The sequence below is a fragment of the Rattus rattus genome, chromosome 11 (genome assembly GCF_011064425.1).
Source record: "Rattus rattus isolate New Zealand chromosome 11, Rrattus_CSIRO_v1, whole genome shotgun sequence".
Lineage (NCBI taxonomy): Eukaryota > Metazoa > Chordata > Mammalia > Rodentia > Muridae > Rattus > Rattus rattus.
The window spans coordinates 70,912,512-71,056,564 of record NC_046164.1 but is presented as its reverse complement, the minus strand read 5'-3'; the positions used below and the strand labels follow the sequence as shown (position 1 = coordinate 71,056,564).

General features: G+C 43.8%; 2 protein-coding genes across 14 annotated transcripts; one reads left to right on the top strand and one right to left on the bottom strand.

Annotated features, from left to right (window-relative positions):
• The first annotated feature begins 33,592 nt into the window (after positions 1-33,592).
• On the top strand, positions 33,593-107,801 carry Nsd2 (nuclear receptor binding SET domain protein 2). Of its 13 annotated transcripts, XM_032916674.1 has the most exons (26): positions 33,593-33,716; positions 34,495-34,564; positions 37,275-37,319; positions 46,061-46,094; positions 48,222-48,333; positions 58,441-59,066; positions 61,356-61,518; positions 67,529-67,695; positions 68,171-68,653; positions 74,252-74,396; positions 77,799-77,917; positions 81,340-81,421; positions 82,515-82,639; positions 92,770-92,901; positions 93,726-93,849; positions 94,642-94,842; positions 95,619-95,798; positions 96,158-96,314; positions 96,442-96,647; positions 98,243-98,346; positions 98,652-98,921; positions 100,117-100,233; positions 104,003-104,144; positions 104,408-104,514; positions 105,922-106,126; positions 107,215-107,801. In XM_032916674.1, the coding sequence occupies exons 6-26, from the start codon at positions 58,470-58,472 to the stop codon at positions 107,484-107,486; spliced, it is 4,098 nt and encodes a 1,365-aa protein (XP_032772565.1). In that variant the 5' UTR covers positions 33,593-33,716; positions 34,495-34,564; positions 37,275-37,319; positions 46,061-46,094; positions 48,222-48,333; positions 58,441-58,469; the 3' UTR covers positions 107,487-107,801. The 13 variants fall into 13 exon arrangements, with proteins under 13 accessions (XP_032772565.1, XP_032772567.1, XP_032772559.1 ...); XM_032916676.1 differs by lacking the exon at positions 37,275-37,319; XM_032916668.1 differs by lacking the exon at positions 48,222-48,333.
• A 2,726-nt stretch (positions 107,802-110,527) lies between these two features.
• Nelfa (negative elongation factor complex member A) lies at positions 110,528-134,356 on the bottom strand. The gene is made up of 11 exons (XM_032916362.1): positions 134,021-134,356; positions 123,463-123,634; positions 122,428-122,589; positions 115,675-115,764; positions 114,176-114,306; positions 114,019-114,088; positions 113,526-113,614; positions 112,671-112,782; positions 111,600-111,871; positions 111,382-111,481; positions 110,528-111,263 (listed from the first exon to the last, which is right to left on the bottom strand). The coding sequence occupies exons 1-11, from the start codon at positions 134,228-134,230 to the stop codon at positions 111,079-111,081; spliced, it is 1,593 nt and encodes a 530-aa protein (XP_032772253.1). The 5' UTR covers positions 134,231-134,356; the 3' UTR covers positions 110,528-111,078.
• Between the last annotated feature and the right edge of the window lie 9,697 nt (positions 134,357-144,053).

The following is a 144,053-nucleotide window of genomic DNA, read 5'->3' as shown; positions in this document are numbered from 1 at the left end:
TTGTGCACGAGGTAGTGTGCATTGTGGATATCAGATACAGAATTAAGTCAAGTATAGGAATGCCTTGAAAGGGTTAAAAACCAAAAAACCTTATGGAAGCTGAGAAACTTCTACCAACAAAACACTTACCCGACCAGAAAAAAAAAAAAAAAAAAAAAGGCCAAAGTATTACTGAGAACAGGTTAGGGTGAACTTCCTTACATTGTGTTAATGTGTGTGTGTCTCTGCATTTTCAATCGTTGATTCTGTACCAGCAGAGAGCTAAGTGTTGGTAGGATTCTAGTATTAATATTTCTTTGCTATGGCCCATCAACGGGTTTTATTTGTAAATGTTTGTTCTTCTTTACCTGCCTAAATGCAAGCGAAGAGATGTATCCGGTGCTGTCTCACTGCTGACTGCTTGTAATAAAGGTCTGATGGTTAATAGCTGGGACAGGAAGTTTGAAGGTAGAACTTCTGGGCACAGAGAGTGATGCAGGGGAGGAAAGCAGAAGAGACTATCTAAAGTGGATACAGAGGTGAACAGAGATGGACTGGAACAGAGGAGGGAGGTAAAGAACTAACCATGTGTTCTGTCGTAGGCTAGAATAGCCAGGTTAAATTTAAATGGTAACTGGGAGACTGCCCTAGCAAAAGACATAAATGCCCTAAGCTTTAAAATATATTACTGCCAAGGCCCAGCCTCAACTTGGAGAGGGTTCTGAGGAAGGCATGTCTGGGAGCAGCGAAACAAATGACTCGCAGTTAACCTGTTGGGAATTGGTTGTAATGCTTTGTCTTATTTCAGCTCCCAAAAAACTACACTTCCAGACCTGAGGGTCCCTGCTCCCAGTTGGCTTCAATTGATAATAAAGAATTGCTGTACAACCATTGGCTGAGCTGGGAGAATAGGGCGGGACCTAGAGAGAGGGGAGTGGGAGAAAAGCCAAGATGGGGAAGCAGAAAGATGATCTGGGAAAGTGGCCCAAGGGGCCACTCCCCCCATTGGGTTACCAGAGATGAAATGTTGATTGAGCAAGTTGACTCCGGAAAGCTGGAGGGGAGAATGTACGCTAGCCACAGAGAGATTCAGAAATGCCCAGTCATTGAGCTAGTCAAGGCATAAAAATTAGCTGGGGTGTGTGTGTCTGATTAATAAATCCAGAGAGCTCTTGGCAGGCGCAGTGTGCACTTGTGACCTGCCTGGAGCCAAAGTGGTTTAACTAATTCATTGCTACATCAAATCATGGATTGAGGCTGTTGACCTATGCTCTGCTTGAGACAGCCTTTTTTCAGCCTACTTTCTCTCTCTCTCTCTCTCTCTCTCTCTCTCTCTCTCTCTCTCTCTCTCTCTGATCTGCTTTCTCTCTATGTTCTGCTCAAGACAGTTCTCCAATCAGTTCTCCTTTGGTGTTCTAAAAAATTCTCTGGATAGCTCATCTCTTGCAGATCATAAGCCCAGTCTTTTATTTTACATATCAATCTAGTCATTTACTCCAGGTTTGCTTTTGATTATCCTATGAATCAGCATCCCCCCCCCCCCAGTAGAAGCTTAAGGGTTCTTTGGAAAGTCAGTTGGGAAAGTCGGTTGGGGCAAGCACATGAAGGAGTGTTTTTCTAAAGTGGACACAAGTGAAAGACTAAGGCAGACTCGTGAATGAACTTCGATGAAGCAGACACAGGAGAGGGGATGTTGTGTTAAAGGATGTTTCTGTGACAGGACATGTGATGTATTGGTCCACCTTACATTTTGTAGTTGAGCTGCATTTGTTGGGACTCCATAGAGAGAAACGCACCAAAAAACTTCTGGTTGTGTGCTGCAGTTTCTCGCCACAGACTGGGGCAGATTGGCAGAGTGATGTCAGCTGAGACAGACACACTTGCTAGGGCAAGACACATGAAGCACACGTGTACTGGCTGGTTTTCTGTGTCAACTTGACACAAGCTGAAGTTATCACGAGAAAGGAGCCTCCGTTGAGGACATGCCTCCATGAGACCCAGCTGTAAGGCAGTTTCTAGTGGTCAAGGCGGGAGGGCCCCTTGTGGGTGGTTCCATCTCTGGGCTGGTAGTTTCGGGTCCTATAAGGAAGCAAGCCAAGCAAGCCAGCGGAAGCAAGCCAGTAAGTAACATCTCTCCATGGCCTCTACATCAGCTCCTGCTTCCTGCCCTGTGTAAGTTCCAGTCCTGACTTCCTTTGGTGATGAACAGCAATGTGGAAGTGTAAGCTGAATAAACCCTTTCCTCCCAACTTGCTTCTTGGTCATGATGTTTGTACAGGAATAAAAACCCTGACTAAGACAACATGGTATGTTTGAAGGGTATAAATATGACTCCACGGACAGCGACAGAGACTGAACTAGGCTTGCTTACAGAGCTAGCTGTGCAAGGCTTGTGGGCCTCATTTCTTCACTGATCTTTGCTTCTCTGAGAGAGACACAGTTGAGAACTTTTCCTGCGTCTCTCCTGGTCCCTTCTGCTGACTGGAGCCAAGGCTGAGGCCTGGCTGTCTCTTCTATGCTGTGCTACTACTGCCGATTTGTGTTAGCTCTCCCGACTCTTCTGAACTGGACTGCTGGTGTGTCCATGAAGTGTTTGTGAGTAGATCAAGCTGCCACTGCTAACCTGTGAACTGAACTGCTGATTTCCAGATAGATGGGAATTATTCCAAAGAACCTTTCTGAACAGGTCCACTTCCTGTCCCCCGGTACCCCTGTATCCTGTCTTTCCCACTACCTCTGGTGGGTGGTGGACTGAGGAAGGGCCAAGAAGCTGCAGCACATCAGGAGGCTTTTGGTCTGCCTTAGCCTTACCTGTGCCTGCAACAGGAAAACACTCCTTTACGTGTTTGCCCCAGCAAAACAGCATCCAACACAGCTTTCCAAAGGACCCTTAGGTTTCTACCTCACAGGTGAACTGTTTGGATCTTAAGGTGGCTTGTATTAATTTCGCCTTCTATTTATTCTCCCTTAGACTTTTTATTCAGAGAGTAGATTATCTCTTAGAATGGATATTTTCAACACAAACAGACAAAAAAAGAAAGAAAGGAAGGAAGGAAGAAAAGAAAGAAAGAAAGGAAGGAAGGAAGGAAGGAAGGAAGGAAGGAAGGAAGGAAGGAAGAAAGAAAGAAAGAAAAGACCTAAGTAGAAAAATTTCTGAGGGGTTGGGGATTTAGCTCAGTGGTAGAACGCTTGCCTAGCAAGCGCAAGGCCCTGGGTTCGGTCCCCACATCCAAAAAAAAAAAAAAGTTTCTGAGTTGATTCTGAAAGGAAAAATGACACATCATCAATTAGCAGGAAAAGACCCAGTAGAAATCACAGTAAATTTTACTAGTCCTGAAATTGCCTCATTTTCGGGCAGAAAATGAACATCAGCAAAGAGTTTGCAGTCATTTTTTGGAGAGATCAACAATAAATATCCCCAAAGTAAGAGACTTCAGTTTATATAAAGAACTAATTTGGATTCTTCCTCATATAATAAAAGGGACACCATTTCTGGAGCCCCTACATTCTAAACAGACGCAAATAAGAGAGAAGGCAGGTTATAAGTCAGGAAAAATAAGTGGCTCCATGCCCTTATGATTCAGTTAAGAAGTCAGAGCTATATGCCATTCTCACAGCATTATTAAATTTTCCTGAGTTTTTTTTTTTTTTTTTTTGGTTCTTTTTTCGGAGCTGGGGCTCAAACCCAGGGCCTTGCGCTTCCTAGGCAAGCGCTCTACCACTGAGCTAAATCCCCAACCCCTTTCCTGAGTCTCTTAATGTAGTTATTGACTCTCAATATGCAGAATGAGTGTTGTAGGCAAAAATATTTTGCAGCCTACTTTTATTTTTTTTAATTTTTTACTGGATATTTTTTTATTTACATTTTAAATGTTATTCCCTTTCCTGGTTTCCCGGACATAAGTCTCCTATCTCATCCCCCTCCCCTTCTTCTATAAGGGTGTTCCCCTCCCCACCCCCCCCCGACATTCCCTTACACTGGGGTGTCCAGCCTTGGCAGGACCAAGGGCTTCTCCTTCCATTGGTGCCTAACAAGGCCATCCTCTGCTACAAATGCAGCTAGAGCCATAGGTCAGTCCATGTACAGTGTTTGGGTAGTGGTTTAGTTCCTGGGAGCTCTGGTTGCTTGGCAACCTACTTTTAATAAGGGTTCAACCTCTCCTCTAGCCCACCACCCAGCAGAGGTAGTGGAAGAGAAAAGTTATTAGGATAAGGGGGAAGTGGACCTGTTCAGCAATAGTTCTTTGGGGGTGATCCGATCTTCTTGGGTAGCAGTTCAGTCTGGTTTCAAACATCAAATACGAGTCAGCCGATGCAGACCAGTCCTCTAGGCAGGCAAACAGGACACAAGAACCGTCCGTTGCAGCCCAGTCTTCTGGGCAGGAAGACAGCACACACAAACTGGCAGCTGCAGGTCAATCCTGAAGGAACTGTTAGGCTCAACGAAAGGCCTGAAGTGAGGCTGCAGAAGTAGCAAGCTGCCGCAGGAACCTCACGAACAGTCCTTGGGCGAGTTCCTCTCGATGGCAGTGTTACCAGAAGTTGAGCTCCACAACGCTAAGTAAGGCAAACCAATACATGCGTGTACTTGGTGAAGAAGAGCGAGACGGAGCAAAGCAAACCAATACTCAGTGCTCGCCTCCCACTGTCTGTGGGCTCATATTTATACTTCCATCCTTTCGCCTGTGTGTGCTTTAGCAAGACATCATCTGACATAACTAACTTTGCAAAGAAACTAGAAGTTTCCACTTCAAGTTGTTTTACATATTAAAACCACCGAACTTATTCCAGATGATTCAGAATTATCTTTACTATGTATTCAACAACAAGTCATCAGAAATAGAGACCATCCATCGTATATAACACATATCAGATCCCATATTGGTCTACCAGGCCCTGCAGCACAAGCTAATGATGAAATCGATCAGTTATTTGTAACTAATTTTTTTCAAATCTATTTTTTTTTCCAGAGCTGAGGACTGAACCCAGGGGCCTTGCTCTTGCTAGGCAAGCGCTCTACCACTCAGCTAAATCCCCAATCCCTCAAATCTTTTTTTTTTTTTTTTTTTTTTTTTTTTAGTTAGTTTTTTTCGAGCTGGGGACCGAACCCAGGGCCTTGCGCTTCCCTAGGCAAGTGCTCTACCACTGAGCTAAATCCCCAACCCCCCAAATCCTATTTTTAATGATGGTTCTTAAACACTTTAACTTTCCTTGTAACCCACCACTCACCAAAGATAGTAGGGGACAAAAAGGATACAGGGGAAGTGGACCTGTTTAGAAAGGTTCTTGGAGCAACTCCCATCTGTGTTGTCTGAAAATGAGCAGTTCAGTTCATGTGTTAGTGGCAGCTTGATCCATTTGCAAGCACCTCACGGATACACCAGCAGTCCAGTTCAGTAGAGTCGAGTTAGCAACAGCAGTGACAGGACCTAGCAGAGACAGCCAGACCTCAGTCTTGGCTCTAGTCAGCAGCAGAGACCAACAGGAGCACCAGATGTTCTCAGCTGTGCCTCTCTCTCAGTGAAGCAAAGATCAGGGAGAAATGAGACCCACAAGCCTTGCACAGTAAGCAAGCCTAGCTCAGTCTCTGTCACTCTCCACTGAGTTCTATTTATACCCTCCAAACATCATGTGTCCCTCACATGTCTTACCTCAGCACATGTGTCCAATCATCCCGAGTCCACGGAAGTGGTAAGAAACTTCAGCACACCACCAGAAGTTTTTTTGGTGCATTTCTCTTATGGCATCCAAAAAAGCGCAGCTCAACTATGCAATGTAAGGCAGATCAATACATGTGTGTCATTAGCAAAGAATCTTTCATCACGTGTCCTTTCATGTGCTTACTTTAGCAGAACATCCTCTCTCCTGTGTCTGCTTCAGCAAAATGTTTCTTCAAGAGTCTGCCTTAGCCTTTCACACTTGTGTATAACCGATTTTCCAAAGAACTCTTAAGTTTCCACTTCAGCTATTAATAGAAAATGTGCTAGAAGCCTCAGAATTTTATATAAAAAAACACTATGTTAACAGAAAAGGTTTAAAGAGAGATTTTTTTATATCGATTGACGACAGGCCAAGTGAATTATAAGAAAATGTCCTATGTGCTCTTTGTATAACCAAACTCCAACACATGGAGGAAGTAACCCAAAGAAGTGACATTCGGCAGATGGATGTATTTCATTTTTCCAGAGCTTAGAAAATTAAAGTATGTGCACGATTCTATAGACTCATTCAGAATTCCAACAGGCCACTGCTTTCAGTTCTGAAAAGGCTGACTCTGTAATTACACATTTATTAGCAGTAATGGCAATTATGGGAATTCCTGTACAAATTAAGTCTGTCAATGCTTCAGCATGCGTCTCTGATTATGCCTCTAATGAAGTAAAACAGTTTTTTGCTTATTTCATAATAAAGCATACTACAGGTATACCACACAATCTCTCAGGACAAGCAGTTATAGGGAGATCTAATCATGCTTTAAAAGAGATGCTTAATAAACAGAAAGGACTGACAGAACCCCACAGATAGACAACATAATATTTCATCGACTTTAAATTTTTTAAATGCTAATGAGGAAAAAAACAACAGCTGTTGAGAGACATTGAACTGTGGGGAAAAAAAAACTGCTGAAGTAAACCATCCTATTTATTTTAAGGATGTCTTAATTACAGAAAGAAAGGGAGGAAGAAAGGAAATGTTTTGCATTGGGAGAGAAGTATAGACCTTTTTTCAACAAGAAATAAAAAGTTATGGATTAATTTTTTTTCTTTTCTTTTTTTTTGGAGCTGGGGACCGAACCCAGGGCCTTGCGCTTCCTAGGCAAGCGCTCTACCACTGAGCTAAATCCCCAACCCCAAGTTATGGATTAATTAAAAATTAATAAAGATCAGATTTGACCGGGGAGATCCCCTGAAACTCTTGGTTGCAGAAATGAAGAAAGATACTAAGAGAACAAAGCAGGTAACATGAATGCTGGTCCTTCTACATGGGAACAGCTCTAAGAATACAGTCCAAATGGACTTATAGATATTAACACCTTTCACCTGCCCAAAGAATAGTTATCTTTAGCTGAATTGTGCGTGATGCACATTTCATACACGTGTCAATGCTAAAATATATGTCACCTTGAACATTTGTATGATTACAGACCAAGAGAACCAGACACCAAAGAAGACAAGACAGGTAGCCCAGATGTTCCAACATCACAGACTAGATCAATGGCTGTTTCCTCAAGAATCTGAGTTTAGAACAACTTCAAAATGGCCAGTTAAGATGGTCTAAACTCACAGACTGTTCCAGCTAGGTCCAATTAAGCCCTGTACTTTCCCATCACAGAGACTGGACAGCTATTGTTACATCTAGCTTTCCAAAATCTAAGACTTGTCCAAAATCTCAACTTTCAATTTTGCATAGTAATATAAATTTAAAATTATTTTTGTTACAACACTTTGCGTGTTTCAACTCTCGTTTAAGGTATGGTACCTACGCAACTCATTTAAAAATGTAATGTGACGTTCTAGTCCTTGAAAGTGACTATTGTAAAGTATTTAGGATGATTAAAAAAATGCACGTTGGGGGTTGGGGATTTAGCTCAGTGGTAGAGCGCTTGCCTAGGAAGCGCAAGGCCCTGGGTTCGGGTCCCCAGCTCGAAAAAAAAAAAAGAACAAAAAAAAAAAAAAATGCACGTTGGTAATGGGTCAGTCAAACTCACGATCATGTTAGGTCGTGGTTTAGTTAATTACAAAAACAGAGGTGTTTAGCCTTCTGTAGGTATTGTCAGACTTAAGCAGATAATAAATAGCTACAAAGGAGCAATCTGTGCTTAGTCACTGAGATACACAGAGATGGTCTTCAAACACCTCAGAGACCTACAGAATATGGTATTTAATGATGTTTTTTATTAATAAAAGGCTTTTTTGACAGTGAGACACGTCGGCTCCTGTCAGCACCTCTGTTCCACTTCGAAGAACACGGTGATCAGTGAAGAACCCTCACGTAGAGTTTGCATCTATGTGTCAAACTAGCAGTGGCCAGGAAACTGCCTCGTTCAACTAATGACAGCATGCTGTCAAAACTGGACATGCGAGGCACGGAAGAAGTCAACTGCAAAGATTTTCAAGGACCAGGTGGGCAAGTCCTTTATCATTCCTGCATCACAGAAAAGTCTGTTAAATATATTGGCCCAGAAGGCTGAAGATGATGCTCCAGTGTTGCAGAGAAAATGTTGGTGACTGTCCAGGCAGCCAGCTGTCTCTGTCATCTCTACAGTTTTGGAAGCTGCCCATTCTGTAGCTCCTGTTTTCTCAGCTATATTTATTCCTTCTGAGGTCTGACAGTGTTGAAGATTTGATGGTTATAGTCTCACTTTTAATCAATTTTGATTTACTTTAATTAACAAAAACTAAACTTAAGTTGTGTCTTAGGGTTTTACTACTGTGAACAGACACCAGGACCAATGCAACTCTTTTAAGGCCAACATTTAATTGGGGCTGGCTTACAGGTTCAGAGGTTCAGTCCCAGGCAGATGGTGCAGGAGGAGCTGAGATTTCAACATCTTGTTCCAAAGGTAATCAGGAGAAGACTGTCTTCTACGAGGTTAGGAGGAGGGTTTCATAGCCCACTCCCACAGTGACACACTTCTAGAAGTAACAAGGCCACACCACCTAGTATTGCCACTCTCTGGGCCAAGCATATTCAAACTACCACATTCAACTCCCTAGCCACTGAAGGCTTGTTCAAATACATGAGTCTTTGAGAGCCATATCTAGCCATAGCATAATAAAAAGTACATTTATTCCTACTTCCAAAGTCCCCATAGTCTACAGCAGTCTCAACTATGTTAAAGTCCAAAGTTCAAAGTCTCTTCTGAGATTCATCCAATCACTTAACTGTCATCCCCAGAGCAAGACAAGAAACCAGCTGGGCAAACTCCAAACTCTGCATCTCCATGTCTGATGTCAAAGCAGTCTTCAGGTTTCCAACTCCTTTTTCATCTTTGTGGACTGCAGCAAACTTTTTTTGTCCTGGGCTGGTTCCACTCCCTGTTAGCAGCTTTCCTCGGCAGACATCCCATGGTTCTGGCATCTTTAACATCTTGGGGTCTCCAAGTCAACTTCAACTTCAAGGCTTCCTGTTACACACACGAGCTCTTCCAAAGGGCCTGAGTCACTTCTACAGCTTGGCCCTCTGTAGCAGGCTAGGCTCTGGTTGACTCCACTGCTGCTGCTGTTCTTGGTGATCAGCCCATGGTACTGGCATCTCCAATATGTTGGGGTCTTCCACTGCAACTAGGCTTCAACAATAGCCTCTCATAGGCTCTCCTCATGGTGTCAAGCCTCAACTACTTTGCATGATACCTTTGGTCCTGGGCCATCAACTACAACTGAGGCTACACCTTTATCAACGGCTTTCCCTGACTTTGCACGGCCAAACCTCAGCTGCTCTTCATGACCCCTTCATATCCTCAAAACCAGTACCACCTGGGTGATTCTTCCACATTACTGGGTCCAGCTGCAGCACAAGGTACAGCCTTGGCTATCTCTGGAACACAGCTTCTTTGTGATCCCAGAAAAAACTTCCCAGAAGATTTCACCTCAGGATGCTGGTCTCTTCCTTACTGCTAATTTCTTAGCTCCAGCTAACCAGCATCAATTGTCTCAGTAGTCCCTTCAATTATGGACTGTAAAGCCAGAGCCACATTGCTAAAGCTGCTGAGTTCAATGCTTGCTGTGGCTGAAACATGGTCCCCTTTATTCTATTGCCTGCTTTCTCTGTTTCCAACTCCCTCACTGCCTAATCTGGAACTTGCTCTGTAGATTGACCTTAAACTCAGAGATCTGAGTGGCTCTGTCTCATGAATTCTGAGATTAAAAGGAATGTACCACCCTGTCTGGATTTAAGCTTTTCTTCACCTAGAATTTGCTCTGTTTCAGGCTGACGCTGAACTCAGAAATCTACTTGGATTTGTTTCCTGGGATTAAAGGGGTATGTTACCATACCTGGGCCTAAGTTTTTCATGGCCACTATTCCTCAAGGTCCAGATCAAAAGCCTTTGTCTTCCAGTCTCAAAGTACAGATCACAATCATTTTTGGACTGTAGTTCATTCCAGATTAAAACCTCAAACTATTCCTTGTTCAACTGCAAACACAAACAATAAACTTGGCTGGGTGGGATCCTGCCCTGAGATCACCACTCCCTTAATCTCGTTATCTCCTTGAACACAGGATTTAGCTCCATTTCACATCTTCATGCCTCCTTATTGCTTGAACCATACAGTTTTTTCTTTCTTTTTCAGCTTGCTTTGCTTGATCAGAATGCTTTTCATGAGAGTAAACCAGAGGGCAAAGTCTATGCTGGGCTTTCCTGAGACTTCCTTTGTCAGTGCAATTAATCTGATTCTCTTCACCTTAGACTTACCCTCATGCTTGTAGAGCCAGAGTTCCACAGTTCAAATCACCCTCAGCAACAAAATATTCCATATTCCTACTAGGATAACCCATTAAGCCCCCTACTTAAAGCATTCTTCTGCTTCCTAAATCCCACAATCCCCAAATTCATATTCCTCCAAACAAAAACATGGTCAGGCCTATCAAAGCGATACTCCACTCCTGGTACCAACTTCTGTCTTAGGGTTTTACTGGTAACAGACACCATGACCAAGGCAACTCTTATAGGGACATTTAATAGAGGTGGTTTACAAGTTCAGGTGGGAATGTGGCAGTGTCCAGGCCAGCATGGCACAGGAGGAGCTGAGAGTTCAACATCTTGTTCTGAAGGCAAACAGGAGAAGACTGACTCCTATGTGGTTAGGAGGAGGGTCTCATTGCCCACCCTCACAGTGACACTCTTCCTCTGACAAGGCCACACCTACTCCAACAAGGCCACATGTCCTAAGTGTGCCACTCCCTGGGCCAAGCATATTCAAACACAGCAAGTTGTTTAGGATTTAAAAAAAATGTTTTGAGGTCTAATAAGTTATCTTTAGATTGTTAAATGCAAGTTATAATAGAAAGTGATTTAAGTACAGAACTGTGAACTCACCAAGTTAGGATAGATTACAGTGTTTTCTCCAAGGTTGCCAAATATAAATAGACTGGACGTTGTGAGTGTAATTTTATATGATAGTTTTCATAATCGTCCTTATGTATATATTATTTAATGTAAGAGAAAGAGCCTTTATTGAACTAAGATGGGGAAATGTTGTGGGATAGTTGTGGGTATTTAGACGCTGATTACTGTGTCCAGAGATCTGGTTGCAGTATGGATGTTAGCATTATTGGAACATCTTCTGTTTTAATATTGAGTAAAAATTAATTTCCATCACCTCTGATTGAGTAATAAAAAGATGATCTGTCAATAAGTTGGCAAAAAAAGGAGGAGTAGGAATTCTGATCCCAGTGAGAGGGTCTCTGGTAGGGACCAGAAAGAGAGAGGATTCACCAGAAGATTCGCTATGAGCAGGTTACCAGGACAGTGGCCATGAGGACACTAATGGATCAGGAGCAGCCAGGACAAGAGTAAGGTGGTAAGTAATGGGACACATGTCTGTGTAGTAGGCAGATGTAAATAGGTTAGAATAGACGAGAACCCTGACCTTCTATCGTGTAAGAAGCTTTTTAAATAAATATCCAAATGTCTTTATTTGGGAGCTAGACTGGGCATAGAAAAGCCAGAATTACTTTGACACCATTTGGTCTGCCAGACAAAAAGAGAATGTTCTAGAGAGCAATTGGAAAGATTAAGCCCCAATATAACAGACAGAACTGCTTTAAATGTAAATAAACCATTTAATAAAAGTAAAGCAGCTCAAATGGATAGATCAAGAGATTCAGATGCTACCAGGAAAAAAATATGTTAGAAAAGTGCTATAAATAATAACAGACCAAAGTTGAAATTACAATTAGATGAAATTAAAATTGAAGTCATACTGGGTACAGGAGCTGATGTAACAATAATTTACAATATTCCTGGAATCCTACTTAGCCCCATCTAATAGTATCTACACAGCTTGTAGGGATTGGGACATTATCTTAGGTAAAATAGGCCTAACTAGATTAAATACATAAGACCAGAAGGTCAGATAAAATGATTAAGGAATATGTGGCAGATACATCCATGAATTTATGAGAGCTATTTCAAGAGTGAGAAGAGAATCTCTTATAACCATAACCTGGCAATAAAAATGCCGTGGCTGGGCTGGAGAGATGGCTCAGTGGTTAAGAGCTCCGACTGCTCTTCCAGAGGTCCTGAGTTCAAATCCCAGCAACCACATGGTGGCTCACAACCATCTGTAATGGGATCTGATGCCCTCTTCTGGTGTATCTGAAGACAGCTACAGCGTACTTATATATAATAAATAAAATAAAATAAAAAGAAATGCCATGGCCAATGAGCTGAGGCTGGAAATAGGAGATGGGACACTGGCAAGAAGAGGTAAGATTCTGGGAAATAGTGAGAGGCAGGGGAGGTTTGAGTAAGATGCTGAGGGAGAAGCATGATTGCTGAGCAGACGTTATAAGCCATATAGGTGATCTCAGATTAGAATAAATGAAGATTCACCTGGGAGTGCCGAGAAGACATTTGTAAATCAGAAGGTAGCTCAACTCAGTTTAGAATAAAGAGGAGATTCACTCCAGGCTTGGATGCATGAAGCTGACAGGATATAACTAACCATGTGGAAGATATAGAACAGTTTGAACGGGTTAAATAAGTCATCAGCTAGGCAGGGAATGAGCCAAAGCTTATGACTTAGGCATTTACTAATAAGTACTTAGTCTCAGTCATCATTCTGGGAGCAGGGGCCAGGCAAGTGGAAAAACTGGATTTTGTTTTGTTTTGTTTGTTTGTTTTACAAAGATTAGCATTCCTCCAACTTCAGGGATGAGGTGTAAAATAGGAGATGTTTGTTCCTGATAAAGGTATTAAAATGTTATAAAAACATAATTGTAGACTGTCCAGGCTATCTATAAAGAGGACACAGCAGAAGTTGGAAGCTGGGTCTCCAAATTTAAAAGGAGTTCATCGTTGATAGTGTACTAATTGCCCTACTATTAAAATTGTTAACCGGGGGTTGGGGATTTAGCTCAGTGGTAGAGCGCTTGCCTAGGAAGCGCAAGGCCCTGGGTTCGGTCCCCAGCTCCGAAAAAAAAAGAACAACAACAACAAAAAAATTGTTAACCGACTAGCCTGTTTGCTAGAGCAATGACCCTTAAATAAATAAAGTTTCATCCCCTAGGACAGCTGGATAAAGAGCAATTGGAGGATCAGCATGTAGAAGAGTCCACCAGCCCTTGAAATTCTCCTATAGTTCTTACTAAAAAGAAATCTGCAAAATGGAGGATGTTAACAGATCTGAGAGCAGTCAATAAAGTAATTTAGCCTGTGGGCTTCTTACAATCTGGAATCCCTTTAACTTCTTAGTTACCTAAGGGATGGCCTATTGAAGTGGAAGTTTCTGGTTGTATCCCCTGATGCAGTCTTGGGTAGTGTTTTGCTGTGGCAAGACCTGTGCGAGACACATGGTGTTTGGAAAGAGTATGAATAAGACTCGATGGACAATGATGAAATGCTTGCATAACTACCTTAGCAACACTTCATTGATCTTGAATCTTCACTGATCTTCAATATGTTGAGAGAGGCATGGCAGAGAACTTCTGGTGTCTGGCTGATCCTGGTTGCTTCTGCTGACTTGTGTCAATTTGGTAGAAGCCTGGCTGTTTCTGCTGAATTGTGCCAGTGCTGCTGATCCATGTTTGGTTTCCTGACACTACTGAATTGAACTGCTGTTATCCTGACAAATAGAGATTGTAATCCCCTCAAAAAACTACTTCTAAAAACAGAGACAGAGGAACACCCATTCAGAGCCTGCCCCACATGTGGCCCATACATATACAGCCACCCAATTAGACAAGATGGATGAAGCAAAGAAGTGCAGGCAGACAGGAGCCGTATGTAGATCTCTCCTGAGAGACACAGCCAGAATACTGCAAATGCAGAGGCGAATGCCAGCAGCAAACCACTGAACTGAGAATAGGACCCCCGTTGAAGGAATCAGAGAAAGAACTGGAAGAGCTTGAAGGGGCTCGAGACCCCATATGTACAACAATGCCAAGCAACCAGAGCTTCCAGGCACTAAGCCACTACCTAAAGACTATACACGGACTGACCCTGGACTCTGACCTCATAGGTCGCAATGAATATCCTAGTAAGATCACCAGTGGAAGGGGAAGCCCTTGGTCCTGCTAAGACTGAACCCCAGTGAACGTGATTGTTGGGGGGGTGGCAATGGGGGAGGGGGGAGGGAGCACCCATAAAGAAGGGAGGGAAGGGATTAGGGGATGTTTGCCCAGAAACTGGGAAAGGGAATAACATTCGAAATGTAAATAAGAAATACTCAAGTTAATAATAAAAAACAAACAAACAAACAAACAAACAAACAAACAAAAAACCCCACTACTTCTAAGCAGGTCCACATACCCCTGTCCTTTTACCATCTTTTCTCCCCTACCTTTGGACAGTGAGCTAAAAAGGAAATTGAAGTGTTTGAGAACCCTTAAAAGGTGTTGAGTCCTGGAGAGATGGCTCAGTGGTTAAGAGCACTGACTGGGGTTGGGGATTTAGCTCAGTGCTAGAGTGCTTGCCTAGCAAGCACAAGGCCCTGGGTTCAGTCCCCAGCTCCGAAAAAAAGAAAAAAAAAAGAGCACTGACTGCTCTTCCAGAGGTCCAGAGTTCAATTCCCAGCAACCACATTGTGGCTTACAACCGCCTGTAATGGGATCTGATGCCTTCTTCTGTTGTGTCTGAAGACTGCTACAATCCTACAAACTGAAGGTGAGCTACAGGATACTCATATACATAAAACAAATAAATCTTTAAAAACTAGGTTTTGAAAAAACCTAAGCCTACAGCCTATTATAGTGATTTAAAAGATTGCTTTTTCTCAATGTCCCTTGAGTAACAAGATAAAGATTTGCTTTAGCCCTTCCTACATTTAGCCATGAAAATTCAACTAAAAGAGACAATTGAAAGGTTCTTGACACATGGAATGTTAAACATCCCCGCCTTGTATCAATATTTTGTATAACTGTCATTAGAAACAACTTATAAATAGTTTTCTGAATCTACAAAATATCATTATAGGGATGATATCTTGCTGGCTGATTCTGATACAGATACCTTAGGAAAAAATGTTTGAAGAGAACTTTGTATTGTTGGGGATTACAAATTGCTTCTGAAAAAATACAAGGATAATATTAATTATCTAGGATATAAATTAGGTTTACAGAAAATCCAGCCAAAAAAGTACAGATCCGAAAAGATCAATTAAAAACTCTTAATGGGGGGTTGGGGATTTAGCTCAGTGGTAGAGTGCTTGCCTAGCAAGCGCAAAGCCCTGGGTTCGGTCCCCAGCGCCGAAAAAAAAGAAAAAAAAAAAAACAACTCTTAATGAGGGCTGAAGAGATGGCTCAGAGGTTAAGAGCACTGACTGCTCTTCCAGAGGTCCCGAGTTCAATTCACATGGTGGCTCACTACCATCTGTAATGAGATCTGGTGCCCTCTTCTGGCCTGCAGGCAGACATGCAGGCACAACACTGTATACATAATAAAAAAAAACAAACCTCTTAATGATTTTCAAAAACTACTGGTAGATACTAATTGACTACAGTCCATAATTGGGTTAACTACTCAAGAGCTAAGTAATTGATTTCAAACTTTACAAGGCGATTAAAAATTAAATAGGCCAAGAAAATTGTCAGCTGAAACCAAAAAAAAAAAAAAAAAAAAAAAAAAAAAAAAGAAAAAAAAAAGGCCTCTGGTAGAAAAGAGATTACAGGATGTACCTGTGGATAGCATGGACCCCAAGCTTGATTGTATTTTGGTTATTTTGCATTCTACTCATTCTCTCATAGGAATTCTCATCAGAGAGAAACAGAGTAGAAAAAAATACTTATGTTGAAAAGGTTTCTGAAGTAGAAATTCCTGGTTTCTTTGGAAAGTCAATTATGTCAAATTATGTTTTGCTGTGTACACAGATGAAAGGGTGTTTTGCTAAGGCAGACATGTGAAAGGATGCTTGAAGTGTAGAAGAAATAGAACTGTGACTCCACAGACAGTGGGAGCTCCAGCACTGGTTCACTTTACTCTCTCTATCTTGCTATTCTTCACTGATGGCATGCATGTATTGGCTTACCTTATGTTTTGCCTTGTTGAGCTTTGCTTGTGGTGATTTCATAGAGAGATACTTGTAAAAGAACTTCTTATGAGGTTCCTGTAGCTTCTTGTAGCTTCTGTGGAGGACCCAGGCTGGTTGGTGAGCTTCAAGGTTTCTTCTGCTGATTCATGTGTGGTGTCTGCCGGATGGACTGGTCTGCGGCTGCTCGTTTGTGTTTAGTGTTTGCTAATGGACTGCACTGAGAACATGAGGGATTGGAATCACCTCAAAGTGTAAGAGCTCCCCGAAGGGAGACACTCGATCAGTCACTCGGGATATCACCAGCCGGAGGTGGTTCTTGATGCAATCAGCAAGAGGCTTTATTTAGTATACTGAGGCTCAACCCGTAACTCACGCAGGAGCAGAGGAGAGGAGCCCGGAGCTGCATTGCACTTGCATTTCTAAGCATAAAAACCGCAGATGGGGAGGGGAGCGAGGGAATGCACCTGGTTGGCTCATTTAAACTTAAGCAAATATCAGCTTACCACAGCCAGGGTTCAAGGAACCATTACTGCCCATCTGACAGTTCCAGGCCCCATCTCTAAACTTCCAAGAATCGTTTATCAAGTACCAGATGTCCTTGGCCAACGGCCCTCTTCCTGGAAAGTTTCAGAGGTTTATGTTTTCATAGCTTTGTAAAACTTTAGGGGCTTTTTCTTTTATTCTTTCAAAAGAACTTTTTCTAAACACATCCACTTTCCTCATATCCTAATAACCTTTCTTTCCCACTACCTCTAGTGGGTGGTGGGCTAGAGAGGAGGATCTCCCCATGGCTACCTGGCTCAGTGCCCCACTGCCCCAACACTGTGCACCACAGGCCACAGTGGCAGCCTATAGCGTCATCTGCTGGCAGGGTCTCAGTTGCTCACCTTGGGCTGCGTGCTACCATGGTGCTGTGCTGGGGAGGGATGGAAATGCCCACCGAGGGCCTCTGCCCCCAGCTGCAGCTGCTCTGGCAGCGCCCTGCCAGCCCCCTGCCCGCCCTGGGACGGTGTCACAGTAGCTTAGCTTGGGCCTCGAGCTCAAGCAGGCTTTGGCAAAGAGGTATGGAGACGCACACTGCTGCCGCCCCACACCACTTGTCTCACCAGTACATTTGCCGCCAAGGTGCACACCACCCGAATTGGATCACTGTGCCTTCTAGGCCTCAGCTGTGCCATTGGACACCGCCCCCTGCTGGCTGCTCAGGACTCCACCGTGTGAGTCGCTGCTGCAGCTGGCACAGGCAGACTTCTGCGTGAGCCGCTGCCCTCTGCGGTGCCAGCTCTTGCCATGTGGGTCACTTAGAGAGGCCTGCAACCACACAGTTTCACAGATTCCTCAATTTTACGGGATCTTCACAATTACTGCCAGAAGGAGGTTCTTTATACCCAAACATTCATTTACCTTCGCTCTAACCCTCCTTTGTGTTTTTGCTTCCTGTGGCATCCCACTGAGGTAACCTGTGTCCCGGGTACTGGCAGGTCAGGCCCATCGCTGTGAGGCCTTGCTTGCAACTGCCCACCAAGGTAAGCACCCTCTTCAAGCATGTGCTGGTGAGTGGTGACCTACTCCACCTCTGTGCGCTTTCTTTATCTCAGAGGTTGACTTTTCGTAAACTTATAAGCTATAGGAAACCCGCTCAGACCTACCTCTCATGGACCAAATAGACTCCACCCAGAGAAATACATCTGCCTAAAGTTCCTACATAGCTACCTATTCCAAAGGGTGGGATTCCTCTGGGTTTCAAATGCACATCTAAAAAAATTTTTTTCTTTTCTCCCAAACGCACTTAATCTTATTCTCATATATCTTTTATATATATGTTTCAGCATCTTGTCAAGTTCAGGCGCTTACTATACCCAGGACAGCTCCAGAGATGCGACCGCCAGATGTCCAATCGCCTCTCACAGACACAGACACTTCTATTGTGCCTGTACCTTCTGACCTGTCCTCAGATGGTTCCACAGACCCTGGACAAACATCCCATACACAATTTTCTAGGTTTCCTAGAGACACATCACCCCAAAGCAAGCAGGAAGTAGTCAGAGATCACAACGACCCTATTCCTGCTCTACCATGGCCTCTAAATTTTCTTTTTTAATTAAACCAAAATGGGGGAATGTTGGTATTCTGTCTAAGCTCCACCCCCACAGCTATCTGGCAACTGCCAGGTATGCTCCACCCCATAGTTGCCGGGCAACAACCAGCTGTGTCTGACTATAAAGGGGGCTGCTTGCCCCTTCCTCTCTGTCTCGTCTCGTCTCTTCTCTTCTCTGCTCTGCTCTTGTGCCCTCTTCCCCTTTGTCCCTGCACTTCTCTCCTTGTCCTCCCACTTCCCTCCATATGCTCATGACTGGCCTGTATGTCTTCCCTCTTCTACTCTTCTCTCATTAAACCTTTCCACGTGGAACCATGTTGGTTTGGTGTGTTCTGTCTGGATGAGAGCTGAGATTTAAACCCCAACAGTAGGGCCACATAGAACTAACATTAATTTATCTCAGCAATGGCTGGCTTCAGTGTGGTACCATGCCATGTTAGCCTAGCTATCTTCTAGCCCCAGGGGTCTCTCTGTTGCTCTGATTAGCCCTGACCTGCCAGGAATTCTGTTCCCAGGTACCGGGTAACATCAAGACTCAACAAACTGTATCAATTAGATTTGTATGTTAAATTTTCAATCTATAATACATCCACACAATAAACTTACAACCAATTGATAAGGATATAAATCACCCACCTAGATAAGATAAATTTGCCTACAGAAATCCATCCCAGCTCCCTTGGCAAGTCAAGGCCGCCCGGATCTAGGTAATCCTTCTCTGTATCCATCTTGATTTCTCTTCTTTCTCCTTCTCTCCCTCCCTACAAAAACTTAGTCCTCGCCTTATTATTTTACTGTCCAATTATGGCCTTGATCTAACTTGTGCCAGCCCTCACCTGCATAATGACATCAACCTATACCAGAGAAGGGTTGGAGCATGTGCTTGAGATATCTAAGTGGCCGGGGTACTAGGGCACTGGAGCCGAGACACATGGATGAACATGACTTGGAATGCAAGCTTGGGAGCGAGACTGGGGTACATAGGGTGCAGCTGCTAGCCAAAGCTGACTGCACTTTGAGGGAGACTGTCCCTCTGCTCAAATCCGGGACAGTAGAGTAACTGAAGTCAGTTTGTGCTACTCCAGCAGGAAGGGCTAGACAGAGCCAACTGGGCAGAACCAGAGCCAGTGTTGTGTGCTAGCAGGGCCACAAAACAAACAAACAAACAAAACCCTGTACATGCAGAGAAGGCAGCATTTTGGAGAAGCTTGTCAGGGTAGAAGGCATGCCAGGAAAAGTATACTTCTGGAGAACACAAAAACAAAGATAAGCAAGCCGTAAGCACATGGCAGGAACAGAAGTCCAGATCACAGACAAACCTCCCCAAAAGTAAGAGTTTAAGCTTAGATATAGAGATAAATATCAAGTTTGGAAGTGGTAAGAGAAATAAAATAGAGTCTCCAATGAAAGGGAAGAGAATGAGAAATAAATCTCAAAAGGATGGGGAAAAGAAAAACAAAGTAAAGCCTCCAAAGGAAGGAGAAAGGAAAATAAGTAATAATGTTCCATAAATGTGGATAATAAAGTAAAGTCTCCATAGAAAGGAGGGAGAAAAAGTTTTTTTTAAAAAAGAATATTTTCCATGTTAAAAAATGGGAAACACTGACCCAGTGTCTAGGAGCACTGACTGCTCTTCCAGAGGTCCTGAGTTCAATTCCCACAACCACATGGTGACTCACAACCATCTGTAATGGGATCTGATGTCCTTTTTTGGTGTGTCTGAAGACAGATACAGTGTATTCACATGAAATAAATAAATAAATAAGTCTTTAAAAAATTTATAAAAAAGAACATAGATTCTATTGAAGGATGTCACCTAGAACAATGTCACACAATAAGTTATATGTTTTATTCTATAAAGTTTGGAAAATTACAATATGTACATATATGTTAATACATCATACTATGGATAGGTACCGAAAACTCCAAGGCTTCTGCCTTGAGTTCTAAAAAGGTTGGTTCTGAGATTTCTCACTTATTGCAGGCGGTGATGGCTGTCTTGGATGCCTTTGCAGAGTAAAGCTTATGATACTCCAACTCACGTATGTAGTAGGATGCAACAACTTTTTATACGGTATGGCGTAAAACTTGTTACAGATCTATCCCACAACCCTACAGGTCAAACAATTGTAAAACGATCTAACTACACATTGAGAGAGATGTTCATTGAACAGAAGTGGGATATGGGCTCTCCCAAGGATAGAGTAAATAATGCTTTAATTGACTTTGAAAAAATGTCAATGAGACACTTTCTTATAATATTTTCTCTCTCTCTCTCTCTCTCTCTCTCTCTCTCTCTCTCTCTCTCTCTCTCTCTGTTTAAAAAAAAAAAAAAAACAACCAAATTCCCAAACTGCCAGTTTACTCTGGCATCAGAAGTTCTGGGGTTACTGGAGTAGGATTCCAAAACTACAAAAGCAAAAACTCTGTAACTTTGTAACTTTGGGCTTTTCCACCTGGCCTCTTTGTTTCCAGAAATAACAACTCTGAGATTTAATTATATTTATGAATAAATGCTTAGGCCATAAGTTTGGGCCTGTTCCCTGACTAGCTCATAACTTGATTGTCCCGTTTATTCTAGTGTAGGTCCTGCCATGTGGACGGTTACCTGGTCTTCGGTTTCATGCAGCAGTCTTCCTCTGTGTCCAGGCAAATCATCCAGCTCCTGATTCAAACCTAGAACTCCTCTTTCTCTGCCAGATGTCCCACCGTCTAATCCTGCCTCAGCTCATTGGCCAATCAGCATTTTATTGACAGGTGAGTGCTTTTACACAGTGTGAAGTAGATTATCTCTACAAAGTTCTTTGATTCTTTTTCGGGGAGCTCTCTTTCCTCCTCCTTACACTTCCCAAAAGCTATAATCTTCCATTGTTTACACTGATGGACAAACAGGGCAGGCTATCCCAGCAACATAGAAAGAAAGGTATTTAGGGAGCAGTATCACTAGGGAGGGCTTAGAGATCACTTTGGAGGATTATGTAGGGCAGGGAGCTGCCATCCCTATTAATGGTATGGAACAGGTGGATTAGCCTAATGGTGTTTTGACAGGAAGTGAGGGAAGAGGCACAGTGAAATGGAGGGTGTATGAACATTTAATAGAAGGATTAGCTGGGTGAAAATACTTATTTTGGTTTTGAGATGGTGTCAGGTAGCTAATTGAGGCAGTCCTTCCTGATCTTCCTGTCTTAGCCTTTCGGGTATTGGGATTTTGGGCAGGTATCATCCACATGTTGTAAAGAACTCTAAAATGTAGTTAATCTGCATATGCATACCATGCCACTCACAAATGCATGTGTTCACATGTGTGCAGTATACACACACACACACACACACACACACACACACACACACACACACACTGAACAAACAAATGTAGCCAGGCTTGTCAGCACACAATTTCAATCATAATACACAGGAGGCAAAGAGGCAGGCAGGTCTCTGTGAGTTCAAAGCTAGCTTGGTCTACACAGAGTTCTGAGAGATGGCTCAGTGGTTAAGAGCACCGACTGCTCTTCCAGAGGTCCTGAGTTCAAATCCCAGCAACCACATGGTGGCTCACAACCATCTGTAATGGGATCTGATGTCCTCTTCTGGTGTGTCTGAAGACAGCTACAGTGTACTTATATATAATAAATAAATAAATCTTTAAAAAAAAAAAAAGAGAGAGACTTTTCACTCCAAGGCAAAGTTTCCCTGTGTAGCCCTGGCTGTCCTGGAACTTTCTTTGTAGACCAGGGAGGAAAAGTTTTATTAGGCTTACACTTCAACATTATAGCCAGGACAGGAACTCAAAAAGGGCAGGAACCTGGAGGCTGGAGCTGATGCAGAGGCCATGGAGGATGCTGGTTACTGGCTTCTCTTTTTTTTTTTTTTTCCGAGCTGGGCACAACCCAGGGGCCTTGCGCCAGGCAAGCGCCTACCACTGAGCTAAATCCCCAACCCCTGGCTTTCTTTTATGGCTTGTTCAGTCTGCTTTCCTATGGAACTCAGGACCGCCAGCCTAGGGTAGCACCACCCACAATCAGCTAAGCCCTCCCCCATCAATCACTAAGAAAGTACCTTACAGCTGGGCGGGGGGGTTTCTTTTTAATTTTTGAAAATTTATTTAATGTATATGAGTGCTCTATCTGCATGTATGCCTGCATGCTAGAAGAGGGTATCCGATCTCATTATAGATGGTTGTGAGCCACTATGTGTTTGCTGGGAATTGAACTCAGGACCTCTGGACAAGCAGCCAGTGCTCTTAACCACTGAGTCATCTCTCCCGCCCAGGTGGTTTTTTTTTTTTTTTTTTTTTTGAGACAGGATTTCTTAGTATAACCCTGGCAGTCCTGGAACTCACTTTGTAGACCAGGTTGGCCTTGAACTCTGAGATCCTCCTGCTTCTGCCTCCAGAGGGCTGGGATTAAAGATGTGCATCCAGCAAACAAAGGTGCTGACAGCAAACCTAACAAGTTTGAATTTGATCCCCGTGACCCACATGGTGGAATGAGAGAGCTGACTCTACAAGTTATTGTTTGACCTCCATTATGGCATGTGCATACAAGGACATACATGCATTTAAAAAAAAGTAAGCCGTCTTCGAATATGTTTACCTATTAAAAATAACTTATGCGTATGCATGTTTTGATCATGTGTGTGTGTGTACCACTTGAGTACTTGGTGTAAACAGAACCAGTAGTGGGCATTAGATCCCCTGGAAGCAGAGTTCAGAATGGCTGTGAGCTGCAGTGCGGGTGCTGGGAACCAAACCCAGGTCTCTGTAAGAGCAGCAAAGTTCTTAACCACTAAGCCATCTCTCCAGCCCCTATTTCTCTACTCCTGAGACAGGGTCTTGTTGTGTGGCCCAGGCAGCCCTCAAACTTAGAAGCTTCCTGCTTCAGCTCTCCAGGCAAAGTGATTTCAGGCTTGCAGCCACAATGTCTAGCTTCAGGCCTGGTTTTTATTGCTCTGCACTGTTTTCTTATTAAGGCCTTGTTTTCTCTTTCCTTTGTATGCTTAGGGATTTGGTTATACACCTGTTCTGTGAAGGACTCGATATTGAGGTAACTCTGAGTTGTTCTCTGTCTCTGAGAAGGGCTGACTTTCCTCCTTAGCAGGCAGCTCCACTGCCACAGTGGAACCTTTTGGTATGCCATGTCAGATCATCTTTGTGGAGAGTCTGAGACATTTCATAAGCCTCTCTAACTTTCTGAGAGTCAACTGCAAACTGTCTCTTTTGTGGATCTTGTCAGCATCCAGGCAGACACGGTGCAGGAGGAATTGAGTTCTACATCTTCACCCGGAGGAAGCTAGGAACAGACTGAGCATCCTCAGGGAGCTAGGAGGAGAATCTCCAAGCCCACCCCCCACAGTGACACACTTCCTCCAACAAGGCCACACCTTCTAATAGTGCCACTCCCTGGGCCAAGCATATTCAAACCATCACACCAGGGAACCTAGAAAAATGGGTATGGGATGTTTGTCCAGTCTTAAGAGTTGGCTGTTTCCTTGTTGTCCAGGGTCTGTGGAACCATCTGAGGACAGGTCAGAAGGAACAGGCCTAGGGGTGTGAGCATGGGAAAGCAGGTCTCACAGACAAAGTCCCTGGTGGACACGAGGGACGGGGCCAGACCTGCTTTTCTGCTGCTGTGAACCAGGGTTGCAGTCGTGCAGCATTCACGAGGAAGGGAGGAAGGCGAGGCCTGGGGACAGGGCCAGACAGAGATACTGTTTTCTGCTTAGTGTAAATTAGACCAAAACATCCCCGGAAAGAGGGACAGACAGCGAAGACCAATAGACCAGTGGGCGAGAATAGGGATTGATTGCCTCTACCAGTGCTGGGACTGCATTTAGAGCTGGTGTTCCTGAGCCAGAGAGCAGTTTACCCAGGCCTGGCCTGGCATTTTAAACTGTCTCAAAAAAAAAAAAGGGGAGGAAAAATCTCACCCAAGAGTAAAGGTCCTAGAAGGAGGGTCAGTGAAAGGATCTATCCCCAAGGGCAGCACAGGGGTAGCTCCTAGCTCAAGAACACTCCCCTGAGACCATATGTACATCATGGAAAGTCAAGCTTTGAGGTAAAGAAAGAGCACAGAGGTCGAGTAAGTCACCGCTCACCAGCACGTGCTTGAAGAGGGTGCTCTCCTTGGCAGGCAGCTGCACGCAGGGCATCGCAGGGATGGGGAGGCCTGCTGGACTGACCAGCCAGTACCTGGGACACAGGTTACCTCAGCGGGTTGCCACGGGAAGCAAAACACAGAGAGGGGTTAGAGCAAAAGTATATGAATGTTTGGGCATAAACAACCACTTTCCATTTACCAGACTACTGTGATTGGGAAGATCCGGTAAAATTGAGGAATTTCTGGTAGCAGTAGAAGAGGGACCATGTGGTTGATGAGGGCCTGTCTAAGTGGCAAGAGCTGGCCTCCACGTAGTGAACCACGAAGGACAGCGGCTCATGCAGAAGTCTGCATGTGCGCCAGATGAAGCAGCAACTCACGTGGTGGAAGCCCTGGGTCCCACACAGCCAGCAGGTGGCGGTGTTCAATCTCGCAGCGGATGCGGCGGATGCAGGGGCGGGAAGCACTGCAGCGATCAGGTAGGGTGGGGCAGGCAGCCGCGGCGGCGTGCAGTGGCGCATGTCTCCATTCCTCCGCCACAGTCCCTTGAGAGTGCCTGGCCCTGGCTGAGTGACTGCGACCGCTCCCTGGGCCCAAGGTGGGCTGTGGGCCTTCAGGTGCTGAGGTGGGTGCACTGGGCTCCATCTCTCCCCACCGCAGCTCTGCTTGAGCAGCGGCAGGTAGCGGCAGGTAGCGGAGGTACGCGTTAGGAATGGCCTATTCTCTGCCATGCGGTCAGTCGCCGCTGCGGCTGGCGTGCAGCAGGCAGGCTGCGGGGCGCCAGGCCATGTAGGCACAGGGAGATCAAAAACTGCGTACTGGTCACCAATGTTGGGGTGGAAATCTTGGCTCAGGCCCGGACAAAGCACACCAAACCAACATGGTTCCACGTGGAAAGATTTAATGAGAGAAGAAGAGTAGAAGAGTGGAAAGGCCGACCATGAGCGCATGGAGGGAAGGGTTGGGGATGGGAAGAGAAGGGACAGAGGGGAAGAACAGGGAAGAAAAGAGAGCAAAGAGCAAGAGCAAGAGAGACAGGAGGGGGCAAGCAGCCCCTTCATAGTTAGGCACAGCTGGCTGTTGCCAGGCAATTGTGGGGCAGAGCATACCTGGCTGTTGCCAGGTAGCTGTGAGGTTGGAACTTAGAATACCAACAACCATGGCTTATAGAGCTAGCTGTGCTATGCTCGTGGGTCTCGGGTCTTTGTTAATCTTTGCTTTGCTGAGAGAGGCACAGCAGAGAACTTCTTCGGTCCTTCTTCTTGGTTCCTCTTGCTGACTCGTGCTGAGGGTGAGGCCTGTCTCTCCTTTGTAGTGTCATCGCTGTTGCTAACCTGACTCTACTGAACTGGACTGCTGGTGTATCCATGAAATGTTTGTGAGTGAATCGAGCTGCTGCTGCTGATCTCTGAACTGAACTACCAATTTCCAGACAACATAGGTAGGAGTTGCTTCAAAGAACCTTTCTAAACAGGTCCAATTCCCTGGTATCCTTTCTTTTCCACTACCTCTGGTGAGTGGTAAGCTAAAAGGGAGGTTAAAGTGTTTAAGAACTATCTTAGTCAGGGTTTCTATTCATGCACAAAATATCATGACCAAGAAGCAAGTTGGGGAGGAAAGGGTTTATTCAGCTTATACTTCCACATTGCTGTTCATCACCAAAGGAAGTCAGGACAGGAACTCAAGCAGGTCAGGAAGCAGTAGCTGATGCAGAGGCCATGGAGGAATGTTACTTACTGGCTTGCTTCCCCTGGTTTGCTCAACTTGCTTTCTTATAGAACCCAGGACCACCAGCCCAGGGACAGCACTACCCACAATGGGACAGGCCCACCTTGATCACTAGTTGAGAAACTGCCTTACAGCTGGGTCTCATGGAGGCATTTCCTCAACTGAGGCTCCTTTTTCTGTGGTAACTCTGGCTTGTGTCAAGTTGACACACAAAAATAGCCAGTACAAGAACCATCATTAAAAATAAATTTGCTGATTGTGGTGGCGCACGCCGGTAGGGTTTGATGAAGGAGGCAGAGGCAGGAGGATCACGAGTTCGAGGCCAGCCTGGGCTACATATTTTGGGCTGGAGAGATGGCTCAGTGGTTAAGAGCACCCGACTGCTCTTCCAGAGGTCATGAGTTCAATTCCCAGCAACCACATGGTGGCTCACAACCATCTGTAAAGAGATCCGATGCCCTCTTCTGGTATGTCTGGAGACAGCTACAGTGTACTTATATATAATAAATGAATAAATCTTTAAAAAATAAATTAAAAAAAAGAAGTTATAATATTCCTAGCCCTTGCCCTTCAATTCAGAGAGTGCACAGCTCCCTGAATGAACTTGGTCCTTCTGTGCTCTGCTCAGAACAGCTGGGAAAAGTAAGGCTCAGTCATAGATTTCCCTGCTTTGAGCATGGCGACTATAGTGTTTCCACCTAAAAACAGGCATCACTTCTGTTTTGTTCATATTACATGGTTACAGCTGGTCCAGGACAGATTTCTATGACAGCCAACATCAAAGAACTGGTCAGAGGCTGACCAGGAATTCTTGATTCTCCTTCCTCTGCCTCCTAAGGTCCAGGATATAGGCAGATGCCACATACCCAGCTCTTAAAAACCTATCAGGGTACAGAGATAAGTGATGATGAGACAGGTCCACTCTGAGTCAAGTTTGGTATTTAGCGAACAGTAGCAGGCCAAAGTCATCTCTTAACTTTTCCTGGGTGCTGGGGATGAAACCCAGGGCTTTACATGCAAGGCAAATGTTTCACCCCTGTGATGCACCCAGCGTGCTCTTTGGTTTTGACAAAGGTTCTCTGGAGGTACAGCATGTATCATTAATAAGAAAAACAGGTGAAGGATCTCTATTACCTTTGAAACATCTCAGTAAATCTAAAATGTAAAATGCTCCTGCGGTGGCTGTCCCTGACTCTGTTGCCTGCCCGTGCTTCCCATTCCCTTACCTGGGCCACCTTATATGGCTGGTATTGGGCTGTAAATTAAATAAATTAATTAATGGGCAAAAAGGATGCTCCTGGGCCAGCAACATGGCTCAGTGGACACAGTGTCTGCTGCAAAGGCTGATGATCTGAATTCTGTCTGGGGAACCCCATGTTAGACAAAGAGAACTGACTTTTACAAGCTGTCCTTCAACTACCACATGAATTCTGTGACATGTGTGCACACTCTTACATACACATTCTAAATAAATATAATTTTATATTATTACTTTGAGGCAGGTCTATGTATTTCTGGATGTCCTGGAACTCAGTATGTAAACCACACTGGTCTTGAACTCATGAAGACTCCCTACCTTTATTATTATTGTTGTTGTTGTTTGTTTTTTCCAGATCAGGTTTCTCTATGTAGCCCTGGCTGTCCTAGAACTCATTCTATAGACTATGCTGGCCTTGAACTCACAGGGAGCTGTCTACCTTTGCCTCCTGAGTGCTGGGATTAGAGGCATACACCACCACTGCCTGGCCATTTTGATTATTTTTAACCATGTTTATGTGTGCATGTCTGTACCTTGAAGGTAGAGGCATTAGGTTCTCCAATAAGTTACATGCAGTAGTGAGCTGGCTGATATGGGTGCTGGGAACTGAGCACAGGTCCTCTGCAAGAGTAATATGTGCACTTAGCCACTGTGCTATCTTTCCAGCCCCATAATCATAATTAAAAAAAAAAAGCTGGGTGGTGGTGCTTAGTCCTTAATCCCAGCACTTGAGAAACTGAGGCAGGTGGATCTCTGAATTCCAGTCTAACCTGGCCTACAGAGTGAATTCTAGACCAGCCAAGGTTTCAAAGTGAGATCCTGTCTTAAAAACCAAACCAAGGGCCAATGAGATGGACCAATGGGTAAGGCCCTGAGCACCAAAGTCAGTTCCTGGGATCTGAATGGAAGGACAATTGCTTCCTTCTACTTGTCCTCTGACCTCCTCATGCCTGCCCTAATGTGCATATGTGTACACATGCACACACACATGCATGCATACACACACACACACACACACACACACACACACACTGAGTATAATGTAATAAAATATAAAAATATAAATATAACATAATAAAATGAAACCAACCAAACAAAAATGACCCAGGAATCTGCCCTGGATGGGGTAGGGCTGGGACAGGCTGGGTGATCTAAATCACCATCCACAGGCCAGTCATCTCAATTTTTGGACTCAAACGTTTGGAGCCTCTCACTAGTCTGGAAACTGTGGCTCACAGCACGTGGGTTAGGAGGGGGCTTAGTTGCCTTCCTTCTGCTAGTATGGATTTTAGCTCCCTGTCATTTTCATAACTAGAAAAAGAAGTGCTACTTTAGCACTTTGAACTCCTCTTCTTAGGCAAAAGCAGAGTGAGTGGGCAGCTGGCCCATGCCCTGCTCTTCCTTGAGCTTGTGGCATTCCTCTGCACAGAGCAGGGGAGATGCTGCCAGCCTCTCTTCCTCGGGGTAATCCGACACTGCAAAATCAGTGTGTGGGGCTCGAGGAAAGCCCAAACCCAGTCTGACATGAAAGAACTGTTCTTCACTCTCTCAAAGGGCTTGGCCAGGTGATGGGTGGAGCAGACCCTAAATGGTGATGTCAGAACCAGGTGGAACCCCAGTGGTGGGACCTGTATAGGCGATTGATCAATTCATTGGTGTGGCCAGAGCTGCTCCCTTAAGGTTCCCACTAACCCTTAAGTTGTTCTTGTGGCCTGGTGGGTGTCCTCGCATCTCATAGGCCTTTCTCCTGTTATCCCTTAACCAACCTGAGGGAGTTTGCTGCTTCGCCTGTCTGTGCCCTACACTGTTCAGGCCATGTGCTTGGGGAAAGTGAGCATACTTTGTCTGTCTGGGAAGGCACATACCAGACCCTTCTTTCTTCTAGTAGGAACAGGCGGGCAAGAGTTAGAGCTTGCAGGGGCATGGCCCTTATCTGTCGCCCTTTCCTCTGGAGCCTTAGAGAAACAAATACTGATTATTGCCACAACCCTACAGAGTCCCAACATCCTACTTACCATGGGTTAGAATTGTGTAATTGTGTTCCTTCAAAGATATTTTCAACGATTAATCAGGAAATCTGTCATTGTGACCTTACTTGGAAATGAGGCCCTAGGCAGATGTATTCATTGGAAGAAAAATCAGAAACAAGGATATAGACAGACTACGAAAGGCCACATGAAAACAGGAGCAGAGACCATGATGTTCATAGGAGATTGTAGGGGACCACAAGATGGTTGGGAAGAGGCAGGAAAGCCCCACCCAGGCTTTGGGGCTTTAGCCTCCACAACTGTAAACTTTCAGTTGTTCAGTGTCTAAGAAACCAGTCATGGGAAAACCAGCTGTCCAAATCAAAGGTGATACTACCTGAGGATGAGTAGCTGCAGCGGGGTCTCAGCTAAGTCCAGAGGGCTATCAAGGAAGACTTTGGGGACAGGCCTGGTGGGGCTTATCTGCGATCTCGGCACTGGTATGTGTGAGAGCTGGAGGCTAGCCTAGGCGACATAGTGAGACCCTGTCTCTAAACAAAACAAGAAAAAGAAAAGGAAGGAGGCTGATGGCCAGGAGTAAGAGCACTTGCTCTTTCTGCCCAGGACTGGAGTTTGAATTCCAGTACCTGCATGATGGCCAACCTATTCTGATATCTGCAGGTACCAGGCATGCGTATGGCACAATTATACGCATGCAGGCAAAGTAGTCATATGCATAAAATTAAAGAATAAAAAGCGGGCCAGAGAGATGGCTGAGTGGTCAAGATTGTATATAAGTCCTACAGAATACCTCATTTGAGTACTTGGCACCCACAACAGGTGACTGACAACAGCCTGTAACTCTAATGCTAGGTGCCTGAACATCTGGCCTCCTCTGGCACCTGCACTCACTCATATGTCCATACCTGCACACATACATATAAAATAATTTTTTTCTCGACAGGATTTTTCTGTGTTGACAGCTCTGGTTCTCCTAGAACAAGTTCTGTAGACCAGGCTGGCCTTGAACTCACAGAAACCCACTTGTTCCTGTTTCCCTAATGATGGGGTTAAAGGCATACACCGCTATACCCGGTTAAGAATAAAATAAATCCTTCTTTAAAAAGTAGGAAAAAAAAATAGTCTTTCACTTAAGATCTGGAAGAAGGTGTAGTTTTTCTGAAGGACATCCAGTGGATGTTGGTTGTCTCAAGAGCTCTGGTGGGTTGGGTTATCACCCTAGGAAGTGTCCTTGGTGAAAGGTGAGTCTGCAGCTGTTCTGGGCAGGTGGTTTGTACCTGAAAGTGACAATTGGACCCCAGTGACAGGTGATACCTCAGGCCTCTGAGTCAGGACTTGTGAGAGGAGAGCCACATTTCTGTCCTGTGTAGTTTTTATCTGATAGGGATCCTAGGTAAACAGAAAAGCCTTGCAGAGTTGCCCAGGAATCCGAGAGCATTCCTCGGGAATTCCTGTGGCCTTTGCCTGGGTGGGACCTGAGCTGGAGGCCTGGGGAAGTCACCCTCCAGTTTAGAAAGGAGAATGGTCAGTTCTGGGGAGTTTGGAGTAGGAGGTCCTTCAGCGGTTCTGCCTGGGTTCTGGGCCTTCCCCCAAACCCCTCTTTGGGGATAGGGGCCACCTGGGGCATGGGAGGAGGGGCAGCCCAAGCTGCATTTCCACTTGGAAGCCCTCTTTATTTGGCCTGGGATAGAGAAAGCCTGGGGTCAGAGTGCACACATCTCCATGGAAACAGCAATGAGCCTGGCCCCTAGGGGACCCTAGGCATAGTAGGGGGTCTCAGGTTTTTTTTTTTTTTTTTTTTTTTTTTTTTGACTAAGGGCCTAGGCTATCTTTGGTAGCAGCTCTTACAAAGTACCACGAGGCCTGGAGGAGCAGGCAGACAAGTTGGACTTCAGTCAGGGACACATGGAGCAGAAGAGCAGGCTGGACTTTTCTGGATTGCATGCACCAGGTAGGAAAATACTGAGTACAAAGGCTCAAATGTGGAGTCTTTCGAGAAGGGACGAGCCTTGGAGAGACCACAGAGTTAGCTGTGCTGTTGCTGCTCCTGTGTCCTGTTCCACTCAGGGCCCACCTGGGGTTTGAATCAAAATATCTCCTCTGATAGTCTCAGAACCCCAAGGCTGCCCGTGCATCTAAACAGGCGACCTATAGAATGAAAATATTGTCTTGGATCATCTGGGAACCTGGTATGGGAAGTGTGTAAACCTGGTGGATGATTCTCTTTTTCCTCAGGATTCTACTTATGGAGTCCTATGTAGGCCCTTTTTCTGTCTGGGACTACTATAACATAAAATACCACTAGTGGTCAGGAGCCCCTGGGTGAGGCTGGCTACATTTACTAAAGGGGGCTTGTGAAAGCTCAAACAGGACAGGAAAAGAACAGTGTCAAATAACATCCAAGATAATCCAAATACACTTGCATATTTTTTTTTTAAATGTTTTTTTTTTTTTTTTTTCGAGCTGGGGACCCAACAGGGCCTTAAGCGCCGCTAGGCAAGCGCTCTACCGCTGAGCTAAATCCCCAACCCCACACTTGCATATTTTAAATACATGCTGACTACAGGACTGCTGGTTTCTTTGAAAACACATCTGGCATCAAGTAAGCTACATAGTATCCCACATGAGCTGCAGGACTCTAAAAGGTGCTGGGGAATAAGGCCTAGTGAGATAGAGACTGACTCCCCACTGTCAGGAGAGTTTGTATTAGGTTCCAGGAGCACATGGTAAGCACTGGCTAAGCATCTTAAAGTCACACACATCCTGCCTGACTCATCATAGTGTGTGGATGGAATCTTCTGGAGCCATTGTGCCTTTGGCTAGCCGGATAAGTATCGAGCAGATGAGACTGTTCCAGCTCATCTGTGCAATCCTGCCCCCAGGCCTTTCCTGGTCTTAGAGTCTCAGGGTTTCAGGTCTCAGGGTTTTAGGTCTCCGTGGACAATGCCTGAGCTTGAATTTTTTTTTTTCCTCAGCCCTTTCCATCCAAAGCATAGACTAGGAACATTTCTGAGAATTAGGGTTTGGGGGTCTGTAGGCTGTGAAAAGTAAGTATCCTCAGGTATACAGCAAAGGAATGGGGATGAGTCCTTGGTCACAACACACGGTAGAACCCAGAGTTGGAGTCTGGACACCACCTGAACCTGACAGGAAGCGGTGTCAGGCAGAGAGCTGACAGCAGGGAGCAGTGGGCAACTAGCAGCCAGTGATCCGAAAGGGAGCCTGCCTCAGTCCCACGCTCTGATGCTTCTGGGAGCTGTCCTCAGGGGCTGAGAACATTCTGCGGCTGGCTCATTCTAGAAAACTCCAGGAGATAAGGCCCAGAGTCCTGGCCTCCCGAAAGGCTAGAGACCTAACTCGCAAAAAGCGAGTTGGACCTCCCAGGACCACCGCCCTTCTCCCGTCTCTAATCACACTTCTCCGACTCTGCGTCACGCGGACGCGCTCCGCGCAAAGCACGCAAGCTACCCCGATCCGCTGGGGCTGCGTTCTGATCCGCTGTAGCAACGCATCTCTGGAGACTCTGCCTCCCGACGCCTTCCCAGGACGCCAAGCGGTTCATCTTTGACAAGTGATTCTCTCCGGTGGTTGACAGCCCGCCCGACCGGGCGTCTCAGAACCTGGAGCGCCCAGCGAACGCTATCAGTGACGCGCGCCCCGCCTGCAGACGACTCCGCGCCGCCGTGTCCAGCTGTCCACGCACGGAGGCGGGCAGGCTCCGGCGCGCCACGAGCTGCTCCCGCCAGCCGCTGGAGCTCGAGGCCCGGACGCTGGGCGGGGCCGCGGCCTCCCGCGCTCCTCAGCTGCCTGAGGCCGTGTGCCCGCGTCCGCGCCCACGCCGGGCTCCGGGGCCGCGCGCGGCGATTGGGCGGTGGGTGTGACGTCACCGCGCCGTGGCTCGCCGCGGTTGCGGAGCTGGCCGCCGCCCGCGCGCCGCTCGAGGAGCGGGAGCGGGAGCGGGAGGCGAGCGGAGCGGGCGCGCGCCGGGCTCCCCAACACCCGCGCTCGGGATCGCTGCCTACCCCGCGCGCCCTACCGCTCGCCGCCTGCCGCTCGCGCGCGGCCCCGGCTCGGATTTGAAAAGCCCGGTCGCGGGCGCTTTGAGGCGGCAGCCAATCAGCGGAGCGCACTTTTCCCGCGGCTTCTGGGGGCGGCGGCGGCCCCGGCGGCGGCGGCGGCGGGCGGGAGGCGCGGGGGCGGGGTCGGCGCCGCGCGCGGAGAGCCTCGGCCTGGCCGCGCTGCGCCCGCCGCTGCCGCCGCCGCCCCCTCCTGTTTCCCTGCCTCCGCGGCCCGCGCCCGCTGCCACCGCCGCCGCCGCCGCCGCCGCCGCCGGACAGCCGCTGCCGGACAGCAGCCGGAGGATGCGACGCTGCGCAGGTCACTGGGGCCGCCGGCCAACCGCCGCGGGAACTAACCGCTGGCTGGGGAAGGGAGGCCGGGCCGGGAGGCCGGGAGATCGAGGCCGGAGGGCTGAGGGGCGGCTTGAGGGGCTGAGGGCCCGGTGCCGGGGCCAGGCCAGCGGAGGATGTGCGGCCTGAGGCGAGGGTGGAGGATCTCGGGAGGCTGGGAAGACGCGGCCTGAAGCGCCGGTCGGACGCGCACGGCCGGCGACGGCTAACGGGGCGGCGGGCGCGCGGCCATGTTGGGCCCGCTGGCCGGGGCTGCACCTGTGCCCGGCCGGCGGGCGGCCGCCTTTTTTCCCGGGGCGCCCAGCGGGCCGAGCGAGCCTTTGTGCGGCGCGGGGCGCGGGGCCGGGTGGCACGGTGGGAGGGGCGGCCGGGTGGACCGAGAGGCGCTTTTTGTGTGCGGAAGCGTCCGGCGTTGACACTCGGGACGCCGGCCGTTGGTCAGCGCGGCGCCGCGGTCGCCGGCCCTTGCCGGGCCTCGCAGGTGGAGACGAGGCAAGCTGGACCCGCGGACCCGCCCGGGGCTGTGGCCGCGCCTCACAGGGCGCGCTCCCTCGCTCGGGATGCAGCTCTCAGCCTAGAAGGCGCAGGGCGCGGCGAGCCGGACCGTGACGACCAAGCGGCTGGCTACTGCTTTGGTTTTAAATCTCGGCATTTAAAAGATGTTTGGTTTGAGTTTTGGTGACAAGAAAATGGATGAGATTGTTGCATAGGACCGGTTGCAACACTGAGCTTTTCTCCCTTCTCAGCTCAGGACGAGGTTTGACATTGACGACGAAACGGTATGAAATCGGATGTTCTGACGGGAATCATTTTCAGGTAGATAATGGGGGGAGGGTGTCTTTTATAACGGAACCCATAAAGAGACCAGTTCGATACTGAGCGAGTTCAGAATTAGGTTAGAGAAGTTCCTAAGTACTGCTAGTTTAATCTCAGACTTTGAAGGCCTTGACTTTTAAAGGAACTAAATTCGAAGATGTTTCTATTTTATGTATTTGAAATAAGATATCACCGTAGAAAGTAAGTTAGGAAACAACTCATTTTGGAAACTGAGACTTTTAACTGGCATATTTTCCATGTTTTAAGTTCTGGTGTACAGACAGACAGACAGACAGACAGACACACACACACAGTAGCATGGAGAGAGCAAGTCCTGTAAACACAGCTTTCTATGTGTTCTCCCATTCCCTAGTACTCAGAGTTCAAATCATAACTGTTGGCTAGAGATGAAGAGGGTTCACACCTTATACATTCGATTACTTTTGAGTCATTTCCTTTTCTTTCCTTCCATTTTCTTCTCTGCCCAGCAGCCTTCATTTTTGGTTTGATGGCTCATAGTTTGTGGATTTAATATTTGCTTGTGAATTTGTGTAAGCTTTTGTGAATAACTCTTACATATTCAGAACAAAAATCCTCCTGACTTTTGACCTCTGATTCTAAGGGTCAACATATAGTGAATTAAAAAAAAATAATGGCCAATTGTCATGTGTTCACAGATGTGATATGTTCATTGTAATGTTATAAACTAGCATAACTTGAAGTTTGTGGAGACAACGAGAAAGACAGTAAAAGTACAAGTGAGATTACTAGGTTATTTTTGTGCAACCAAGCTGTACAGGACTGTTAAGCCACTGCCTGCAGAATGTGAGGAACCAAAAGAAGACTTAAGTCAGAACTGCAGAATGAGTCAGGCATTAGAGACCCCGTGGGTGACTTAAGGGAGGAGTCTAGCCTTTCATCTATTCAAACATCCTTCCAAGAAGTACTCAGGCTTAAAAAGGTTTACTCACACGGCAGAATGAGAACTAATTAGTTACTTCCTTTTTTACAGTTTTGACAATTCAGTGTAAAACATGAATGTAGATGGAATTAGACTAAGAAGTGTTGGTGAGAAGATAGGAAGCACTAGTTAAATACATCCTATATGAGCTGTAGGGACTGAATCTCCTTACCAAGTAATAGCACATATAAAAACATTGTGCTAAAATGAGCTCATGAATATAATTTGAATTTATTATTTTTAACCCATCAAATAACTTTGAGTATTTTAATTAGTGATAATTGAAAACAGATTTTTATTTATTTATTTATTTTTTTGAGACAAGGTCTTGGTAAGTCACTGTGACTGCCTAGAACTTACTGTGCAGACTAGGATGGCCTTGAACTTTGAGCAATCCTCATAGTTCTGAGATTGGAAGCATGAAGGGCTATGCCCAGGTGTCAAGTGTCTCGGTTGCAGACTGAGCCCTAGACCTTGAGCATTAGGCAAGCTCTCAACTGCTGAGCTACGCCTTTAGCTTGAAGACAAGTCCTTATGTTTACATATTCCAATATTGTGTTTTATTTTCTGGCAAATTGCTCAAGACTATAGAATACATACAACTTTTATGTAAGTATTGTAGACCCCTGGTTGCACTCTCTTTCTCTTGGGTCAGTATAACCAGAGTATCTCTCTTCCCAAATTTGTGGTAATCTGTCTTCACTCCAGGCTTTTGTACAGGTTGTTGTTGGGTATGGGCCACTGATTGTTCTATATAGCACAGCATACAGCTTTGTAATGGGTTTTTTCATCTTCTGGGTAAATTCTTGAAAGTGGTATTCTGTTAGTTTTGGGCACCCTGGTTTCTGCTTTTCACTTTTTCAGATCAGAAGTTCAGTTACGTACTATTAAGTGGACATGATTTAGGGTAAGCAACCCATTTTTGGAATAGAAAAGTTGGAGAAAGCTGAATATTCAGCAAGAGAAAGAGTTGAACTGAGGTCCCATTTAAGTACATCTTAGCTTGAGCTTTATGCTAGAAGCCAAGCCCTGTGGTTCCTGCCAGTTTTGGAAGGTCCTTGTAGTTATGGTTTGACTTCTTGTAGCTCTCCTTTCTTTGATCTTTCCTTGCTCAATGATAAAGTGTGTGCCAGTGCTCAGCGAGGCCAGAAGAGAGCATCTGACCCTCTGGAGCTGGAGTTAGAAGTGATTCACACCTCCCGACATGGGTTTTGGGAATCAAACTGAGGTCCACTTGAAGAGCAGCAGGCCCTCTTAACCACTGTGTAATTTCTTTGGTCCCACATCTGTCTTTTATTTATTTGTCTGTGTATGTGTGCACAAGTGTGAAAGTCCATGTACAGGTAGAGGTCAGTAAACAATTTCCAGGACTTCTTTTGTTGTGAGTTCTAGGATTTGAACTTAGGGCCCCAGGCTTTTATTTGCTTAGCCATTGTGTCAGCCCCATCTTCTTTTGGCCATGTTTCCCCTTTGCATGATTAATTTTTTTTAAAATTTATTTATTATATATAAGTACATTGTCACTGTCCTCACACACACCAGAAGAGGGCATCAGATCCCACTATAGATGGTTGCAGGGAATTGAACTCAGGACCTCTGGAAGAGCAGTCAGTGCTCTTAACCACTGAGCCATCTCTCCAGTCCCTGCATGGTTAATTTTTATTCCTCTTTTCCACTTTATACATGCTCTGCCATGTAAGCATGGACTCACTCTTCTTTCAATTATGTCTTACCTTGAACCTCATACAGGAAGCCTCTGTTTTGGAAGTACCCTGTTTTGGAAGGCTCGTGTAGGTAAGATTTCAGTATTTGTGACTTCCCTCATCTTTTCCTATTATTATCTGTTTTAGCTATACCTCTTGCTTGCCCTGAACCCTAGTCCCACTGTGCCTTAGTCTGTAGTATTCTCTAAGTGTGTGACTTGATTTTTATTTCTCAGAGGTTTTTACCCACTTTACTAGTTAAAAATATTCCCTTGGTCCTGGGTATGGTGGCTCATTCCTTTAATCCCACCACTTGGGAGGCAAAGGTAGGAGGGTCTTTGAGTTCAAGACCAGCTAGGCCTATTTAGTGAGGTCTAGACCAGTCAGGCCTACATAGTGAGACCCTGTCTCAAAAAAGAAACACACTTTTCTGGCATTTCATTCAGTCTTAGCATTTTCTCCATAGCTCTGTGTGTTTTATTTGTTTGTCCTTCCTGTCTCCATTGAGATAGCTGTAGATGGGGATTTCGTCTTTTAGTTTTTATCCTCAGTAACTAAAATGATATCCGAAGACTGGCAGATACACACTGGTAAACCGTCATTCAGCGCTTGTATGATTATGGAGTGATGTTGATGAAGGAGGTTGTGTGAACATACTTGAGAAAGAGGAGAAACAAGGACTGGTGCAAGCGGTCAGTGAGGAGGCCTGTAGATCAGGACTAGAATAGAGTACTAGATAAATGAGAGGTCGGGGGAGGAATGGAGGACAGATGCAAGAGTAGGAGCTGATGTGTATGTGTTTTTAAGTTAAATTTACTCGTGTGTGTGTGTGTGTGTGTGTGTGTGTGTGTGTGTGCATGTGTGTGCCCATGTTTAGATTCATGCCATGGTGTGTGCATGCATCCACCAGAGGACAGTCAGCAGGAGTTCTCAGGAGTTCTGTCTGCTCTGTGGGCTGCAGTAATCGGACTCAGGTTGTCAGACTTGGTGGCAAGCACCTTTCCCTGCTGAGCCATCTTTTGGACCTCTGATGTGGTTTTGACAGACTGGAAAGCTAAAGAGGAGATGGGGCCCAGATACTATGGTAATTACAGTATGAGAATTGGTAATTACTGGCCCCATTTTTACCTTGTCCACCAGTGAGAGTGGAGAAGCCTAGCTTGTGACCTGCCTTTGTTCTTTCTGAAAGGAGGCTTTGGTGTCTTTCTTTTGGAAAGTACCCAAGAACTCACCTGGTGTTCCTGGTACTCAGGAGAATCTCTAGGTCTAGAGGATTCTCTGTCCTTCTGTACTGTCCTCTAGTCAACCCTTTGTCATGCTGCCCATCTCATTTAACATCCTGACTTATTTCTGGAGCTTTAGTGCTGTTTTAAAAAATTTTTTATTGTTGTTTATTTGTTTTGTTAGATTTTATTTTGTGTATGGCTGTTTCAACTGCGTGTTTGTACATGCATCACGCGTGTGCCCAGATCTCTGGGACTGGAGTTATGTTGGGAGCCACCATGTTGGTGCTTGAAACTCTACCTAGATCTTTGGAAGACCAGCAAGTCTCTAACTGCTGAGCCATCTCTCCAGTTTCCTGTGGTGGTTTTTGATGGTTCAGCTCTTGTCTCTGGGAAGCCTGCTTCCACTGGTGTTGCCACTCTGTAACCAAAGCCCAGATACACAGGGTGTACTTGTGCCTGATTTGTCATGGCATTGTGTCGGGCTGCCAGCACATTGCCCAGGTTTTCATCCTCTTCAGTTTTGCGAAGGGAGGATTCTGACTGGTACCTTGGTACCTTTAATAGTTGGGTGTAGAAGGGACTCAGTTAACAAATGGAGTCAGATTTTGGGTATTATTTGATATTTTCTTAATTTTCATTTCATAAAATTGTGCAGGTTTAGATTTTATCAATTAGAAATAGTTTGTATTGCTTCCTTTTTAAAGATTAGAATTTAGTGTAGAGTTTCTCTCTATGCAGCAGTGTGTGTGAGAGACAGACAGACAGACAGACACGTAGCTTGTGGTTGGCATGTAGGAATAAGTACAACTTTGAGGAGTCAGTTCTCCTGCCCTGTGCATCTTGGCCCCTTTACAAGGTTTTTGAGTTGCAATTTTTTTGTTGTTGTTGTTTTTCTTTTTTCTGTTTGAAACAGTTTATCTGTATAGTCCTGGCTGTCTTGGAACTTTCTTTGTGGGCCTGGCTGACCTCGAACTCAGGGATCCTCCTGTTCCTGTCTCAGTGCTGTACTCCCACCTCCATGCTTTTTTTATTTTTTTTTATTTTATGTTTGTGAGTGTATTGGTTGCATGTATGTAGAGATAGCATGGGTGTGACTGGTGCCAAGGATGTCAGAAGAGGACGTGGAATGGAGTTTAACATAGGTGTGAGCTACCATTTGGATGCTGGAATAGAATCCAGGTCCTTTGCAAGATCTCTTGACCACTGAGCCCCTCTGTAGCTCCTATAAGTCTTCTTTATTTCACCTTAACATCACAGCAGGAAATTTCAAAGATACTAGTTAAATTACTTGCCCGAAGTCACTATCCTTTAGTCACTATGCTTTAATGATTGGGTTTTGAAGGGCCTGGGAAAGGCCATTACAGTTTTGTACTTGCGACTCTCATTTTCTTATTTGTTTGTTTACTTACTTATGGTTTTTGAGACAGTCTTGCTGTGTAACCTTGCAGGCATGTACCACCATACCCAACTCCTGCCATTCATTTCTTGTTTATTTTAATAATAATATTGCTATTATCATCATCATCATTATTATTATTATTATTATTATTATTTGTGTGTGTATATATGCGCGTGTGTGATGCTTGTGTGTGAGAGCAGGTATCCTTGTGCTACAGGATGCACATAGAGATGAATTCTCTCTTATCTTGTTGAGGCAATGTCTTCTTTGCTGTTTCTGTGGCTCTGCATACATCAATCTAGCTGGCCCTGGAGCTTCCAGGTGGTTGTCCTGTCTCTGCCTCCTCTCATGTCTGTAAGGGTGCTAGGATTATAGATGTGGGCCACTGTATCTAGCTTTAAAAAAACAAAACAGCATCTCACTGTATAACCCTTGCTGGTCTAGAACTCACTATATAGACTAGCCTCAAACTCAAAAGAGATTTGCCTATCTGGGGTTATAGATAACACCACATCTGTTCCCCTGTTGCAGCCTTTTTTGCTTCCAAAGAGGAACACAGGTTAGGTTTGCTTGGTATGTGCTATTACTTACTGGACTATTTCCCTAGCCTGGCTGGCTGGCTGGCTGGCTGCCTGCTTACCTACCTACCTGATTGATTCATTGATTGACTGCTTCCTTCCTTTCTTCCTTCCTTCCTTCCTTCCTTCCTTCCTTCCTTCCCTTCCTTCCTTTCTTCCTTCCTTGACAGGGTCTCACGTAGTCAAGGCTGGCTTTGAACTAGCAGATGATAACTTTGAGCTTCACATCCTTGGGCCAGAGAGATGACCGATTGGGTAAAAATACTTACTGCACAAGTATGATGACCTTAGTTGATCCTCTAATCTACAGTGGAAAGAGTGAACTGACTCCAGAAAGTAATGCTGTGCCACTTTCTCGTTGTTTTGTTTTGTTTTTCCAGATAAGGATTTTTTTTTTCCCCTGTAGCCCTGGCTGTCCTGGAACTAGCACTGTACGTCACGTTGGCCTCAGACTTAACAGAGATCTGCTTGCCTCTGTTTGCCGAGTTCTGGGATTAAAGGCAGCTGTGCCACTTACTATTGTTGTACCAGGAAGCATTCTGAGTCCCAAAAGACGACCAAGGAGCCATCTCTGATGTAATCACATTAGGGGGGGTCTCTTTATGACAAGCTCAGGCTTGGGCTCTCCTCCAACCCAACCCTGACACAGCAGGACAGGAAGGGAAGGCAGGAACAGCCTTGAACCCTCAGCAGGACAAGTTTTTATAGGAAAATAGGAGTGAGGGAGAGGGTGCCCAGTCTGGCAAGCATCTAATAGAATGTCTATAAGCCAACAGGTGAGTGCTCTGAAGCAAGACCACAGTCACAAATGGTCTGAAAGTACATCTGAAGCAATCAGATTAACCTTTGATTAACTGTTGCTAGGAAGTAGCTAGGGAGTGACTTTGGCCAAGGGTAAGCCGTGGGGTACATGGTACATGGGTGCATAGGTGCAGCTTGGGTTCTGTTGCAGGTCAAGTTTTCAGGCTTTTTTTCTTTAAGATGGAGGCTGGTCCCAAGATGGAGTAGGTTTCGCTTTTCATTAACATACATCTTACATAAAACATATAATAACAATATTAGTATTTATTGTTATTATTAAACTTCCAATCCTCTTGAGTTCATCTCTCAAATGCTCGGATTAAAGGCGTATACCACCATATTCAGTTTCTGTGGTCCTAGGGATTGAGCCCCAGGCGGCTTGTGTGCTGTGTAAACCCTCTACTACCAATTGTGCTATCTCCCCAGCCTTTGGATATTTCTTTATTGAAGAAGTAACAGATTAGCCCCGTGACAGTAATAAGCTGGGACCTTGTTTTTTATCCCTTGAAGTTTAGGGACTTGTGAGTAGGAGAAAAGAAAGGACAAAAGATTTTGTTTTTGAAAACCTGTGGGTTAGTCTTGGAGGAAAAAATAAATCAACTCTAGATTTGATGAAATATCCATGTTTAACAGCTGATAAAACTACTGAGGAGAAAGGAATGTCTTAGACTATGTCATAGGACTGCCAGTGGCAGAGTAAGGACAGAAGCCTCAAGACATAACAACCTGTTTTCTTCTACAGAAAGACAGGAGAGGACTGTAGATGACAAGAGGTGGAAATCGCACTGAGAAGGGGTAGGGTTTATTTGCATCTGTGTCTGGTTAACAAAAGACATGGCTAAATCCCATTTATCACATTTGAGGAAATTAGATATTAGAATACTGAGTGCTAAGGATGTGTCTTAGTAATAGAGCTTTAAATTAAAGCCTGTGGACTCAGTCTCTAGGCTTATCATTCCAAATAAAAAGAATTTAGAACAATGTATAGGTTTGTTAGAAAAAACATATTTAAAAAATTCTCTGGTAGAGTCATTATAAGTAACACAAGGATTTTTATATTTTAAACATTTATGCAAACATTTATTAACAATGATTTGTGGTGTGGGATTTATTTCACACTTTTGACAGGAGAGAGGGTGAATGTGAGGTTAGATAAGAACTGGCTTAGATGATAGTATGAGTATGTAGGTATCTATTTTATGTGTCTTCAGAATTCCCAGAACAAAAAAAGTAACTCTTGAAAGAAAGATCTAGGTATATTACTAGGGATGGCATCAGGAAAAATTTCCTCATGGGCTGATTTGGAGCAGAACTAGAAGGGGTCTGGGGTGTCAGCTCAATACAGGGTAAAAGTACATATTCAGGAGGTCACATTATAGAAGAAGAAGAAGAATCCTAGTGTGGCTAGAGGAGAAAATGAGGTGGGTAGATGTATGTAGGCTGTTGGAGAGGGTCTTTTAGATGTTGGTAAGTATTTTCATCCTGAGGCAATGAAAGGTTAGGTTCTACAAGTATTTTAAGGGAGTTAGGTGATGTGTGCAACATGGAGGTGATGGGATGAGTATTTTGTTTTGGTTTTTGTTTTTTTTTGAGACAGGGTCTTGCTATGTAACCCTGTCTGTTCTGGAACTCGGTATCTAGACCAGGCTGGCCTTGAACTCAAACAGGTATCGTCCTGTTTCGGTCTCCTTAGTGCTGTGTGACAGTGCTTAGTGCCACCAGGCAGGTGGGAGAAGTAAGTATAATAATTGCTACTGTGCTTGTTTAGGTTAGACACTTGCTGTATTTTTCTGCTTTGTATGTCTAATATGTTTGAACATCTCATCCCTTTGAAATTTGATGTGGCTGTGTGATTTGCTTTGGTTATTGAAAAGTGGCATATTGTGGGCTGGAGAGATAGCTTTGCTGTTAAGAGCACTTGACTGTTCTTCCAGAGGACCTAAGTTCAGTCCTAGCATCCACAAACTCACAAATGTCTGTAACTCCAGTCTCAAAGGATCTGATGTCCTCTGCTGGCCTCTGTGGGCATTGCATAGGTGTGGTACACAGACGTAGTCAAAATACCCACACACATAAAAATAAATAATAAAAAAGCAAAGTATCCTTTCCATGTGTGTATGTGTATATTTATAGTTATTTAAGTGCATGTGGTTGACTGTGGAATCCAGAGGGGTCTGGGGATTGAACTCAGATCATTAGACTTGGGAAGCATCTTTACCTTGCCCGTCCAGCATATCACTTCTAAATGAAAGTTTTTTGTTTTGTTTTTATTTTTGTTTTTAAAAAAATATTTGATCACAGCAGGCAAATCACAGTCTCTTGTGCATGTGCGTGTGCGCTTTGTATGTGAATGTACACGAATGGATGACAGGTTGACATCAGCTGTTTTTCTTGATTACTTACTTCATTATTGAAAACATTTTTATTATTCATTTATTCTGTCTGTGGGTGCTTGCTTACACGTTCGCCTGTGAACCATACCCATTCAGTGCTCACTGAGGCTAGAGAGGGTATTGGACTCCTTGGAATTGCAGTTAATAGGTAGTTATGAGCCACCGTGCTGGTGCTGGGAGCCAATCCTGGCTCCTCTGTGGGAACAAAATGTTCTTAACTACTGAAGCATCTCTCTAACCCCCTGCCTCTTTTTTGAGACAGGGTGTCTTTGTATTCTGGTTTCTGCAACTCTCTGTGAAGACTTCTAACTCTGCTTCCCAAGGCCTGTACCACTTATACCTGTCTGTACTTTATTTTTTGAGAATTTCTTACTGTTTTGGCTAGACTGACTAGCCAGTGAGCCCCAAGGACCCACCCCATTATTTGGATTACTGGCATATACTCATTGCACCTATCTTTTTTTTTTTTTTCTTCTTTTTTTTTTTTTTCTTTTTTTTGGATCTGGGGACCGAACCCAGGGCTTTGTGCTTGCTAGGCAAGCGCTCTACCACTGAGCTAAATCCCCAACCCCTGCACCTATCTTTTTAAGGGATATCTTTGGGGATCTGATATCAGGTGATCATGCTTGCAAAGCAAACACTTTACCAACTGAACTATCTCACCTGCCTATTTGAGTGAAAGTTTTTTTTTTTTTTTTTTTTTTTTTTTTTTTTTTTCAGAGCTGGGGACCGAACCCAGGGCCTTGCGCTTTGCTAGGCAAGCCGCTCTACCACTGAGCCAAATCCCCAACCCCTTGAGTGAAAGTTTAAAAATGATGGCTTTTAAAAATAATTTTCTTGTTTTTCTCTCTCTCTCTCTCTCTCTCTCTCTCTCTCTCTCTCTTTTTATACAGGGTTTTTCTGTATAGCTCTGGCTGCCTTGGAAATCTCTTGTAGACTTGGCCTTGAACTCATAGAGATCTACCTGCCTCCTAAGTGATGGTGCTGGGAGTAAAGACATGTACCATCACTACCTGACTAAAGTCAATCAATCAGTCATTCTCTCTCTCTCTCTTTTCTTTTTCTTTTTGTAAAAGATTTGTTTATTTTATGTATGTGAGTACACTGTCATTGTCTTCAGACACACCAGAAGAGGGCATCAGATCCCATTACAGATGGTTGTGAGCCACCATGTGGTTGCTGGGAATCTAACTCAGGACCTCTGGAAGAGTAGTCAGTGCTCTTAACTGCTGAGGCATCTCTCCAGTCCCCCTAAAATCTCTTTTTAACATTTCATTCATTCATTCATTCATTCATTCATTCATTTTTTTTTTTTTTTTTTTTCATTCATTTTTTTTCGATATGTATCCAGGGTGTTTTACCACTGAGCTAAATCCCCAACCCCCCATTATTTTTATATGTATGGGTGTTTTATGTGCACCATGTGCATACAATACACAGTGGAGGCCAGAAGTGGGCATTGGATTCCCCTGGGACTAGAGAGATAGATAAATGTGAGCTGCCGTATAGGTACTGTGAATGGAACCCCAGTTCTCTGGAAGATCAGCCAGGTGCTCTTAACTACTGAGGCTCCCCTTCACCCCGCCCCCCACATTTTCCTTGTTTTTATTGGAAATAAATGGGTGTGTACCATTAACAAGAAAGAGAGCCATATAACAAATGTTCGGGTCTACTGTTGTACCATAACTTGAACCTGTGGTTCTCAAACAGTATCAACCTACTCAAGAACTGGTTAGAAATGCAGACTCCTCAGTCCCATCCTAGACTGTCACTGAGACATGAGCTCTGGAGTGTGGCCCAGCCTCTGTGGTCTGGCAAACTCTTCCTATAGTTCTCACACCTAGGAGTTTTTGATAAGCTTGTTAGGAGACTGCAATGTTAGACCTGGTAAGAGATAGTGATCATGTAATATAATATGGAGAAGTGAGGCATAGGTAGAAAGTTATTTTATTTTACTTTTGGTTTTCTTGAGACAGTGTGTTGATATATAGCTTTGGCTGTCCTTATATATCAGGCTGGCCTTAAACTCAGATATCTGCCTGTTTTTCAAAATTGGGATTAAAGGCACACACCACTATGCCCAGTTCTCTCTCTCTCTCTCTCTCTCTCTCTCTCTCTCTCTCTCTCTCTCTCCTGTCTCCCCCCCCCCCCTCTCTCACACACACACATTTATGAATGTTTTTGTCTGCATGCATGTATGTGTACTACATTCATTCCTGGGGTCCATGTAGGTAGTGAGCCTTCATGTGGGTGCTGGGAATTGAATCTGGGTCCTTTCTTTTGTAAGAACAAGTGCTTTTAACCATGGAACCAACTTTCTAGCCCTTAAATATGAAACATTTTAGAGTAAAACCGTTAAGGTATGTTTTTTGGGTTAATGAAATAGGGAAGTAATCTCAGTGGTGACTCGTTTTTTTCTGTCTTTTTCTTGACAGAGTCAAATGGATCGAAGTACCTTTCACTATCTCGGTAAAAGTATTATTTTATTTAACATTGACTAGTTTAGAGCTTGTGAAACCAACTGAGAAATAACAATTTGTTGGGTTCTTTTGCTTAAGTACCATTTTCTCAAGCTCACATTGAGACCTTCATTTAAACCTGTACTTCTGGGGGTTAAAGTGATAACTCAGTTAAGAGTGTTTGCTTCACAATGAAGACCAGAGTTTGGATCCTAACATCTACATACCAAACTGAGCATTTCCTACAAATGCCTGCACCTCAGCACTGAGGTGGGTGGAGATAGAAGGACTGCTGGAGCTTGTTGGCTTCTAACCTAGTTTAGTCATGAGCCTAGGGTTTGAGAAGAGACTCTACCTCAGAACAGGCAGAGTGACTATTGAAGCCCTCTTTTGTATGCATAGGTGTTTGTATCAGTACATAAAAGTGTGTATGTATTCCAATGTGTGTGTGTGTGTGTGTGTGTGTGTGTATGTGTGTGTGTGTACTCAATACATACATAGAAATAAAAGTAAATCTTAAGAAAATAAAATTGTGGGGCTTGAGAGGTGGCAAGTCCTTTATGCCCTTGGTGGGGACCTGGTTTTGGTTTCGAGCACACATAGTAGCTCACAACTGTTTGTAACTAGATCTAGGGGATTCGACCCTCGTGGCTCCTTTTGCATCAGGCATATGTGTGTTTCATGCACATATATGAGGCAAACTCTCAAATCTTTAATGTGTGGCTAAGCCACGTGGTGGTGGCGGCACATGCCTTTAATCCTGGCATTCTGGAGGCAGAGGCTGGTGGATTTCTGAGTTTGAGGCTAGCATGGTCTATAGAGTGAGTTCCAGGACATCCTGGGCTATACAGAGAGAAGCTTTGTCTCAAAACCCAAACCCAAACTAAGCCAAACCAAAAAAATTCTGTGTCTGAAGACATGGCTCAGTGCTGAAGAGCATTGGCTTCTCTTTCAGAAGCCTGAGGTACAGTTCCCAGCACTGACGTGATTAGTCTGTGACTAGTTCCAGCAGGTCTGGTACCCCTTCTGTCCTCTATCAGCATCAGGCCTTCAGGTGTATTCTTTTTCTCTCTTTATTCTTTTAAGCTGTTGTTCCCCGCCCCCTACTATTGCAGTAAAGACCTCTTGTTTTCTCCTTGCCTTTTCAGCTTATGTGGAAGCTCTGAGGTCCGGCACTTGCTTGTGTTCACACGTGTCCCCAGAACTGAGTTATTTGTTGACATATACAGTATATGTGGGCTGAAGGAAAAAAGCCACACCAACTCTGCCCAGATTACAAAAGAAAGTTACCTGGTGGCAAAGAGGAATGTGGCGACTCAGGGCTTTAGTGTTTTGTTTGACTGTGACTTAGATACTGCTGAGCACTGTCTGGTGTCTGACCAGAGGGTGCTTGGGGGCATTCCGCCTCTGTCTGCTCCTTGCTGCTTATTTGTTCCTGCTCATTCACACAGTAGTCCAAGATCAGTGGCAGCTGTCATGAGAGTGAGGAGTTCTCATGACAATCTAATGTCTAATTCCTGACAACTTTCTCTAAAATGGGAGAGAAATGTATTTCAGCAGAGGCAGCAGCACTACCAAAAGCAAAAGCTCATAAGATGAGTGAAGTTTCTAGATGTCATGTGGTGCAGACTAGTGGTGTTTTGAGTACCCTTATTAAAAGTAGGTTTTGAAAAAATCTAAGCCTACAAATGAGACTAAAAAAGGTGCATGTAGGGAAATTCTCTTCCCTTCATTTTCCTTCTTTGGTCTTTTTGCTTTTTGAGAGACAATTTCATGTACTCTAGTCTGCTGACCTTGAGTCTGGGATCCTTTTGTCTCTACCCTGCCTCTACCTTGAGAGTTCTGAGATTGTATGTAGATGATAACCACACTTGCTTTCCTCTTGTTTTTAAAGTCAGAGTCTCGATATGTAGCCTTGGCTGTTCTATAACTCAATATATAGTCTAGGCTGACCTCAAACTAACAGAGATCCCCTTGCCTCTGCTTCCTGAGTGCCGGAGTCATAGGAGTGAGACGGCCAATTTAAAATTCATATGAAACTATTGCTTTTTCTTTGGTATCTAGCTTGTGAGTCTAAACCCAAGTCGGTTTCTTCGTTACCATTAATCTCTTGGGGATCTCCATGTGTTCTTTCAAGGATCTCTATGAGTTAGTGGACTAACTCAGTGAAGAAACAGAAGCAGGTGTCTACTGGAGGGCAGTCCAGGACCCTGCTGTGGGCTTTTGGACTATTACTACTGTTTGTGCAGATAATGAAAGCTGGGCCTTGTGCATGCTAGACAAGGTCTCTACCACTGAACTATACCTCCCAGGTCCCATTACTATTTTTAAAATAATTTTTACAAATTGCGATTATAATATAATTACATCAATCTTCCTTTCCTCCTAACAAACCCCTTCCATATATACATACTTTTCATATTTATAGCCTCATGTTCTCTAATTGTTATGGGTGTGTAAGGTGTGTGTATGCCACAGTAAGCATATGGAAATCAGAGGACGGATCCAGGTGTTGGTCCTCACCTTCTACCTTATTTGAGACAGTCTCTTGTTTGCTTCTGTGCATACCAGGCTTACACGCTGGCTTACAAGCTCTGCCTCCCATCTCAGTGCAGAAGTGCTGGGGTTACAGATGTGTGCTACTGCGTTTAGGTTTCCTTGAATTCTAGGAATCTGAACTCAGGTTCTTTGTTTTTCTCTGTGTGTCTGTCTGTCTGTCTGTGCCTGTCTCTCTCTGTCTCTCTGTGCCTCTCTCTCTCTCTCTCTCTCTCTCTCTCTCTCTCTCTCTCTCTCTCTCTCTCTCTCTCTCTCTCATTTCTCTGTGTAGTCCTAGTTGTCCTGGAACTTGCTCTCAGGCTAGCCTTGAGATCCATCCGCCTGCTTCTGGCTCCTGAGTGCAGGAGTTAAAGGTATATACCATCACAGTTTGGCTGTACTCAGGTTCTTAGACTTGTACTGAAGCACTTTACTCACTGAGCTGTCACCCCAGGCAGGCACTGTCACATTGTGCTCAGCCAAAGGAGCCAGCGAGACTCAGTTGGAGGTAGAAATGTAGAACCAAAGACAAAATCCTACTCAAAATTTTATTTCTAATAAGCTAATGAACCTTCAAGGCATAATTCAGAAGTTTACTAAGTTAGAATAATGACAGAGACCCTCTCTAAAATAGTAAATAATAATTGTAACCATGAGTTTTTCTACCCACACCCCAGTTCTGGAATAACTGCTTGGAAGCTTATTATTTATGAATTATGAATGCATATGGCCTTTTGCTATACTTGTTCTCTGGCTAGCTTGTAACTTATTTAATCTGTTTAAAATATTCTATGTCTGCCACATGGCTGGTTACCCCTCCTCAGTTTCATACATCTCCTCAGTTTCATACATTCATTACAACAGAGTGGTGAATCTTCTCGCACTTGACTATCTCCTAGACTTCTGTCCCTCTACTAGAGCACCTGCCTTCTATTTCCTGCCTTTTGCTAATAGGCCATCAGCTTTTTATTGACAGGTAATGCTTGCACTCAGTACACAAGAGATTCTCTCTACAAATGACTCAGTTTTTTCCTGTTCTTTAGCTAGGTAAGTAGTGGCACATGCCTGTAATCTCAACACTTGGGAGATGATGATAGGATTAAAGAAAAATACCAAGTCCATTTTCCTGCACTGGAGGTTTCCAGTGAGCTGCTGACTTCTCCAGCCTGGTTCTGTTGATGACTTTGTCCTCCATGAGTATTGTCTTGCTCTCAACGTTGCTTGCTGTAGAATTCTTTTTATTTTTTTTTTTATTTTTCTATTTTTTGGAGACTGGGGACCCGAACCCAGGGCCTTAAGCTTGCTAGGCAAGTGCTCTACCACTGAGCTAAATCCTCAACCCCTTGCTGTAGAGTTCTTGGTATTCACTCTCAGCTTCGCTTCTCTGCATTCTTCAGTGATCCTAGAGCCAGTTCCTGTGAGCTGCCCTAGTCCTGGTACTCCTTTTGATTGTTAGCTCTCCAGCATAGCAGTGATGAGCACAGGACAGAGCAAAATTGAACTGTGAGATCCAGCCTAGTGTTCACACAATTCTTATTGTCAAGAATGTGCAAATTCTGGACACATCATTCTGAAAATTGTATATCATGATGATGAAGTAGAAAGCCTGATTACATTTAAGTATGTAGAGTCACAACACTTTGAGAAAATTTATATAACTGAAAAATAGAAGGAAATTTATAATCAAATTAGTCAGACTGTTTTGGTATTATTTAAACTTCACCTTTTACTTTTTCAAACTAAAAGATATACAGTAAAGGCCAGTTATAATGAAATTAGCAGCATAGGCCTTTTACTCTGCCTGTTACTAAGATGGGTTTGCTTTCATTTGTTGTTTATGCTGCCAATTTAAAAGCTTTGACATTAGGTTACTCTATTAGAGAAGCTTACACCCATGGCGTGGCCAGCAACAGGATGGCATTTGTTCATAGTTGTTCTTCCTTCACTGTCTCCTTGTTTGTCTGCGAGACAGGGTTTTACTCTATAGACCAGACCAGGCAGTCCTCAGACTTACTCCCAAGTGCTGGGATTAACTTTGTGTACCCCCATGTCCAGCTTTTTTGTTGTTACTCTTTTTTGAGACAGTCTTGCTCTGTAGTTTAGGGTGACCTCAAATTCATTATCCTCCTGTCTGCCCCTGAGTGCTGGGGTTACAGGCATATACTGCCACATTAAGTTTATACTTCTGTGATTGGGATATTGTTTATAGGATTTTCTTATTAATTGCTTCCTTAAGCTATTAACCATATGTGACAGGCTTGTTGGCACTGGCTCTTAGCTGAGTACTCAAGAGGGATGATTAGCCATTGGCTTGTTTTCCACCAATATAAGCTATGGAAATAGTTTGCTTGGATTTTCTTATAACATGGTGGCTGATTCTGTAGGCCTTTATTTTGTTTTATTTTTCGGTCTCCTTTTTCCTTGCTTTGAGGATTGAGCACAGAAACTTTGCATATCCTAGGCGCACTCTTCTGCTGACTTGTATCCTAGCTCCTGCAGTGTTTTGAAGACTAAGATTAGTTTGGTCCTGGCACCACTTTTACTACAATGCTTTTATCTTTTTTCTTCCTTTTTTTGGTTTGAGCATTGGCTGGCCTGGAACTCAGTATGTAGACAAAACTACCTCAAACTCAGAGAGCTGCCTGCCTCTGCCTCTCAAGGGGAGGGACTAAAGGTGTGTGTATCACCATATCTGGTTATTTAAATTTCTTTAAATTAACTTTCTAATGGGCATGGCTATTTTGCCTTCATGTATGTTTACGTACCTGTGTGTGTCTGTTGCTCATTGAGGCCATAAGAAGGTTTTGGATCCCCTGGAATTGGAGTTAAAAACAGTTGTAAGTTGTCATGTACTTACTGGGAATCCAACTCTGGGTCCTCCAGAAGAGCAATCAGGTTTCTTAACTGCTGAGCCATCTCTCCAGCCAACATTTCCATTTTTTTGGGGCAGAGTTTCAGTATTTACAGGCTTTTATGGCGCACCTTGAACTCAGGACCCTCCTGTATCAGTCTTCCCCAGTGCTGAGACTAATAGGCATGTGCTTCTTCTGGCCTAGTGATTTCTAGTATATTCCATGTTGTGCAATCATAATCACTAATTCCTAGACATTATCTTTGTATAAAACTACTAAGTCAGTTCCCTTGCTAACCTTGTCTCAGCTCTTTAATTCACTCTATTTGTCTATGCATTTACATATTTGGGAGAGTTTATGTATGCAAAATTAAACAATAAAGTCTTTGACAATTTTAAACATTTATAATGAATTTTGGTCATTTTTATCCTTCATACTTGTTCAACCACTTCTCTTTCCTGCTAAAACCCTACTTACTGAGTTCTTTGCATAATTTCATTTTGGGTGTATGTGTGTATGCCACACTGTATGTAACTATGGTTACTAGCATCAACATGTCATTGAAGAAAATGATACACCTTCCCCGGCAATCATTAACTTACTGTAATCCCTCAGGAGAGGTAGATCCTCACAGCTTCTCCTCCCCCCGTGATGAAGTGTTGAAGGGCAGTCTTGTTTAGGTAACCACAGCTGCCATGGACTCATGAATGCTATGTAGTCAGGAAGGCAGCAGAGAGTCTTTTGTGTCTGGCTTACCCCCGCCCCCATTCTACCTCACTCCCACCCCCAAGGCTTATCCATATCAGCACAAGTCTGTACTTCAGTGCTTTTAAAAATTTACTTTTATTATTTTAAATTATGTGTATGTCTGTACCTGGGGGCGTTAGGGTCTTTGGTAAGTAGTGAGCTGGCTGATGTGGGTGCTGGTAACTGAACTCAGATTCTCTGCAAGAGTAGCAAGTAGCCTAACCACTGAGCCATCTCTTTAGCTCCACCTCTCGTTTCTTAAAACTCGTTTTCAGTGCTTTTATTTAAGTATATGAGTATTCTGCATGTCTGTCTGGTGCCTACTGAGGCCAGAAGAGGCTGCTTGATCCCTTGCAATTGGAGTTCCAGATGGTTGTGAGCCATCATGTGGGTGCTTGGACTTGGACCCCAGGTCCTATTGGAGGATAAGAGTTATGGCTCAACTGTTAAGAGCACTTCCTGCTTTTGGCAGAGGACGTGAATTTGGTTTTTCACACCACCATTTGGGTGACTTATATGCTCCTGTAACTAACTTAAGCTTCAGGGACTCCATTGCCCTTTTCTGGACTCTGCAGGCACTGCATTTACATAGGCACAGACCCACCCCACATTCCTATGTAATTAAAAATAAAAGTAATTCTTAAAATATAAAAATTGTCTTAGAATCTCCAATCTCCTCACCTTTGCCGACTTATCTTTCCTCCTTATAGTCTTGTTAGAGTACCTCCTAGCTTGTCTTTGTGAAGGGCCGTGTGTAAAGCTCCTGTCGGCTGCTTACTTGTTAAATTCCTTTCTTCTTTACCTGATAGTTTAGCTGGGCATAAAGTCCTAGTAAAGAAGTTTTTTTTTTTTTTTTTTCACATGTTGGTCAGAGGACAATTTTTTTTAAATACCTTTTTTTTTTTATTTTTTTTTTTTTCAAAGATTTTACTTATTTATTGCAGAAAGTCCTACTGTCATCAAGACACCATAGGAGCAATTTTTTTTTTTTCACATGTTTGGGACTTGAACTCAGGAGGACAACGGTGGTGCTCTTTTTTAAATCAGCCCTTAAATACCTTTTTTTAAAGATCTATTTATTTATTTTATGTATGTGAGTACACTGTCACTGTCTTCAGACACACCAGAAGAGGGCATCAGATCTCATTACAGATGGTTGTGAGCCACCATGTGGTTACTGGGAATTGAACTCAGGACCTCTGGGAAGAGTAGTTAGTGCTCTTAACCGCTGAGCCACCTCTCCAGCCCCCATAGGAAGCTCTTAACCTAAATGCCACATTTCCTTTATTGGCCATCCCTTTGAAAATTGACATTCTCTCATTCTTTCTTGGCTTCCTAAGAAAAATTCTCTTTAGGATTTAAACTCCTTGAAAGCAGTCTTCTTTTGTTTACTTCCAGTAGACATGTATGTGTGGGTTAACATATATTTGATAAAATTTGCCATTCTGACTATTTAAATGTGTATATATGGGCCTGGGGATGCAGCTCAGTGGTAGAACATTTTTTTTATCTAGTATGTATGAGGTTCTGGTTTTAATCCCTGCACTGTAAAAAAGCAAAATAACCAAATTTTTAAAAAACAGGTGGAATTTCTGTGACTTCGGAGTCAGCTTGGCAGTTAGTTTAAGGCCAGGGCTAAAATAGGAAGGTCTTGGTGGGGGTGGGGGTGGAGGTTGTGGGAATAAGCATATTTATGTTGTTTTAATTTTAATGAATTATTTCTGTCAGAATCTCATTATGTAGACTTGGCTGGGACTTACCATGTTGCCTAGGCTGACATTGAATTACACGAATCTGCCTGCCTGTACCTCCCAAGTGCCAGGATCTGTACTACCAGACTACTACTATACTATCCCTTGCTTTCAACTTGAACTTTAGAAAAAAAATTTTATTGTACCTGTTTCTGTATTTTAGATGTATCTGTAGTTCTGTGGCAAGGTCAGAGCACAAACTGTAAAGTGCTTTTACTGGCTGGGCTATTTCTCCAGCCTACCTTGCTCCCTTTAAAGCATTTCTTACATGTCTGCTAGTAACAACTTTTGGTTTATATTTCTCGTTGTATTTGGCTATTATTCTTGGAGGATATTTTTTCTATGTGAAAAGTTAACAGTTTTTTTTTTTCAATACATTGACTTTGGTCTTTCTTTCTTTCTTTTTTAATTTAAAAAATAGAATTGCCAGGTAGAGCTGGCACATGCTTTTAATCCTAGCACTCAGGAGGCACAGGCAGTTGGAGGCCAGCGTGATCTACATAGAGAGAATTTTAGGGTAGTCAGGGCTACATAGGGAAACCCTGTCTCAAAAAAAACCCAAAACAAATAAAAATTGTTTTGTTTGAATGTATGTCTATGTAACATGTGTATACCTGGTACCCAAGAAGCTTAGTAGAGGATGCTGTATCCTCTGGGACTGTAGTAACTAATTACTACCCACAGCTCCATGTGGGTGCTGGCGATTGAACCCTAGGTCCCCTGGAAGAACAGTCGGTGCACTTGCATGCAACTTTTGAACCATCTCTCCAGTCCCTGGCATTGGACTGATAAGCCATAGTCTATATTACTGTTCTGAGTTTAAATAGATATTTTAAAACTTTGTTGCTGTGGATTGAATCTAGAACCTTGTACATGTTAGACAAATATCCTACTAGTGAGCTATATCCTCCAACCTTTGGTTATCTATTCATTATTGTTTTGTTCTTTTTTTTTTTTTTTTTTTTTTTCGGAGCTGGGGACCGAACCCAGGGCCTTGTGCTTGTTAGGCAAGCGTTCTACCACTGAGCTAAATCCCCAACCCCCATTATTGTTTTTTTTAAAGATTTATTTTTACCATGCGTATGTGTTTGTGTATGGATTGAAGCATGTGAATGCAGGTTCTCCTGGAGGCTGGGCATATCAGATCTTCCCAAATTAGATCCTTCTGAAGCTGTAATTATAAATTGCGAGCTGCCCAGTGTGAGTGTTAGGAACTGTTTTTTTTTCTTTCTTTCTTTCTTTTTTTTGAGAAAAAGATTTATGTGTATGCAAGTTTTGTCTACATGTATGTTTTTTTTTTTAATTTTTCATCTTTATTAACTTGGGTATTTCTTATTTACATTTAGATTGTTATTCCTTTCCGGTTTCGGGCCAACATCCCCTAACCCCTCCCTCTCCCCTTCTATATGGGCTTCCCCTCCCCATCCTCCCCCTATTACCACCCTCCCCCCAACAATCATGTTCACTAGGGGTTCAGTCTTGGCAGGACCAAGGGCTTCCCCTTCCACTGGTGCTCTTACTAGGCTATTCTTTGCTACCTATGAGGTTGGAGCCCAGGGTCAGTCCATGTTTAGTCTTTGGGTAGTGGCTTAGTCCCTGGAAGCTCTGGTTGGTTGGCATTGTTGGCATTGTTGTTCATATGGGGTCTCAAGCCCCTTCAAGCTCTTTCAGTCCTTTCTCTGATTCCTTCAACAAGGGTCCTGTTCTCAGTTCAGTGGTTTGCTGATGGCATTCGCCTATGTATTTGCTGTATTCTGGCTGTGTCTCTCAGGAGAGATCTACATCCGGTTCCTGTCAGCCTGCACTTCTTTGCTTCATCCATCTTATCTAGTTTAGTGGCTGTATATGTATGGGCCACATGTGGGGCACCCTCTGAATGGGTGTTCCTTCTGCCTCTGTTCTAAAGTTTTCCTCCCTATTCCCTCCCAAGGGTATTCTTGTTCCCCTTTTAAAGAAGGAGTGAAGCATTCACATTTTGGTCATCCTTCTTGAGTTTCATGTGTTCTGTGCATCTAGGGTAATTCGAGCATTTGGGCTTATATCCACTTATCAATGAGTGAATACCATGTGTGTTTTTCTGTGATTGGGTTAGCTCACTCAGGATGATATTTTCCAGTTCCATTCATTTGCCTATGAATTTCATAAAGTCATTGTTTTTGATAGCTGAGTAATAGTCCATTGTGTAGATGTACCACATTTTCTGTATCCATTCCTCTGTTGAAGGGCATCTGGGTTCTTTCCAGGTTCTGGCTATTATGTTTGCTTAGTGTCTACAGAGGTTAAAAGAGAGGGTAATGGATCCACAGGAACTGGATTTCCAGGTGGTTATGAAGCAGTGTATGGGTGCAGGGAATTGAACCTGGATCCTCTGAAAGAGAAGCCAGTGCTCTTAACAGCTGAGCCATTTTTCTAACCCCCAGTAAATATTCATACCTACTGAGCCATCTCTCCAGCCTAAGCTCTTATTTTTTGAAAGGTAATCTCTGTAACTTAGGATGGCCTTGAACTTAATGTAGCCTGGACTTAATAAATGACATTTATTTACTTATGTATTTATTTTTAGATTTTTTTCTTTCTTTGTTTTTTAGGAGTTTGAATTATGCTTTGGTGTGAGTTCCTTGTATGTTCGTCATGCCTGGGATTTGCTAAGTTGACTGTTAGTTTGTCTAAATTGGGAAATAGCCCCCCCACCCCCAACATTTTTTCTGCTTCATCCTCTCTTTACTTTCTGGGTAGGAATACAGACTTTATTTTGTTCCACAGTATGGTGAAACTATATTCTCACTTCTGATTTTTTCCCCTATTTTTAAAGTTTGGATATTTTTAATCTAGTTTCACATATTTTGACTCTTTTCTTAAATGTGCTTAAAAGTTTTGTCTTTGTAGTTCAGACTCACCTTGAAACTATATGGACTGAAGGGATTTCTCAGTGGTTAAGGGTGAGCACTGTTCTTCTAGAGGACCTCAGTTTGAGTCCCAGGGGCTCTGATACTTTCTTACCTCTGCAAGTACACAACATACACACACACAACACACACACACACACACACACACACACACACACACACACAGAAATATACATGAATAAAAATAATAAAATATTATTAAAAAATAAAAATCTCGGGGTTGGGGATTTAGCTCAGTGGTAGGCGCTTGCCTAGGAAGGCGCAAGGCCCTGGGTTGGTCCCCAGCTCCGAAAAAAAAAAAAAAAAAAAAAAAAAAAAAATCTCTGTAGATCAGGTTGAACTCTAGAGAGATCATCCTGCCTCTGAATCCAGAGTTCTGGGACTGAAGGCATACACCACCACAGCTGGCTTCCAGTGTGTCATTAAGACAGTGTTAAGGGATTAGAGAGATTGCTCAGTGGTTAAGAACACTTGTTCCTTTTGTAGAGCACCTCAGTCATGATGTAGCACTCACAATGATCTTTAATTCCAATTCTGTAAGACACATGTGCGCACATGCATAGGTAAAACACTGGTACACATAAATCATATTTAAAAAGACCATCCATTGACATTTTTATTTTTAGATAGTATCTCTTAGCTATAGATTTCCCACTCTGTTCCTGCTGCCTTTCGTCTTCCTTAATAGGTGGGATTGAACCAGGGCTTGGTGCATGCATGCGATCACCCTACTACTGAGCACACCCCTAGCTCACTGTACTTTTCACTTTTGAGGTAGAGTGCCAGTAAGTTAGCCAGGAGGGTTTTGAACCTATTCTGTGGCCCAGAAAGGCCCCAGACAGGTAAGATCTTCTGATCCTATTTTGGTATGGCTACATACAGTCTTTTTAAATAAAATCTGCTTCTCTGTCATAATTTTTATTTTAATTTTTAAAAATGTGTATAGATATTTTGCCTGTGTATTTGTACTCCACAAGTGTGCCTAGTGTCTATGAATGCCAGACGGGGAATGTTAGTCTCTTGGAACTTGATGCAGGTAGTTATGAGCCACCATGTAGTTGCTGGGAACTGAAACTGGGTCCTCTGTAAAAGCAATAAGCACTCTTAACACTGAGCCATCACTCTAGTCCACACGTTAAAACTTTAATGGACATCGTCCCATATTGGTTGTTGTTGGTATACCTGTCCCAGTCAGTATTTTCCCTTTTACAAATGATTCCTTGTCTTTTTTTCAGTTGTATTATTGTGTGATATTAAAATTGCCTTCTGGGGTTGGGGATTTAGCTCAGTGGTAGAGCGCTTGCCTAGCAAGTGCAAGGCCCTGGGTTCGGTCCCCAGCTCCAAAAAAAGAAAAAAAAAAAAAAAAAAAATAAAAAAAAAATAAAATTGCCTTCTACAGACTAAATTATTATACAAAACATTGTAAATTATCTCAGAAGACAAAACTGAATAAAACCAAACGTCAACAAAACTATAGAGATATTGATATACCTACCCTAGGTTTAAAATGTAATATGTTGCTTTTCTTCTTTTTTCTTTCTTTCTTTATTTTTTTAATGTTGTAGTGTTCTAAGAACCAAAGCATCTAGGCTGGATGGAATTTAGCATCAGAAAAAGTCCTCTTTCTGTTCAGAAAGTTGTAAAGTGCATGAAGATGAAGCAGGCACCAGAAATCCTTGGCAGTGCAAATGGAAAGACTCAGAACTGTGAAGTGAATCACGAATGTTCTGTATTCCTCAGCAAAGCTCAGCTTTCTAACAGCCTACAGGAGGGGGTCATGCAGAAATTTAATGGGCATGATGCACTCCCCTTTCTTCCAGCAGAGAAGTTGAAAGATCTTACTTCTTGTGTGTTTAATGGAGAACCTGGTGCTCATGATACTAAGTTGTGTTTTGAGACCCAGGAAGTAAAAGGAATTGGGACACCACCCAATACTACTCCTATCAAAAATGGCTCTCCAGAAATTAAACTGAAAATCACCAAAACATACATGAATGGGAAACCTCTCTTTGAATCTTCAATTTGTGGTGATGGCGCTGCTGATATGTCTCAGTCAGAAGAAAATGGACAAAAATCGGATAATAAGACTAGGAGGAACAGGAAGAGGAGCATAAAATATGACTCTTTACTGGAGCAGGGCCTTGTGGAAGCAGCTTTAGTGTCCAAGATCTCAAGTCCTGAAGATAAAAAGGTATTTGTGAAGGATTCTGTTGGTTTATGTGACAGTTGATGGTGTGCATGAGACCTGTATAGAATACCTTAAAATGTATGACAGTAGGTGGAAAGGTTGAGAAACAACCCTGATGGTGGCAGCTGCTGGCTTGCCTTGGTCCTGTGCAGGTGATACCTGTTGAGGCTTGGCTCCTGGTCGGTTGTTGGGCTTCCAAATATGTGGACATTGCTATCATTAGTTACCACAGCCACAAGTTGTGCCACTTGAGAAGCCAAGTGAGGTAATCATTCAGGATTAAAGTGGCTAAAAAGGCTAGATGTGGTGGTCCACACCTTTGATCCCAACACTCAAGAGACAGAGGTAGGCAGACTCTTGAGTTCCAGGCCAGCTAGGGAGATCCTGTCTGAAAACAAGAACAATAATTTCTGAATCTAAGTCTGTCAATTTTCATGGCCTTATTAGGTCTGTTTTTATGGGTTCCATCTCTCAGGTATTTTTAAGCTAACTGCTCGTGGAGATTAAACATTAAGCTTATTAAGTCTGTGCCATTTAGTGAATGGTAGAGCAGAGCTGTGCTATGGAGAGGTGCTGTTGTCATCCGTCTGTCTACATATGCCACTGTCTACTCAATGCTCTTTTCAACCAAGTGGCTGCCTCCTTGGCTGTGTCACACACTTTCCTGTTTTAGATTTTACTGTAGAGCCAGCGCCGCACTTTGTGTATAAGCAGCCATGTACTGATTCATTCATCAAAGGCTGAGAAGGAAAAGACCCAACTTCAGGTCAAAGAATATGTATGCGGTTATCATTCTGTTAGACCTGTTAGACGGTTTATGTCACCAGTGTCATAAAAGTGACGTGCAGGATGGTCCTGACACTTGAGTATAGATCAGGTAAAACAGCTAAGTGACCTTGTTCTTGCTAGAAAGAAATAGGGACACCAAGCAGATCCCTGCTGGTTCAGTCTGATGGCCTCGAGGGTACTAGGTGTTTTTACCTTTAGTTGTAGCCAGTGGTATACTAAGAAAATTCAAGATAGGTAAGTTGAAACTCAAAAGAATTGTTGGCATTGTGACAGTTGGAGTATTTAGTTTAAAATTGTAGTTGTGAAATTTTGTTTAAAATTACCAAAGGCAAAGAATAGTTGAAATTTCCTTGAAATCCTTAAAACTATAAAGCACTTTTAGGATTTAAATGTAGTGGTTTTGAGGAGCTGTTTCATTCTTGCTAATGGAATTCCAAAGGTAAATCTTTGTTTTTCCTTTTTTGGTGAGAAGTGGGGTATGGTTTCATTATGTGGCCCTGACTTGGAACTCATAGATATCTGCCCGTCTCTGCTTCATAAGTGTTAGGATTTGGGATTAACAGTTTGCATACCACTCCTGCCCAAAGGTAAATATTTTAAAAGATCAGAATAGTAACCTGGTCTGATTCAGAGGTTTGTGGACGTGCCTGTAGATGTAGTGAACCTTATGCTTTCACAGTTTTTTGATGAGGCATGAATATAATTATCACAGACTGGACTTTTCTTCCTAGTTGTGCTGCTTGATTTGATTAAAATTGCTCTCTACTTACACAGTGAAGTAATACTGAAACGCTGTGCAGTCATTTGAGCTAACATCTCTTGAAAGTATAATGTAAATCTCCTAGTCTACTCTGCTGTGCTTACAAATCTGTAACAGCCAGTGAGATTTGTAGGTAACTATGGCAACAAGAGGAGGAATTGCCCTAAGAGAGGATGCTTAATTTGCCCGTGTTCCAGAGATGAAGAAACTGAGCTTAAGTGAGCTTTGAACACTTATAGCACATGCTCACACATAGGTGCAAAGTGCTTGTCTCTACTAATGGTGGGGCTAGGGCCCCTGCTTCAGCACAGGAGGTCGATATGTTGATTCGGTGTATGTTCTCAAAGACCAGCTATAAGATATGTATTGGCTAGGGTTAGGGGGCACAATGTTTTGAGGGTTCTGTGAATAAAGCATCAACTTAGTAATATTGAAAACTTGCTATTTGTCAGGACTTAAGATAATGCTTTAGGTGAGAATGAGAGGAAGTGCTTGTGAGAAGTGATAAATATTGAAGGTGAAATCTAAAATATATAAGGGCAGCATTCTCTGAAGAACAGGCCCTAAAGCATGAAGACAGGTGCTCTTCCAGTGCATTATACCCCAGTCCTCTCCATACTATGTTTTGAACCTTTAAACTTTCTTATTTTAAACTTCTGATTAGTACCTGTTCTTTTATAGATAGAAGGTTGAATTTAAGGATAATTCCTGAATGTTAATATTTGTTTTTTGTTCACTTATAGATTCCAGTTAAGAAGGAGTCCTGTCCAAATAGTGGCAGAGACAGAGACCTCTTGTTAAAATACAACGTTGGTGATTTGGTGTGGTCCAAAGTGTCAGGTTACCCTTGGTGGCCTTGCATGGTTTCTGCTGATCCACTCCTTCACAATCATACCAAACTTAAAGGTACTAAATTTGGACTCTGTTTTTCCATCTTCTTCTTCTGCAACAAACCTTTCTAATTTGTGTGTTTCTTTTCCATGCTTTACTAGCTACTTTTACAGCTTTGCTTAAGGTGGGTGATTGATTCAGATGTGACATATCCATTTCCTAAATATATGGTTTATCTGATTGAACTGGTACTAACAGGTGAATAACTTTTAAGAATAATTTTTTAGATGTATTTATGTTTTATGTGTTTTTTGCCTGCATGTATGTACACGAACCACGTGCATATCTGGTGCCTGTGGAGGTCAGAAGGTGGCATTGTCTCCTTTGAAACTGGAGTTGTATGTGGTTGTAAGTACCATGTGGATGCTAAGAACAGAGCCTGGGAGCTCTGCAAGAACAAGTGCTCTAAACCCCTGAGCCATCTCTCTCTAGCTGAGGAGACGCTCTTTACCTTGTATTGGCCTCAAGTTTTATGACAATTATTATTTAAGTAGTGATTGATTATTTGTAGGTTAATATTTGGTAATATATTAATTTTGAATTATAAAAATCTCCATTTGTTTCAGTAGGCTTGGGAAGCAGGGGGAAAGTTAGAAATGTTAATCTGATTTAGAAAACTTGAATAAGGACTGGAGAGGTGGCTCAGCGGTTAAGAGCACTGACTGTTCTTCCAGAGGGCCTGAGTTCAATTCCCAGTAACCACATGGTGACTCTCAATCATCTGTAATATGACTTGATGTCCTCTTCTGGTGTGTCTGAAGACAGTGACAGTGTACTCACATAAATAAATAAGTAAATCTTTTTTTTTTTAAGAAAATTTAAATAAATTGGCTCATGAAACAGCTAAAGAACATATTTAAAATGTGTTATTGATACAAAGCAAATAGTTAAAAATAAAAGATAATTTAGCCTATAAGTATGTTAGTTATGTAAGAACAACTCACAGAAAATGGTTTGGGAGGAAAAGTAACAAAGGATGATGTGGTTTGATTTATTTATTTTTTTTTTTGAGACTTGTAGTTCAGGTTGGCTTTATAAAACTCATGACCCATCTGCGTCAGACTCTAGTGCTGGGATGTGTGCTACTATGCCTGGCTTTGGAAGGTTTTTCTAGAGTAAAGTTTGAATTTTGTTTGAAGAAGGTAAGGTATGTTATATAGAGTTAGGCTAGACAAGTTTACGCTCTTGACATGTGTACCCCTCAGAAATGTGGACAACCACAGCTATGATGGTCCAAGGTTGGTATTCTGGCCCAGAACTGCTGCTGACCACTTGTATGGTCCTTTGTGGTATACTGAAACATGTGCCACCTGGTCTTTGGCCATAGTTTTGAGGTCTGACAGGAATGGTGCCTGTTCCCATTTGGTTCTGGCTCATCATATTGCCACCTGCATGCCACATAGAGGTTTGTTGACTGGCTGTGTGCAGGTAGTTGGAGGGAATGACAGGGCCTTATGTGCTAGCAAGTTTGGACTGGAAGGAAACCTTAGTACCATACTTGTCCCTCCTTGGCCTCTGTCCTAAGGGTGTGGAGTTTTGCTGTGTGATGAGAAACTGTAGTCTATAAGACTGATAGCAAGAGAGGAACCTTTGGTTTGATTTTGTCTTTGACTCCTTTTGGGCTTGATAATCTAATTTTTTCCAGAATGAGGTAAGTCCTTCCCAAGGGGCTCTGGGAGCCCTGGGACACACTTCAAAGTTTCAGATCTGAGATGTGTATTCTTTTGAGGGAGCATGAACGTCACATAGCCTTGGTGCAGCCATGTGTGGGGGTTGTTTTGAGCTACCATTTCTTTTTCTGACTTTTGCATCATTTGTATACTATAGTATCTGGAACCCTCAGTCTATTTATGTAGAACTGTGTTCAAATTTCTTACCAAGGGATGCAAGATGCCCCAGTGGGTAAAAAGGTACTTGCTACCAATCCTGATGACCTGAATTTGATGTTTGTTTCTCAAATGGTGGCTAGAAAAAAACTGCACAGTGTGACACGCACATGCATGCACATGAACACACACAGGATAGATAGATAAATAAATGTAAAAATTGCATATATTTTTCTCTACTACGATAGCATATCTGTCATCTTTTACTTGTATTTTTTGCCAGCTGTCACTTTACCTAGTTTGGGGCTTTGGTGTCCCACCAAGGTCTAAGTCATAACCTAAGCTGATGCCTGTCCTTGTCTCTTGGGTCCTCTGGAAGAACAAGTGCTCTTAGCTGTTGAGCCATCTCTCCAGGCTGACAGTAACTATTACTTAAAACACTGTTTAAACCAAATATTAATTCAGATGCTTTAATTTAACAGTTTGGAGACAGAGAAAGGCAGCTCTCTTAGTTTGAGGCCAGGTTGGTCTATAGAGCTAGTTCCAGGGCAGTTAAGGATACATAAAGAAACCCTGTCTTGTAAAAACAAACAACAAAAAATTATTAATTCGTTTTATATATTAGAAAAGATTTTTCGGGACTGGGAAGATAGCTCCTGGCTCAGCGGTTAAGAGCACTGATTGCTCTTCCAGAGGTCCTGAGTTCAATTCCTAGCAACCACAAGGTGGCTCCGCCATCTGTAATGAGACCTAATGCCCTCTTCTGGTGTGTCTGAAGACAATGATGGTGTACTCATATATATATATATATATATATATATATATAAAATAAACAAATCTTTAAAAAGATAGATTTTCTTCACTATGGAACTGTGAAACATATCTATGCTAATTTTTATTACTAAAATTAAAGTGTTGGCAAAAAACAAACTGCCTGAGAGTTCTTTTGTGCTTTTTAAAAGTTTATTAGCTTAAAAGTAACTATTATATACAGTGGGCTTTATTATGACATTTTTATACATATGTATATATTTTGGTGATATTCACTCCCATTATCTTACCCTTTCTTTCCATCTGGTCCTCCTGCTTTAATGTCTTTTTTTTTTTTTTTTTTTTTTTGTGGAAAGCAGGACCAATTACAATTAATTAAATTAGCATTGCTTATAATAGGATAGGTTATAAGAAGCAGAGACAGATGATCTCTTTGAGTTCATAAAGTGTTATTTATAGGAGCATAGATATTTTAACGGTAGTTATATCACTGTTCTTGAATCTTGAGATAATTTCAAATTTTCATATTTCTAAACAAATCAAAGTATACTGAGTGATAAATATTTGCCTACTATGTTTAAGGCCCTGGATTTGATCTCTAGCATCATAAAACATACATGTGCATGTATGTATATGTGAATGTATATGTTTGTGTGTATATGTATCAACAAGAAAAGGGAAAGGTACCTGGTTGTGACTCCTTTAATTCCAGCACTGGAAGGCAGAGACAACTGAATCTGTGAGTTCAAGGCCAGCCAGTTCTACATAGTTTGACTTTGTCTCACAACAAAACAAAACAAAAAACCATCAACAAAAGATTAAAAAGTAGTCTTAAAAATCTAATGAAAAATTGATAGTGAGAAGTTAATAGGTAATTGCTTTTAAGTCTTAACTATTTTTGTCTAGTTTCATTTGTTGCTGTTTTATTTACTACTTAAGATATTTTTCTGTTGATTTTTCTGTATGTACATGAGTATTTTATACACACACACACACACACACACACACACACACACACACACACACGGTATTTATATCCATTTGTGTGGTACAGAGGCCTGTATGGAAACTGTAAGAGGCCATTGGATGGGTATCTTGCTCTATTTCTCTCCATCCTTGGAGAAAAACTCACTCAACCTAGAGCAAGGTTGACAACTAACGCCAGTGATCTCTTTGTCCCTGTCCCATTAATAGCTTTGCAGTTACAGGTATGTTTTGTGTTGATACCTGATTTATTAAGTTACAGCTTTTTGTTTGTTTTTGGGACAGTGTCTCATGTAACTCTGGCTGACAGAACTCACTGTATATACAGACCAAATTTGGTCTCAGACTAACAGAGAACTGCCTGTCTCTGCCTCCTAAGGGCACCACCAGGCTTGCCTGAGTAAATTCTTTCTGTGTTCATCTCTCCAAAGTCTGCTGTCTGGGTGCAGGACCTCTTTGATGCTGTAGGTTTCTACAGGAGTAAATACTATTCATTAATTTTTTTCTAGATTTCTTATCTTAAACTTTTTTCTTTTTTTTAAAGTTTTTTTAATATATGTATGTCTGTATAAATATGTGCTTTTTGTGTGCACGCGTGCGTATGCGTGTGTGCGCGCACCCTCTAGATTTCCAGCTGGAGTTACAGGTACTTATCAGTTACCAGATGTGGGTACTGATAACCGAACTTAGAACCTTTGTAAGAACAAGAAGCATTTTCAACCACTGAGCCATTTCCCAGCCACCGCTACACCTTTAGAAAAAGATTTATTGTTGTATTGTATGAGTGTTTGCCTGTGTATATATATGTGCACTGTGTGTGTATCTAGTGATGAAGAAATCCAGAAGAGGTACTCCATCCCCGGAAACTGGAGTTATGGAGAATTATCATTACTATATGGGTTCTATAGACTGATGAGACCTGAGTCCTCTGCAAGAACAACCAAGTATTCTTAACCACTGAACCATCTCTTTGGCCTTAAATTTTATACATACATACATACATACATACATACATACATACATACATACATACACATACGTACATACATGTGTGTATGTGTGCATATATGTTTACATACATTTTATTTATTTTATATGTATGAATGTTTGAATGTGTTTGTGTGTACTGTGTGTGCAATGCTGGTAGAGGCCAGAAGAAGGTATTGGATCCCCTGGAACTGGAGTAACAGGTAGTTGTGAGCTGCCACGTGAGTGCTGGGAGTTGGATCCAGCATATGCGCAGGCAAAATACTTACATACATAAAATAGTAAAAATAAAACATAGCAGGGCATGGTAGCATACTCCTTTAATCCTAGTATTCTCAAAGCAGAGGCAGGTGGATCTCTGAGTTTGAGCCAGCCTGGTTTACAAAGCAGGTTCCAAAACAGCCAGGGTGACACACAGAAACCCTGTCTCAAAAGAAACAAAATAAGATAAAATGAAAATATTAAAATCACTAAAAAATAAGAAAAAAAATTAATCTCCTCCTTTCCCTAACAAAAAGGATATTTATCTGTTCAGTGTCTTTATCTTGCACTTTTGAGTTTGTAACCTTGAGAGCCTGTCCAGAACCTCTATTTTTAGGTTGATTTTTGTGGGAAACTTCCTGGACCTGGGTCCTTGTGTTAGCTTTGTGTGTGAGCATAATATTTAGAGCATAAAGTTTTCGACACCTGACCACCTCTGCTTTAGATAGAGGGTTGACATTGCCATCAGCTGCTTTACTGGAGGCATCTTAAGATGCTAGAAGAGGTTTTTCTTCTTGGTGTTGTAGCTATACAGGAAGTCCTGGATATTATTTCCTTTAGGATAAAGGCTGAAGATCTCTTCTCTTGGTACTGAGATCTGACCTTTTGGCTGGCTTATCTGTGTCTGTCTCTCCTTCAACCTCAGTAAAATCTGAAGTTTCAGGGGTTAGTAGTTCCTGCTCATTCCTCTGGCTGCACTGAGCGATGCTGCTTCTTCCTGCAGCTCAGAGTGACAGTTAGGGATATCTGAGGGGTCTGCTGTGGTCTCAGGGACTCTTTGAGGTTGAATGCTCTTACTTAAGCACTGTGCCCACGGTAACCAAAAGAGGGCATCAGATTCCCTGGCAGTGGGCGAGGTCATTAATGGGTAGGGACGGGTCCAGCCCAGGGTACTGACGCTCTTGCCTTTTGTGGAAGTGCCCTTCTGGTGATGTCTTGTCCTGTCTAAAGTCTCTTAAAGATGAAGATGTGGTTTTATTTAGATTCTTTTCCCCTGAGTCTCCTTTTGTGCTTTCTCTGTATCTCTTGATTAGTGGATTTTCTTCTTGTGCATGGAGTATATTGAGGATAAAAAGGTAGAATTCATGTTGAGATTAATAAGCACAAACAACACCAAATAAAATAATTTCAAAGCAGTAGATTTGCCCAGTTTAACCCCAAACTCTAATATTGATGTTTTTTATTTTTAAAATTAGGTCAGAAAAAAAGTGCACGCCAGTATCATGTACAGTTCTTTGGTGATGCCCCAGAAAGAGCTTGGATATTTGAGAAGAGCCTTGTTGCTTTTGAAGGAGAAGAACAATTTGAAAAATTATGCCAAGAAAGTGCCAAGCAGGCACCCACGAAAGCTGAGAAAATCAAGGTGATAGACATTCCTTTAGTGTGACCTGATAGTTGATTTAAGTGATTTCCTATGTTGGTCATATACTTTTTTTTTTTAAGATAGGGTCTTTTTTTGTAGCCCGGGCTGGTCTTGAGTGCATAGAGATCTCCCTGCCTCTGCCTCCCTAGCCCTGGAGTTCACGATGTGAGCCGGCATGCCCAGCCTCCATTTGTCATTTACTTTTACCTAAGTATGTGATTTTTCTTTTACTCATCTGATGACTCCCAGGAATAATTTATTTTCTTATTTTATTTCTTTTTATAGAAAGAAAATATTAGTTAAAGCCATTAAAGTTCATTGCTAGTTTAAAGAAACAATAGTTGTCATCAGAGTTATAACTTAAGTTTTTAGTTAGGTTTTTATAGGTTTTCCTTATCTGATAATATTGTAAAAGTGTTTTTAATTGAGTCACCTTTTATATTATGCAATAAAATTTATAATTTTTTTTTTCCAGTTGTTGAAACCTATTTCAGGGAGATTGAGAGCCCAGTGGGAAATGGGCATTGTCCAGGCTGAGGAAGCTGCTAGCATGTCAGTAGAGGAGCGGAAAGCCAAGTTTACTTTCCTTTATGTGGGGGACCAACTGCACCTCAACCCTCAAGTGGCTAAGGAGGCTGGCATTGCTACAGAACCTTTGGGAGAAATGGTGGACTCTTCATCGGCCAATGAAGAAGCTGCTGTAGACCCTGGGACTATGAGAGAAGAGGACATTCCCGTAAAGAGAAGGCGAAGAGCCAAAAGGTCTAGTTCTACTGAGAACCAGGAAGGAGACCCCGGCACAGAAAAGAGTACACCTCCAAAGATGGCGGATGCTGAACCTAAGAGAGGCGTAGGTTCTCCTGCTGGGAGGAAAAGGTCCACAGGATCTGCCTCACGGAGCAGAAAGGGAGACTCAGCAGCCCAGTTCTTAGTCTTTTGTCAAAAACACAGGGATGAGGTAAGAACTCTGATGGGTTCTGAGTTGTTTTGTCATGCCATAGGATTTCTAAATGATGAACATCCCTTTATTGCAGAATCCTGTTTCTTAGTATACTGGTTAAACACAGTTTAGTTTTTAGGTGTAACAGTTACTGTTGGAACACAGACATTTGTAGGCTTGGTTGCCACTATGTTCCTTCAAAGTACTTAAAAAGTTTCAGCAGCAGTGGGAGTGAGAAATGCATTTCACTAGGCCTCCCTTTGCTGCAAGCTGGGTTTAGTCCTTGACATTCAGCTCTCGGTGAGCATTTTCTCTTAAGCTATTTTGAAGTGTTCAGTTCATGCTCACTTATAAAGATGGTGATGTTAGCACCAAGTATGTTGAAGATTTATTTCTATAATTCTTAAAAGGATAATAATATATAAGTGAGTAAAGTATTTAAGTACTTTTATTTTTTACTGTAAAATATATCATCTCTTGGTGCCATTGTCTCATTTCCGTTGTAAGGAACCAAGACTCTTTATAGTGTTAGTCATGAAGCCCTGCCTATTAAAATGTTCCTTTCATGGAATTTTTTTTGTTCAGAATTCCAAATACATATTAAAGTCACCAGTAATTAGTAGTATCTGGGGGCTTAGAGGAATGGCTCAATAGTTACCTCATACCCTAACACCCACATTGTGGCTCACAGCTAATAACTCCAGTTCTTAGGGATCCAACATCCTTTTTTTCTACCAAACATGTATGTGCTACACATACATGTATGCAGGCAAGCACTCATACAAATAAAAATAAATATGTATTTAAATAATAAAGAGAAAACTGGATGATAGTGGTACACAACTTTAATCCTAGCACTTGGGAGGCAGAGGCCCATGGGTCTCTTTGAGTTCAAGGCCAGCCTAGTCTACAAATCGAGTTCCAGAATAGTTAGGACTACACATCCTGTCTAGAAACACCCCCTTTCCCCCAAAAATAGTAGGAGAGAGAGATACCACCTGGATTAGAGAGATGGCTTGGTGTTAAGGCATTTTCACCAACCGGTGACCCTAGAACAATTCCCTGGGGTGCACTTGGTGGAAGGAGAGCACTGTTGGGATCTGGAAATGTCCACACAAACCATGCTCACACCAGTCTCAGTTGAGCAAGAAGAGTTCAAAAACGCACACCATAACACTGGGCATCCAAGACCACAGGAAGGAAAAACCTAATTGTGTCACCAGCCAGTCCTCAGGGCAGGGTTTTTATAGGAAAACCCAGGTTCAAAAGTTCAAAGGCAAGCAGTGAAGTGGTGCACCGTTTTTGTCTAAGTAGACAGAGTATCATCAGACAACCTTCACGCTGATTGGTCCTGAGTGAGGTAAGGGGGGTGGACAGGTGGTGAACAGGGGAATTTCAGAACAGTGAGATAACAGGGTACAAGTGATTCAGCCATAACTTTCTGGCTTATTAGTAACATTTTTTAGTGTCAGCTATGGATAATTATTTGTGGGAAGTAGAGTCTGGGAACCTGAACTTAATTTCACCTTATGAGCAGAATGGAGACCGAATATAAAATGGCTACAGCTATCTTGAAAGGAGCAGGCATCATCAAGAATCATGTTCACCAAGTTGTCCTCTGACGTCTACACATGCAACGTACACAATGAATAACTAACTTAATTTAACTAACTTTAAATTAATTTAAAAATAAAAAATAATATCTCTTATTCAAATATTATATGGGGTTAAACCAGCCCCTGTTTTGTGTCAGGCAGCATGGCCTGGGGAAGGATAAAGAAGAATTTAAGGAGGTGATTAACTAAAAGGTTATGGGTATTAAAAAAAAACGGTAAAAAAAAAAAAAAAAAAAAAAAAAAGAACACGGTGGAACATGCTATTTTGTCCCTACATGGTAACTTAGAAGTCTTCTCAGAGAAAATATTGGAGTAGTTTCTTGAAGAGGAATCTGTAAACTATGTTGGGCATGGTAATGGATAGCTGTACTGTTACACCATTTGGAGACTGACACGGAATGATTGAATTTGAGGATAGCCTGGACTACATAGAGAGACCACTTCATTCTCAATAAAAGGACAAAACGGAACTAATAACGTCTTCCTTGGGAATGGAAGGTTTATTTAAGAATTAGAAAATCTATTGAGACTGGAAAGGTGGATCAATGGTTAAGAGCCCATACTATTCATGCAGAGGGGTATAGTTTGATATTTACCATCCATGTCAATTGACTCACAAAATTTGCAACTCTATCTCCTGGGGATTAATATATCTATGGGCACACAGATTTATTTATTTATTTAGGCACAGTATCTCACTGGGTAGCTCTGCCTGGTCTAGAACTCACAAAGATCTCCTTGCTTCTGCTTCCAGAATGTTGTGATTAAAGATACGTACTACTACCAGGCCCTGTAATCATGGGTAGTTTTAAAAGCTCAGTCAAAAGCTCAAAGTTGTGGTACATACCTTTAATCCCAGCACTTAGCCAGCAGAGTCAGGCAGCTAGCCTGTGCTGTATAGAGATGGCTCAGTGATTAAGCACACTAGCTGCTCTTCCAGAGCTCAAGCTATGAAAGTGAGGATATAGTAATGGAGGCACAGCAAATGCAATGACATGGCAGAATGAGAACTTTCAAGTCCAGCATTTATTAGTGCCCTGAGGTTTTAGAAATATTAGTTTTCAAGCTGAACATACTTCAGACTGTTAAGGATATTTAGAAGCACAAAAGTAGTTTAAGTCCATTGCAATGGAAAGCCTTAATAGTACTTAGAATAGATCCATCATTCAATTCCTAGTACACACGTAGTACCTCATGACTGATTGTAATTTCAGTTTCAGGGGATCTGACACTCTTCTGAACTCTGACAACCAGGTGTGCACATGGTGTGCAGACATATGCAGGCATATGCATTTATAAAATAAGTTAAAAGCAGACAAATAAAGTTTTGTCTATATGGAAGAGGAGTTTTTCATCTCAGGAGAGATGAAAATGTTTCTTTTAAAACATTTTTTATGTATTTATTTTATTTATGTGAGTACACTGTCACTGTCCTCAGACACACCAGAAGAGGGCATCGAATCCCATTACAGATGGTTGTGAGTCACCATGTGGTTGCTGGGAATTGAACTCAGGACCTCTGGAAGAGCATTCAGTGCTCTTAACCACTAAGCCATCTCTCCAGCCCCTGTAAATGCATTAAAAAAAATGGCAGCTAGTTTCTAAATAAATGAGACAGAGACTATAAGATGTATTAATTAGCTTTAAAGTAACTGGGTAGCCATTGTTCTATTCTAATCCTCTAAACTCACCTGGCTTCCTCCCAGACAAAATCCCCAAGATACCTGCATTGTAGTATTGGTTTGGCTCTCTGGGTTTCACGTATATTTTCATGATGTCTCTCTAGTCCCTTTTTTAGAAAAAAATTTTTTTGGCTATTAAATAAATAAAATTTATGTTTGTGTACCACTTATGTCCCTGCTGGCCTCAGAGGCCAGAAGAGTTTGTTATATTCCCTGGAATTAGAGTCACAATCATTTCTAAGCTACCATGTTGGTGCTAGAAGTCAAACCAGGTCCTCTAATAGAGCGGCCAATGCCCTTAACTGCTGAGCAGTCTCTCCAGCCCTCAAGGAAAGGCTTTTTGAAATTAGCTAAGCTGACGACAGATTGTGAAGGAACTGTTTTAAAATGGAGATTTTTTTTTCTTGTGTGTCAAGGACACCATACAAAATTGAAATGAGAAGATTTGTCATCAGTCAATCTTAAGGGACAAAATGGCAATTTACAGATGAGCTTTAGTGACTGATAAGTACAGAAGAGGTATTGTTCAACCCCACACATAGAGATTTATAAATTGAATTCATGATGACTCATTATTGCATAGTCATCAGGCGAGCAACAGTCATCTTGGAGCTAGCTACTTGGGGCTTGAGAAAATGAGCAAGGTAGCAATTTTTGCACAAAGTTGGTGGAGAATAAATACTTTATCTTACCTGTTTTAGAGAGAAGTTTGACAATACTTGACATGCTTTGTTTCTTTTCTATAATTTCATGCGTAAGTATTTACTCTAAAATGATTTCACCCTTGCATCTCACCAAAGGAAAGTACAATATTCAACACTAAAAAGTTGTCAATGGTAGTTGTGATCTGTTCTTATAGTGCATAATATGCCAAAGTGAATTTATTAGATGTTGAATAAGAAAGCAAGCTGTAGAATGGTATGTAGATCCTTTTGCTTCTATAAAGTCTGACGAATATGATATATCCCCTATTTACTTGTACCACAGTATCTAACTGTGTTTATCCAAAAGAGAAAGTGGTCATGTGAGAAAGTGGGCCTCTGCCCAGGTGCCCTTTATGGCCAACATTAAGTGTTAACACTTAAGGAAACATAGTTAACCATTGAACTTGACATGCTACAAAGTACTCAGTAGTGTGTGGTCAGTTATCATGGCAGACTTTCTGTGGCAGGGTAGCTGATGAGCTCTCAGTGGATACCACAAGCATTTGACAGCGTAGCTGAGACAGAGCTGATGGGGAGCTATGTGCTCGTATCCTTTGGACGTTTGGCAGAGCTATGACAGATAGGAACTCTAGCTAGTTTTATTCCAGCAAGTTCTAGGCTTTTTTTTTTGACGGGGGTGGGGGGCATCTACACATAGGAAAGTAGGTGCTAGATTACTGCTTAGAGATTTTTTCTACTCTTCTTCTATCTTTCTGGGACCCAGATTCATTTCAGTTAGCCCTTGTAGTGCTAAGCATTATAACTGAAAGCTTAGATTGGCACCATAGTGAGAACAGTATGGATAGATCAAGGTGAAAGTGTGCAGTTAGAGTTCACTTACATAGTCATCAATTGCACTCCAATCTAGCCTGAGGCAGGATGTAAAAAACTCTGTTGGCTTTACCTCCTTGGATTATTGCCATCTGCAATTAAAGTTGGGGGTTACTGATTAATTGTTACTATACACCCGAACCACCTAGACTTGTGAAAATGTGCATTCCTTGCTGGTAGGATGGGATGGGGCATTCTGAGCATACTCTGAAGGTATTGATCCCCTGTAACTGGAGAATCTGTTGCCTGTGTAGATCTGTTGTCTTTGTGCTGGCTTAGGCAGAAATGGGGTTTGCTTGTTGGTAGACTGTGGTCTGTGTCTCTTGTTGGTAGACTGTGGTCTGTGTCTCTTGTTGGTAGACTGTGGTCTGTGTTTCTTGTTTATTGTATACTTGTCTGTCCGTGATGTGGATTGAAAGATGGAGTTAGGCTATTGTAGTTGGTGAAGATGACAAATCAAAATCACACTCCATGCTCACAGCTTGCCTGACTATTAATCACTCAAGGATGTCCGGGAAATTATAACTTTTCAAATGATTTAGTGATTTTAGAAAAGTACATGTTTTCTCCTCATCATTTATCAGTTATTTTCACTTAGAAAGTTTTAGTGAATCACTGTATCAGTTATGTGTTAGTTTTCTTGAGCCAAATTTACTGGGACACAATTCTGTTGTGGGAATAAAAATTCTACATATGCAATCCTACAGAACTGTATTTGATTTTATGTAACTCACAATAAATTTTGTGAGTATAGAGTTCTTATTGTCCTTTCTTTGTTCATAGGTTGTAGCTGAACACCCAGATGCCTCAGAGGAGGAGATTGAAGAATTGCTTGGGTCCCAATGGAGCATGCTCAATGAAAAGCAGAAAGCACGATATAATACAAAGTTTTCCCTAATGATCTCTGCCCAGTCTGAAGAAGACTCTGGTAAACATACACCTTTACATATGTCTTCTGCTTGGGTGTGATAGAGTGTGACCACATTCACAGAATACCAAATCCCCACCTGCGGTGTTGTGTGTTGTCCGTGTCTCCCCTCCCTGCCCCCCTACCGCGTGCAGGTGATTTGGATGGTGTACAGAACCTTTACTGTGCTGTTTATACAGAGTAGGGATTCTGGCTGTGGTACTTGAGGGTTGGTGTAGGAAAGAAGGAAAGGTGGGTACTTGTAGCACTTAGTCTTAGTTGAATGGGTCAGGCCCAGTAAGAGCAGTTAGTTTCTGGCCTGTTGGCTTGAGTACTTGTGAGATGACTGGTTGACCTTCACTTGGGTGTCTCATTTCTAGGCTTTCAGCGTGAAAACTTTAAGACATAGTACATCAAATATCAGCTTGGGCTATGGCAAGATGAGGAAGAACTGGAGAAAATGTCGGTCAAATTTGTGGTGTATAAGCACTTAGACACACAAATTGTAAAAGACACCCCCCCAAAAAAAAAACCTCACAAAAACAAAAAAAAATCCTGTCAATGAAAAAATAAAGTGTAATATATTTAAATGTTAAGCAAAAATACAGAAACAGTTTGTAATTTCTAAGATTCACTATTGAGTTTTGGAGATGCTAGCTATGAAAGCCAAGGTATCCTAGGCAGTCCTAGAAGAGCTGCCCAGTATTAGATTGTGACCATACATACATTAGTTGCCCTTCTGCCCCTCATGGAATGTACTCATCTTGATTTAGGGTTTGCTAGGTGTCTTACTTTTCTCTTGCTATGACAAAGCACCATGACCAAGACAATTTATAGAAGAAAGAGTTTATTGGGGACTTAAAATTTTAGAGCATGATTCTATGATCATGATGGAGGTAATCATGACAGAAGGCAGATAGACATGGTGCTAGAGCAATAACTGATCTATAAGCATGTGGCAGAGAGGGCTAACTGGGAATGGTGTGGGCTTTTGAAACCTCAAAGCCCACCCTCCAGTAATACACCTCCTTCAACAAGACCACACCTCCTAATCAGTCCCAAACTGTTCCACTTACTGGGGACCAAGCATTCACATCCAAATACATGAGCCCGTGTGGCTTAGTCTGAGTTAAACACTAGAATTACAGATCAGCTCATTATGTTGACTCTGAATAGGCTTGCCTGGTTTTTAGTTTGCCCATGTTTGTTTAGATGCTGTAATTTAAAATAGCAAGAATGTTTAGAGTTTGTGAACTTTTCTTTAAAATGCAGGTTCACCTCATGGTGTGCTAATGCAAGAAGTTTTGAGTAACATTTCTTTTCAGTATGGCTGGTATACGTAAAAGGGGCAGGCATAAGCCAGATTAGCTTACTCTAAATAATAAGTGTATTTGGAGTTGTACTCCGTAGGTACATAAGGATGGTTTTCCACTCATACTGTGTCAAGTGAGTGCTATCCCTAAATGCCTTGAACCATGACTTCCTAATCAGCTTGGTGTTGACCGTAAAGATGTATAATCTTCCATTGTCTGCTGTTCTGCTGACTCGGTGTTAGGGAACTCAGATATCTGGAGGAAGGACTGTGTGTCATCCCAGGTAAAGTGGACAGTGCTCTGGGTATTTATGAAAAAGAGTGACAAACATGCACCTCACAGTGGACTTACAGGTGGTCAGTCTTAGACCTGTGAGTGTAAACCTGCTGAGGTGTCCGTTGGGTCCTTGTGACTCCATAGTGACTGAGTGACAAATCCTCATATCCCGCTCAGCCTTGTAGACAGACCTCTTTCTTCCCAGACTCTGCAGCCAGTCTACAGTAGTGTGGTCAGGATTAAAGCCTAGCCCGGGTTTTCAGAGGCCTCTTCATACTAGCCTAGAGCTAACTATGATTACTTGATTCCTTCACTAGTAACTTGAGTCCCAGAACTGAGGATCAGTCTTATGCCGTAGTTGGCTCCCAAGGTGTGGAACTTGGGCCTCCCCATGAGGCTTTCTGGAGATGTCTGTACTGTGTTAACAAAGATAATGAGTTTGAAAATGACACTGTTAAGTTTTCTAGATAGTAAGGCCTGATGGCAAATACTTGTAGTTTCAGCTACTCAGGAGGCTGAGGATTTAAGGCATTTCTAGCCAATGTAGTAAAATTTTCTTATCCAAGATAAAAAGAAAAAGATGGCTCAGGGTATAATTTAAACCCTGGGTTTTCTCAGTAACACACACACATACACACACACTCACACACACACTCACTCACTCACTCACTCACTCACTCACTCACAAAAGGAAGTTTGATTAAATAGAACCCTAACAAACAGTTGTGCAAATGAAGATAAAGAATTTGTATTCAAAGTAAACATTGGCATATTCAAAGTAGTTGGTTCTAGAATTTATTTTTTTTCTTCTATCATATCTTTTTAATTCAGTGATATTTGAATACTTTATTGTACATTAGTGATATTTAGGGACACCTGAAATAAGGTATTGTCAAATGTATAGCAGGAAGGGCTTAATTTTCACATGCAGATGTAACTTTGCTACTTCAAAATTTGTTATTTAAGCCTAGTGGTGGTGGCACCATTCCCTTTAATTCTAGCACTTAGGAGGCAGAGGCAGGAAGGTCTCTAGGTATGAAGCCACCTGGTCTCCATAGTGAATTCTAGAACAGCCAGGGATACACAGGAAAACCCTGTCTCAACAAATAAAAACAAACAAAAAATAGTTATTCAAGAAAATACATAATAGCAAGTTGTACTTATGTTTATTTATTTAAAAAAAAATTAGATGTTTTTATGTGTGTGAGTGTTCTGCCTGAATGTGTGTATATTCACACAGAGGCCAGAAGAAGGCGTTGGATCCCCTGAAATGAATTACAGATGATTGTGAGCCACTTAGCGGGTTTTGGGAATAAAACCTAGGTCCACTGCAAGAACAAGTGCTCTATACCACCGAACCACCTTTCTAACCCCAAAGTTGTAGTTTTTTGAAATTTAACTTAAATACTACTTGTCTTTGCATGCTTGTAAATAAATACTTCTTTTTCCCCACCCTGAAACAGTGTCTTGCTGTGTAACCAAAGCTGGCATTGAGCTCAAACACTCTCATACTAAGCCTTCCTGTGTGCTGGTATTACCATGTCCACCTGTAATGGACTTGTTTTAACAAAAACAAAAACAAAAAGACTGGGCTGTACTTAAATTTAATTCTATAGCACATTAAAAGTACAGCAAATACCAAGATAATAATCTTTAGGTAAAATATTTATGGGTCCCTAGTTCCTTTTTGCAAAAAGATTGGATTTGTAACATATAGGCCTTGGACATGAACCTGTTTGCTGAGTACTTGTCACTGGTTTGCACGCTGAATGCCAGAGCAGCATGTGAACTCTTTTCCTGTGCATTTACTCCAACTCTCGTTCTTCATTCCAAGGAAATACCAGTGGGAAAAAAAGGACCCACACAAAGAGGACAGATGACCCTCCTGAGGATGTTGATGTAGAAGACGCACCCAGGAAAAGACTTAGGACAGATAAGCACAGTCTTCGGAAGGTAATGTTCTGGGCTTCTCTGGCCTGTGAGAGTGTTTTCTATGGAATTCTCGAGACCCCGACAAGATACAGGCAATGGAGTTTTCTGGGCTCTTGCCACAGTAGTATTTAGTAGTAAGGCTAGCTCTTTTTCTACATTGAGAAGGTCACTGAAGAAAGGAAATGTTCATTAACAATTAGGAACATTAGCACAGGAACTATTTGGTATGAACTTGTTCAGGGAAACAGCATCCAAATGCTTTGAGTAGTATTTTAAGTAATGATTTTTTGATTTTATGTGCTAAAAAATGACTCAGATTGAAGGCCATAGCTCAGTTGTTGATTGTTCAAGGAGCATGGTCCTGACCTTCAGTGTCATTGCTAGTACTTGGTGCCATGCTTTGTCTGTAGGGATTATCGTTCAGTGTGTAAATCAGGAATATGAAAACCCATTAAAGACACTTTTCACTGCAAAAGGAAGTTAAAGAATCTGTGACAGACACTGGAAATGGATTATATGAATTTATTCACTTTGTTTGTAATTCACGATATTATTCACTGGAAACCCAATGTGGGCAGCACTGAGGCAAAAGGGAAACTACAGAATGATTGAAAAGGAGCCCAGGGCTGCAAGTGTCAGTTTTACCAGCATCTGTTAGGACAACTTGCCTAGTATTGAAGGAAAGTGAAACTGACCAAGACCAAAATCTGTGTGTGCAGAGCAGCAGTGGGTTAGTCTGCCTGCTTCTCTACACGTGAAGCTCACATGTAGAGAGAGCCTTTTAGCACCACTTGTTTCATCTGTCTGAGGTAACTGTCAAGTTAACTTTTTGGTAAATTGAGCTTCATTAGGCTTTGTACTGTATATTTGAGTTTATATTTTTCAGGCATTCTGACACAATAGTTATATATTTATGATTTTGAGTCAAGCTTGATACTTTTACTGATCAAGTTGCCTTTATCATCTTTCTTTTTTTCCCTATTTTGAAGAATAAAAAATCTCACATTGCTCAAGTGTAAACTATAGTATTTATAATTATTTTCGTCTATCTACTTATAACTATATTCTTTAAGGTTCTAGTTAGAGTGTTTCATCCATTTTTCCAGTGTATAACGTGTTTCTTGGATTCATTTGCCATCACACAGACTATGTAGTGGTGAAGTATTACTGAGTTAATAGAGTTTAAAAGTACCAAGAAGTACATACCTGAAGAAGCCCTTTAAATATGTGTAATAACATTTTAAATAGTATAATTCATATCAAACATTTAGGCATAATTTTTTATATTAGCTCAACAGATTAGAAAGTAGCACATGATTAAAAAGTAGTAGTGTCTACTCTCAATCCTAGCTTTTGGAATGCAGGGGCAAACAGATCTCTAGTTCAAGGCCAGCCAGAGAGAGCCTTTCAAAAAGTAGTGTTGTCCCTCTGGTTTGGTCTTTATTAATCTAAGTAATATTGCATATAATTCCTGATATGTATTTATTACATATAATGAGCCAGCAGCATTAAGAAAGTTATAAACAGAATTTTTGTGACTACTCTCAATGGAGTTTTATCTGCTCTGGCTATATAGGTATCAGTGAATGAGATCTGAGGTCTGGTACTGTGTGAGGTCCCTGTCTCTTGGAGTGGCACTGTAACCATTAGGCAGCACTGTTCCTGTGCTGTTGTTTATTTTAGGTTGGTTTTTTTGTTGTTTGAGATAGGACCTCTTGTAGCTAGGTTGGTTGAGAATTTTCTCTGTAGCCTAGGTTGGCCTTTTAATTTCTAGTCCTCTTGCCTGTGCCCTCATGAGCACTTGAAGTACAGGCTTGTGCCACCATACCTTGCTGAGGGCATTTTGAATTATAGTTTTCTGTCTTGTCTTGTCTTGTCTTGTCTGTCTGTCTGTCTGTCTGTCTGTCTCTGGCTACCATACTTGCTGAGGGCACTTTGAATTATAGTTTTCTTTCTTTTTGTTTTTACTTACTGGCTGGCTGGCTGGCTGGCTGGCTGGCTGGCTGGCTGGCTGGCTGGCTGGCTGGCTTGTGCCATCAATCTTACTGAAGACATTTTGAACTGTATTTTCCTCTTTTGTTTTTACTGTCCATCTGTCCGCCTATCCATTTACTTGCTTGAGACAGTCTTACTAGCCTTCTCTGGCTTAGAATTTGCTATATATACCAGTCTAGCCTGAAACTCAGAGGGATCCACCTGCCTTGGTTTTCCCAGTGCTAGGATTAAAGGCATGTGCCACCACGCCTGGATTGAACTGCATTTTTCAAAATCCCAACACAAAATATTTGTGATACTAAACCTTTAGTTTTGTGAGACAGGATCTCTCACTATGTAGCCCAGGCTGGCCTCAAATTAACATATCCTCACCACCATATCCAGTTCCCTTTTTTTTTTTTAATTTATTTCTAGGAATTGAATCCAAGGTTATAGTAGACATAGGTTCTACAACTAGTTAACCCCTTTTTTATTTTGAAGATATATATATATATATATATATATTTTTTTTTTTTAAAGAATTATTTATTTGTTTTATGTATGTGGGAACACCATTGCTGTCTTCAGACACACCAGAGGAGTGCATCAGATCTCATTACAGATGGTTGTGAGCCACGATGTGGTTGCTGGGAATTGAACTCAGGACCTCTGGAAGGGCAGTCAGTGCTCTTAATCTCTGAGCCATCTCTCTAGCCTTGAATATTTTTTTAACAATCTATTTTTATTTGTGTGTGTGTGTATGTGTGTGTGTGAGTGTGTGTGTGTTTAAGTGTATTCTTTGGAAGCCAGAAAAGGGTGTTGAATACCTTTGATCTCAAGTTATAGATGGTTATTGAGTTTTGAGACAAGGGTCCTGAGACCCAAATGTGGGTCTTCTGAAAGAGCAGCAAGTATCAAGTAGCTAAAATTACAGGCTTTAGCCTTTTGAAACTTTTCCCTTAATCTTCAGTTGTGAAGGTGTTTTATTAATGATCTCTGTGAGGTAAATGTGGAGTTTGTCTCAAAATTTAGAAATCTTAGTGTAGTAGTAATATGAGTTACCCTAGTGATGCTGGCATCGACAGAGCAGAGGTGACTTCAGTTTGATTGGGCCTCTTGAGTAGAAAACTAGATTTCCTCCTAATTTTTATTCTGCTTTGGGTTCAGTGGGAAGTTTGGGTAGCACATGAATATAACTTATGTAAGGTACCTTAACAGAACTACAGCAGGTATTAGCATAACCCTGCCTATCTACCCTTCTGACAGCTTCTAGAGAGAATTGGTTTAGGGTATTTAAAAAAAAGTCATTTTGGACAACTGTGGTCTTGTCGAGTGTGAGGAATACTTTTCCAAAGGAAGAATTTTCTATTTTGTAAAATTTCAGCAGCCTGTGTTCATTCACATTAGGAGATTTTTTCCTTTGTTTTCTTTCTCTTTGTCCACCCCCCCCTTTTTTTTTTAAATAACAGAGAGAGACAATCACCGACAAAACGGCTAGAACGAGCTCGTACAAGGCTATAGAGGCAGCCTCCTCACTCAAGAGCCAGGCAGGTAATGTGCTCAGGCTTCTTCCTGGCTCTTCTGGGTGCCTGGGTGGGTGAGCAGGGAGGCCTGGTTCTGCTCTTGGGGACCCTCTAGTGTGGGCACCTGAGAGGGACAGGGAAAATGAAAGCAGGGCTGGGCATGAGGGATCCAGGGGTGCCTCAGAAGAGTCATCAGTTAAGCTAATACCAAAAATAGATGGAAAAGATCTTGTGGAATTGAAAAATACCTGATTTAATGCGCAGACTGTAAGGGTTCGGTCATATTGAAGTTACTTTTCTACTGATTTTTCACTTGACTTCATTATCTGTCAGTTTGAAATTTTATTAGAAGAGAAATTTTAACCAGAAATTCTGAGTTCTTTATGAGATGAGTTGTTACCATAAGTTCTGTCACTCTGATTTAGGCTCTTGATGGTACTTAACCAGCCAAGAGTAAAAGTCACGACTAGTTGTTTCTATTTCATATGATAAAGAAATCAGCTTAAAGGACTTTCTTTGAAAAACAGCTTAGCTAAGCAGTAACAAGGAAAAATCAGACCCTTTGGCCGGTGTGAATGATTCTGTGGAGACACTTGTCTGATAGGTTAACACAGAAACACCATGGGTAAGCCGTGATGGTTAGAGATTGTTTTCTTTGTGCTGCACAAGGTTGGTGACATTTTTAAAAATTAGCTGTTTTTTAAGCAAGGATTTGTAGCATTTGTGAAATTTGAACATAGGATTGCTATTAAAACATGAAAGTGATATTGTTTTTAGAGGTATACTCTAGGCATTTTAAGCATGAAATTATCTATAGAATTTGTGTGAAATAATCCTGCAGTGGGTCGTGGATCCAGGTATGGACAAAGCTACATTGGCCCTGGATTGTTGGTTTTGGGGTGGAATAGGTGGTAGGAGTCTTTGTTTAGTTTGTCTGCCTTTTTTTTTTTTTTTTTTTTTAAAGTCAGTTTTCAATGCTTCAAAGTTAAGGCCTTAGTGACAGCTATAGGAACCAAAAGATTCCTATTTAGGACTTTACTTTTGTGAAGGGGTTCATTCAAAACAGTAAGGAGGTGGGAAGTTTAAGGTTTTAAACTTTATAAAATAAACTTGTTTTACAGCAACGAAAAATTTGTCTGATGCTTGCAAACCACTGAAGAAGCGAAATCGGGCTTCTGCAACAGCGTCTTCAGCACTTGGGTTTAACAAAAGTTCATCTCCTTCTGCATCCTTAACTGAGAATGAGGTAAAATAATGATGATAGTGATACATGGCCTTCGTGAAGGCTGTTAGGTGCTCAAGGCAGCGTGAGTGCAGATTCCATTTTAAAAGGATTGTGCTGGTGTTCTCCATAGGTGTGGGTGAGTTTCAGGTGTTCTTAGCCATGTAAAATTCACAGAATTAAGAAATGGTGCACGGTTTCATTTTGAACTGAGCACTTTGGATATAAGCACACTGCACATGGTGAATGTGTAGGTGCACACATACACTTCATTCTTGTCGCAGAGGAATTGTTGCGATCTGATTTAAAATGGTATGTTCTGTAAACCTGACTCTGTTTTCTCACATGAAAGGAAATTCACTCTGGCTCTCCCAGGACATGCTGTGTTGACCATACTGACATTTGCTACTGTGCGTCCACACTGGTGGAATGGAGACACTCACAGCCTGTGGGGAAGCCAACGGTTTCTCTGTCCTCTGTCTTGCGTGTCTCTGGTCCTTTGTTCTGGCATGTCTCAGGTGTGAGTGTGGAGGCAAGGTAGAACTGTCACTGTACTTAGAATTCCTGTGTTTCTGGTCTTGCAAAATACACGATAGCAAAGAGTAGGTGGTATTGTAATAGGCTGCTGCTGCCGCCATCACTGTAGCGTATGGCATGTAGATGTCGTTACCAAATCTAAAGTCTGCAAATGCCAAAAACAAGGAATAGCCACAACTTCAGGAATCATTATTGTTTCTATTTTGTGCAGAGATAGTTTTAATTTCTTGATTGTAGTGACTACCTTTATGGATCTTACTTTCCACTTTTAATTTCTTGTTCTTTTGATCGCTGTAATTCTGTTTTTGTTTTTTGTTTTTTTTCCTCATTGTAGACGAGATTTATTTTCACAGTATTTGTAAGGAGTTGTAACTTTGGTCTTCATTAGCAGGATAGTGAGATGGGAAGTAGGTAGGCCCTTTTCTCCTTATGGATCAGAAGGAGCTCTTCTCATCTGACCTGGTCTGACCTGTGTCATGGTCCCTAGTAGGGTTGGGTGTGTCCTTGCTCTTCTTTTTACTGGTGGTGGGCTGGGCCTTCCATTGCATGATGGTTAGGGACCTGGGTGGCCCAAGGAGCACCCTTGAGAACTCTGTTGCTCACTGCTCTGAGTATGGTGTAAATTTAGACTGTTCGTTTAGTGGGACCTCAGTCATAATCTAAAGTGTTCATACTCATGGGACTGGGACTTCCTTATAGTTGTTATATATAGAAAACTAAGCATTTCTTAGACACTTCGCTGCTGAGCTTCTATCTAAAATGTTACTGAAATATGAAAAGGCTAGTTTTATATAAATTATTTTTCATTTTTCTTTTACCCATATTTATACTAGCATTTTAGAAAGTTAAAGATGGTCTACAGTTCAGGTTAACCATATTAAAAATGAAAGGGTTTCTGTTATAGAAACCCTTTCATTTGGGCATTAAAGTTGGACTTTCCATTTATGATTTTTTTTTTTTTTAAAGTGCTGGGGTTAGAACCCAGGGATTTGTGAGTCCAGGCAAATGTCCTATTTCTGAGTTACAGCCTATGAAATTTTTCAAACAAGTTTTTCTTGCTTTATATTTTGATCTTTTTATCCAGTTGGTATTTTACATATGCTGTTGTTGGACAAGGGAGAGAGAAAATTATCGAGTTACTGAACTTGTATCTATTATTCCTGGTCATCAGTATTGATATTGAAGGTGAAAACGGTGAGGGGAGAGAGAGCAGTTGCTGGTGCTGCTCAGTAGTCTGCACCAGGAAAGGCTAAGGTGGAGCATTTTGTGACAAGACTTAGTTGCAATATCAGAGGCTGATAGATGATTTAAGTACATTCTTTTATGTTGGAAATGTATTGGATTCAAATCCCTTCTTACATTTTGAAGGGGATATATAAATCTTACTTTTTGTTCCTTAAATAAAATAATTTAACTTTCTAGACCTTCTCTATTAGGTTACTTATGTGGCTTATGTAAATATTCCATTGTAGCTTATTTTATAGAGTTGCACTGTTAATTTAAAAACTTTAGGTGACCCAGTAGATTTATCTATATGCATTAGCACTACTAACCCCACAGTGAGTTTATGAGTGTGTAGTGCTGAGTGCCTGCTAACACGTGAGCTGTGGGGACCGAGTCTGGTTCTGATGTGAAATTACTGTTTGGGGGTCAGACTCCCTCCTCACTTTGGGACACTTAGGTTCTGCATGTTTGTATTATTTCCCCTTCACCACACTTGATTGAAAGAAAGAGGATTATGTAGGGTTGGTATTCAAGACATGTTGTAGTTTAAGTTCTTAAAAATGTATGATAAATTTATATTGGAATAATTATTTATTACATGATATTACATCACCCCAATGAAGAGATTAAAATTGCACACTTGCATGACAAAGGCCTGTGAAGGAATTGATGTGATATAAGTGTTTTGTAACTTCATTTTTTGTTCCCTTAGTAGAGCAAATTCTTATTTTTTTCGCCTTCACTGGTAACAGCTTTTATGGGAGCCCACATCAGTCAAGTTGGACTTGAACTCAGCCGCCCTGTACTGCACTTAGAATGATGTAATACCCCAAGATGTCTGCTGCAGGTGGTGCCTCATCGTATACACTAAGTGACATTTCTATCACAATCATTTTATGGAAGATGTGTGATAATCTGTTTTTACTGGTATTAATAAACACATACAATGAAGAAAACAGATAACAAATTTTAAGACCAAGGTAAGATACTCAATCAAGGCCATTTAATCAATCACATTCATCCCATAATAGAAACACATTCATATTCTAATGATCAGTCTAAAGTTCACGTTGAGGAGGAGGCCCTTCAATTGAGGTTGCCCAGACAATTGACAATGCACCATGTTGAAGGGTTATCCTGTTAATGCTCATTTTTTCCTCTGATCCATAACTTACTCAATTTTTATGGAAAATGTCAGCATCTGTTCTATCAGTAAGAAAGAACAAGCAGGACACATTAAAGGTTCTTTGTCAGCTATTTTCATTGCCAATGAAATGTATTCAGTATTGTAGATAATAAACCAATTTTCCCACACAGAAGGCAGGAAGAATTTTGATTCTGTCCTTTTTTACTTGACAGTTTTACTATGACACTAGACCCAGTAGATTTTTAGGGGAACATACGATTAATAGTATCATGGTGAACCATTCAACTGTTGATCTAGTCACTGATATCTAGAAGACACCACAATCAGTTTACTTACAACAACCACATCATCAGTTGCTTTTGTAGAGCATCAGCATCATGTTTTCAATGTTGTGGTCCTGGATGTCCAGCTGGGGCTACCCAGGGGCCCGCATGTCTGCATGGGAGGAAAGGCTCCACCTGCCCTTAGCTCAAGAAGCAGAGCTTGTGCTATGCACGGGATGTGTGAGCGGTGCCCAGGCCGTTCCACACAGACACCTCAGTGTTGGACCTGTGATGAAAGTTTCTGAGAAATACTTTTGTTCCAAACCATTAAGTAATGTAACGCATGTAAAACACGTAGAGTGCCTGGCACCATGCAAGGACTCAGTGGTTCACTATTGTGACAGTAATGGTTATTACAATAAAAATAATAAAATCACCATCATTCTATTTTTATCCAAAAGTATAAATTTTGCTTTGGCATGAAAAATGATTCCCTTGACTGCATCATGCATGTGCGGAAAAAAATAAATCCAGAAGTAGCAGAACCCTAGCTCTGTTTGTGTGACACAGGAGGGTATTAGACTATGAGGTTGTGGTCTGGTAAGTCACTTAGCTGGCTCTGCTTAAATGTATTTAGAGACATGACCTCAGAGAATACCTAGTGTGAACATTCTAAGTTGTACTGTTCTTAACAGACATGAAAGATCTCAGGTAAATAAAAAAAACTAAAATATAAATTACAAAATTAAAAAAGTATGAAGAAATTATGATGATGTAGAAATGGCCCTGGTTTAATAAGTGATTTTTCAAAAGTAAAGATACTATCCCAGAAGGTCTTGGGCAGAAATGAAGGGATTTCATTGGAAATTAGAGCATGATGAATTTTGAGTGGGTGTCCAGGAAGCAGCTAGAGGATAGGCACTTCGCTCTGCGATGGGGAAGCGAGGACTTCAGAATTAATGGTGATGTTCGCAGAGTGGCATAGTTAGTACCTATTTGAGATTCGAGAGTATGAGGGGACAAGGGCAGGATCCTGGAATGTTCTTTCACTGAGGAAGACAGAACTCACTTTGGGACCAGGGGTTGGAGCAGGTCCTCTGCATTCTGCAGTGAGTGTGGAGTGAAAGTCCTCCATGCCTGCCCCAGATTTTCCTGCCCCAGAGACCAGTGGTAGTCTTACAGGAAATAAGCAGAGTTCTGTGTCCGCTCATGGCTGCTCTCTCCTCAAAGAGGTGAGTAGAAAGGAGACTCTTGTTTAAAAGAGTCTAGCAAGAAGCAACAGCTTGTCTGCTAAGAGTACAAAAATTATGTGACAAATTTATTATGCTACAAATTTAACATGGAATTCCTTCATTTTCTATAAAGATGTCAAAAAAGCAGTGCTACCTCTAGCCTTAGGTCTTCTGAACTGCCCGCTGATGAGATGAGTTTCGCTTTTGCCATATAAACAGTTATTGCCACTTGATTCTATTTGGCTGCCTTCAAACTATTGTTTGTAGACTGTATTTGCTTGGCAAGGGGAGGTAGCTTTCTGTATAAGGCTCTGATTCTAACTAGGTGAAGACTTATGTGAATGAATGTACAAAGGTTTGCACTGTAGCTGTTGTAACAGAGCAGTGCACCAGGGCATCCATGAACTGGATAGAGACCCGTGCTCAGCAGCCAGGTCTTCAGGTGCTCCTCCTCATCAGCCCCTCTGCTGCAGGTGGACTCCTCCCTTCCTGGCAGCTTTTCCTCAGCGTTTATGAAAAGTGAATGTTGTCTTTTGGTCATGATGCCTTTAAGTGTAGTTGTAGCTCAAAATGGTTTTTTAGTATTCATAGCTATTTACATTTCTGTTTCCCAATAGAAGACAACTTCAGTATTTTTAAGAGGATATTCTGAAAACCAACTTGAAATCTAATCATGACAAGGAAGTAAAACACAGGCTCTAAGATGAGACAGTCCTTGCTCCATGCAGGAAGGCAGCCATCCCATGTACTGCCTCTGAGGAGGTGTAGAACAGCCTGCTGCTGGCATGAGTGGACGGATTTTTAAGTTGGTCTCCCAGTCAGGTTATATTTATAATGGGATTAGTTGAGTTCATGCAGAAGCACCAGAAAACTTTTTTTTTTTTTTTTTTTTTTTTGGTTCTTTTTTTGAGGGCTGGGGACCCGAACCCAAACCAGCTTCCTAAAACTGCTAATCCCCCAACCCCACCAGAAAACTTAAAACAGGGTTCTCTGGGGCTGGGAGCCAGATGAGGGACGGGGCCTTTTCATTAATGAGAGAACATGTCACAAGAAAAGCAAGAAAAAACCTAACAAAAACCTAACCTGATAACCACATGTCTGAGACTTCACGGACTCGTCCCGGGGTTGTATCTGGAGCCTGTGGGCTGGCTGGATGATACAGGTGACTGGCACCTATTAAGAGTCTATAACATAAATACCACAAAAAGAAGGAAATAAAGATGATAAGTAAATATCTCATTCCTCAAAGAATGACGCCTGTGTTTGTGTAAAATTTAAATGATTAAAGAGTGCTCCTGACAAGGGATCTCATAGCCTGGAGTGAGGGCCAGAACTTCTGTCTGTCCTTCAGCACTGGTGTGTGTTCTTTATAAGCTCCTAGCTCACTCGGGCAGAATGAAGAACCCCGACTGAGTGGTTCTTTGTTGGCCTCAGTTGCTCTGGTGGGCCCGAGCTGTCCTGTGAGATCATCGCCCCCTTCTTTAGGAACTGTTTGTCCAGTGGCAGGTTAACTATAGGGTCAGGGGCCCTTAGTTTGCTTTCTTTCTCTGTCATTTGACTCTAAGGTCAGTAGGTCTCACACAGACTCAGACATACAGGTTGCTGATCACCTTGCATCCTGATGTCCAAGTGGACTTCTGTTAGGAACCAGGCCCTTCGGGAAGTTTAGTGTGCAGCACCTTATTTTAGCCTCAGTTAACCCATTATCCACTTTTTGAAAAATCAGTTCCAAGGACTGTGTTTATATTTCAGAGATAATTTCCAAGTTTTCTTTTGCTAGAATAAAGTGTAGGGCTTTCCTAACATCAGAGCTTTTAATGCTTCTTACTGATACTGACTGAGAAAGGTTTTGGGTTTTGTTTTAAAAAATCTTGATTCCTATGTATTTTAGCATTTTTGGTAATTGCAATTGACTTTGTTTCTTTAGGAACTTTTTTATTGTTTTACTTAGAATATTAGATTTTTTTCCCCCACTAATTTTTCTGCCAGTGAAGGAAAATGGTCATCCTTAGTACACAGAAAAGTATATTTTCATTTTTCCTTGTTTGACAGTGGTAAGGGAAATGCTTTCTGGGGTGTAACTAACAAGGATGTACTTTCAGTAACCTGATGCATCTCATCTCGTCAGTCCTGTGTGCTGTATCCACATTTATATATATATTTTTTTCTAGCCTACGTAGTTGTCCAGCTTTTAACAAATAACTATGGCAGTATTTTAAACATGCTAGCATTTCAGGGGTATTCTACTTTTTAAAAACAACTAGGATCAGGTGGAGTCCTAGTTTTGGTACAAGGGCATTGCCAGTCACATGAGCTAAGGAAGCAAGTGGGCTGGCGGTTCCTCTGTCCTCAAGCCTTTCACATGAGGACAGATGGCCTGTTGCTGCAGCTGGCTGGACCAGGCTCCCCCGCAGCCTGCTCCCAAGGGATGGCTGCTTCTGAGGACATACCTGGGACATGGTTGAGTCAGTAGAGCATTTAGGACTCACTTAACTTTGGATAAGGGCATGCCTTTATGGGAGCAGCAGCTGTATGGCTGAGTGGCCACAGCCCTCACTTAGACTCTGCTTTCCTTTTACGCTAACTGTGTAGAAACCGACTTTAGATTAAATGACTATGAAGCACAATGACATTCTGTGGACTAAAAGGTTTTTTGTATTTTGGGTTTCCCCCCTCTTTCATGTCCTCAGTAACTCATACCTGGCTTTGAATTAGGATCGGCTAGGAGGGTTCTAGTCTGTGCAAACTCTAATAAAAATTATTTTGAATTCTAGGATTTTAGAATGGTTGACTTAATTTAAAATTGTCTTAATTCCACTCTTAATACTTCACTGTGATGTTAACTTGGAAGACCTGCTGAAGATTAGTCTTAATTTTAGACCATTATATCTGCTGAGCACAGGATTCTTATCATTTGTAAATCTAAAACCGTCTGTGAACGCACTTCTATGCGTCTTCCTTTATGAAAGCCTAACTTAAAACATGAAAATAATGTTGGTTATAGAAATATTTATTGTTCAAGGTCTGTAATTGTATTTTAAAATGATGTAGTATTCAACTTGTGAAGGGATTTGTTTTGTCAAAAAAGTTAAAACCTCAATGTGTATCAGCCCGCAGAAGGGCAGGGCTCTGCTTTGTGGCCACAGTCGGGTAAACCACAGTCGCAGTTATTGAGCCTTTCTGATGGCCGCATAGCTCCTGGCAGTGGGTTGGAAGACTTCTACTGGGTCATGTGATGTTTGGTAATGCCATCTTGCTCGAACTCCCTGTGATAGACGAGACCACACTTCCTGTCCCTGAGGGAATGTGTGTCTGAGGCAGGTAGGCACCTCGGCACGATCACATACCAAGTAGAGAGTGGAGAAAGTATTTCAGACTCAAGAAAACTTTGGAAAGTCAGGAACTAAGCTGCTTGGAAATCAGTGCCACAAGCATGACCTTGGTGGACACAGGAAGCCACAGGAAAATTCTTGACAGTCTGTGTCCCATCAGTCACTGCATTTTTATTTTTCCAAATACATCCTGTTGGATACTGAATAGATTACAGATGTTGTAGACTGAGGTCTGGGACTGTGTTGGGACCATACAGGTGGTGATATGTCACTTCCACAAATGGCATCTCCAAGTAAGCCGTCACGTGGTGCACATGGAGGTGGAGCCTGCCGCTGGAGTGAGGCGCACACTTGACTCTACTTGCGGGTGGTTTGCTGAGCAGAGAGCTGAGGGCCTCTGGGCCGGGTAGGGTTTGTCCATTTGTGGGGGAGGACGTGGTGAAAGTGGACCTTCTACAATCTGTCATGAACTGTGATATTGTAAGGTCTATATTCTGTATGTGGATAACAGACCCAATCAGGAAACGAGCCTTATGTGTGTCGCTAACATTTATATTTCCATTCGAAATGTGTATTCAGTGTTTATTTCCTCAAACAGACTTTGTTAATTTAGGAAATATCTCCAAGTGGAAACGTGCTAACTTTCTGTAAATCTTAAATAAAAGGTGCTGTTCCTTCCTCTGACCCAGGACTGGTTTGTGTTTTCTGTCTTTCTTTCCATTCCTTTCTCTTTTTATAGTTTTGAAAATTGTTTTATCCACACTGAGGGAAGAAGTGGGTTGGTGGATGGAGCATGGGCTCTCTTCCATGGATGATGTGCTAAACACCCTTTGGGTCTCAGTTCCTCCATTAGTCAGATGGGTCATCCTTGTGGGGCTATGGGAGCTGCTCTCTGAGCCAGGGCAAGCTTTGTGGCCACTGATTCCTGAGGCCCTGGGCTTCCCTAGTACTTTCTCCTGTCTCATCTCAGAAGTGCTCAGACCCCACCTGTGACCCTCATATCTGATGGATGTATTAAATTTGGAGTTTGAACTCCGAGCATTTCACGTTGCCTCTTTCTGGATGTTGATGTTAAAGAAGTGGGAGGTGAGCTGATGGGAGAGGGATTGGCAATGGGCCCTGTAGTTCCAACTAGTGAGCCTCCTGGTGACAGACCTTGCGCTGTGACATTAAGCTAGTGTTCTTCATGCTATTTACATCTTCCTGAAAAAGGTGAGAAAATACATTGAAAGGCCTGTGTTTATTCCTTCATTACATTTTTGCTGCTATGTGTCTAGTGAGACTAGAAAGGAATCACACTAAGGCTGTCCCTTGCTCCAATGGCCCATCAGAGCCACCGGAGCCCTTGTTAATTTATCCCACTTTAACACTGAGTTCAGATCAGAAAATACATGTTTTTTCTCTCATTGCTCCCAATAATTTCAATGAGATAAAGGGACAGCTCATCAATCAGTAAGGCTGCAGAATCAATGGGCCAGAGTCCCTGGTGAGTTTGTTTTTGTTTTTTAATGTGCCCTAATTACACTATCTAGCTTTGTGTTCACTGGCAAATAATAAGCCTGTAACATAATTATTTGTGTTTTTTGAGGTAAACATGAAACAGAGTTAATACTCTTTTGGCTTTGTTTTATCTCCAAAATTCAATTTTCAACACTTTTTAAGATCAGATAAAGACAAAAAAATTAAGCACTTCTATTTGATAGATGAAAGGACTTTCTATTTTCACATTTAAACATTTACTGGTAGTACTTGTCAAGTGAGGACAGGATGAATTGTGTAGCAAGGGTAAGGTTGTAGCTAGATCCTAATTTCTGTTCAGTGGAGGGGAGTCAGAAAGATAGGTGCTTTCTTTACCATTTCTCCCAAGTCTTTTCCTTAGATTCAAGTATTAAGGAAGGCAGAAATTATTTCTTACCTTTCTGTGGGGCAGAGCAGATGAATTGGGTGGGACCAGTTAGCAGTCAGGCTGCAATGTGTGTCAGTGACTTTCCTGACTCTTGAATCAGTTCCAGGGGAGCAACCTGCTTCTGGGGGAGCACAGTGTCCTCAGTAAAGTGAGAAACAGCTACTGTGAGATCTTTTTTGCAATTTCGCTTTTCTTTTTTTTTTTTTAATTCATCTGGTATTTGGGTCTGAATATATTTGGTAAGAAAGGGCAAGAATATCCCAGAAATTAGTTTACTTAGAGATAATTGCATTTTCCTAAGTTGCTTTATTTAAAGGAATATGTCTTATGTACATATGTGTATTAAATATTGAGTAGAATAAAGTCCACTTCTGAAGTTTTCTATGCAGCTTTTACAAGTTTTATTACTTCCAAAGCCACTGGGTGATAGGGCAAGAAGTGGGCCATGTCCAAAGGATGTGGCCACCTGTTTTCTGTGGCTAGTGAACTATGGTTCACCTCCTTCATCTCCAGGTCTCAGACAACCCAGGAGATGAACCGTCAGAGTCTCCGTATGAAAGTGCAGATGAAACACAGACTGAAGCGTCCGTCTCATCTAAGAAATCTGAAAGAGGAATGGCTGCCAAAAAGGAGTACGTGTGTCAGGTGAGGGGTAGGCGGTGTATGATATATTGGTGAGGGCTTCTCATGAAGCCCTAGAACAGCAGACTGAGTTTCCAGCATCTTCTTCTTGCCCCATCACTACTCACAGATATCTGTTTGGAAGAGTTAGAGTGTCAGCAGAATTCTGGTATTAAGTTGCCTAAGTTAACATTCATTCCCAGGTGGAATGTGTTTCATGTACAGCACAAGGGGGTGTGTGTGTGTGTGTGTGTGTGTGTGTGTGTGTGTGTGTGTGTGTATGCTGTAAGAGGTAAGGTGCTAGGGTGATATGGTGCCTTTGCTGCCTATTTAATTCATTGGGTAGGCAGTCATGGTTTGGGTTGGTGTAGTAGATCCAGATTCCTACAGTGGCACTGCCTGGGTCAGTGTCCTACCTGTGCTGGATTATGGGCTGGTGATCTTAAGAAAGCTACTCACCTCTCTGTGCTTTAGTCCCTGCACCATTGTGAGGTGTAGTCTGTGTCAGTATCCGTGTGGGGCTGCTGATTCGTTTATAGTTGGAAAATGCCTGACAGTCAGCTCCATTGTTCCCATCTTTGAAAGGATGGCTTGTTTATAATGGGACTATGCCATGGGTCTTGTTTTTTATTTGTTCTGTTTCATTTTTGACATTCACATGTGAGCTGAAAACGTGAGTGTATGTTTCTTGCTGAGGACCTGACACTGTAACTTAACCTGTCTGTTGTCTGCAATCCTGCTAAGTACGTCACTCTGGTTATGCTCATTGGCATGCCAGAGACAGAATCAAATTGTCCCCTGTGGTGAGGAGGGTCCCAACTGTTCACGCTACCCTCTGCTCCCCACAGCTGTGTGAGAAGACAGGCAGTCTCTTACTGTGTGAAGGCCCCTGTTGTGGAGCATTCCACCTAGCCTGCCTTGGACTTTCCCAGAGACCAGAAGGAAGATTCACCTGCACTGAATGTGCCTCAGGTAAGCCCCAGCTTCCAAGGCCGGGGGTTTATGTGGACATCAGGACGTTTATGCTGTCCTGTTCTGTGCTTTCTTCAGTTGCAGATGACTCATTTGGCAGAGAAATCCTACACTAACTGGCTCAAAGTGTGGGATTCCTCTGAGCCGCTCTCCCACTGTGCTGTATTAACTTGAACCACAGCATCACTGCACAAAGTAGTTCAGCATACAGTGACTGGTGGAGTAAGGAGGTAAAAGGCTATGCACTTCTCCAAATGCTTTTGGGTGCTAGCCTGAGCCTTGCTCTACACGGGTCAGTTGCATTGCACCTTCAAACAGTCCTGCCTAATTAGTAGACAGTTAGAGAATACTGGTGTTTGTTCTTTACAAAGACTTGATCTAACTCAGCTTAATTTCAGCAAGACGTTAACCGAGGAGCTGACTACCATAGGATCACAGTGAGAAGATGAAGTGCACAGTAGCCCCTGCTCCACACTGACTGGTCCCAAGAAGAGTCGAGCTGCCCAGGCAGCCAGGCTGCAGTAGTAAACGTCAGATACTAGTCTTTGTAGAGCCATAGCAAGTCTTTGCTGTATTGGTGAGTGGGCAAGGAAGGAGAAAGACTTCTTGCATTTAGGTGAAGCTGGAGATTAGATGACAGTGAACTCTGATGACTGGGGTTTCTCCTGAAGACTTAGACTAGTCATCAAAGTTGGAGACAGCTAGAAGCTTTAGCTGCCTTGTGCCAGTTGCTCACAACTGCAACTTAACTCTTGTTCTCTGTACCTGTATCTTCTCTTTACCACTTGTTAGGGATTCACTCATGCTTCGTATGTAAAGAAAGCAAGATGGAGGTGAAACGCTGTATGGTAAACCAATGTGGAAAGTTTTACCATGAAGCCTGTGTGAAAAAATACCCTCTCACTGTGTTTGAGAGCCGAGGCTTTCGCTGTCCTCTCCACAGCTGTATGAGCTGCCATGCCTCAAACCCTTCAAATCCGCGGCCATCAAAAGGTACAGATAGATGTGCCCTTAAAACTTGGGTGTGGGTTCACTGGCAATGTGTGGGTGCTTCTGAAAGCGGGCCCGTTGAAGCCCAGCACGTGTCAGCAGATTATGAGCGCTAACAGTCTCCAAAACCTCCCGCTTTTCTGCTGACTCATCACAAGATGAGTCAAGTGTTTTTCCCCCGTAACGTAAGACCTGCTTCCATTCCATTCTTTCCGTATCTGTTAGCACATTCAAAATTTTGATTTTCAACAAAGGATACTACCTGAGCTATTTCTGGATTCTGTTTGCTCATTTTTAAAGGCACTTCATATATCAGGGAAATTTTTTTGTAATACAAGAGGTAGAACCCTAGGCAAGTGCTTTACCACTGAACTTCGTCCTCAATTCAGAAATAGTTTTAAATCAAATTATGTACGTGAAAGATAAGGCTCGTTGTGTGGGATTGGAGAGTGTAGCCTTATCCTGGTCATAAGGCTGATCTGCCAAGATACATTTTGCAATATTTAGGGAGAATTTGCTGTCAATATCTAGTAGGTAGAATGGCCAAACCCCAAACGACAACAGCACTAGGTTAAGAAATGCTGGTTGACTCTGATTTCGAATGTGATGTTTAAATGGTGTCTTTTTTTCAAACACTGTTTTGAAACCTTTGCCTTCCTGGAAAGTATTGTTACTAAATAGCTCCAGAGTCTGCCATCTTAAATTTTCCAGTTTTCTTAGGCTTGATGATGTTGGCCATCATAAAGTATTTGTGGTCCTCAGGATGTTATTTCCTTCAGGTAAAATGATGCGGTGCGTCCGATGCCCTGTCGCCTATCATGGCGGGGATGCCTGCCTGGCAGCGGGATGTTCCGTGATTGCTTCTAACAGCATAATCTGCACAGGCCACTTCACTGCCCGCAAGGGGAAGCGGCACCACACTCATGTCAATGTGAGCTGGTGCTTCGTGTGTTCCAAAGGTAAGGGTGGGCTCTGTGTGTGTCAGCTCAGCAGAGGCCGAAGGTGTCACCTCAGTCCTCTGCACTAAGGGGGTCACATGGACTCTAGGAAGGTGACTTTGGTGATGCCATTGAGGGTTGACTCAGGGTTAATATCCTGTTGCTCGTGCTTCTGTTGGGTTTGTGGCAGTCACAGTCTGAGGGAGAGGGAGGGCCTAGCCAGGCAGTGGTGGTGCACGCCTTCGATCCCTGTATTCATCAGCCCAGGCAGGGGCAGGCAGATGCATAGCAAAACCCTGCCTGGGAAAACCAAGGAAAAAAAGGCCTAATGTGACCTGGAGAGACAGACACACTCAGGCTAGCCTGTTGTCTTCCTGTAGGGGGAAGCCTTCTGTGCTGCGAGGCCTGCCCGGCAGCCTTCCACCCTGATTGTTTGAGCATCGAGATGCCTGATGGCAGCTGGTTCTGCAATGACTGCCGAGCTGGGAAGAAGCTCCACTTTCAAGACATCATTTGGGTCAAACTTGGGAACTACAGGTATGCGGGAAACGTTTATGCTTCTCAGAGACTTCTTGTTCAAATGTGTTTTATTTTATAGTGCGAAGTACTGAAAAGTTTGTCACTCTAAAGAATGTGTGAATCCTGTTTTTAATATTTATTATAGATGGTGGCCAGCAGAAGTTTGCCATCCCAAAAATGTTCCCCCAAATATTCAGAAAATGAAGCACGAGATTGGAGAATTCCCTGTGTTTTTCTTCGGGTCTAAAGATTATTACTGGACGCATCAGGCACGAGTGTTCCCATACATGGAGGGGGACCGGGGCAGCCGCTACCAGGGGGTCAGAGGGATTGGAAGAGTCTTCAAGAACGGTACGGAGATTAACCAGTGGAGCATACATGGTACTCTCTTGTGGCTTGTTAATCTTAATTTCTCTTCTTTTGAAATTTGGTATTTTAAAAAATTCTTGGACTAAATATTTTATTTCTACTTTTATACTAGGAAAAAAAAGGTTTGTAGGGTGATGTATTTATGGAAGTATACTTAAGCTAGGAAGTATACTTAAGCTATTAAATAACTTTTCCAATATTAACTTGTTTTTTTGTGTTTTTGTTTTTGTTTTTGTTTTTGTTTTTTGAGACAAGGTTTCTCTGTGTTGCCCTGGCTGCCCTGGAACTCATTTTGTAGACCAGGCTGGCCTTGAACTCACAAGATAGATCTGCCTGCTTCTGCCTCCGGGGTGCTGAGATTAAAGGCATGTGGCAGCACCATGCCTGTCTGAAATAAAGCTTTTTAAAATATACTATCTTGTTCGATCCCCAGCTCCGAAAAAAAGAACCAAAAAAAAATATATATATACTATCTTTAGCCCTAATTATAGCTATTTTTCATAGCTGACCTTTGTGTGGCATCTCTGGAGATGGTTTCCCATGGTTAGACCTCAACTACTAATTCATTTCAATTCAGAAGACATAGTGGGACCTTGGGTGCCTTACACAGTGTCAGAGTAACCAGACTGACAGGAATGCTGTGTCTAATGTACAGTCTGAGAGACGGAGTATAGAAAGTGTAGCTAAGCTGGATCATGGTTTGACAGGAAGGAAATAGGAGTTAGAGGTGTGACATTTGCACAGGAAAAACGAGCATTTTCTCTAAGTACAGAGCGAGTGTGAATAGTAGGAAAAGCTTAAAGTGCTTCCATGGCTCATGCAGGGAGAACTTAAGTCAGGCCGCTGCTGATGGGCTTTGCCCTGGCAGATGAAGATCTGTGTCTTGGGAGCCGTTGTTTCCTTGCCTGCAGCTGAGAGTTGAGCAGGCACCAAGCAACCACACCCTGTTGTCTTTCCCTGATGTCTCAACATTTGGGAACTTCAAGAAGTCTTAGTAAGAATGGATCGCTATCCAAAGACTCTTAAAATTATCAGGAAGGAGAGATTTAGGTAGAGACTGAGGCAACCCAGTGAGTTTGATACGGTTCCAAATGTTGAAAGAGGGACTCAGGCTTCTGACTCTTGATAATTGCCTGCTCTTACGTTGGGCCCACTAATGGCCGGTCAGCAGCTGGCAGCTTAGCCCATCCACTGACAGGCCTCAAAATGACAGTCTGTGAGCTTTGGGTGTTGATGTAGCCTTTGCTGATCTGAACCAGAGCTTCTTGTCAAAACACTTTTGCTTTCACAGAGAATAGAAGTTCTCTTCTTTTCTTGGTCCAGTGTGCTCTAAGCACCAGCCTTGTCCTTAGAGCTCAGTACAGAGACTGGGTAGAGCCTGACAGAGACACAACTGGACTGTGCTGAGCTGGCACAGATGAGCTCTTAGCCACTAGAGACTCACTTGCCTTTTCACGGGTTTCATAGCCTATAGCTTCCTGAAAACCAACAACAGTACTTAGCAATGAGTATGGGGCATAAATGTTAGATGTACTTATTCACTGAAATGCATTCCTTATATTCTGTTGACTTTTTAGCATTGCAAGAAGCCGAAGCTCGTTTTAATGAAATCAAACTTCAGCGGGAAGCCCGAGAAACACAGGAGAGTGAGAGAAAGCCTCCACCATACAAGCATATCAAGGTGCTGGGCCTGTCAGGAGGTGTGTGTGTGTGTGTGTGTGTGTGTGTGTGTGTGTGTGTGTGTGTGTGTGTGTGTGTGTGTTCGTGTTCTCAACAGAGTAGTGAATGTGACTTTTGGGCTACTGTATTTTTATACAGCGCAGGTGTGGCTGCTAAGAGGTCTATCAGAAACTGTCTCTTTGGGTCCAGTGATGGTTATTAGGGTGCATGTCTCCAAGGTGGGTCCTTGAGGGGCAGTATGAGTGTGCAGGGTCCAGGCTGTCTGCTTACAAAGTAGAGTTATGGCAACGTGCTTTTCTCTTACAGGTGAATAAACCTTATGGTAAAGTCCAGATCTATACAGCTGACATTTCTGAAATCCCAAAATGCAACTGTAAGCCCACGGATGAGAACCCCTGTGGCTCTGATTCAGAGTGTCTAAACAGGATGCTAATGTTTGAGTGCCACCCGCAGGTGTGCCCTGCAGGGGAATACTGCCAGAACCAGTGTTTCACTAAGCGCCAGTACCCGGAGACCAAGATCATCAAGACTGATGGCAAAGGGTGGGGCCTGGTTGCCAAAAGGGACATCAGAAAGGTGTGTAATGTGTCTTCTTCTTTTTGTACTGTGTAGTGATTCTTCAGTTTGTGTTTGTGCGAGTCCTAGACTGTATGTGGATGTGCCCGTGCCATGGCATGTGTGTGTAGATCAGAGGACAACGTTTGGGAGTCAGTTCTCTCAGGTCATAGGGCTTAGTGGCAAGGTCTTTCCCTACTGGATCATCTCACTAGCCCTCCCTTCCCCTTATAAGAATTAACGGCTCCCTGCTTATTGTGTGCGGGTGTTTTGTTTTTGCATTTGTATAAAATATTTTAAGTGGTGTTCAGATTTAATTATTATAGTTGAAAGTTGTAAGTATGCATGAGGGTACAAACCTGGTATGTGGCAAAGGCAGGCAAATCTCTCTTGAGTTAAAGGACAGTATAGTCTTTGTTGTAAGTTCCAGGCCAGGCAGGGCTACACAGTGGAGACTCCCATCACCCCTCAAAAAAAAAAAAAAAAAAAAAAACCAACCAAAGCAACAAAACCAGTTTTAAAACATAACTTCTATCAAAGTTAATACTAATAAATATCTTTGAAGCATGTCTTACGTCGGAATTATAATGCTTGCCTCTAGGAAAAGAGTCTGTGAAAGGATTGCTTTTCCTCAGACTGGCAGTCAGGTGCTCAGGCAGTCTTGCAAGAGCTAAGGAGGCATCACTATTTGACATTGTCTCAGCATAATCTAGTATGAATTAGATATCAAAAAGTTCATTGGCAGGACTGGGAAGATGTCTCAGTGGCTAAGAGCACTAGTTGTTCCTTTCAAAGGACCTGGGTTCTGTTCCTAGCACCCACACGGTGGATGTCAATCACCTGTAACTCCAGTTGCCAGCCATGTTTTTTTAAAGGACTACTTAGACATACCGTTCTCTAGCCTTCTTCCCTGGCTGCCACCACTGTTGCTTCATGTAGATTTGCTGTAGAACCTGCCTGTCAAGGTCTTCATAACCTCTTTTTCCTTTGGTGGGGGGACTCTGCATGTAATGATTACTTACATGGACCAGATATGTTCCTAACAGGCAAGACATTGTAAAAGCAATATGGAATGTTGCTACTTTGAGAAAACCATGATATATTTGCCACTGGCAATCTTATTTATAAGATACCTACGAGGTCATTTGGTGTCTTGGACCCTGATTGTGAGAATTGTTCAGTATATACTCAGTTATGATATTCTTCTGATTTCCAGGGAGAATTTGTTAATGAGTATGTTGGTGAACTGATTGATGAAGAGGAGTGTATGGCAAGAATCAAATATGCACATGAGAATGACATCACTCACTTTTACATGCTCACCATAGACAAGGTAACGGGAAGCCTGTGTTGCTGTTCATTCCTGAAGTCTTGAACATGGACCAGGAGGGTTCACCTGTAGGATTGGCCTTTGTATTTTGTTGACATTCTCATTTCTTCTCCTTAATAACCTTTTTCTCCAAATGTTGGCATTTTTTTTTTTTTCTGAATGTAGAGCTGCTCTTGGCAGAGAACATCCTAAGCCATGTATGAACAGTGTACCAAGAGTCTTCTTAAGACTAGGGAAAGAAGGGGTTGGGGATTTAGCTCAGTGGTAGAGCGCTTGCCTAGCAAGCACAAGGCCCTGGGTTCAGTCCCCAGCTCCGAAAAAAAAGAAAAGGGAAAAAAAAAAAAAGACTAGGGAAAGAAAGGAAAAAAGCATATCCTTAAGCATTTCAAACTATCTGGGCTATACTGTAGAGTCGTGTTTGGCTGTGAATTGATCCATTACTTGTGAATCCTGTGCATTCCCTGTGTGTGTGTGCCCGCGCCTGTAGGTGTGTGTGCCTGTGTGTTTGTTGCTCAGGTTGACTTCAAACTTATGCGTCAAACACTCACTTACCTTAACTCCTAAGTAAGTGGGACTAGAGGAGTGTGCCGCTCCCCACAGTCCTGTAGGTCATAGTTGTAAACAGATGGAGTCTATATACTAGAGGGTTTTGGTGTTCTCAGAATGAAGGTCACTAGGCCTAGGTAGAGAAAGACTGGTACTCTGTCTTCTGCAACCAGTAAGCTGAAAACCTAGCAGGAAAGTGGGAGCGGCTCTGTTTCGAAGGCAAGACTAATAATAGTGCTTAAAGAAGATAGAAAATAGCTATCGAGCAGGCATTTTGAGTAGAGCATAGCAAACAGATTCTGCTCTCTGGGGTTAAAGGGCCCCTGTAGAAATAGGAGTGGCTCCAAGCACCTCAGCCAACGGTCCCCGTTGGAAACGACCATTTTTAAACTCCATTTGCTGTAAACTGTGGTATTTGTCCATTTAGTGAGGTCAGTGTCAGAAATAAGAGGGTAAAAAATTAAAAAAGACTTAGAAGATAATGAAGCCAAGTATAGTGCATGCACTTGGGACAGTGAGGCAGCAGGATCTTGAGTTTGAGGTCAGGGACCACATCTCAAAAAGCTGAGGGGTGGAGGGCAAGGGGGTTGGGAGTAAGCAGTGAGCAAGCAAGCCTGTGTACAGGGGTGCAGCAGGTGTTAGCAGCTAGCCCTGAAGAGTGTGTGTGTGTGTGTGTGTGTGTGTGTGTGTGTGTGTGTGTGTGTGTGTGTGTGTGTGTGTGACACAGGACTGAGCAGGCTCACGCAGGGCCTTCTGTAGGAGGTGATTTTAGTCTGCTAGGAAAGCTGACAGGCTAGGGCTGTGGAGACCACCAAGAGTCACCCCTGCAGAAGGAGAGATGCTTGGCTGCACCAGAAATGCTCTTGTACCCTGTGGTGATGGCTCAAGAAGAGGCTGCTGCTCATTACCCCATCTCATTTTCCCTTCCCTCGTTTGGAGCTTTACATTAACAACTAAGACTTTCACAACTGTGCCTGCCCTGGAGAAGGCACAGGTTCAGAAAAATCCACAGACATCACCCATTTAAAAAAAAACAAAAAACAAAACTCAGTGAGAATGGTCTGATTAACAGAGTTACTGTGTTATTAGATTCAAATGTCCAGTTTTCAGCCAAAAAAAATCCTAAGCCCTACAAAGAACAGAAAAGAATGGCTCATTCAGAGCAATAACTAAACCAATTTTAACTTTTTTAAAAAAATATTTATTTTATGTATGAGTGCCCTATCTGCATACACACCTGTGCACCAGAAGAGGGCATCAGACAGATGCCCTACAGATGGCCGTGAGCCACCACGTGGTTGCTGAGAACTGAACTAAGGACCTCAGGAAGAGCAGTCAGTGCTCGTAACCGGTCCCCAAGTTTAGCTCCGAAAAAGACCTCTTAGATCTCCAGAAAAAAGAAAGAAAGAAGAGCATCACCTCAAGAAATTGTCCTCTACCTGTACCATGGCACACATAAGTGTGGGCACACACACATCAAACAAATAAATGGCTATTAAAGAAGAAAACAAGATAGAACGCCTTTGAGAAATAGCACCCAGGCTTGAACTGGCCTCTGACTGCGTGTATACACATGCATACAAACCTTGTTAGTTTTCTGAAGGACCTAAATTCAGTTCATATGACCCGTATCAGGCCCAACTGCTTCTAACTCCAACCCCAAGAGATCTGACACCCTCTTCTGGCCTCTGTGAGTAACCACACTCAGATGACACATTACAGTCCCAGAGACACACAAACACATAAATACAAATACGTCTTTTTGTTTTTTTTTATTCAATTGGAGAGGTCTTAGGTCACCTCTCCTGGATTACATGGCACAATATCAGAAACCAGAGACCTTGCCTCACAGACAAGGTGGAAGCAGAGAACTGACTTCTAAACAGTTGTCCCCTGACCATCACATATGTGCCTGTAGTCACATGTCTGCATGCACATTTTAAAACATGTATTTACTTTGATTGTGCACGCTGTGGCATACTTGGAGAGGTCAGAAACCACTTTCAGAGGTCAATCTCCTCTTCCATGAGTAGGGTCTGGAGTTCAATCTCTGGCTATGGGGCTTGATGGCAAAGGCCTTTATCTTGTGGTAAAGCCATTTCACCAGCTGATAAGTATACAAATATAGCTAAGGCATGATTCAGCAGGCTCGACTGTTTCATCTGTCATCTTCAAGAACACACAGAACTGGCTCTGGTGTTAATTTAGTGTAGTAAGAGGCAAGTCACTGAGCTACACCCTGATAACTGTTTCTGCTTTTATTCTCCTGGAGTGAATTCTGAGTCCTGGGCTGAGGTGATCTCCTTCCTTAGCATCTGAAGTACCTAAAACTATAGGCATGCCCACCAAGTTTCTCTATGCTTACACAACTGATGGGTGCAAATCGTGGAGGTTTCTTAAAGGACCCAAGTGTTTACCGCCCAGAGAACCCCCTAAGGTCAGCACCTGTCAGGTGGCACAGGCACGGTCTTCCCCAGTGTGCCTCGCAGTGCTCTTGAATGCTGTTGGCATAGATCCATCCTGCTCAGACATCAGGGACCTCAGGACTAACACTGTAGAGCAGAGAGCCTGCTGAGCTGTGTGGTCGGTCTAGAGGTTTTAGGGGAGCAGGTGCATCTGTGTACCCACCTGCCCATGTCCTGGGGTTCTTACTTCTCTATTGTACTTGAGCACTGGGATTTCAGGGAGTCCGTTCCCAGTGCCACTGTGTGCCCACATCTGTGACTGTGCTGATTGCCGTTTTAGAGCTGTCAGCCCGTGCCTGTCCCTTTCTCGTCAGCATAGCATGGTGTCACGGCTCACTGCTCCGGACAGTGGGGTCGCGAGCATGCTGTGATTGTGCCTTACTCGCTCTTCAGGAGCTGACAGCGCTTGCCTATCTGTAGTGCCGTTTGCTGTTGCCTGGCAGTGCTGGTTCTCCACAGGCTCTTGCTGCCCTCCTACATCTGTGACACTAGTATTTCTCCTAGCTTCTTTGTTGCTAGGGTTTGTTGCTAGGGATGATGTTATAGGTGCCAGCCCACTGTCCTTACCAGTGCTCACTTGGGTTCTCTTTGTGTTTTGGTTCTGAGCAAGATAATCTGGACTGGTTGAGAGGTATCTGGTCCAAATGGATAACAGAATACCATGATTTGATTTTCAGTGTAACTAGCAACATTATTATCTGATACAACCTACAGCATGCAGATTCCCTTTAAAGATAAAATGTCATTGACTTTTTCTACAGGACCGCATAATTGATGCTGGCCCCAAAGGGAATTACTCACGATTCATGAACCATAGCTGCCAGCCCAACTGTGAGACCCTGAAGTGGACAGTGAATGGGGACACACGGGTTGGCCTGTTTGCTGTGTGTGACATTCCTGCAGGTACATCACTCTCTGGTGCCGTATGGACAGGCAGAGGCAATGGCTGGTATCTAGTGTGACTGAGTTCAGAACACCTAGGATAAGGGTCTGGGAGTTTTGTTTTGGATGTCTGTTTTATGAAGCAGAACGATGAGCTCCGTGAGTCACGGTGTCACTGTGTGTGCCTGAAGGGGGTGCACATTTCCTTGAGGCTGACTCTTGACTTTAGCATGCATCGCCTCCGAAGGACAGGGGCCTCTAACAAAGCATCGTGTCTCCTTTAGGTACAGAGCTGACTTTCAACTATAACCTCGATTGTTTGGGCAATGAAAAGACAGTCTGTCGGTGTGGAGCCTCCAACTGTAGTGGGTTCCTCGGAGACAGACCAAAGGTAAGGGCATCACAGCTTCTTTTTTTCTTTTTTTCGGAGCTGGGGACTGAACCCAGGGCCTTGCGCTTGCTAGGCAAGTGCTCTACCACTGAGCTAAATCCCCAACCCGACCTACAGCTTCTTTCTGTGAAGCTGAAACACACAGCTCTGGTGTCACTGTGGCTTTCTGGTAAGCAGTACCTCTGCCCAGTAGACTATTGCTGTGACCATGGCCGGATCCCTCTGTGTGCAGGTAGGGGTCAGTGAGGCCCTCTGTTCGTGTAAGACTTCCTCACTGATGAAATTCCTGTGAGAACTATCCTAACGAAGCACCAACAGACGTGTGCTTAAACATCAGGACCATAGTCTTGGTCTTGAACTCAGGCCTCTTTCCTGTTCCTGTTGATGACTGATGACCTGTGGTGTTCCTCAGGTTGAAGCCTTATCCTGGCGTCTGTTGCTTTCCGTGTGGTTCCATGTGTCTGTCTTGACCACTGCCTCCATTATCCTGTCCTTTTTGTTGTTTACATTGCTGTAGGTGGAGTCCAGAGCCCATGCCTGCTAGGCCAGTGCTCTCCCACGGAGTCATGACCTCTGTCACCAGTCCCTTTCAAGTTGATTACAAATCATGTTTGCTTGATGCCAGTGTTGTTTTTATTGTAATTACATTCACAATGACTTCTGAAATCACGTCTCCAAGGACCTTGGAAGGACATGAATTTTGGGGCACCCCTTGCATGCAAAAGGCCAGGGCTGTTATAAGCAGCTCCACCCCGGCTGCAGACTGAGCCTGTCCTCGAGATATTTTCTGAAGGTCTGCTACTTTGACACTGGGTTGCCCTTATCTGTTGTGCTCATAACTGAGTTCTTAGCTAGGAGGAGAGGCCAACACTCTGGCCATGGCTTTGTCAGCAGACCCCAAGCATGGCGTTATTACGTCTGTATGTTATACTTTTTTAATTTTTTAAAATTTATATAAGCATTCTGTAGCTGACTTCAGACACAAAAGAAGAGGGCATCCAATCCCATCACAGATGGTTGTGAGTCACCATGTGGTTGCTGGGAATTGAACTCAGGACATCTGGGAGAGCAGCCAGTGCTCTTAACCACTGAGCCATCTCTCCAGCCCCTATATTGTGTCTTTTGTCTTAGCAGGAGTTGCCTAAGGTGTAGTGGCTCATCCCGTTGGCCATGACCCTCTTCTCTGTGTAGGGTACCTTTTTGTGGTGCTACGTATGGAACGTTCAGCTCTGAGCTACATTTCTAGCTCAGGCACCCTTATGTCGGAACAGCCTCAGGGTCTGTGATGTCCCTCTGGGCCTTGCTTTTTGGGCATCTGTGTAGTTTGCTATACAGATAAAGTTGTGTACTTTTTATTGCTTCAGTCTGTCTTCTTTTATGGGAACTATGCTTAATTCTTCATTCTAGACATCAACATCCCTTTCTTCAGAGGAAAAGGGTAAAAAGGCCAAGAAGAAAACCAGGAGGCGCAGAGCCAAGGGTGAAGGAAAGCGGCAGTCAGAGGACGAATGCTTCCGCTGTGGTGATGGCGGACAACTGGTGCTGTGTGACCGCAAGTTCTGCACCAAGGCCTACCACCTATCCTGCTTGGGCTTGGGCAAGCGGCCCTTTGGTAGGTGCACAGCACCCAGGCAACTGCTGATGACTTACAGAGGGTTTGCCTGCCATTCTTATTAGGTCTTTACTGACTGGACCTTCCCTGGTTGCAAATTCATGGGAAGCTTAGGCAGTGAATGGCTCCGGTCCAGAGAATCTCCTGAAGTACAGGATGGGTCAGGCTGTAGAGTGGTCATTCCATATGCACCAAGATCCAATGTGGTGCGCACCAGACAGGACTCTATTGGAAAAGTCAGGTTCCACTGTAGCAGCCTCACCATGACCAGTCTCGTGTCACTGGAAGAGAGGGTCTGGTTGTTAGGCACCTCCCCTAACTCCCTCCTCAGGACTTACAGGCACTGTCCCTGGAGATGACAGAGCTAGCAGGAATTGCTATTTAAGATGGAGCCACAGATTTTCCTCTTACTACCCCTACCTACTCGAGAGACCCATCAGGATGAAATAGACTTTACTCAAAGACATAAACCTAATAATGGCTTTACCTATCTGTGGTGGATTTGACAGCTATCTTAGTCCTCACGAAGTGCTTCAGAGATTCATATCTAAGCAGAAAATGGGTCCTTTATAATAAGCAAGCACAAGCCAGGCATGATAGCTTACACCTTTAATCCCACTACTTGGGAATTTCTGAGTTCAAGGCCAGCTTGATCTAAAGAGTGAGTTCCAGGACATTCAGAGGTACACAGAGAAACCGAGTCTCAAGTAGACATCTGCTAGTGACAGTGACCTGTGTCTAGTGCAGCTGCAGTTGGCAGGGATGTATGCTGTAGTCTGCAACACCGAGTACCTGCCTGGCCTTTGAGCAGCAACTACTAGCTTCTCTGGCAGCTGAATGAAAGGCAGACTCTTGTGTTAATTTGCATTTATTTGACTAGCCAAATAAAAAGATGATTTTAAGTTAGGTATGCTGGTATGTTCCCGTTGGCCCACCAACTCAAGGCTGAAGCAGGAGGATGGCTAGTTAAAGGTCCCAGTCACTCTGGGAAACATACTGAGATGGGTGTATCTTATTATCCTCCACCCTGGATATTTTGAAGCTATGATTCTGTCACTTCCATTTGCTGATGGTGTGTTTTTTTGCAGGGAAGTGGGAATGTCCTTGGCATCACTGTGATGTATGTGGCAAACCTTCTACCTCATTTTGCCACCTCTGCCCCAACTCATTCTGTAAGGAACACCAAGATGGGACTGCTTTCCGCTCCACCCAGGATGGGCAATCCTACTGCTGTGAGCATGACCTGAGGGCAGACTCTGCAAATAATACCAAGACTGAGAAACCCTTTCTAGACTCACTCAAGGCGAAGGGGAAGAGGAAGAAAAGGCGGTGCTGGCGAAGGGTCACAGACGGCAAATAGCGCTTGGTCAGATCCTGGGGTGGTGTGGGGCAGCCAGTCCTGCCTACAGTGGGAAGGCGAGCACGGCACTCACCCCAAGGACCCAGGTCATAGTGCTCTATGTATAGGCCTACTTGGGTGGGAGGCAGCTCCTCTCACCACTGAGCCATCCTCAGCAGCTGTGCTGCGTCTGCACTGATGCTTGTCAGCTGCATGCTTGGCGGTCCAGGATAAACAAGCCTTACTACACAGCGTCACCTCTACACTTGAATCTGAGACCAACGTCAAGGTGCCCTCCCATTTCTATTTTAGATTAAAGTTATGATTGAAGATTAACTGGCATGTGAAATGCTTTTATCTTACCTGTAACATCAAGACTTTCCTAAAGGTCACCATTAGCTCTATCCTGATGGTGCAGGCTTCTACTCACACACTGCCCTCTACTCAGGGCAGGCTGGGACTCAAGCCCTAGGCTCCTTCCAATCAGGATTGATAATTACTTTGTTGTTTTGAAACAGCCTATGTTCTTTGTATTAATGTGAATTTTTCCTCAAAGTGCTTTGTTTGCACTTTGAGTGGCTGTGGTTGTAAGGTTCCTCTCGGGGTTTCCCTTTCTGTGGACGTGAACAGTGACGGCCGTGTGCGGCCTGTGGAGCAGAGCAGCTGCCTTCGTGTGCCTGTTCTTCTCTAATGCCTTTTGACCACCATCTGGGGGGAACCTTGTACATTTTCTTCACTTGGTATTTATTTCTGGCATTTTATTTCCAACGTACTTTTGCTAAAACTTTTACACACTTTACCATTTACCAGCTAAAATGTTATCTGAGTTGCCAGGCAGATAAAAGCTATTGAGCAGAGAAGGCGGTAACCACAGGATCCTGGGGGGGCACAAGACAGCCTGTGAACCTAGGCTGAGCTTTCTGTTTTGTGCATTTGTCTGTGGAGCCTTGAGCTAGTTGTCGCTTATCTCTCCACCAGGGCACCACCTGGTCTCATGGTGGTTAAGTCTGATGGTACCTGTTTCCCTGTGAGGTTAAGTGATCTCTTATAACGGCCCAGCCCAAGGACTACTGGACTGTCTTGGCAGACTTGCTTCTGTCCTCCCAGGGGTACATCTTGGCATTGGAGAGCTTGGGACACCCAGAAAGGAGACCTCAGGCTTTCTACTGGGAGGGAAATACATGCAGTGCATCAGCAACAGATGGCTTTAGAAAAGCCTCAAGGCAAAAAGGTTAAAGTAGCCATTAAGTCCCCAAGGTTTGCTGTCCACTGCTGTCCGGCTGTCCTCTAGCCTTGTAGAATTGCAGTCTCCATTTGAACCAGGACTGACCATTCATAGTGGTCAGCACCAGCCATGACACCTGCAAGCCCAGCCTGTCATGAGCACTGACCAGTGACCATCCCTTTGGCACTTCTATAGTAGACCCCAAAGTTGAGGCAGCTTTGCAGGTAGCCTGTTGCTTCCCTAGGCACAGGCTCAGTTACCTCTGGAGACACCTATTTGACCAGACAAGTCCAGGAACACTTTTCAGTAGAATTTAATCTGGCTCAAACTGCTCTGTAAAAATATTAGATGGTTCATAAATTTCTGCAATTTATGGCCCAAGTTTGGAAGACTGCTGGTAGTGATAGGCCAGACAGCCTCACCACATGCACATGGCCCGCCCTGGTCTTTGGAGCCATGGTCCCCAGGCTCCCTGGTGGGCCCGTCCTTAAAGCATCAGAACTGGTTTTGCAGTACACTTTGTAGAACAAATTAACTTTTTTAAAAAAAATCTTAAGTAAAATCTTGGGATTTTTTTTTTTTTGGTTCCAAATTATTTTATGATCTTTCTGAAGGAAATATTGTGAACATTTTAGACAATTTCCCCTTTCCAAAAGTATTAATGAACAAGTAACACTAACTCTGAAAGCCAACTGAAGATCTAGTTACAAATCTGAGGTGATGGCCTTTCCTACAGAGACCAGCCACAAGCCTAGGGCTGACTGGAATGTAAGGTGTTCTGAATCTGACAAGAACTGCTACTTTGTGAACATCTGCTCCAGTTTCTTTTTCCTTAATGTGACATAAACAAATGAAAGCTGCCCATGTCCCATACTCCTCAGGAGCCTTTGGTATCCAAAACCAGACAGGGTGTTCCCTAGTCCGCACAAACCTGTGCGTACGCTTCTGCAGGGTAGCAGCAACCCAGGATCGCACAGCCATGTCCACACTAGCACTCCTCTGTGACAACGTGGAACTGTAGCAGTTAAAACCTAGGCACTTGTAGGGTGGTCCATCTGGCACGAGTGATGAGGACCCAGGTGCTATAAGGAACATCCTGGCACTCGTATGTGAGGATTCCTAGGGTCTCAGGCAGGCACGCCCAGGTTGGCATTTCTGATGACTTCCAAGTGATCCCTGTAGCATGATGTGTGAAGTGCCCATCTTCCACAGCTACCTAGTTTTCAAGAGTTAAAGATAAAAATGTTTTGATTAAAATTAACACAAACACCTGTCAATTGCCAAATATTTTCATCTACATGGAGTGTAGCTGATGACTGTTAGCAGAATAAAATGCTGTGTCCATGTGTATCATGGTGTCACCATCCTGTTGAGATGTGAAATGCCCTATCAGAAATTAAATTTAAATTTAAATGTGCCTATTGGTGTCTAAACTTCATACAATATAAAGTCAGGTTCCTTTTAGGAATGCTGGGTGCTGTCACTAGGTCTGATAGTGAAGGCTTAAAAACTTGAAGTTTGGGGGGAGGGGGGAGGTAATACTGAAATATAGATGAGAATTACCAGTTGGGGGGAAAATAGCATTTAAAGTGGCAAGTTGTGTTTGGAAAACTGTAATGAGTATTTTTTTATTAAAAAACTTTAAAGGCCTTTTTCTTATACTTATTTAATATGTAACTGTGTTTGACTCCTCCATTTCCTGGGTGCCCACAGTTGCCCTACCCATTTACCTACCTCTGCCTTATCTCCCAACCCTGCCTGTTCTCCCCAGGTTCTGACAGCCGTATAGGGGAGGGTTTGGTCTCAGAGCAGGGAGTCAAGCCAGCCTGAAACACAGTTCTGTGGGCTTTCTTTAGAAAAACTAAACTTTAATGCTCAGGTCATTTTACAATGAAAATAGGAACTCAGACACAGGTTTGAAAAGTTTACAACTGTACAAAAGACATACAAATCCCTGGTAGGTAGTGGCATCAAGGCTGGTCATAGCCCCCCTCACACCCCAGACTGCCAGGTGTCACCTTTGGTCCCCTCAACCTCATGAGGAAGGGCATGCACAAGCGGAGAAAAAGAAAGCCCTCTCAGCCAGTACTATTTTAAGAAGAAATAAAAAAGGTAAAAGTCTAACAGGCACTAAAATTATGAAGTAACTTTTGGTTTGCATTCAAAGCATAATACTGAATCCAAAAAAAGTATCTTAATCACACAAAAAACTAACTCATTAAAATATAAAAAAATAAGCCTAAACTCCCCAGAGAACTGGCTGGGGCCCGGGAGCCTGTGGACAGCAGGTGCTAGGTGAAACACATCCTTCCGGTATCTGCTCAGGAACCAGCAGAACCAGCAGAACTTGTCCTCTGGTGCGATGACGGTCAGCAGCAGAGACGGCACTCAGGACACATTGGTCATAGGCTTGTACTTCTTGAAGCGCGTCCACTGGCCTGTGGCGTAGTTCATCTCGAACACCGTGTCCACTAGCATGGTGGTACTGCCCTGGCCGTCTGCCTTGGGCAGGTCCTCTGTGTGCTCGCTGAGCTTGATCTGGATCACATCCCCTTGCTCCGGGCATGGGTTCTCTGTAGGGAGAGGGACTGCTGGGCAGGTGCCTAGGGCCAAGGAACCCATTCCCCAACCCACGGGGTGGGGGCGGGAGTGGGGTGGGGACACCTCCCAAGCCTAGGAGCACAGACGCACCTCGAGAGCCAGCCATGAAGCCCAGGATGAGGGCCTTCTCTGGCCGAGTGACCTTGTTTGCCGTCTTGAACATCTCCTGGGCAGCAAACATCTGTTCTCTCTGTGAAGGGAAGATGTGGGTGTCTGGGCTGCTATACTCATCCCATAACCCCAGGGTTGCAAAAATGGCAAAGCTGTGCTACCCACTTAATGGCCTTGGGCCCTGCCTGGGGACCTACCGTGAGGGACAGGTTCTTCTTAGGTTGCTGCTGAACAGGGGCCGGGGCCTGGGTCTGTGGGGCCACCATGGCCACTGGGGGTGTCTGAGCAGTGGGAGTGACAGCTGGGGGAGCAGTAGGTGTCAGAGGTGAGGCAGGTGCTGCAGGTGTTGGGGTCGCTGGGCTCAGGCCACTGTTATACATAGGTGCCCTTTGTTTAAACTGTGTTGGCAGTGTGGGACTTGGGGCGCTGGGTTCCTCAGGTGGCCGGCTGGCTTCCCGGGAGGGTGGAGCTGCAGGCAAAGCAGGTTTATTAAGAGCTGTCCAGGAAAGCGAGTCTTCATTCCTAATCTACTCATCCCAGACTGGCCCCCGGGCTGCCTGCCCCAGACACCATTTTCTGGAGAGGCAACAGGCTCAGCTCCAATCCCTTGCCCCAACAACTACCCCATATCCTCCTCCTGCCTTCTCCCATCACTGCTGCCCTTCACAGACAGGGAAGGAGTCCCGTGCACTACCCAGCAAAGCAAAGCTCATGTCCTCTGGCATTTCTAGACCCAGGGATTAGGTTGTCTAGGGCACTGGTTAGCTCTTGGCCTATGGCAGACATGTACTGGTACTGGTTTACAGGACCCTGGAGAGCAGCTTCCCCAAGCCTCAGCAAGGCTGCTGATCCTTACATGTCATGAAGAAAACTGACCGCCAACCTACAAAGCTGAGCCCAGTGGAGCCAACCCCTGAACTCGTGACCGACCTCTGCCCCTGAATCATCCCTCTGCAGTGTGCCTCATCTGGGAAGAGAAAACCCTTGGCTTCCACCACCATCCCACCTACCACCCCAAGAGCAGGGTGCCAAAGTCTTGGCCGATACTTTTTCATTCAAATCAGGACTTCTGGCTTATTTCTCGGCCAGGAGCTCTCCCTGCTCCCTGGGACCAAAAGACAATGGGACAGGTGCCTAATGCAGAGCAGCCCTGTGTGAGCAAGGCTGCTACTTCCTGGGTGGCTTTGCTAGGCTCAGTCCAGGTGTCAAAGTGACCCTGTGACCCCAGGGCAAGTGCTTGTGTGGGCTGAGGGAGAACTGGTACTCACCTGGGGGAGTCTCAGAGCTGGGGATGTAGGATGAGGCAGGTACCACACTGGGTGTAGAGGGCAGGTAACTTGTGGAGGGCAGTGTTGGCTCACTGTTCAGAGACCCAAGTTTCTGGAAGGCAGAGACCATGGTTTCTCCAGGCAGTCAGTATACCTTCCTGGGAGTAGCCTGGACACTTTCAGTCAGCCATTGCCCATCAACAGAGCAAGAATGCAAATACTGCTGTCTCAGGGCAGGGACAGTGGCTTCTCTAGCCCATAAGCCCTGATTTTAGTGATGCTGGACTTTTAACTTAAGCCATGGCCACCACCCTATGCTCTCAAACTGACATCTAGGGGGAAAAGCTTAGCAACGAAAAGGGTACCGCAAAGACAGTGGGCTCAGAGACCATTCCATGAAACGGCCACACTGCCTCCACACACAACCTGTGCAACTGTCTCCATACCCACCTCCACAGTCAGACCCTGGGAAAGAGCCGCTCTGCTGAAACACCCTTCCCACATGCATGCAGCTCCTGGTCTTCAGAGCAGGTGGGCGGCAAACAGGAACCATATGCACCGGACAGTGAGGCGCATGAGGTAACAGTAGTATGGACGCCCCCCAGGCTGTAATCCTAGTATGAGGAAGGTGTTTGTGCCAAACACGAGACTGGTGCCCAAGTCAGGCTCTGGCTCCCTCTGCCACTAACACACACATGCTCGCACATGTGCACACACCTGTATATATGTATGCACATACTTTTACAGAACATATCAGTACCAATCAGGACACAAGAGAGCACATTATTTTGGCTCTGTCAGCAGCTAGAAATGGTATAGAGCATGCCCACGGCTGCACTGCATGGAAAGTCCTACCTGTGTGGACACCAGGCCAGCAGCATAGTCAGGGGTGGCATTTTCAACAACCGTCTCTTCCTTGGTGGGCTTTTCTACCACTTCTGTGTCTGCCGATAAATGAAGAGAGCTGGTTAGTGGCTCTCTGACCCAGCCCCAGTTCAGAAGTCACAAGTGTTCTCTGTGAAAGCCAAATGTAAAATGGCATTGTGCACTTGGGTATCAGGGCGAAGAAATGATTCCTTGGATGGGGTTATCTGTAATCGCGGCCAGGCTGAACTACAGTGTACAGACCGAGTCTCAAGAAGCCGCACCCCCACTAAAAAAAAGACCCCTGGGAAAAGTCCCATTACCATTGTGCCAAGATGGTGAGATAAGACACAGGCAGACTAGACCGGAAAGAGAAAGCACAAAGAAACCTCAAAGGACCCAGACACTATACTGGCAGAAACAGCTGCAGCCACCAGGCTGCGGTGTGTCAGACCTCCCTCCAGATCTTCAATGCTCCACACACCTAAGGTCTTCCTCCTCCTCTTGGCCTCTCGGCCAGCACCAACTGTATTCAGCTCAGAAATATCCAGCAGCTGCCAAAATAAACACATGCCACACTTAATTATAGAGCAAAGAATCAACACTTGGCCTTGACAGGATGGTGAGAAGGGATGGCCCACCTTCACACCCCTTTCTTTCTGCAGTGGCGTCCTTGAAGGTGGTATTGGAGTGCGGTTCCCAGAAGGGCTGAAGACACTGGGTGTGGTGGGACTTCTGAAGGGGGCTTGCTTCGGGATGCCTTTGAGAGGGGCTACAGAAAAGACACTAAAAGTCAGTAATAATGTTTTCTGGGGACCCAGCGGCCTCTTGAGCACAGGCTGAGCAAGGCTGTCTCTGAGAAACCCCACAGAAAGTCTCCTACCACATTTTGGACTTTGCACATTTCATCCTGTGGTAAAAAGAACTCAAGGGCTAGAGCAATGGCTCAGTGTTTCAGAGCCCTGGCTGTTCTTCCAGAGGACCCAGGTTCAATTCACAGCACCATTAGCTCCAGTCCCAGGACAGACAGAGACATGACACACAGACACACACACAGACACACACACACACACACACACACACACACACACACACACACACACACACACACACACACACACAGAGGCTCTCTGTCAGTATCACTGTGGTGAAGGAACATGAGTTCAGAACCTACAAACCTAATGATATCCTCAAGGGTCTGTTGGGAAGACCCAGGCTTGATGTTCTGAAGGTGCATCTCATTTCCTTTCTGAGAAGTGGAAAGTAATCGATGATAACAACCCTCGGGGACAACCGAGCCCTCTAGACTTTGTGGGACAGAACTTCCCTGGTATCAAACTGCCCAGAGAGTGACGGATAACACCCCAGACTGACATTTTTGCTCAGAACAAAGGCAAATACCTTGAGCTAGGTGACCTTACAGCATCAAGTCTCTCAGAACAGTGACACTCCACTTTTCTTTCTGTCCCCCAGGAGGGCCACCCAATGTCCTTCCTCAGGGGCAAGGGAAGCAAGGTGGAGCCTACACTACAGCAGCAGGCCACAAAAGGAAGAAGCATGCCCTGCAGTAATGGCAGAAGGGTCAGCCATCCCAAGACTTTCCACTCGTGATGTGCCAGCTCTGTGGTTACAGCACTTGGTATTCCACGATGCCAAATGAGTGGGAGGACTGGCACAGCTTCCCTTCATCTACAGCTGTCTCGCCCACTGGGCCCTGAGCACAGTGCTAGAGGAGTCCTCTCTTGTCCTTGACACACTGCCTAGTGCCCATAAACACAGCACATGCTCCAAGAGCCAAACCACTGTGTGACCTTGGAAACTTGGAAACAACTTGGAAACTTGGCCTGGGCACGTGCCACCTGCTACAACTGTGACACCCAAGAGGGAGCTACAGATGACAGAGAGGCTACAGCAAATGCCTGCTTCACACCCCGCTGCTCTGACACTGGCTCACCACATAGAGCCTCCTTCCTTTCCCCAGGCCTTGATGTCCTCACCTATCTACTCACTACAGAGCCAGTGGGCCTCAGCTCTCAGGACCAAGGTCCGAATGATTTTTCTGGTGAGGAAAAATCTTACCTTTCAGGCCAACCCTCCTGCCTGGCAACAACAACAGCCCCGCCTGAGACGCGAGCCTTACTTGTAGTGTCCATCTTTCGGAGCAGCCCCCGGCCCTTGGCGTGGAATGGGACCCCAGCACTCCTCTTCAGCTGCTGGGCTGTCTCGGTAGCTATGAGAATAAAAGCCACAAGGTCAAGGTCATTTAGAGCCTCTCAGCCCATAAAGCAACTATAACAAAGTGACTTTAAAAACACTCAAGGTAACTCCTTTATATGACCCAGCAGGAATGCACCCAGAAATGTTGAATTTTATAGTTGATACTTCCTTTAAAAAAACAAACAAACCCAAAACAAAGCAAACAGAAAGGAAGGACTGTTTCCTGGTATTTGTTTTTATAAATCACTGCCTACATAATTTAACATTAAAATAAGAAATAAGTAGAAAATTTTTTTCTGCTTTGTAATTGTCAGAGCCTCTATGTAGTCTTTTTTTAATTATTATTATTTCAATCATTGTTCCCGAGGCAGCAAGATGGACAGAATGGAGACAGGAGAAAGGGGGCTTTGGTTTTCTTGACAAGAAAGGAGGAAGGGGGCAATTGCTCAAGCATGGCTTCTGCGTCTGCCACGTCTCGTCGAGGTGCTAGACGCTTCTGAAAACTACTGACTGGGCAACAGCTGGTTAAGGACCCTGATCTCCACTACATGTCCTCCAAAAGGGTTAGCACTGTGGCTAGAGTCCCGTCCACTGAGGCCTTCTCAGCCTTTCCTTTGTTCTGGTAACCAAAGTTGTCTTGGGACAGAAAACCTGAAGCCAACACATGGCTAAGTCTGTCTCCTGGGTTGCCCCTGACTTGACTGTCTTGTTATGTCACATCATGAATTCTCGGACTCCTGCTCAGCTCTGCTCCCTTCCCTCAGGAGCTCTGTGGTGATGGGAGAACTAATACCACAGCTACTATCGCAGGTTTTCTCTTTTGTGTTCCTTATTAGAAAATACTAAATTCCCCTCTAACCTGTATGCACTGGCATTCTAAAGTCACAACCTAATTCAAGTAAACACCACCGAGGGTAGTGATGGGCATTCAAGATAGCAACAAGGGAGACCTTTCCCTCAGCACAGAGTGAACAGCAACTATGTTAAAGAGTGCAACACTGAAATGAGATGACTGCAGCTATGACAGAACTGAATACCAACAATACAGCCCATCGCTGTGGTCCACTCGCTACCCCCTGTTCACTGAGGAGCTCAGCATGGGCTCAAAGACAGCAAAGGCTTTCTGTGTCGGGAAACTTCCACATAAGTGGCTCCAGAATCCACTGTCATAGACAGCCACCTGTTATGCCCCAAGGAACCAGGAGCCTGACGTGCTGGTATCTTGCAGGTCCCACAACTGTATTTACAGCAGGCTCAGGCCAAGATTCTCCTCACACAGTTACACATAAATATAAGAAACTAGAGATTTTCCTGAAGTGGCTCACAAAAGCTGGGGGCAGGATTAGCCCGAGTCCATCAGCAGTGCTACTGACTTCCCGACGGCTGGGCTAGAGCAGCTGAGTAGAGACCTTCCCTGGCAGCTCAGTGGGCCTGAGCTCCACAGAGCTACCAGACAGCACAGCGCCCAGTCCACAGAGCCATCCTGCTGAAGGCTCTTCGTTAGACTCCTGCAAACAGGGCACTTGCTGGCCTATGATCCCAGCACTCAGGAGGCTGAGGCAGGAGGAGGGAGAAGCCATGGCAGCCTAGGCTACACAGTGAGGCTGTTTTCCAAAACATGATAACGACGACAACAAAAAAGGGCTATTTACAAATACTAGTAAATGTTAACTGCAAAGTCAAAATAGGTTTATGGAAATCAGTCTTTAATTTTTTAAATCTTTTTCATGAGTTGGTTTTTTTGTTTGTACTGATTGCATTGCCAAGACAAGGTCTACACTGTCCAGGCTGATGTTAGGCCAGTTTGTGTTCACGTGATCGATCGCTCTGTCTCAGCAGCTGGAGAGGCTGTGAGCTAAGTACAAGTGCACCTGGCTTCAGACCCACGCTTTAATGTGATTTGGCTAAAGGACACTTTCCCGCCCTGACTCCAGCAAGTAAGAGCCTTCTGCACAAACTTTCATGAGACATGATTTGGGAAAGCATTTAATCAAACATCCAACATCTTAGAATAGAGACCAGGTGAGGATACAAGCAGCAGCCTCATACCAGCATCCACTGTGAGGGACCCATACCCTGCCTGACTGGCACAGACAATTTGTGAGGGAGATTACAGGGACCATGTCTGAAAACCCTGAGGTCTCTAAACAGTAGTGGTTAACACAGAGACCTCTGACTGACCTTTTGAGAAAAAAGCTAGTCTTTTTTAAAATAAAAATATCCGAAAACTATAGAGAGACTATCTTGTGTATTATATGGAAGCCTCTTTTGTCAATAAAAAACCTATGGTCTATAGGAAAAGTGTACAAAGTGGGGCATCCGGTAGGCAGAAAGAAGTCTCAGAGAGAGCCAGGCACGGGCAGACCTGACCAAGAAGATGGAGGAGAACAGAGCATGGAAGGAGCTGAGCAGAGGTCAATGGGAAATTAAATTATGAGCTAGTCAGAGTACAAGCCAGAGCTCAGAGCCAAGGTGTTTGTGATATAATTGCGTCTCAGAGTTGTTACTCTAGGAGCTTGGGGCCGGCAGGAGAGCATGCATTTAACATACGGTGCTCAGGTAGGCATGGAGTCCGAATCTTTTGATCTTATATTCAGTTATTAGATGGAGTCCAGGGGGAATTGAGGAGAATAAGTGGCCCTGGAGCCTGCAGTCTATCTTGGACCAACAGCTAGCCCGGGACAGGAATTTCACTACCCCAGCAATGGTAGGGGTCACTCATCCAGAGAGCAGGGAGCAGGAACACAAAGGTGCAGAACAAAGTCCTTGGACAAACCCCGAGGGCTTAGGGCTGGGCTGGCACCACCCTCCCAGAATGGGGGAAGTCACAGCAGGGGTCTGCGTGAGTATACGCTGCCCACACAGAAGCTCAGGACGGTGGCAGCACAAAGACGGAATCTGGTTTTTCTGTTCCCTATGAGCCACGCAGTGTCCTGCTAAACAACAGGGAGACAAAGAACACACAAAAGGAATCTGAGCACACCAGAACTTCAGAGAAGTTAAAAAATTATGTTTTAAGACTAAAAGGGAAGGACACTGGATTTAAACTCCACATATACATATAATTTAAAATTGATAAATATGAGAGGCACAGTGACACAGAGGGTTTCTAATTTACTTGTTCTTTTAAATGGTTCAAAAAACAAAAACAAAAAAGAAATACATGTAACTGAAACTGACATTTATTATTATGACTATTATTGCATTACTAATCCCCATTTTTGCCTTAATAATATTGACTTTCTATATCTTCTTAGAGAAAAAAGCATTATACAAAAATTTTGAAAATCTTATAAATCAGACTAAGGAAAATGTTAAAATAAAATATTAGAGATGAAGGAAATTAGAGAAGTGGAATTTGAAATTACAAAAACATTTTTTAAAATTTATAAATCAGACTAAAGAAAAGGCTAAGATATCAGAGATAAAAATTAAAGAGGAAGAGAAAATTAAGGCAGACTTTGAGAAAGAAGAGACTGATGGAGACTCAGATGCTGATGGAGACAAGAGCAGAGGTTGGAAAATTCTTCGAATCAACATAGGGAATCTTCCGAGGAATCCAATCTAGAATTTACCAGAACATCAAAAAAGGCAGTTCCAGATGAAAGAAATCCACAAAGGCTTAAAGAATTAAACTAGCAGCCCAAGACAACGTAATATATTGAGACTCCAGAGTCTACGTAGTGATGCTACCTTGGAACACTGGCTTACAATAACTTCACAGACTTTGGAGAACTAAGCTGTATATGTGCTGATCCATCACCCTGCTGGTGCATATCCAGAATCCTGATGGGCCTTGGAGTCTGCAAAAGAGGACTCTGAGATGCAATCATAGAAGCTATGACAATTATGGAGATATAAATTGAGACTAACTGTGCTCCAGTATTTGTCTCTAGTCAAATGAAGGACGCATGTTGGGGATATACCACTAAGGACAGGCAGTTGTGCAGAGATCTAATCACGCTTTGAAGGAAACGCCTTTATGGATGGAAACTGATGGTGCTTTGGCATACCTATACACTGGAATATAACAATTTTTTTTAAGACAGTATGACATGAAATCTGTTACAGATATAACTTACAATCCTACAGATCAAGCAAATTATGGAGCAATCTAACAATAAAGTTCCAGGGAGATGCTCACAGATCAGAAGGAGGATTAAAAAAAAATCTCCCAGGGATAAAGCACTGGAGTTTTTAGAAAGGACTGCTGAATTAGGTCGGCTTATAGAAGTCCCAATTTCTGAACAGCAAAAAGGAAATATGCTGTCCTGGGAAGATCTTGCATTTATTCCAATAGGAAAAGAAAAGCTACGTCTTCCATCTAAACTGTTGGAAATCAGAGTTGACAGGGGGAGACCCCTGAAGATCTTGGTTGCAGACAGAAAGATCAACAAGACCAAAAAGGCAGATAATGTATGCACTGATCCCTCTGCAGGGAGACCTCTGAGACTGGCTGAGACACGAATAAATCTTGCTGGCTAGAGTCCTATATTTACATGCCATTCTTTCATATGACATGGATGAAAAATTAATATTACAGTTTGGTTATATATTCCAAACTAACTTACAAAGAGTCTTTCACCTGCTCAAACAAAGAACAAAGAATCATCTTTGTACACTGTACGTTCTAGACATATGTAATTGCTGAAATGTATATTATCTGTGAGCGTTTCCGTTTGCAGACAAAAGCATCAGATACCAAGACGACCAGTAGCACAGATGACCCAGCCTCAGGCTGCCTCAACTGTGCCCTTCCAGGACAGCTTCAAAGAGAGCAGCCCACTCCCTTTCGCGCAGCGTTACAATGTTCCAGTCAGAGCTGCAGTTAGGCCCTGAACTTCTCAGTACAGCAAATGCTATAGCTAGCTTTCCTAGACTCACCATTCTCCTAAGTTTTGGGGGAGAGAGAAGGCTCAAAAGGAAAGTGGAACCCTATATCCTCAGGAAACTGCTTCAAGAGGACAACAGCCCTATTCCCAAGAGGTGGATAGAGGGCTTTGGGCCGTTGGATGTTTGTTGTCGTTTAGGGGTTGGTTACAATGTTAATGGTTCTGGTCAGGGAAGAGACAAACAGAGATACTGGATTCAGGGGTTTCTTTTTCTCTTACTTTTTCTTGTCTCTATCCTTTCTTACCTGTCTAGTGTTGGGGGGAAGAGGGAAGAAAGGAATAAAAAGAAAAAGTGGGAATATAGGAATAATGGATGGATTATTGAATCTACTTTTAGGCCAAAGAATATTAATAAGCCAAAAATCTTACAATGGTATTGATTTTTGTATATTGATACATATTAAGGTTATATTTGTTTACCCTATGTATACTGATACAGATTTAGTATAATATTTTGCTACAACACACTAAGGTACTTTACCTATGCAATTCATTTTTAAATGCAATGTTAAGTTCTAGTGCTTAAAACCTGCTCTAAGAAACTGTTTAAAATAATTAGAAATGCAAGTTAACAGTCAATCAAACATATGGTCTTGTGGGTACTACTTCAGTTATTTACAAAATTAGGTTTATTCGGAGGCAGATGTTCTCAAGGTTAATCAGTAACAGCTAGAAAGAAACAATTCAGACATACTATAGATAGATGATCTTCAAATACCTCAGAGACCCACAGAACACAACATTAAAGATGCTTATTAATTTAAGCCTTTGACAATGAGACGGGTCTGCTCCTGGCAGTGCCCCTACTGGGCTTCACAGCAGACGATGCGCACTAGACAGAGTCCTTATGGAGTTTGTGTCACACGGGGCTTCATGCTGACAGAATGCTGTCCAAACTGGACAGATGGGACGCAGGGAAGTCAACTGCTGAGGTTTGCCAAGACAAGGGAAGCAGTCCTTTATAGTTCCCGCTTCACAAAAAGGCCTGTCAGATATTCTGGGCTAGAGGCTACAGATGATGCTCCTAGGACTCAGAGGCACTTGGGGGGCTGTCCAGACAGCCAACTGGACAGTGTTATAGCTGTGGAAGCCGCTGGCCTGCACTCCCTGCACACTCAGGGAGTACTTGCTCCCTCTGGTCTCTGACAGAGTTGAAGACTAGATAGATGTTTATAGATGTTTTAAGGTTTATGCAAGTTATGGTAAGAATGATTTAGGTACAGAATTCTAAACTCACCAGAATAGGATAGACGGTAGAGTACTTTATCCAAAGTTGCCAAATATGTATGGACTGGACTTTATAAATGTAAATTCTTACCTGGTAGTTTTTCATATTTGTTACTATTGTATGCAGTCTATTGATGTAAAAGAAAGCCTTTTATTGGACTAAAGGGGGGAATTATAGAGAATATGTTGTGTATTATATAGAAGATCAACTTGTCAATAAAAACTCTATGGCTTATAGAAAAGGGAGACTAGAAGGTGGGACAGCTGGTAGGCAGAAAGGATTCTGGGAGAGAGCCAGGTACATGGAGATCTGCCTGGTAGCATGGGGGAGGACAGAAGCATGTGATTTGGGAAGAAGTAACCAGCCATGTGGCAGACCTTAGGTCAGAATAAATGGGATATTGAAGTATGAGCTATTCGGAGAACGAGCCAAAGCTTACGACCAAGGTGTTTGTAAATATATTTTGAGTCTCAGAGTCTTCATTGAGGGGAAACTGTGCATTTAACAGAAAACACCACAGAGAAAAGAGCAGGGCTGTTGGAACCCAGGCACTCACATTTCTGTAGCAGTTCTGCCCGCAGTGTGGCACTCTTAGGTTTCCGCTTCAGCTGAAAATGTTTCACTGGTGGGGTGAGGGGACCAGCAAGGGTGGTCAGGGCATTCTTGTTCAGGTACTGGCACTCCAACGGTAGCATGGCCGATGCCTCGCACTCACTCACTGTGGAGAGCCAGACAGTGTTAAAGGAAGTAGCTCTTACCACCAGGGACGCAGGTTGCTGCCCCAACAGCTCACATGTAGACAACTCCATGATGGCTTTCTCCACACAGCAACATGGAGAGCAGCCTCAACACCAAGAGGAACAAGTGTGTGCCATCTTAGCCTTCCCCTTTGACGTCAGAGCCCTGGCGGGTCTCTCCTGACACTTGTCAGCGGCAGCCTTATAAAGACACCCATATGTGCTTCCTGGTTTGATGTGGTCACCAAGAGGCTGGAGCCTGAAAAACTCCAAGGAGTTGCCCCAATCAGACATAGAACCGAGGGAAGCAGAATAAAGAGAAGCGAGTGCCTCATCCTCCTGCTGCCAAGGAACCGCCACCCCAGCAGAGGGATGCACATGTGCAGACCAATGCTCCCAGTCTGCAACTCCAAATCAACAAAACCTCAAAATGTCCTAGGGCCTCACAAGGAGCCCTGTAGGAATGTGTGACCCCAAGCCTCCAACCCCATCTCTCTGAGAAAGGCCCAGACATTCCTACTCTCAGCTCTCCAAAACCAGTTTTCACCTCACAGTCTAGAAACTAACGTGTTGGTATTTTTTGTGAGTATCTACTTTAGGACAGAGAATGTTTTAGAAATATAACCTGAGGAACTTATGGGGAGACAGCAGCAGCCAAGTAAATCATGGATGAGTCATACGAGTGCGGACACAGCACATGCAGTGGGGACAGGGTTGTGGTAAGTCAGACTGAAGCGTAGGGTAAGGATAGCTATTGTCTAAGGAACCAAGGCACACTACAGCAACAGTGTAAAGACAGCACAATTCTAAAACTAGAGCCCTGCTTACTACAAAAATAAAGTTTGGCTTCTTACCTTTTTCTCTAAGTTCTCCTAAGATGTCTTGAACATTGGGGTTCTGTTCCTCAAGGTCCAGATTCAAGGAGCCTGTGTCAGGGAAGGACTTCAGGATGTCAGCAACCATGAGGACCCAGGGATCTGAGTCCAGAGTGGCCAGCTGGATGATATCCATCAGAGCGCCCTTCATCTGCCGAGAGAGAAGACACCAAGTATATGCCACCAGCCCCACTCGGCCTCCTGGAACAGTGATGGTGAAAATGTCCCCTGCTGTGAATCTACCCACTTACACATTGTGGCCTCTGGGTGGCCTGTGGCCCTATGATAACCCTCAGGGCCCACAGCTCTACCCGGGCTTTGCTTTCTCCATCTATCCCGCCTGAATCCAAGGCCCATCCGCTTCCCCGATCTGCCACATTTGTTAGGCTGTGATGGCCATTACCCAGGGTCTCCCGTGGCTTTCCAGACTGTGCGTATGCTTCCTAACTCCATCTGGTGGGCAGACAAAACAAAACTAGGGTTGCCCCGCCTATACTCACAGAATATGTACTGTTAATGGCGGCTCTTCTGGTCAACAGAATTGGGCTCAGGTTTAGCAACTGGGAGCACCAAAGCAGGTGGGTGACCCATCATTTCTTTGGTACAAAGAAGGGACGGGTCACTTGCACCTGCATAACTGCCACTGCTAGGAATGTAAGTATGTGAAGATACAGTGTGCATAGGAGAAACCCAGAAAGCTGAGCATGTGGAATGACACATGCAGTGTATGAGCTGTGGGCACCTCTAGCAGAGTCAGAGAAGGGCCAGGAAGAGTCCCTGCTGCAGCCTATGTGAGCGCTTGTGGCTGAAGACAAGAGTGGTTTGACCTCTGTCACCCACAGGTAAGAATGCCACCCAGTGTGAGCTGCCTTGTTACAGCAGCTGTGGCGCTCTGAGTAAGAATGGCGCCCATAGGCTGACGCTCGAATGCTTGGTCCTCAGTAGAACTGTCCGGAAAGGATTAGGAGGGTGGTCTTGTTGGGAGGTGTGCAGCATGGTGTGATGGCTTTGAAGAAGCCTTTTGTAAATAGTCATCTATTTTACCTGATTCTTATCTGAGGTTTATGTGGTGGCTTTGCTGAAGGATTCACAGAGCCTTTGTAACTTAAAAGTCTCCTTATGGCTGAGAGTCCCTTAAGCAATGGTTCCTTCATACTCCTAGATCAGATAAGAGCTTTGAGTACATGGAAATTGATTTGCTAAAAATGCCTTTTGTGTAATAAAGGTTCTGTAAAGCTGGTTCCTAATTCAGTCCTTGAGAGGCTGATCTCCTTCCTGGCTGCTGAGAAGCCTGAATTCATCCTGCAGTGTCTCTGTCTCAACCTGTCCTGTATAACACAACAGAGGGGTGTCACTAGGGGTGGGCTTTGAGGTTTCAAATGCCTTGTGCCTCACTGTCTCTATGACTGTAATTTGCGGGTCAGATGTGAGCTCTCAACTACTCACTTCTCCAGCACCCTCCTGCCTGCCTGCCTGCCTGCCTGCAGCTACACTCCAAGCCATGATGATCATGGACTAACCTTTTAAAACTGTATAAACAAGTCCTAAATTAAATGCCTTCCTTTGCAAGTTACCTGTGTGGAGACACTGACTAAGACAGTAGCCCTGGAAAGGCAACTTACCAAGAGGAAAAACAGATAATATTTTCTAAAACAAATGGCTCTTAAAATATAGGGTTAAAAATAGAAAGAACACATTTGAATTATTTATGTGCCCTCCAAATGTGTGTTTTGAAGTATGTCTTTAAATTGCTGTAGACTGAGCTGCTTCGAAACAACAGACACGGGCCAAGCACAGCACACACGCCATGCAGGCAGATCTCTTGGTAGAGTTTGAGGCCAGCCAGAGTTGCACAGTGAGACCTTGTTTCAAAAACAAATATACACTTCTCAGGCCTAAGAGTTGGGAAGTGGGAAGCCAAGAGCTAGCCACTTTGGTGTAGAGTAACGGGGCTTTCTGACTTACCCAAACACATCCCATGGTCCTATGGGGACACATCCCATTTTGCTTCTTAGTCTCTCAGTATGCTGCTAAGTGGGTTAACCTGCTGAATCAGTGTGTGAACCAACCTGGGAGACAGACACTAGACAACAGTAAAGCCCCAGTTCACACACGATGGTACTCCTGATGGGTGGCATGCCGTACTCTGTATGAAGGTGTGTCTCTGTATTTTCAACTGTGGTACTGTCGTTTCGATGCCCCATCACCAGGTTTTCGACTTATAAATGTTTGCCTTTCCTCACCTGCTTAAAGGCAAAGAGAGTACCAGGTGCGGTCTTGCTGCTGATTGACTGTAACAGAGATCTGAGCGCCAATAGCTGGGGCAGGAAGTATGAGGGTGGAGCTTCCAAGCAGAGAGGAATGCAGGGGAGGCAGGCAGACATAGCAGAATCAGAAGTGGACACGAAGGAAAGGAGCAGACACAGACTGAAGTACAGCAGCAAGGGGAAAAACTTGGTGGGTCGCAGGCTGGAACAGTCAGGTAAAGCTTACTCGGTAGTGTCGAGGGCTGTCAGCCCTTCAAACCCATGAGTCTCACATGTGTGGGTTCAATTGCAGAGACTCTAAGGAAAGGGTGCTCACTAACTGTGGGCATGCTTTTACTTGACACTATTCCCGACGCAGTACAATTAAACTAGGTCATGGATGTTGTAAAGATGATTTAAGTACACAGGTTACACACAGGCCCTGAATATCCTGGGCTCAAACTGGCCCCCATATGGAGGGATCACTGGACTGTAATGGCAGCCCAAGTCAACACAGCCATTTGCACACTGAATAAAACCATAACAAAACCTACCTTGGACCATACTCACTGTGCTTACCACAGGCACAGACGAATGGCCCTCTGTGGGCACCACCTTGAAAGGTACAGGGAAGACAAGCGTCCTACCCTGCATTAAGCTGCAGTCAAGGCCGGGTGTATCATCCACCACACCCGGGAGGGACTAAAGTGTGTGTCTCATGTGAACCTGACACAAGCTAGAGTACTCTGAGAGAACCTCAACTGAGGAAATGGCTCCAAAAGATAGAGCTCTAAGGCATTTTGTAGGGAAGACCTGCACTGCACACATTGTATCACAAGGCTATGTAGGCGTGCCCTGTATTTTCAGTTGTTAATTGCTGTGCTGGCAGAGCCAGGTGCTGGCCAGATTTTGGTATTGCCATAGCAGGGCCATTACCTGCTTTCTAGACGTAAATGCTTGTCCTTCCTCACCTGACCAAAAGATGATTCTCTGAGATCATGTTAAAGATCAAGCTGCCATCAGAAGGTCAAGTAGCACTCAAAGCCAAAAGGCGATACAGAAAGATGGATTAGGCATTGTCCTGCTGCTGACTGGCTCAAACGAGTAAGTAAGGAGTGTGGCTTTTGCAGAATAAAAAACTGGAGGCTGGAGCTGATGCGGAAAATATTTATCTATTTAAAAAAAAAAAAAAAAAAAGGAAAACACTATAGCAGAAGGCACCTGGACCCCATATAGTTTCATTTTAGTTTTCATCATGGAGCTAATTACAACATGTCAGTAATGATTTTCTATGCCCTAAGAAAGATCAGAATAAAGAAGGGAAGAGAAACTCCTTGTCCTCCTCAGAAGTCACAGGATCAGACTTAGATAAGGAGAGCATTGAAAGCCTAGTAGACACTGGGGCAGATATAACAACAATTTCACAAGATTCTTGAAATCCAACCTGGCTACTTTGAAAGGTATCTATGTATCTCCTGGGGATTGGGACATTGTCTCAGATAACACAACAAAGTCTAAAACGGATTAAATGTATAGGTCCATGTGCGGCAGATAGAGCCATGAACTTAGGAAAGAGGTTTATTGTAACAGTGGGAAACACAGATCAACATTTCTTCAACTTGAGGTACAAGCTGTACAACGGGAGATGCTAATGATGACGGTATTGAGAAATGATACAGAGAGCCGTTACAGACTACCCAGGCTGTGCACAGGCAGGCCACAGCAGGTGCTGGCTCTCCAAAGTTACAAGGAAAGCCACTGCTGACAGAGTCCCAGTTGCCCTGCCATTAAAATGGCTAACTACCAAGCCTATTTGAGTAGAGCAGTGATCCTTAAATAAGGAAAAGCCACAAGCCCTAGGTCCAAGAGCATCTGGAGACTCAACATATGGAAGATTCCATCAGCACTTGGAATTCTCCTACATTTATCAATAAAAAGAAATCTGAAGAATAGAGGCTGTTACCTGAATAAGATCTATCAATAAGGTAATTGAGCCTATGGGTTTCTTACAACTTGGAGTCCCCTTAACTTCTTTGTTACCCAAAGCATGGCCTATTAAGTGATTGATTTAAAAAAAAAAAAAGCTTTTTCTCAATATCCCTGCAACAACAGGATAAAGAAAAGTTTGCTTTCATTGTGCTCACATTTAACAATGAGCAGCCTACGAAAAGCGCGATCAATGGAGAGTTCTGCCACAAGGAATGTTAAACAGCCCCACCTTGTGTCGGTATTTTGTACAACAGCTATTAAAAATAATTTGCAAACAAGTTTCCTCTGCTCTATAATTTATCATTGTATGGATGACATCTTGTTGGCCGATTCCAATACACACACCGTAGGGGGAAATGTTTGTTGAAATAAAAAGAATCTCGCTTTGCTGGAGCTTACAAAGAGGAGACTCTTATCAATTATCTAGGATACAAGAAAATCCAACCACAGAAAGTACAGATCCAAACAGATCAGTTACAAATTCTTTTTAATGATTTTCAAAAAATGCTGGGAGATATTAATTGGCTATGGCCCACCATTGGATTAACTACTCAAGGGTTAAGTCATTTATCTCAAACCTTAGAAGCTAATTTGGGCTTAAAAGTCAAAGAAAATTATCAGCTGAGGCTGAAAGAGAATTGGCTCTGGTAGAAGAGAGATTACAGGATGCATATGTGGGTCATATGGACCCCAAGCTTGGTTATATTTTAGGCAAATGACTTTTTACTCATTCTCTCACAGGAATTCTTATGCAGAAAGACAAGGATATCTTAGAATGGATACTTTTAGCACATACAGAGTAAAAAATTAAAGCTCTATTGTGGTGGTTTGGATGCAGTTAGCACATGGGAAGTGGCACAGTTAGATATGACCTTGTTGGGGTAGGTGTGGCCTTGCTGGAGGAAGTTAATTACTGTGGGGGTGGGTTTTAAGATCTTATGCAAAAGGTCTACCCAGTGTGGCAGTGTCTCCTTTTGTCCGGCTTCAGATCAAGATGTAGAACTCGCAGCTTCTCCTCCGGCACCATGGCTGCCTGGATGCTGCCGTGCTTCCGGCCATGATGACAATGGACTGAACCTCTGAAATTCTAAGCCAGCCCCAATTAAATGTTGTCCTTTATGTGAGTTGACTTGCTCATGGTGTCTTTTGACAGTAAAACCCTAACTAAGGCACCTATATAAAAAAGGTTTCTGATTTAACTGTGAAAAGAGTAATGCTTTGTCAATTATCAGGCACAGACACAGCAGAGATTACAGTGCCTTATGCTTATGCCAAAATGCCTTCATTATAATAATCAATGAAGACTGCAAAGAGCCTGCAACTAATTTCTGGGGGAAAATTAACAAATAACCGCCCCCCCCCAATGACTTCAGTTTATAAAAGGAACTAGTGGAATTCTACAGGTGAAACAGATGTGAAAAGATCTAATGGCACTTTAAAGGAGAAGCTCACAAAACAGAAGGGGACATGGGCTCTCCCAGAGATAGGTTACACAATGCTTTACTAACTTTAATTCTTAAGACATCAGTGAGACAGGTAGCACAGCTGCTGAAAACACTGGATTCAAGAAAGGACTGTTGAATGAGTTCACTCAGAATGGAAGTCAAGAAATGTGTTGCACTGGGAAAGAGGCTACATTTTATTTCCATAGGAAACAAAATGCTGTGGATTCCTTCACAGTTAAGGAAAGTCAGATTTCACCATGAGAAATTTTGGCTGCTGACATGGAAGGTCCAAGTAAGAGACCGAGAAGCAACAAAGCGGATAATGTGAATGCTGATCCCTCTACACAGGGGCAGCTCAGAGACTGAAGAGACATGGATGTCTCCAGTAGCCTGGTCCTCAGGACTTCATACAGCCCTCCTTTCACATGGCATAGATGGCGATTTATAGCACTCTATGACAGGTTGGTTAGGGTCTACTGCTGTGAAGAGACACTGTGACCAAGGCAACTCTTAAAAAGGACAACATTTAATTGGGGCTGGCTTACAGGTTTAGAGGCTCAGTCCATTATCATCAAGGATGGGGAATGGTGCAGGAGGAGCTGAGGGGTCTACATTTTTTCAGAAAGCAAACAGAAGACTGGCTTCCAGATGAGGGTCTTAAAGCCCATGCCTATAGTGACACATTTACTTCAACAGGGCCGCATTTCCTAATAGTGGCACTCCCTGAGCCATGCATATACAAACCAGCACAGCAGCCCAGACAGACTTACAGACGTCTTTCACCTGCTTAGACACACAGCAGAGAATCATTATCTGACTTGTGCACTCCATACATGTGTTAATAGAAAAATGTATATACAGTGTTACTTTCATAAGCTATGTGCTTTCAGAGCAAAACCACCAGGCACCAGAAGTTAAAGTGGCCCAGCGAGACTCACCCTGGAGGACGCTGACAGAGGCTGAATTGCTGAGACATCTATCTGTCCCAGCATCCTGCCCGGTTCTGCTCTTTCCTCAAGATTCATATCCAGGACTACGTCAAAGTGGCTAGCCCTGGATGGCACAGCCTAACACAATGCTTTGGCCAGGACGTTAGCCAAGCCCTGTACTTTTCTAGTCCCAGATGAACCCCAGAGCCTGAACAGCAGATCAAACGGCCCGCTCTCCCAGGACTTGGCCAGCATCCCTATTTTTTGGGGTTGTCAAATATGTGGTTGCCCCAGACAGCAAGAAGCAATATAAAGAACACGACCCTCATTCCCAGGAGGTGGGGCAGGTGATTACTAGTTGTCCAGTGGTTTATGGGGGTGAAAGGAAAAAGAAGAGTGGATTATTTTAACTCCTTCTAAGCTAAAAAGGCAACAGTAAGTCTTAAGTATTTTAGATTTTTTTAGCTACCACATGCTGTATATATGATTCAAATCTTGTAGATAGGGTTTATGTGCATAAACTTCAGCATGCAACTCATTTAAAAATGTAAGGTCCCAGTCTTCCAAAAACTACTTGGTCTGCACTGCCTGAAAATTTAAAAATTGCAAGTCAGTAGTCAGTAACCTATAAATAATCAAAGTCTTTGATGCATTCAGAACTATACTTGTAGTCATGTGAGGTACTGGTGTAATTTCAGGCATAAGCCTTATGAAGCCTCCTGTTACATTTTCAAAACAATCAACTAGAAACAAGCAAAGTGTGTTTATTTAGATATAATTTAGAGAGACAGACGGTCCTCCAACACTTGAGAGATCTGCAGAATATAACATTTTAGAAGTTTTAATAAAAAGGGCTTTTGGTGACAGAGAGACACATCAGTTCCTGGCAGAGCCCTTAATCTCCTCCTCTGAAGATGATGGGCACAGAAGAAACTTTACCTAGAGCTTACTTCAAATGTGACAAAGATAACCATTAGCTATTTGCCCTTTATCTCTACTGCTGACAGCACACATCCAAATGGTGGACAAGCAGGATACATGGGAGTTGATTGCCTGCCTTGCCTAGACAAAGTGGAGTACCCCAATATACTATTATACACAGATATCTGTGTCTTTATTATTGAACCCAAGTGGGACCCCTCCCACCCCCCCCCCGCAGCCTCACAATAATAAATAAAAGTGAAACAATTTATATGAACTTTTTTTTAAAAAAGGCCTAAGGACAAAACATTAGCACAATCTGAGCTCTCTACCTGCTGTTCAGTGAGAAGGTAACCATAACAATGACAGCATTCCTATGATAGGAACTCAAAATGCTCAAAGCAACAGCTGGGAAGTAGAACAGGCAAATCCAGAACGCTATAGCAGGGAGGTCAACAGTACAAGTAGACAGTGAGCATAAGGTAAAACAAAAAGGAACCAACAGACCCTGATTACACCAAAACAGTTACAGGCTGCTCTCAGCACAGGTGCTCTTCAATCCTTAAGAGTATTTCTATATACCATTAGCAAAAAAAAAAAAAAAAGACATGTATGAATATAGGATAACCACAGAACTTAACAGTTCTAACTCCCCAAACCTCTAGGTTAAGTGTAGGCATAATGTTATTGTGCACTATGTAGATATTATCCATGTATTATTCAAATGCTAATTTCTATGCCCCCCCCACATTGGTTGTAATCCTTATTCTAAGAATCTCCTTCCTCGATGTTGTATAAACATTGCTCCCCACTTGTTCTCTGATTTGTCAATAAAAGCTGATCAGCAAATGACTGAGTAGGAGAGAGAAGGGAGGGAAGGGAAAAGAGAGAGAGGAAGTGGGAAGTTGCTATGGGGAGTCCAGGAGGCTTCATGAGATCAGACCTGGAGCCCAGAGAACCAGATTAGTACTAAAATGCAAGTATCTCAGGGATTTTGGCTAGGGGGTAGCCAGATTAGTTTAGAAGATTAAAATGGAATAACACTGCTCAGTTGTTGTGCCCTTAGAACTGATTAAATAAATGGGAGCTAGCTGGGTCAAGAGGAAAACTGCAACAAACACTTACTAAAAAGCAACTAATAATGGAGACTATTTTATTAACACAATGAGTTGAGGACATGGCTCAGTTGATAGTGTTTCCCAAGTCAAGTCTGAAGATCTAAGTTCAGATCTCCATATTCATATAAAAAGCCTTCTCAGTCGGTACATACAGTACTAGAGATTGAGATGGGGCATGCTGGTTAGCTCCAGAGTCAATGAAAATGTCTCACAATGAAAGAGCAGCTGAGCGGTTTGGGGATTTAGCTCAGTGGTAGAGCGCCTGGCCCTGGGTTGATCCCCAGCTCAAAAAAAAAAGAACCAAAAAAAAAAAAAAAAAAAAAAAAGAGCAGCTGAGGTAGACACCCAAGCCAGACCCTGGCCTCACAGATACTTGCAGAGATGTGTACACATAAATGAACATGTAAACACAAAAATGACACACACTAAGACACAGACTGACAGACAGGAGTGCCAGGGGCCAAGAAAAGCTGAAGCTATTCCTGAAGATTAAGCAAAGGGTTTGCCCAGTATGTCACACATCAAAACACACTAACAATAAAGTGACAGTAAGTAGCTTGGCTGGTTATTAGAAAAAAAAAAAAGAGAAGAGAGAGAGAGAGAGAGAGAGAAAGAAAGACAGACAGACAGGCAGGCAGAAGCAACAGGGCAAAAAAAGACTGTCAGGTGGTGCTGGACCATCACACAGCCATTTGTAAAACTGAACTCAAGTTTCACAAACATCAGTCCCAGTCAATGGCAGACTGAAGAACGAGAGAGATAGTAAGTGCTGAGAGACCACAGGTGCCTCCCTCTCCCCTCAAAATTGGAGTACTTCCTGAACAAGGCCAAACAGCCACCTACCACAGGGAAAGAGAGGCTTGAAGAACGGAATCCCATAATGCAGAGTAAATCAAACTCTTGTCTGCAATAACTTGGATGAATCTGTTCCAGGTGCCTACCAACAGAAGACACACCCACACCACTTGGAGAATGAATATAACATGATAAATTCAAATGAGGCAAAACCCAAATACTCCTGCTAGGAATGCACACATGATTGAGAACCCTGCCAAAACAAACCAAAAAACAAACCAAACAAAAACAAACCAAAAAACTTCCTGAGGGAAAGAGAGAAGAATGGAGGTGCTTTGGAGGGTCCAGCCTTGTTTTCTTGTGTGGAGGTAACGGGAGTGGGTCATTTAATTATCAGTATTTGTTAAACTGAATAAAGATGCAGTTTTGTGTACACGATATAGCGCTGCAACAAAAACAAATGATGTAAAAATGATATAATGATATAAAAATAATAACTGGAAATGTTTAAAACTAAGGCACTTCGGTGTTTTTTGCTATGAGATGTGGTGGCCCAGACCTGCAATCCCAACCCTCCAGAGATTGAGGCTGGAGAACCCCAAGTTTGAGATCAACCTGGGCTACACAGTGACACTCTATACACATTATCTGTGTATGTATTTGCAAAATATCGTATATGTTAGACAGACAGATACAATGTGGAACAAGAATGCACTGAAAAGAAGCCACAGAATAGAGATGAAGCCAAGTAGACTGATACTTGGTAAGGCAAAAGCAACAAAATTAAAGTCAGCAGTCACATGGAAAGTTGCACTAACAGTCCCGAACCAAAAGGAGCTTCGGAACTGCAGTGTCCAGCACTCCGGGAGGGGCCGGCCTGGTTGAGGGTTGTTGTGGCCAGGGCCCCACGACCCCCGAACGCAGACAGCGCCCAGCGGCTGGAGGTACTAAAGTGTTGGGGCCGGGTGGGCAAGACCAACGGCGCCGACACGGAGCTGCGCGGGGCCGGCGGGAGAAGGGCAAGGTACGGCTCAGGTGCTGGCGGGAGGCAGGAGCGGTGCTCGGGCCGGAGAGAGGCTGGCCCGCGTCCTCACCTCATCCACCGTGCGGCGCGGAAGATGCAGCGTCCCGAGCAGCAGCTTGAGCTTCACAGCCGATGAGAGGCGGTGGAAGCAGAGGCGGATGTTATCGATGACCGCAGCGGTGAGCAGGGACGCGATGCTGGGTGGCGCCCACAGCTCGTCCGTGGCGCCCAGTTTGTTGTGCAGCCACAGGCCCGTGTCGCTCTCCCGCATGGAAGCCATCTTGGCGGCGGCAGCGCGCGTCGGCCGGCATCTTACGCGGACGCCTACGTGTCCCCAGCGAGGACCCCCAACATGGCGGCACCCGTTGGCGTGGGGCGGGGCCTCGAGTGACAGACAAATACAATTGCAAATGGCCCCGCCTTCTGGAGGCTACGAGCCGAGGCGCAAGAACGGGAGTGAGCGATGAGTCTCCGCGAAAAGGACTGTGGGTTTCCGTAACGCATGATGGCGGCACCCACTAGGGCGCCGGGCAATGACGTAGCCCGGGTTGTGTCGCATCCGTGAGCCCTAGAGATGCATCGCCCAGAGTGAGGTGCGACTGTTCGGTTTCCCGGTATGCCGCCCAGTGGATAAAGGTCTGAAGAGGGCACTAGCCACGTTCTCCACAAGCTTGATGCTCTTCCCCTTGTCCAGCAGACAATGCTGCCTCGGGTCCGCGCACAGGTCCGTTCCGAGTGTGAGATGCCTGCGGTTTAATCATCAGGAGAACTGCAAAGTAGTTCGAAGTACAGTCCTTCAAAGGCTGATCCTCTGCGCCTGCTGAGAAGCCTAAATTCACCCTGTAGTGTATCGTTATCAGAGCACTTGACAATGTAGTTCTGTCTGTCCTTCGAACTCACTCTGTAGAGCAAGCTGGCCTCAAATTCAGAGATCCACCTACCTCTGTCTCCCAACTACTAGGATTAAAGCCCAGGGCAATGACAGCAAAAGTGGCAGTAGGGTACTTCTTGGACACAGATACTCGTGAGATTGAGAAGGATCAGTTGGGCGCAGGAGGTAGAGGCCATCTTGTGCAAAATAGTAAAACCCATCTCCTAAAACATTAAGTATTCTGAGAGTCATGGTTCATGTCTGTAATCCCTGGAAATCAGGGAGCTAAGACAGGAGGATTGCCGCCAGTTACAGTCCCTTTTGAGCCACAGAATGAGAATATATAAATGTATATTGTTTTCTCCTAATGAAATGTTACTTCATGAAGAGAGGAAAGCAGCTCTTAAGACTTAGGATGGTAACTAAATGTACCAGGCTGAGGGAACTTGGAAAGGTGTAAGACTCACAAGACCACTTCCTAAAGTGATCTAAACAGTTACTGACAGAGAAGAGATCATGGAGTTGCCCGATTCAAGGGGTTGGAAACCTCAGGGATCCAGCATTTGGTGACAGCTGTAGTGTAGTGGTCTTTGCTGAGGCTTTAAGTACTTGGAGTAGGTTTTTGCTACTCTGTGGGTTCTTTTTCCTATCCTTCACCCCCCCCCATCTGTTTCACCTCTTATCACTGTTTCTCTATCACTAGATAAATTAGGATGGGGGATAGAGATCCCTGAATCTGATTTCTTCTTGTTTTTTCTTTGAGCATCACTACTAACAAGCTACCCCCACCCCCCAGTGGCTAACAGTCACCAACTCCACCTGTTGGGGCTTGAGCATTTATATACCCTCTGAAAAATTCCCAGAATTTCAAATGGCACACAACCACAGAAACTATCCACAGCTGGCAAAACCATGGCTCTGCTAATCATAGCGAGCTGCTACAAAGCAGCCCCATGCGTGCGCGCGCGCGCACACACACACAGACACACACACACACACACACACACTGTTTCTGTGATTTTAAAGAAAGCAAAATACCAAAATTCTGAGCATTGCCACTACACATAAATGCAGGTGTGTGTGGTGGTGCACATCTGTAATCCCAGCACTCAGGAGGTAGAGGCAGGCAGATGGGTCTGAGGCCAGACAGGTCTACAGAGCAAGTTCCAGGATATGGAGGAAGCCTGTCTGCAGAAATGAAGTGGAAACTTCAGGGTTCTTTGGAAAGTCAGTTGTGTTGGATGGTGTTTTGCTGGGGCAAACACATGAAGGAGTGTTTTCCTGAAGTGGACTCAAGGTGAAAGGCTAAGGCAGATTCGTGAAGGAACATTTCGCTGAAGCAGACACTGGAGAGAGGATGTTCTGCTAAAGCTAGCACGTGAAAGGACACGCAATGAAGGACTCTTTGCTAATAACATGCATGTATTGGCCAGCCTTACGTTTCATAGTTGAGCTCCATTTGTCAGGACTCCGTAGAGAGGACACATCAAAAACCTTCTGGAGGTGTGCTGCAGTTTCTTGCTGCTTCAGTGGACTTGGGCCAGTTGGCAGAGTGATGTCAGCTGAGACAGACGCATGTACTGAGGCAAGACCAAGACCGGTAGAGGACACGAGGTGTTTGGAGGGTATACATAGCACTCGATGGACAGTGAAGGAGGCTGGGTTAGGCTCGCTTATAGAGCTAGCTGTGCAATGCTTGCGGGTCTCATGATCGTCACATCCCTGAGAGAGACACAGCAGAAAACTTCTCCTGGCATCCCTCTGGGTCCCTCCCGCCTGGCTGTCTCTGCCAGGAGGTGCTGCTGATTTGAGTTTGCTCTCCCAACTCTACCAAACCGGACTCCCGGTGCATCCACGAAGTGTTTGCGAGTGGATCCAGCTGCCACTGCTGACCTGTGAACTGAACTGCTGATTTCCAGACAACACAGACAGGAGTTGCTCCAAAGAACCTTTTAAACAAGTCCACTTCCCCTGTATCCTTTCTTTCCCACTTCCTCTGGTAGCTGGTGGACTAAAAGAGAGGTTAAAGTGTTTAAGAATCATCATTAAAAATAGATTTTGAAAAATTAAAGTTAGACAAAACCAAAACAACAAAAAAGAATATTCAGAACCATTTGTTGTAAGAAATTTTCTGCGAGGGAGAGGGGTGGGCTATATCCCCTTTTACCCCTAAATATCTATTGGGGGTTTCTACCCGACTTTTGCCCATATGGTTCCTGAGTAAATGACAGAGACACTACAGTTTATTAAGCAGCTGTAGTCACTATGCTGGGCAGGTTCTGATCTATGCTAATCCCTTCACCTGTTAAACCCATATAAACACCTGTCACTTGCCAATCTATGTCTTTCTGGACTCTTCTCGTCCATCAGCCTATCCTTTGGGTGTCCTTGGCCATGTGTTCCTGGTCCAGCTCATCTAACAGTGACCTCTTTCTCTCCTCTCCTCTCTTCCCTTCTCCCCACCTCTGCTCTCCTGTGTGGTCCTCCTGAGACTCCACACTTGATTCTTAATTCTACCTTCCTATCTTGTCTGCCCAGTTGTGGTGTGAATAGGCTTGGCCCAGGGAGAGGCACTATTAGGTGTGGCATTGTTAGGAGAAGTATGTCACTGTGCGGGTGTGCTTTGAGACCCTCCTCCTAGCTGCCTGGAAGCCAGCCATTGCTGTGGGTCGCCCTGGTGCTGTTTGTATTCTGATGTTAACTCTGCTTCTCTAGAGAGGCTGCCCCACCGAGGAGTGTATCCCACTGGGGTGATTTCATGTGAACTTTCTCTCGATTTTAACTGGTCAAATAAAAGCGAGAGCCTGTGATTGGGCAGTGGAAGGGAAAAGTGGAGCTGGACGTTTTAGAGAGTAGAGGAAGAGTAGGGAACAAGAAAGGAAGAAGGACAGAGGGGAGAGGTGGAAGGAAGATGGAGCAGAACCACATGGCCTGGAGTAACTGCAAGTAACAAGGGATCTCATAGCTGGGGATAGATTAATACAGTAATAGATTAGACATACAACTTATAAATATAATAACTGAGTTGTGTGTTTTCATATGGGCTTATTGGGGTAAGAAGTTACCACAAGTCTTCTCTTTGCCTTCAGAACAAGATGTAGAACTTTCGGCCCCTCCAGCCCCACTTTTGCCTGGATGCTGCTGCTCCCGCCTTGATGATAATGGACTGAACCTCTGAACCTGTAGACGTTGTCCTTTATAAGAGTTGCTTTGGTTACTGTGTCTCTTCACAGCAATCCAGTCATAGGGTCCAGCCTTTTATTAACCAACCAGGGACCACTGGGGAGCAGTCTTTACAATACATTGGTTAATACAGTGCCCCAACATCAGGCTATAGTCTGGTTAGGGGCACAGAACTCAGCACCTGAATACACAGTACACAAAATGAATCCCAACAATCAGTGCTAAGCCTGACATCCTGTGTTCAGTCCCCAGAACCTACATGGTAGAAAGGAGAGCTGATTCCCACCGTTGTCCTCCGAACTACCATTGGCAGGCAATGGGATGTGAATGCTACCTCTCCCCACATACCCGAATACATTGTTTTTGGTTTGTTTTGGTTTTTGTTTTAAGACAGAGTTTCTCTGTGTAGCCCTGGCCATCCTGTAGACCAGGCTGGCCTCAATCTTGGAGATCTACCTGCCTCTGCCTCCTGAGTGCTGGATTAATTTGTGTGCCACCTCAGCCCAACATGAATTAAAAATCAGAATATATAGTATTCACTGTGCTGTTCACGAGGAGCACCAATCTTTAAGATGACATTATGCTTCCTAGAATGGCTTGAATGAAAGAATCTGATCACGTTGTAAGCAGAGTGATTGCAAAGGGACCACGGCTGGCAGACACTGCCAGTGACGTGCATAGGTCATAACCTCATTGAAGACTGGTGTGAGACATTACCCACCACTCAGGCATCTGCTTGCAGGTTATTTACCTAGGGAATATGTCCGAACGTCATAGAAAGGCTAGCACAGCTTCATTTGTAGTACCGAAGGCCATTCAGGGTGAGTGCTGGCCAAGCTGGTGCACAGATTGAATCCCAGCCTCTAGGAGGCATAGGAGCTCTGTCCATTCAAGGCCAGCCAGGGCTATGTAGAGAGCCCCCACCTCAAACAAGCCAATAAAAAGTTCACGGACAAAGGAAGGTCCATCTTTGAAGTTTGTGAGGCTGCCTTCTGACACGGAGCTCCGCAGCCAGCATTTGTCTCAAGGTCGCAGTATGTGCTCAGGGCTACATCACAATTATTACCTACAACCGCTCAACCTCAGCCAGCCACTTAGGAATGCAAGGCCACGGCTGGAGAGACGGGACTTCCAGAGCACCTGATTGGGAATCCCATCATCCAACACAGCGACTCATAACCGTCTGTGACTCCCCTTCTAGGAGAACTGACATTCTGGACACCAGGAACACACGTGGTGCACAGACATCCAAGCAGGAAAAACATACGTGTAAGATAAAAATATTTTTTAAAATGACGTCCTTATTTAAAAAAGATGTGAGAGTAAACTCTGGCCGCTCAGAAGGGATCAGTACTGCTCTGCATTAGGAGTGAGACAAACAGGAGCCTGCTTACTCACTTCACTGTGCACGGCTGTGCACTGTTGTAAGGCAGGTCTCTGAAACACTGCAGTACAGAGAGAACATCTTGTGTACTGCGTGGATGCATCACCTGTCAGTTAAAAAGCCTATGGCCTGCGGCTTAGGCAGGGAATAGAAATGGGACATCTGGGAGGCAGGCAGGGCGTGTGTGTGTGTGTGTAGGGGCAACAAGATGTGATGAGAAGGATTCACAATCCCTGAGCACAGGTCACCAGCCCCGTGGCAGACTGTAAGCTAGAATGGGATATTTGAACTTGTATCTAGTCAGAGAAGAACCTAGCTGTATGGTTAAGGTATTTTTGAATATATATTGAGTGTGAGTCTTATTTCTGCGAGTATGGGGCTGGAAGGTAGAACCAGGCCTAATATCGACATTGAATCTTCAGATCCCAGACACTTAGTCAGTGTTCTGTTGCTGTGAGGAGACCCCATGAACACAGCAACTCTTACATAGGAAGCCTTTAACTGGGGTGGGCTCAGTTTCAGAGGTTGAGTCCGTTAATCGACACAAAGCTATCTGGCAGAAGGATGAATATTACTGTGTTCCCAAGGCTGACACATGGCAGAGAGCATGGTGGAATTCAGGCTGACACAGGAACAGAGTTCTGTATCTACAGACAGCAGGAAGAGAGGGACACTGGCTTGGACACTTGGAACCCCAGGTGACACACTTCTTCCAACAAAGTCATACCTGTTCTAACAAGCCTCCTATCCCATCAGGTAATTCTACTTCCTAATAACCAAACATTCAAATATATGAGCCTGGGGGGTGTGTGTGTGTGTGTGTGTGTGTGTGTGTGTGTGTGTGTGTGTGTGTGATTTCTAATCAAACCACCACATCAGGTTCTTAGACCAATTCCCAGGGTGAAAGAGCAGCATGGTGAGGTGTAGCAGGAAATACTAAAATATGCATCATCCCACACTACACAGGGCAGGGCGGGCCAATGACACCAGAGGCTGTTCTCATCATGCAGACTCTCTGGCTCAGAGCTCCTGAAATCTCTCCACCTGACTTGCTATGTCCCCTGGGGGGGGGGGGGAGGTTGATGTCACACTAGGCCAACGCATCCAAATTCTGTGACTGGCTTGTGGTGCCCTGCCACCTTACCTTTCTCTGGAACTCAGTTGAGTCACTGAGAAGGAAACAGCACACAATCTTAGTTTAGGATCAACAGGTAACATCCTGATTAGTAAGCCATACGAAATTAAATCCTCTGGTAGCGATCTAGTGGATCCACCATCTAACCAGGGGCCTCCAATTCATCACATCTTGTACCCCAAAATCTTTTCCTCTAAAAAACCAGCAAGTCTCTCTTCTCCTCCCCCCTCCAACCTGGAAGTCCCGCCTACTCCTCGCCCAGTGATTGGTCCCCTGAAATCTTTATTCATTAGGGGAAGGTCCTTGCCACAGTAAGGGACTACAGACTTTCTCCAGGAGGTCTGGAGAGGGTTTCCAGGGTGAAGGTGAGGGGCAGTTAATATATGCAGTTTAGTCTATGTCAGACTCTCTTGTCAGAATTGTGGGGGAGTCTGTTAATGTGAAAGCCTGAGGTAACATCAGATGTGTTGTGTGATACTATTCCCTGGAAAGACATGAACGAACAAACTATAACACAGATCTACTCACCCCAGATAAGGAACCAGTGGCAGACCAAAGTGTGGGTACCACCAAGGTCCAACTTGGTGAACCAATTAGTGTTATTGGGATTACGAATATGGGTCAGGGGTTATTTATGGGAACAAAAATGACTCAAAAGTGACTTCATTGCCCAAGCCCACTCCAGCATGGGTGACAGCTGATAAGTGCTGGAAATGCGGAACACATGGCAAGCCTTTGGACATCTAACAGGTTGGAACGTGTCCTTTTCAGGTGCCTCAGCTGCCGTTTTTTAAAGATAGTTTAGCCGGTTGCCGCATCTACCCGGTGTTGGTCTTACAGGCAGTTTGGATATCTAGAAATGGTCAAGCTGGACTGCAGGGTTCCTGGAGAGTCAGTATTACTCAAGAACTTGTGAAATTGGTTTCCACCTGCCGGAAAAAGTGTAGGCTTAGATTTTTTTTTCAAACCCTACTTTTAATAATGGTTCTTAAATGTTTTAACCTCTTATCTAGCCCACCGCCCACCAGAAATAGTGGAAAAGAAAGGTTTTTAGAGTCCAGGGGAAGTGGACCTGTTTAGAAAATGTTCTTTGGAGCAAATCCGATCTGCGCTGTCAGAAGATTAGCGGCTCAGTTCTCGGGAATCACCAGTGACAACGATACCCTCACAAACACTTCACACCTATGCCAGCAGTCCAGAAACGTCGGGGTAGCGAACACCAATCATCAGTGGTGGCAGGACCTAGCAGGGACAGTCAGGCCTCAGCCAAATTGGCACAAGTCAGCAGGAGCTACCAGGACCAGCAGGGACAACCAGGAGAAGTTCTTGGTCGTGGATCTCTCAACGAACTGGAGATCAGTAAAACCAAAGATGAGAGACCAAACGAAGTACTGGACAGCTAGCTAGGTACCTCCGCACGCCCCTGTCACTGTCCATTGAATCCTGTTTATGCTCCCTCCAGACATCACGTGTCTTCCCATGGGTCTGTCTTAGCAAAGTACCACGTGAGTCTTTATCAGCTGACATTCCTCTGTCAATTGACCTAAGTCAGAGGAAGTGGCAAAAAGCCACCAGAACACCACCAGAAGGTTTTGGTGCATTCCTGTTCACGGAGTCACAACAGATAGAGCCCAGCAATGCAATGTAAGGTGAACCAATGCATGTGCGGTGTGTGGTGGTGCAAAGACTCCCTCATCACGAGTCCTTGCACACGCTTGCTTTAGAAAAACATCCTCTCACGTGCGTGTGCTGCAGTGAAACATTCCTTCACGTATCTGCCTGAGCAAAACAGCCTTTCACCTGTGTCTGCTTAATGAAACGCTCTTTGACATAACTGACTTTCCAAAAGAAACCAGACGTTTCCACTTCAAAAAAAAAAAAAAAAAAAAAGAGTAATTTCTCTTACTTCTGGCAGAAGGCACACATGGCCACCTGTGATTGCATATCAAAGCCCATGCTGGCTCTAGGACCCCTGCTTTATACTTCAAAGCTAAGACAGCATCCTAGCCTTCTCACCTCCCCAGGATTCCCTCTCCTAGATACCCCTTCGTTCTCTTTGTAAAGGCAGGGCTTTTACTCCTCCTATTCCCCTTCTATTCTCACTTCTCACCCCCTTCCACTTACTCTCTTGTTATCTTACTCTCACACTACACTCTGTTCTCTGTGCCTCACTGTCCTACACTCTCTAGCGTTCTCTCCCATTTCCCCACTTCCTTTGCCCCAGCCATGTCGTCCGCTGGCCATCTTCAGTCTACTTCTTTCTCTCTCTGCTCTGGACTCTTCCAGATGTCTCTGGCAGCGCTCTCTCTCTCTCTCTCTCTCTCTCTCTCTCTCTCTCTCTCTCTCTCTCATGTCTACAATAAAATCTTTAATCCTATCATGACTAGTTGTTCGCAATTTCTTTATTGCACCCACTCTCTCACAGCTGTGCTGGAGCCCGCTGGCAGAAGTCGAATGGTCCCTGAGTGGGGAGTGAGGGTTAGAGAAGAAGAGAGAGAAGACAGGGAGACAGAGACAGTTTCAGGAGGACGGTCAGTGAATCCCGCAGCCCTGAGTTTCGTGAGCACATCCTTTTTATACCCCACAGTGCTGTGGGAAGCAAACCTCCAGGGTAGCAGAAACAATTGCTGACATTTACACAGGATATCTCTTCTTATCCGGGCCTCCCTGTTCCTTCCACCAAGGTCAACAGAATGTTATGTTCAGCCCCTCACCTTGAGCCTCAAGTTTATCTCTTCCCAATGCTGCATGTGCCAGCAAGCCAGGATATCTGTCTGCCTGCAAAACATACTGCCAGGCCGCAAACCCTGACCTGTCTTGACCTTGCCTATCGGGCAGACTTTTTTTTTTGGTTCTTTTTTTTTGGAGCTGGGGACGAACCCAGGGCCTTGCGCTTCCTAGGCAAGCGCTCTACCACTGAGCCAAATCCCCAACCCCAGCAGGCAGACTTCTATTCTGCTTCAGAAGCAGGCAGATGGCTCCTGACACATCTGGAGTTGAACATCAGGAAGGGTCCACAAGAGACCCCTCTCCAAGGGGCCCAGCTCTTGCAGGTGGCTCACCAGAGATAACTCACTCAGACACAATTTACAATCAAAACCTTTATTCTAACTAGTCGATATTACACCCAGGGATTTGGGGACCTAAGCGTCCAGAACACAGGCAAAAATAATATCTTGGCTTCTTACTAGGCAGCTGCAGAAGCAAGCAGTTTAACAGAAGCTGAGTTAAGCAGTTAGCTGGAGGGTTTCCACCCAAACAGGCAGTTTAAAAGAAGCTAAAATAAGTTAGCTAGGCAAACCTAACCTTGCGTTATTAGAGTAGAGTTGGGTGATTTTTCCCACGGCATTCTCCATGATGGAGAGCAAATTCTAGTTAAACCTGAAATGGGCTCGGCAAGAACCAAAGCCGATCTGAAGGGAAAGGGTTTCCCTTACGGAAGCTCTGCTCCAGCTGCCAGGGAAGGTTCCCAACAGAAATGAACAACTGTGCTGGGTCTGTGGAAAGGGTCCCCAGCAGGGGTATTGTAG

Coding starts and splice junctions, on each gene's coding strand:
- Nsd2 (XM_032916675.1), top strand. CDS start 58,470: ATGGAATTTAGCATCAGAAAAAGTCCTCTTTCTGTTCAGAAAGTTGTA. Junction 95,799..96,157: donor GTGCTTCGTGTGTTCCAAAG/GTAAGGGTGGGC, acceptor GTCTTCCTGTAG/GGGGAAGCCTTCTGTGCTGC. Junction 106,127..107,214: donor CTTGGGCAAGCGGCCCTTTG/GTAGGTGCACAG, acceptor GTTTTTTTGCAG/GGAAGTGGGAATGTCCTTGG.
- Nelfa (XM_032916362.1), bottom strand. CDS start 134,230: ATGGCTTCCATGCGGGAGAGCGACACGGGCCTGTGGCTGCACAACAAA. Junction 112,783..113,525: donor CTGGCCTGGTGTCCACACAG/GTAGGACTTTCC, acceptor TCTGCCTTCCAG/AAACTTGGGTCTCTGAACAG. Junction 111,482..111,599: donor AGAAGAACCTGTCCCTCACG/GTAGGTCCCCAG, acceptor TTCCCTTCACAG/AGAGAACAGATGTTTGCTGC.